General features: G+C 40.4%; 2 protein-coding genes across 12 annotated transcripts in view; both read right to left on the reverse strand.

Annotated features, from left to right (window-relative positions):
• Positions 1-59,468: 59,468 nt before the first annotated feature.
• Positions 59,469-111,553, reverse strand: AKAP11 (A-kinase anchoring protein 11). Of its 4 annotated transcripts, XM_040448534.1 has the most exons (13): positions 110,855-110,954; positions 109,512-109,624; positions 97,302-97,411; positions 91,272-91,388; positions 88,423-88,470; positions 85,888-86,022; positions 84,256-84,520; positions 79,157-83,669; positions 74,856-75,011; positions 69,764-69,847; positions 68,933-68,979; positions 65,849-66,009; positions 59,469-63,445 (listed from the first exon to the last, which is right to left on the reverse strand). In XM_040448534.1, exons 3-13 carry the CDS (start codon positions 97,359-97,361, stop codon positions 63,305-63,307), a joined length of 5,727 nt encoding a protein of 1,908 aa, XP_040304468.1. In that variant the 5' UTR covers positions 97,362-97,411; positions 109,512-109,624; positions 110,855-110,954; the 3' UTR covers positions 59,469-63,304. The 4 variants fall into 4 exon arrangements, with proteins under 4 accessions (XP_040304468.1, XP_040304470.1, XP_040304469.1 ...); XM_040448536.1 differs by lacking the exons at positions 109,512-109,624; positions 110,855-110,954 and adding an exon at positions 111,448-111,553; XM_040448535.1 differs by lacking the exon at positions 109,512-109,624 and having other exon boundaries at positions 110,855-110,960.
• Positions 111,554-140,491: 28,938 nt separating this feature from the next.
• Positions 140,492-144,179, reverse strand: part of DGKH (diacylglycerol kinase eta) — a 179,468-nt gene continuing 175,780 nt past the window's right edge. For all 8 annotated transcript variants that reach the window (XM_040448539.1, XM_040448537.1, XM_040448538.1 and 5 more), the window contains one exon: positions 140,492-144,179. This exon is cut by the window's right edge and continues 2,391 nt beyond it. The gene's annotated coding sequence lies outside the window, so the exon portion shown is untranslated.

The raw sequence follows: 144,179 nt of genomic DNA on the forward strand, positions 1-144,179 counted from the left end.
TTATTTTAGTTAGCATTTAAATATATATCGCTTTTTAGTCTAACAGCCCTTATATATTCCCTTGGAATGCATTTCTATGCTTCTTATATTTCTACCTCCGTTTATCAAGTTATAATAAGAGGGTACTGTAAGGAGCTGAATTATGTCCCCTCCCAAATTCATATGTTGAAGTACATCAGAATGTGACTACATGGGCAGACAGGATCTTTAAAGAGGTATTAATTACATTAAAATGAGATCATTAGGGTGGGCCCTAATCCAATCTGACTTGTGCCCTTATACAAAGAGGAGATTTGGACAAAGAGACAGAGGGAAGGTCTTTGAAAACACAGGGGAGAGACATCTGTAAGCCAAAGAGAGTGACCTCAAAAGAAATCAACTCTACTGACAACTTGACCCTGAATTTCTAGCCTCCAGAACTATAAGAATATAAATTCTTGTTGTTTATGCCATCCAGTCTTCGGCATTTTGTTACAGCAGCCCTAGAAAACTAATGTAAGTATGCTCTCCCTTGCAAATGAACTATTACTATAATAAATAACACAACTTTTCATTGTATATGTACTATTTCCAAGTAAATTGGAAACTTGATGTCAGTGAATATGACTTTCATTCTTAGAATCTTGTATAAAACATAACACCATTTATATACATAATAGATGCTCAGCAAAATATTAGGAGCCATTTCCTACACCACAGAATATATGAAAATATTTCTTTGTCTTCATCTATTCCAGGTCTTTTCAAACTCAGCCTTAGTGACATCTGGGACTAGATAATTCTTAGCTGTGGAGGGCTGTCCTGTGCACTGTGGACCTTTAGTAGCATCCCTGGTCTGTACCCACTAGATCCCAGTAGCATGTTGTGACAACCAAAAATGTCTCCACACACTGTCAAATGTCCACTAGGATTCAAGACACTCCTGGTGGAGAACTACTGATATGTTATGAAACTATCTTTCTCTTCGTCTTGGGTATTTTGTTCAAGTACTATACACATCTGGGAATTCCCTAGAGAAATGTGCTATGAATCCCAAGCATCAGAAGGATAACAAGAAATGGGGCCAAGTTTATTGGTGGGGGGCAGCTGGCGCACCTCAGAATATGAGCTGGTAGAGATAGTTTATCAAATTCGGCCTGGAGGAATAAGAGCCTCTGCAGTAGGACAGGACCAAAGAAGAGGCTAAAAATGTCCGACGGTGGTTTCTGCTGAGTCAGAAGCCCAGCCCTCCATTCCCAAGATTTCACCTCCTGGTCACTGGTCACTCGCTAGGATCAACATAGACAGGGAGTTATTTCTATCTGCAGTAGGATCGACTATTTTAAATGAATTTGCGGTTCCAGGCCATTTCTTAGTGGACAAATCCCCACATCACAAAAACCACCAGAGAAATTGCCACTAATCAGCATGCTTGTTAACGAGCTTAGGAAAGAAGGCAGTGGCTGAGAGGGCTGGGGCCCCAGAACTGTGGTCTCCCCTCTGAGGCTGGCCTGGCACGCTGGGGCTGCAGCTGGAACTGAGCAGACAGCACAGTCTCTTCCTTCCTAAACAACCTCTTTCTTGGAGAACCAACTCAGGGTCTCAGAATTGTCCTCCGGACCCCATCAGAGACTCTCATGGGCATAGGAACAAAATGATGGTGGGGAAGCTCATGGGGCCAGTCTTATTTACTAAGAATCTGAAGGAATTGATGGGTCATGCTCTGTGGCCAAAAATCTAGTCTGATGGCTCCAATGCCTTTACCATCTGAGATGGCGGCAGAAGGCAGAGACTGGAAATAAGGCAGCCTGGAGACTATGAAGGGCCTCTTGTGCCAAAACCAAGGAATCTAAATTATTTCCAGAATTATCATCATTTTGTCTGATATTGCTAGGTGAACCATGGACAGTATTTAAGACGCAATGTCCCTGCAGTCCCTCTGCTGCTAGAATTCTCAGCAACACACGTATCTAAATATAACATAAGACAATAAAAAGCTACCTGGAGAAGAGAAGGATCCAGGCTGGATACTCTCTCTAGAAGCACTTTTTGATGCAAATCCTAACAGCAGACACAGCAACACTTTCCATTTCTGCTTTCTGAATGACTCACGGAGCTATTTACCATCCCAGATGTACCAAGGGTATCGGTGAAACAAAAATGAACCTGCAGTTGACTTCAAAGGAAGTCTGTGTTGTATTCTTACTGTGGCCTATCACACCTGCTGCCTTTTGCTGGGCTCAACCCTGAGTGACAGATGCAAATCTCCTTCCGATTTGAATAAAGGGCACCCATACATCTGGAGTTTGAGTGAATAGCCACAGGCCACAGACTGTGTTGGGGGGACTTTCACGGGGGTCCCACGGCTTCTCTATTCCCCTTCAGGAGGAGCAGGATGCACAGGGTTCCGTCTGTGGGATGCAGTTTGGGGGTTTGATAAATGCAAGAGAGTGCGTCTCTTTAGAAAAGGGTAAGGCTGGCTGCCGTCAACCATATGGTCAGTACAAACCACCCTTTATTTACAGTTTGCATTGTCCCCTATGCCATTTTCCATGGCACATTGAATTCCCAATGCAAAAGTCATTCTTCCCATGGAGTTATTTCCCTGTTGTCCAACTTCACTAGAGAAAGAAGTCAAGAAGGGCCATTTTACTTAGTGCTTACCGTAGCTTTACTATTTTTGTACCAGGTTATAAAAGCCATAGCACAGCCATTTTAATTGTATTTCACAAACAACACGGAAAAAAATGAAAAGAAACAAAGACTGTTGTTGTAAATGCTGAGGACACAAGATATGCTACAAGGACCCGTGACAGGAAGCGGAGGTTTGCCCACCACGTTGGAAAAGAGCGCTAGAGAAGTTATTTATTTATTTATCTTTTCATTTTAGAGAGAGCAGGAGAGAGTGCACACGATCAGGGCAAAGGGGCAGATGGAGAGAGAGAGAGAGAATCCCAAGCAGGCTCCATACTCAGCGCAGAGTCTGACGCAGGGCTCGATCTGATGACCATGGGATCATAACATGAGCTGAAATCAAGAATTCCACGCTCCCCCGAATGAGTCACCTGCTCCATGGACTGAGTCACCCAGGCACTCCAAGAAGTCATCTTTCTTTCTTTCTTTTTAATTAAAAAAAATTTTTTTTTAATGTTTATTTATTTTTGAGAGAGAGGGGAGGAGCTGGGGAGGGGCAGAGAGAGAAGGAGACACAGAATCTGAAACAGGCTCCAGGCTCTAAGCTGTCAGCACAGAGCCCCAGGCGGGGCTCGAACTCATGAACTGCGAGATCATGACCAGAATTTTAAGTCTGAAGCTTAACTGCCTGAGCTACTCAGGCACCCCTTAATTCACTTTTTAAGTGTACCCTCCTACCTTTGGCTCCACCGTTCCCCAAGATGTTGCTCTCATCTGCAGCACCTCTTCTCCAGCTCACCCTGCAGGAAGGGTAAAAGAGAGCACAGGCCACGGCTGCTTTCCAAAGAACATCCCATTGACTAGAATGTAATCACGTAACTAGCTTCAGTGGAGCCTAGGCAAAGGGGTCTGTGTGTCCAGTGGGAACTTGGGAGAATCTATTACTGACAGGATGGGGGGAAATAGATATAATTAGGGGACTGTGCCTTGGCATCAAATCTTAATGAAATTTAAGGATTGGGTTATTTTCCAATATCTTTTAACAAATAAGAGTGTAGTAGTGAAACACAATTTGCAGATCATCAACAGAGCAAAGAGGTGGTGCAGCAATATCCACCTCTGGCCTCCTTGCTTGTTGCTATTTCTTTGCCTATCACTTACTTCCATTTTTTCCAAAGATCTGAATCCATCAAAAGCATGACGTTTTCTGTCAAACACGAGAGACTGTTACCACACGGTGTCTTTGTTATCTTCCATTAGCACAATCTGAAATTCACTTCCAATGACTCTGGCAATCGTAAAATGAAGACATCTGTGTAGCAAGAGACCTTTCAAGTCCAAAGCAGTTCTGTGATACTTGGCAAGTGTCTGTATATAGTTCAGAGTTATCTGGTGACAACACGAGAACTATCCTGTCCTATTTTCTGAATCATAGGTTTCCTATGCTATCGGCTATGACTCTGATCTGATCTTAATTTCCCATGACAATTATACAAATGCAAGAAGGATGAAGTTCTGCAGAATGTCAATATGCCTTTGGGTAGTCGTTTTTGTTGAAAACATGACTAGCTGTTGACGGAGAAAACCTTGAGTAAAGGAAAATAAAAGATGCTATCGGTGTGTTAATGAAGAGATTTTTTTTTTTTTTTTGGTGTGCCTATGGAATAAATATACGATGATGTCAATTCTAAATTATCAAAGCAGTAGTTGATAGCTGATGTTTTATCTGTTCAGAAAATGTCAATGCCTAGGGACGGGAACTGCTCAAGTCCATTGGCATCATGTGCTGTACTGAGTGGATGGCTTACCAGAAGGGGGTTTCCTTTCAGCCTCGAAAGTAGTAAGAACAGAAACAATCACATCAGTAACTATAGTAGCTATAATTTATTTAGTTTTACTATTTGTTGCCACTATGCAATAATATTGCCAGGTAAATATAATGGGCATTATTCTCACTTAGGTCCTCCTGTAGTTGTGATGGTGAAAGTAGTAACTAACATTCCTTGAGTGCGTCTGTGCCAGACCATGTTCTTTTTTTTTTTTTTTTTGTAAGTTTACTTATTTATTTTGAGAAACATAGACAGTGCAAGTGGGGGGGAGCGGAGAGAGAACCCCAAGCAGGCTGCGTGCTGCCAGCGCGGGGCCTGACACGGGGCTCCAACTCTTGAAAGCTCGAGATCGTGACCTGAGGAGAAACCAAGAGTCAAGACGCTTAACCAACTGAGCCACCCAGGCGCCCCCAGGCCATGTTCTAAGCACAGTGAAGCCGAATTCATACCCATGGCATCCTTGCGTGGTCCCTCACAGGGTGAGACCTCTGTGATCAGACAGAAGCCAGACGTGTCACAAACCACAGGCTTCAGCCTGCTGTATGCGGCCACTCAAGTTGCCTCAGAAAGTGTAGGTTCTGAGCATCCTAGTTAGTCTAGCAGTAATGTGGCCTTCGGAAAAGATCTCTTACCCACGGAGCACTTACGTCTGCAATGCGTCGCACGTGGTTGCAGTGGGGGGTGGCCAGCCTATCAGCAGCTGTGCTTTAATTCTCATCCCCCGAATTTGTCTGAAGCAGAGACACATAATTGTCATCAGAATGGTATCCCCTACATCCTCGACTACCTGAAAGCGAAAAAACATTTAAAGGAAGCGGATTCCAGTCAAGCGTTATGAAGAGGGATTCCTGTCATTTTGGAATTCCTTCTGTACACAGCACAGTGCCTCTCCCATCGCTGGCGCTTCGTCATGGTCAGGAAAGAGATGTGATCGGTGCGTGAGGGGAAAACTGCATGGACCAGGCAGCTCCCTCGAGAGTCTCTCTCTGCTGTTTTGGATTTTAAACAATCAGATTTATGACTAGTAAATTTAACACAGAGATTTGGTTGGCTGATTAAAGCACTGAGATGATGGTACCTACAAAAAAAGCGAAATGGCAGGTTTTTCCGTTATGACTGTCTTCCACTAAATAGAAATAAAGTCCTTCTTGCGGACCAATTGTTTTCATTGCAAGAGCCTACATTCAGTCATCCAAAATGTAAGCTTCTGTCTGTAGACCATATTTCATTTTTTATTTATTTTTTGAAAGTTTATTGATGTGTTTTGAGAGAGGGGCAGAAAAAGAGGGAGAGGGAGAATCCCAAACAGGCTGCCGGTGCAGAGCCTGATGCAGGGCTCAAAATCATGAACCAGGAGATCATGACCAGAGCCGAGATCAAGAGTTGGATGCTTAACTGACTGACCACCCAGGTATCCCTGTAAACAATATTTTAATAGTTTTTAGAAAATGATGATACGTGGCTAGTTGAAGACATAAAATAGTCACAAATTACACTTACTGTTAATTATTTTGGATATGACTAAATTTAAAATAAACGTGTCAAGTTTTATTACTTATTATTACTTTTAGCAGTAGTTGTATTTACCTGAATCCTAACACTCTTTGTCTTTATTCTAAAAAAAAAAATTTTTTTTAACCCACAGTTGGTTTTTGTAAATTTTTCTTTTAACATTTATTCTTTCCTGAGAGACAGAGTGTGAGCAGGGGAGGGGCAGAGAGAGAGGGAGACCCAGAATCTGAAGGAGGCTCCAGGCTCTGAGCTGTCAGCACAGAGCCTGATGCAGGCCTCAGACCCATGAACTGTGAGGTCATAACCTGAGCTGAAGTCAGACTCCCAACCGTCGGATCCACCCAGGTGCCCCAACCCACAGAAGTTTTTAATAGTTAAAATGGCTGTTACAATGTCGTCTTTCTCCCACAGAAGGAGATTTTGAAGGGTAGGGTCTCAGTCTTGTAAGAACACACCCTACCCCAGCCCCAGTCAATTCCCACAAGTCTTTCTAAAGACAAATAATCTCCTTAATTTGTCAATTCCTTGAAGGGAAGGATTTTGTAGTTTGTTTTCCAGCAGTGACTACTAAGCTGCTTCTTCAGGTTGAATGTTCGATCACTAACTTTGATAAAAAAGAAACAGAAACCAAAGTGAACATGTTAGTCATCACTGCATTGATACGCAAACCGAAGTGCTAAAATACCAACAAAGGCAAATATTTAGATGTTTTACATTTGCAGTCACTCACAGTTTTTCAAGAATACATCTACTGATACGGTGAGCTGCACCTGGCTTTATCTCCAGGGTCCATTGTTGTCACATAGGCCACAGTCACATAAGTGTGCCTTTGAAGTTGGTGAAGAAGTTCACATTGATTCTGTTCATATTTACTGAGCACCTACTAAGCCTGGCACTACCTTGGGCACTATGAGAAATATAGAAAAACAATACAATTCTATGAAGAAGTTACTAACAATTCAAGGTAATTAACCCCTAAATTAATAGTATACGTGGTCTTGTTTTCTGTGACTTTTTCAAATTTTCATCTCAGGATCCCTTTACACTCTTAAAAATTATTGAAGACCTCAACCAGCTTTATTTAGATGTATCAATAATTACCAAATTAGAATTCAAAAGTAAAAAATATTTAATATGTATTAATTCGTTTAAAAATATTAAAAACAACCGATTGCATATTCATATAAATAATATGGTCTTAAGAAAAATTACTGTATTTTTCAAACAAAGAAAATCAGTGAAAAAGTGACACTGTTTCACGTTTTTGCACACCTCTTTTATGTCTGGCTTCATAGAGGAGAGTTGGATTCTTAAATCCATCTGTGTATCCAATCTGTTTTAATGTGTGCTTTTGATTGAAGTGTGTGAAGAGAATTCTGCCTCGCATAGCTATGTAACTGCAAAACGACTATTTTAATTGCTATTTTAGATCACTGTGGCTATTCTTCGATACTACACCGAACGTTAACAAGCGAGAGTTTCTTAGCTTCAATGTGAAATCTGAAACCAGTATATGAAAATCCATCAATCTTTCTTGCAATTCAAATTTTGTAACACTATGAATTGGCCTTTTGAAAATTATCAGCCGATCTTTGAAATGCTGACAGCGCAATTACACAATATAAAAAAAATCTTAACATTTGTCCGTATCACTACTGATCTCACTGGAAAAGTCTTTAAGTATTTAAATGCTGTTGAAATCATTAACTGTTGAACTGGTTTTCATTTAAAAGCTCAAATTTTTATCATTGACCCTAAGTACTGTCGGCTGTTTCCTTTGAAGAGTGGGGCTCAAGTTCCTCTTTTTTCGAGAAAAATGTTTGCATGTCGGTCATTCTTTCAAATAAATATGGTGTTCCGTGGAAAAAGCAGCTAGTTGCTTGGAACTCAATTGCAAAAGCGCTCAAGCTCTTCAAGAGCCTGCATTTATTCATCTAAAGTGTAAACTTCTGTTTGTAAAATGTGTTTTAATAATGGCAAGCAAGCTGTGACAGGTGGGTCAGGGCAAGCTATGAGGATAATCACTACCTGGGAGGGAAGAATGAGATGACTTTGGTACAGTTTGGTCCCACTGCCTTGACTGGCCCTCAGGTTTGAGCAACTTCATCCGCCACCAATGCAAATATCAACCTAGCGAAATGGGCAAAGTATGTCCTTAAAACATTATGGAAATGGATTTTACCTTGCAGTCCAACTGGAAAGGTATCAGGACCCCACCTTGAAAACCGCTGAGGGAAGCAGAATCTATTAAACCCAACACAGCTGGAGGATTTAGGGTTTTAATGTCCCCTGACTTCATCAGTTGCACCAGTGACTGTTAGCTCAAGTATAGAAAGTGATGTAGTTAGTATCTTCTGATTACAGAGCCGTGCTTCTGTACCATTAAAATCACAGGGGTTTCAGCACCAGATGTTGTATGAAAGGGTTGAATCACTATATGGTACACATGAAACTAATGGAACACTGTATGTTAACTAACTGGAATTAAAGTAAACACTTAACAAATAATCAAAAATCAAATAAAATCACAGAGGTTTCTTTTGCAACTGGCCACAGCAGCTACTGTTAGATGAAAAAAAAAAAAAAAAATCCCATAACCAATTCTCTTTGGTCCTTAAAGGTAAAAGCATTTTCTGACCTTCTTTCTCCAAATTACCTCTGAAGGATAGCTGGCAAGACGAGTTAGGCTGCCTGATTTCAGCAAGCTCTGCAGAAGCAATCAAAAGGGAGGAAGAGGGTTAAATGTCACCAACCCCACTTAATAAGATCAAAAGGTCCAGAGCCCCAGCAATTCAAAACTTCTTTTCAAAACCTTTTATCAAGTATGCCCAGTGTGCTTGCCATAGACTAATTTAAAAGCAGGAGTGTTAGAAAATGGGCCAGAGATTTATAGCAATGCCAGAAAGAGATTCCGACTTGGTTTTTTAGCCCTGTTACTCTTTTCTTTATACTGCAAAATATACCCAATACAAGTATTTGGGGACATTTTATATTAAAGAAGATAATATATTCTATTGACAGATATTTTACTGCATAGGAACAAAAGAGCTTGAGCATTCTAAGAATTTGACAGGAACGACATAGGCTAAGAGACTTATAGGAAAGGTTATGAAAGGGGCTCAGTTCATAACAGGATGAGGGAGTTCAACCTGCCTGCTGCCAGTTCAGCCCCTTCTGTATCTTCCTGCACCTTGTTACATCTCTAGAAAAGCAACATTTGGTCATAAATGAGTGGATCAAATTAATAGACTTTGTATTTTTTAGAACATTTTAGATCCATAGGAAACTTGAGCAGAGAACGTAGAGAATTCTCACATACTGCCTCCCCCCAACACACACACAAGCTTCCCCGATTACAAACCTCTTGTGGTACAATTGTTACAGTTAACAATCCAATATTGATGAACTGTCATAACCTAAAGCTCACAGTTTACATGAATGAAGGTTTTCCCAGATAGTTCTATGGGTTTTGATAGATACATGGTGTCATGTATCCACCACTATAGTATCAGACAGAATAGTTTCACCACCTGAAAATCTCCTCTTCTTCACCTATTCGTCCCACCTTCTTCAACCCCTGACAACATACACCAAAGCCAATAATATACCTTCTTTTCACAGCCCGATGAGACACTTGGTAATTTTCTAACCACAACACAGTGACATAAACTGACAATAAAATAAGGTTTGGAAAATATCTTCTTGAAAATGAAAACTTGATCTATAAATAGCTCTTTGGTCAAAGGGAAACTAAAACTTGAATTACACATTATTTAAGGATTAAGGACCATAAAGAAACAAAACAAACAAGCAAAGGGGAAAAAAAAAAAAGAGAGAAGCAAAACAAGAAACAGATTCAACTGTAGAGAACAAAATGATGGTCACCAGAGGGGAGGTGGGTGGGGGGATGGGTCAAATAGGTACCAGAGGGGAGGTAGGTGGGGCGATGGGTCAAATAGGTGATGGGGACTAAAGAGTACACTTGTGAGGAGCACTGATTAACGTACAAAATTGTTGAATCACTATATTTTGCACCTGAAACTAATATAACACTGTATGTTAACTAACTGGAATTAAAATAAAAACTATAAATTAATGAATGAATTAAATAAAGATGAAGAGATGCCCTTGGATAACTGGCGAAACCTCCAAATATTAATTTTAAAAAGTATTTTTTTGGGGGAAAAAAGGACTTTGATCCTGCTATAAAAGACTGAAATAGTTCTGTTAGAAATTTTTTGTTCTGAAAACTAGCATGGAATTTTCATTATAATCTTAATTGTATTAAATCTAAGATTAATTAACTTACAAAAAAGAATTAACGACAATATAAATACTCCATAGAAAACTCAAAAGATACAGCCAATGTCATTTTCAGTAGACAATCCACAGCCTTAGGCATTATTACTAATACATAAGAAAAATTTCAATTAAATGGATAAAGCATTCAACTTAAGAAGCTTGAAAAAGCATAATAAACCAAAAGTAGTTTTGGTAAAGAATGAGGAAATATTAAATCAGAAGTGAATAATTTAGAAAAAATAAAAGTATTAGAATGAATAAGATTTATCAGTAACAGATGCCAGAAAACTAACCTGTGAAAAAGCACAACTATAGAATACTAGAAAAAAAATGTTAAGAGTTTATAAATCATAGGTATAAATCAAAATTTTTGTAAAGAAACACTGTGTAAAAACTTATAATTGCTATGACTGTTTTCTAGAGAAATTGAAATTAACAGAATTTACCTCCACCAAAAAAAAAAAAAACAACAAAAAACAGTTTTTTAAATTGAAAACACAGTTAAAGATTTATCCCCAGAAAGTAGATAAGACCTGATTAATTTTATAGATAAGTTACAGCGAACCTTCAAGGAATAGATAAGACAATTCCTTTGGTATGTATTCATTTCAAACAAACAAAAAGTCTGGAAGGTTTCCATTTCTCTAGACTTTTTTTTCCCATTTCTCTACACTCTAGATCAGCATGGCCCTGATCCCAAAATCCAACCATGACTATAAACAGAAATAACTGAGGAAACCTATTTACAAAATTGTCTTAGTCCTTTTGGGGTGCTATAACAAAATATCATAGAATGGGTGGTTTATAACCAACAGAAAAATAAGTTCTCACGATCCTGGAGTCTGGGAACTCCAAGATCAGGTACCAGTATTTTCGGTGGTCATGAGGGTCCACTTTCTGGTTTATGGCTTTCTTTCTGCTGTGTCCTCACTTGACAGAAGAGGCAAGGAAGAGGTTAGGTGGGTCTCTCTGGGGTCTCTTTTATAAAGGCACTAATCCCATTTGTGAGGGCTCCCCCTCATGACCTCGACACCTTCGGAAGGCCCCATCTCCAAATACCATCACACTGGGCATTAGGATTTCAACATATGAATTTTGGAGTAACACAAACCTTCTGTCTATACCAAAAAGTTACCATGTAAAGTGGTCATGAGGGAAATATTTATTATATCATCTCTATGGATTCCAAAAAAGACTTTTGATAACTGTTCCTACTGATCAAAATAGTAAAGTAGAAATAGATGGATACTTCCTTGTCATAATGCTTATATTTTTCTCTCCCCACCGTGTGTGTGTGTGTGTGTGTGTGTGTGTGTGTGTGTAATCTAGAGCACAATAAAAGATGTGTTCTAAATTAGGAACTAGAAAGGTGTCTTTGGTCAATATTTATATTTAATATTGAAAAATCCAGTTAATATTTTCTTACACCAGCAAGGCTGTGACTTCACTTGCCCAAAATCAGGTCCTGCTAACTTGACTAAGGATCCTGCCCTTCCCAACTCCTCTACAGACAAGGAAGGCGGTGGAAGATGGGGGTCCCTCTCCTGGTGCTCAAACTCCAGGGCATATCCTGTTCTTACCCGCCCATCTATGGACATCCCACTGGCCCGCATCTGAAGCTTTTCACACAGATTCATGTTAGCCTGTCCCCAAGTCCTTTTCCCAGCCCTTTGTGTACTGGTCAGGGAAGAAGAAGCACTGTGAGTATTAAGAAATAAGGAACTTATTGTTCCAGTTAGACCTTGGAGAGTTGTGAGGTGAGCTAGGAAAGTAAAGTTCCTGAAAGGATTAGAGAAAACTCACTAGCCAGCTCTGCAGTAGGGAACCGAGTCTGGGCTGGCAGGAAGTTAGGCTCATCCAGCAGCTGCATGGCTGAGACTGGTGTATATGTGCATGGAAAATCGATGGCTCCTCATAGCTGCCACCTGTGTGAGCTGCGACGAAGAATCTGGTGGTGCACATGGAGTTACTGTTAGTGGTCAGCAACGAGAGAGGACATGTGGTGTCGAGAGAAGCAAGGACGAAGCGGAACCTGCCAGCACCTCTGCATCAGTCTCTCACACCTCAGACCAATGACCTTCAGAACACAATAGCTGCTGATTCATCTCTGACTCCCAAACCTCATGCAAATTTCTCCTGTGGCCAATCCTAACCTGGGTCAACAGGGGAAAGAATTCTCAGAAACACAGGTCCTAATTAGCTACCATGACAAAGAACAAAACATCAGTTTGCCAAATGGCCAGAAATACACTTCATCAGTGATACATTGAATTTGTATGTGAAAAATTCTGAAATGCAAAACATTACTGAGAGATGTAAAAGAGAAGGTGAATACATAAGAGGTACTAATGGATAAAAAGAATCAATATTATGGAGATATCAGTTCTAAATTAATCTATAAATTTAGTGCAATCCAAATCAAAATTATAGTCCATTAAGAATGCTTCTAAAAGACTGCTGGCAGACAGACATGAGAAAATACCTAATCTGAAAAATAAGAAAAATCGGAGGTGGGATTAATAAATACAGAGTTTGTCCCCACAGATATTTAAAAACACTATGTTAGTAAATTTATGTGAGTCACTAGCCCAGGAAAGGATAAACTGAGAAATAGAATACAAACAATAAACAATCTAATAATAAGTCCAAATATGTGTAGAAAATAAAGATCACTTTTAGAATTAATTGAGAAACATGATCTATTTAAGAAAGATACTGGAGGGGCACCTGGGTTGGTTGGTTAGGCATCCAACTCTTGATTTCAGCTCATGATCTTTTGGTATGTGGGATCTATCTCCAGGTCAGGCTCTGTACTGATAGCATAGAGCCTGCTTGGGATTCTCTCTCTCTCCCTCTTCCTCTGCCCCTCCCCCCACTCACGCTTTCACTCTCTCTCTCTCAAATTAATAAATAAAGATTTTATTTTTTTTTCAACGTTTTTTTTTTTATTTATTTTTGGGACAGAGAGAGACAGAGCATACACGGAAGAGGGGCAGAGAGAGAGGGAGACACAGAATCGGAAACAGGCTCCAGGCTCTGAGCCATCAGCCCAGAGCCCGACGCGGGGCTCGAACTCACGGACCGCGAGATCGTGACCTGGCTGAAGTCGAACGCTTAACTGACTGCGCCACCCAGGCGCCCCAATAAATAAAGATTTTAAAAAGAGAGATATTGGAAAACTAAATCAGTATTCAGAGTGGGAAAAGAAATACAGCAAGCCCCCTGCCTCTTCCTTTATATCGAAAGAGGTTCCAGATGTCTCAAAGACTTAAAGATTTGAAAAATAAAATTATCTAAAGTACCATAAAATTATTTGGTATAATATTTCTATAGAAAAGAAAACATTTTGAGAGAGAGACAGAGAAATAAAAAGCCTGATAAATTTAAATATCTAAAGTTTGAGGCTTCCATTTAGAAAATACACCATGAAAAAGAATTGGAAAGAATTGACCTAGAGAAAAATATTTACATTACATGTGGAAGACAATAAGGAATTTGTATTCCCAGTGAGGATGTGGGGAAAAGGTACTCACGTATCACTGTGGAACTATAAATTCATAAATATGTAGCAAGTATGAATTTAGATAATATTATTTCAAAATGTAAAATGGCCCAATAACCAAACTTCTTAGGAATTTACCTAAAGTAACTATCTCCCAGGTGAATGAGTAGTTACCCAAAGATGTTTGTTACCACATTGCTTATACCACCAATCAAAAGGAAACTCTTTGGGGTGCCTGGCTCGCTCAGTTCAGAAGAGCATGTGACTCTGGATCTTAGGGACATGGGCTCCAGCCCCACCTTGGGTGTAGCGATTACTAAAAAAAATAAACTTTAAAGAAAAAGGAGACTCTCAGGAGTAAATTACTGAATGATGAAATATTATGTACCCATTAATAATAATGATAAAGACTTGATCTTTTGACAATAGAAACCTAAGACATATCATTGAGTAAAAATGCAAATTACACAACCCCATTTATGTGAAGTTATATATGTATACCTAAATTATATAAATGCATAGGAAAGTGCCTAGAAAGATGTTTATCACTTTGTTCAGAGCCGTTATCTCTAAAAATTTGGATATCAGTTTCCTACCCCCTCTTTTTTGATTAATGAAATTTTTACTTAAGCATGCATAATCTAAAATGTAAGATTTTTCCAAACACGGCATTTCTTTCACCTCCAGGATAATCCCTCTCCAAGATGGCTGCCTTCTTAGTCACTTGGAGACTCATACTCAAACTCATTTCCATCTAGAGATACAGTATTTTCCTCCAAGTTCTTCCTCTGATGAGCTCCTTCTTTTTTTTTTTTTTTTTTTTTTTTTCAGAGAGAGAGAGAGAGAGAGAGAGAGAAAGAGAGAGAGAGAATTTTAAGCAGGGCCCACACTCAGCATGGAGCCCAATGCAGGACTCAATCTCAAGACCATGAGATCATGACCTGAGAAGAGTTGGACACTTGACTGACTGAGTCACCCAAGTGCCCTGATGATGAACTCCTTTTAAACATCTGATAATACTCATAACACACGTTGATTGGAAAACATTTTTCAAACACATACTCACCAAATATCGTTAGGGATCACCTCAGTTCAGTGTCTCATTGCAATGTTCCCCTCCCTGTACCCAGACATTTCTTTCCAAATTTCAGATTATGAAATCTGAGAAATGTATCCAGGAAATCATATCATGCAGTTCAGCAGCCCCTTTGTAGAGAGGCCTCGCTGTGGTTTATGCAACAGGGCCTTCCGGACAGCTGCCTTGGGGGACAGTTCTCTGGGTGGAAAATCCTGCAGCAATAAGTTTGTTGATATAGACCCGACTGCCTTTTCTGGAGCTTTGTCCTGGGTCTGGATCCTATATTACTTTAGGAGCTGGTACCTGTAATCACAGTGCTTCACTAATGGGACATTGTTCCACTTGTATAATGGTCGTATCTCATTGGGAATATGGAAGCATCCGTCACTGAGGGTTCTTTTCTGTGTCTGGAAACATTTGCATGAAGAGAGATGAGATTTGACTTGAGGGAGAAGTATTTAACCAGTATCAGCTGCTTCCCTGGAAGTTAGGCCAGAACTTCCTAGACAATCTAAATGTCTGAGGCAAGGATAATTTGCTATTCTTAAAGAGCTGAAAGAAAAGGAACGGGAAAGGTAAAAATGCAGTAGGAACAAAATAATCGGAGTGTTTACCACATGCCAGCTGTTTTACTGGTGTTTTCAGATGGTCAGAGACACATATACAACCTCTTGTGAGATTGATACTGTTATCCTTGTTTTACAGAAGACACATAGGACCAGAGAGGTGAAGAAACATGTCCTGAGGTCACACAATTAGAATTGGGATGGCCTAGAAGTTTTCAAAGACCAGGACAAATCAAAATGTTTGCCCCCCTCTAGTCTAATTATGTAATTTCTTTTGTATGAGTCACCTGATTTGAACAGACGAATCCGGGTGAAAAAGGCATCCAGGGAAAATGATCTAATTCTTTGATTTTTGATAAGGCTGGATTATAACACAGGTGCAGCTGAATTCAGTTCAATATATTATTTATTGCTGGTATCTATACACAGGGCAATGTGCTTTCTAATCTTGAAGAGAATAAAATTGAACACAGTTAATTAAAAAAATTTTTTTTAACTTTATTTTTGAGACAGAGAGAGAGAGAGAGAGAGTGCAAGCAGGGTAGGCACAGAGAGAGAGGAAGACAGAATCTCAAGCAGGCTCCAGGCTCATAACCCAACACGGGGCCTAAACTCACAAACTGCGAGATCATGATCTGAGCTTAACTGACTGAGCCACCCAGGTGCCCCTGAACACAGTTAATTAAGATACATATCAGAATATTATGGGGGACCTAAATTACCACAATGGAAGGCACCTGGAAATAGCATTTTTTATGTCCAATTTTTTCAAAATATAATTCATTGTCAAGTTTTCTAACATACAGTGTATACTATGTGCTCTTGGCTTTGGGAGTAGATTCCCATGATTCATCACTTACATACAACACCCAGTGCTCATCCCAACAAGGGCCCTCCTCAATGCCCACCATCCATTTTCCCTTCTCCCCCCCCCCCCCCATCAACCCTTAGATTGTTCTCTGTATTTAAGAGTCTCTTATGGTTTGCCTCCCTCCCTGGAACTATTTCTTCCCCTTCCCTTTTCCATGGTCTTCTGTTAAGTTTCTCAAGTTCTACACGTGAGTGAAAACATACGATATCTGTCTTTCTCTGACTGACTTATTTCTCTTAGCATAATACCCTCTAGTTCCATCCACTTTGTTGCAAATGGCAGGATTTTATTCTTTCTCATCGCCAAGTAGTATTCCATTGTATATATGAAGCACATCTTCTTTATCCATTCATCAGTTGATGGAAATTGGGCTCTTTCCATAATTTGGCTATTGTTGAAAGCCCTGCTGTAAACATTGGGGTACATGTGCCCCTATGAATCAGCACTTCCATATTCTTTGGATAAATTCCTAGTGGTGCTATTGCTGGGTCATAGGGTAGTTCTATTTTTAATTTTTTGAGGAACCTCCACACTGTTTTCCAGAGCAGCTGCACCAGTTTGCATTCCCACCAACAGTGCAAGAGGGTTCCCGTTTCTCCACATCCTCGCCAGCATCTGTTGTTTCCTGAGTTATTAATTTTAGCCACTGTGACTGGGGTGAGGTAGTATCTCAGTGTGGTTTTGATTTGTATTTCCCTAATGATGAGTAATGTTGAACATCTTTTCGTGTGTCTGTTGGCCATCTGGGTGTCATCTTTGGAAAATTTTCAATTTTTATCAAGACTTCCAGCCTACTTATCAAGCTTTAAAAAGATGAAGAAGAAGAAGATGTTTACTTGGCTTTTCTCCTTCTTATGATTAAAAGAATATCAACCTTCAATGGTCTTATATTTGCTATCTCATCTGCTTTTGTAGACTCATGTCTAGACATGTCTTTCTAAACCATTGACTTAACACATTCAACTAACATGCCACCTTCTAATACAATAGATTTTCATTCTGATCAATACTAACCAATCTGAGGTAGCTGGGAGGGGAAGATTGCCATCCATTATAACAACAGGAAGGGCAATATTGACAGAAATGAGAAGCTAATGTATTTCATTTTATAATTATCACTATTAATGACAATGACAATGACCCAGCACGGACATGGGGCCCTGATTTTGGCACAAGTGGTCACTTGGGTTTACAGAAGCCACTGCAATATTGCTTCATTTATAGATAAAGAAACAGTGATCTGAAGAGTTAAGATGTCTAATACCCTTTCCAGCTCTAAGGCGCCAAGATGGTAAATTCCTGTAATTGTTTGGAGCCAGCACTCGACATGGTTATGCATTATATTTATTCAGTGTTTAATTTATCAGCCAAAATACTCGGGGAAAGAAAAAAACTTTTCCAAAACTCTTCTAGGGGCTGCCTGCCTTTCCTCCATGTTTCTGCATTTTCAGTAACCTGAGCTGTCCTCACTTCATGCTCATCTGCTGGGGCTCATCTTCGGACAGTAGCTGGGTGGGCTACTGATTTGTTACTCCAACTATTTGTTACTTGTCTTTCTGATAAAGCAGGAAGTTAGGTTTCTAAAATTACTCCCATCCTGTCTTCCAATTTTGCTCCCACGTAGACTTTAATTTTCAGTTCAATTTCTCAAACATCTAGTAAATGCCAACCCACAAGGCAGGCAAAGGCACAATGCCTTGGAATTCGAAGAATAAACAACTCAGTCCCTATTCTGGACACTGTTGTTACCAGCAAATAATTGGTCACACGTATTGAGTACTTACCGGGCATCATTCTAAGGACTTTATATGTATTACTTCTTTAATCACCACAACTTGTCAACTAAGTGTTATTACTATCCCTGTTTCACAGATAAGGTGAAGAAAATTACTTAAGATGACTCAGCCACCAGGTGGCAGAGCCAGAATTCAGATGTAGGAAACCCCTGACACCACCTGTGGGGAGAAACCAACAGGGAAGCAAATAAATTCCACATCCGTAGGCTTCTTGTCCATGCCTGTGGGATTTGTAAAATTCCACCCCAACCTCTGAATCAAAATCTTTAGCCATTGGCCCAGGCATCATTCTATGTTAGAAGTTGCACAGGTGACTTTGAAGCAGGGGTCCAATTGAAAAGCAGCATCACACAGAGAATCCAGTAGACATAGAATTGGAAGCATGGTCGGGGGCACCAGAGTGGTTCACTAAGGAGTTCAGGGAAGAGGGTCCAGGGGAATGACTCATGAGCTGAATCCTTGAGTGAGGAGGAATTTGCCCAGAGGACAAGGAGAGGAGGAGCAAGAGGGTTGTGTGTGCAAAGGCACAGAGGCGCGCATGTGAGGACACTCTGGTCTGGCTGAATGTGATGCCGGGGGCCAGCAGAGAGCTAAATCGGAGGCAGGTCACAGCAGGCTTGGGGCACCATGGCAAGAGCTTGACTTTAGCCCGTGGACTAAGGATCTCTTAAGCAAGAAAAGATTGGGATCAGATTTGCAGCTTAGAAAAAATGTCTTTGACCTCTGCATGGGAGGAAGGTTGGAGGTGGACAATCGAAGTCCATCAGAAGCCAGAGAGAAAGGTGATGCGGGCTGACCTGAGGCAGCGGTACCGGGGAGGGGAAGGGAAGGGCAGTTCCAGAGTCAAGTTGGAATCAATGTGACTTAGTGACGGGCTGGAGGTGAGGGGGAAGGAATGAGTCTAAGAGGACTCTGCAGCCTCTGGCTGTGGTGAGTGGATGGCTGGAGGTGCTGTTAACCGGAAGGGGGATGGGGAGGGGGAGGGGGAGTGGGAGGGGGAGGAGGAGGAGGAGGAGGAGGAGGAGGAGAAGGAGAAGAAGAAAGGAAATGCCCAGCACCTGGGGGAGCCCCTGGAGAGCTCAGTGTCGTGCATGCTGACTGGCGAGTGCCCAGGCGGGACTGTGCAGCAGGCAGCCAGCACAGAAGTCTGACTCACGGGAGAGTACAGGGCAACAAGTTTTTAGTACACATTATCTGACATGATGGGGTGTGGGTGACCCTTCCAGCAGACACAGAGATACCTGAGGAACCTGGGGTCTACTCTCAGCAAACCTCACTATCCACCCATCTGTTAGAGAGGATCTGGACACGTCTCCTCCATGTATAGAGGCATCAGGGCTAACAACAACCCTTAGCTCAAAACGAAAAGCCTAATGCTCAATGACCACCCGTGGATTATAGAATCAAGTTCATAACCATTAATCTAGCAGGTCCAACCTCATTTCCCAGTCTCAACTTCTTCTACTCCCCTTAGAGAACCTGTTCGTTTCTCCTTCCTGCAAACCAACCCTACTCTTTCATGCTTCTCTATCTTTGAACTGATTCCCCAACACCTAATACCGTCACAAAGCGGGAGCCCCAAAAGTGTGTGAAGAATAAATGGTGAGTGAATGAATGAATGAATGAATGGAAATCCTCCCCCTCAAGGGCCTCATTTTGCCTTCTACAAGTGGTAGAGTCCTCAAAGTCCTGAAAGAAGTGAGCAGCAGCTTTTTACCTGGAGAAGCACAGAGAGGGAAGCCGCCTCTGGGAAAAACAAAAGGGAAAGGCTTGGGCAGAGTGATAAAAGCCCATGGCACTGGGATCAAAGATGATCTGACAAATTACTGCCTGAAACGTTCAGGGTAAAGCAGGTAGAAATGTTTGCCCCCCTGTCGTCTATTCTCAACCTAACAGCCAGAGTGATCCTGTTAGAACACAAGCCAGATCCCCGCACACCTCTGCTAAAACCCTCCATTGGCCCATCTCTTGCTCAGAGAAGCCAAGTCCTTATGATGACACTTCAGGCCCTCCAGGATAGGGTTCCCTATCCCCATCTGACTTCATCTCCCCCTCTTGTCCTCCTCTTATTACTCCCCCCTCCACTATCATTACTATTCACCACTCCAGCCACCCTGGTGGTCTCCTTGCTGTTCATTCGAGTTCATCACACATGCTCCTACCCCAGGGCCTTTGTACTGGCTGTTCCTTCTGCCTGCATGGAACACTCTTCCTCTTAACAGCCCCCCAAACCACTCTTCTGCCCCCAAACTCAACTATTCCAGGAAAATGTGGCGAGGGAGGTTTGAGGGGCCTCCTTCTTCCTGAGACATGGTAGCTTCGTTTGTTATATTTAATTTTTGATTTGGGAACAACAGGCCCATAAGGCTGACTGCTGTGGATGGCAGATGATGCATTTTAGGTTCTCTCTCTTTCCTAAAACACTCGACATTGTAAAATAATCTCAATCCATTAGAAGGCGGAGCATCTTTGGCCAGCTACACGGTGGCTTCTGTCTTAACTCCGGACTCTTTCACCGGGGCCTACCTTGGCCTTATCTGAAGACACACTGGACCGACTTGTTCGTGGTAGCGGGACCGCGGGCTCTGCTTCTCAAATCCTCCATTTGCTTATGTTCGTTGAGCAACTAGGATATAGCCCCACACCTGGCACACTTAGCACAGTATCTTCAGGAACACCTGACACCTCGCTCCTCACTAGAGCGCAGGTGCAGGTGTATGAGGAAGCACGGGCTGCAGTGTGGGGGCACACGGACCTCGCGCCGCCCCCCTCACTTCTCCATCCCTCTGCTCCCATCATGATCATCTCCTTGGTAGTCCCAGACCGCGCCGGCCCCACTCCTGCCTGGGGTCTTTGTACTTACTGCTCCCTCTGTCCGGAACCCTCCTCCCGGCGTATGAACATAGCCAACTTCTTTCCTTCTGCCAGTCTTGGCGTTTGAAAAGTCTTCTCATCAAAATAACGCGTGCATACACACACGATCTCCTTCCATTGCTCCCTACCCCCTTATCTTGGTTTATTTTCTTCCCAGAACTTAGCAGCATTAGATATATTATATAGAGATATAGATATAGATGATATAGATATAGATATAGATATAGATATATCATTAATTTTTAAATTTCTGTCTTCCTTTCCCCTATTTCATAATGAAAATTCCATGAAAGCAGGGACTATTTTGGTCGTAACTATTAGGAGGTGCTTCATAAATACTTGTTGAATAAATGAACAACAAATTAATACATCCCTGCAGCAGCTTTAGGCACCACGTCCATATTCAAAGCAGAAAGAAGGGGAAAGAATTGTTCTAGCAATCGCTACAGGAAATTCTCAACTTTTAATGTTTGTGGGCCCTGCTCCTGGGCTCCCAGGGAAGCTCTACTTTTTACCGAGGTCAGAATGAGTCAGCAAAACCTCAAAGCATGGGCTCTATTTCTGCCCCAAGCACTGGACATTGTATTTCTGCTTCGTTAAAAAATAAAATAACCAAAAAAAAAAAAAAAAAAAAGAACATTCCAAACAAAAAGATAAGAAAAACAAGAAAACCTCCCTGGTTCCCATAAGAAAAAAGTCATACAGCCTTGCACATACTAAAACCATAAGATAAAGTCTGTAACTTTCTGGAATGTCCTTCCTCATGATGATTTGTAACTCTTTATGCAAAAAGCATGTATAACCCTGCATCAAATGTTCCTTTCCCAGAGCGCTCCCTTCTTTGTGAAGAGTGGGTATCCTGGACTGTTGTCCTAACTCGGACTCGAATCAAACTCTTTCCCTTTCCCTTTAATTTTTTAGAAACGGGTTGCTCAGCTCGCATCAGCACAATGTTTGTACTTGTGTCAGGAAAGCAAAATTTTGCCAGGCCCCTGACTTCCATTTACGTCCCTTTGGCCAGAATGCGAGTACACTGCCCACCCTCCCCCCCCAACCCCAGCAAGGACAGCAAACAAGGGAGGGGTGGTGAGGAAAGCAAATATTTAGCTTTTACCACCTGCTAATGGAGGCACCCAAGGGAGAAGGGTTAGGAATGGTGCTGGATTAGCCAAAACAGTGTGGCCACAAGAGATGACACTAATAGCAACAAACACAGAAGGATCACTACATATTCAAAAGAGATCAATTCCATAAAACACCTAAAATGTCTATAGCGTTTTTTTGGTTTGTTTTTAATTTTTTTTTTCAACGTTTATTTATTTTTGGGACAGAGAGAGACAGAGCATGAACGGGGGAGGAGCAGAGAGAGAGGGAGACACAGAATCGGAAACAGGCTCCAGGCTCCAAGCCATCAGCCCAGAGCCCGACGCGGGGCTCAAACTCACGGACCGCGAGATCGTGACCTGTCTGGAGTCGGACGCTTAACCGACTGCGCCACCCAGGCGCCCCAAATGTCTATAGGGTTTAAATTACATATGTACCTATTTTTTCCCACCACTGTCCAGGACTGGTATACTGGTCGTAAAATAAGCCAATGGGCCAAATAATCCAAACTGTTTTTCTACTGCTATGAGGATATATATTTGCCAATTAAGAAAGAGATCAAAAAGTGGGCTGGAGACATAGATTTGGGGGAACTTAGGGAGCACGTGGCCAAACACTCTCATTTTTTCGCTGAGGAAACAGGAGCCAAATGGTTATGCAACTGACTCAAAGCCACCCAACTAAATTGGCTGTATATAAACAATGAAAAAGTTTAAATCTTACTCCAAGGGCGCGAGTGAGTGTATTGGTTTCCTATCACCACCGTAACGAATGACCAGAGACTGGGGAGCTTTGGACAAATTTACGGTCTCACGCTTCAGGAAGCCAGAAGTCCAAAATCAGCTTCACTGGGCCAAAATCAAGGTATCAGAGCGGTGCTCCCTCCAGAGGCAGGAGTATCTCTTCTGCCTTCTGGTGGCCTCCAGCATTCCTTGGCTTGTGGCCCCACTGCTCTGATCTCTGCCCTTAAGGTCACACTGCCTCTTCCTCTTCTGTGTGAAATCTCCTTCTGACTTCCTTTCATAATATCACATGTGATTGTATTCAGGGCCCATTTGGATAATCCAGGATAATTTCTTCATCTCAAAATCTTTAATTAGTCACTTGCAATCATCATTGTTTTGCTGTATAAGGTAGCATTCACAGATTCCAGGGATTAGGATGTGCATGTTTTTGTGGGACCATTTTTCAGCCTGACACAGAGTGAGTGGAGAGAATAACCGAGTGTTACAAATTCGTTAGTAGAGTGGCAGAACTGGGATTAGAGTGTTTGGCTTCAGACCCCCATGGGGTTCACTGGCCCTTGCAGCCTCTCACAAAGGCTTATCTAACGGATTAAGAAGGGACACACATTTGAAATGTTTACAATAATTATACGGAAATATACCTTCATGGATTCACAGTTTAGCAATCTTCAAGTCTATGCTAGCAATTTATGTATGTTGCTTAATTTAACAACTGTTCTCAAGGTTATACTAAGATGACCAAGGCTGTAGCTTCTATGAATTTAGATGTGTGCAGCCCCATCTGACAATTGGTGGGGCAGGACCCAAATGGGTTCATTTGCATGAGGGTCAATGAACCTCTTGGGAATGACAACAAGGAGACCTGGTGGGGATGATTTGGGGCCCCTGAAGGTCACTATTGACATTTTCCATTTCCTCCTTAACTACTTGCAGTTCCTCACCAAACCACACCACTGCATTTCCTTTAGACACACATATATCACTTTTTACCATGGCTAACTCCCACTCTTACTTCAAAATTTGGCTAAGGTATTGCTTTTGTCTGGATTGTTTGCCTGCCAGGTGCCCTGTTACTGTATTATAATTTCTCTGTCACCTTATCTAATTCCTTTGGGGTGGGGGAGCGCCTGGGTGGCTCAGTCGGTTAAGCGGTTAAGTGTCCCACTCTTGGTTTCGGCTCAGGTCATGATCTCGCAGTTCATGAGTTCAAGCCCCTCATAGGGTTCTATGATGGTAGCGCGGAGTCTAATTAGGATTCTCTCTCTCTCTCTCTCTCTCTGCTCCTCCCCCACTCATATTGTATCTGTCTCTCTCAAATAAATAAATAAACTTAAAAAAAAAAATAAATCCTTTGGGGGCTGGGACCTTATTTTTTCTGTCAGTATCTCCAGCTTCTATTGCATTGAACGAGCATCCAGTAAATGACAAATGGTATGGATAGATGGATCTAGAGAAAGTGAGAAGTTATAACTCTTACACCAGAGATAACAGCTAAGAATAGGAAGTTAGTGGGATGCCTAGGTGGCTCAGTCAGTTAAGTATCCGACTCTCGGTTTTAGCTTAGGTCATGATCTTGCGGCTTTGTGGGTTTGAGCCCCACACAGGGCTCTCTGCTGACAGAGTGAGCCTACCTGGGATTGTCTCTCTCTTCCCCTCCCCGACTTGCACTGTCTCTGTCTCTCTCAAAATGAATAAATAAACTTAAAAAAAGAATAGAAAGTTAGCATTTGTTGCATAACAAACAGCTCCAAAACTTAATGACTTAAACCATTTTATTTATTGTTTGCTTGTTTTTAAGATAATTTTTAAATGTTTATTTATTTATTTTGAGAGAGAGCGCCAGTGGGGGAAAGGCAGAGAGGCAATCTCAAGGAGGCTCCACACTGTCAGTACAGAGCCGGACTCAGGGCTCGATCCGACGAACCATGAGATCATGACCTGAGCTGAAATCAGGAGTCAGACGCTTAACCGACTGAGCCACCCAGGCGCCCCCAAACCAATCATGTATTTAGTTTGTGGTTCTTCAGGTCACAATTAGGGCTGGACTGAGCTGCATCATTTTTCTGATCTGATATAGGATCAGATGATCTTGACTGCGTTTGTTTCTGCTTCTACTGACAGCTGGTGAGTTGACTGAGGCTGGCTAGCTTATGATAGCCTTGCTAGGCTAGTTGGGACAACTGGGCCATCTCTCCATATGGCTGTTATCCTCCAACAGCCTGCCCAGGCATGCTTACTCAGTAGATTCAGAGTTCCCAGCAGTAACAGCAGAAGCTACATGATTTCTTGAGACCTAGGGTCAGAACTTCCCCAAAGAAACTTGATCCAAGAAAGTCACAAAATGAAATACAAAGGATGGGAAAATAGACTTCAACTCTTACTAAAAAGAGTTGCGGAATACTGTGGCCATTTTGGAAATTGACCTTAGAAGAGGATGAAGGGAATAACTGAGTTCTACTTTTCCACCTGCGCTCAGACTGTTCCTTTAATTTTTAGGTATCTCTTTATCTCCAATCTCCACTCTCATTCCTTTCCCCTGGCCAAACTACCCTGATTTGTGCATCTTTTTGTTTGTATCCCTTCCTACAAAATGTATACGGGTATTTGTGTGTATGTTTCTATTTTATGTAAAATTTCATTTGTGTATATCTCTCTATTGTTTTACTCAGCATTATGATGACTTTAAGATCAATCTGTGATACTATGATCCATCTAATGCCATTCTCGTGTTTATGGATCTACCCCATTCAATCATAATGTGTTTATAAAGCGATTGTCAGATTCAGTTAGCTAACATTTTAGCTAAGGATTGTGCATTTATTACATTCAACAGTGAAATGGGCCCATGATGAGCACTGGGTGTTGTATGTAAGTGATGAATCACTAAATTCTACTCCTGAAACCAATATTCCATTATATGTTAACTAACTGGAATTTAAATAAAAACTTGAAATAATATAAATAAATAAATAAATAAATACAAAAATAAGTGAAATATGACGATTGCTTTAATATGAAAAAATAAAAAGAAATGAGCTGATATTGTTTCATAACTGTAGAACATGTTATGCTACATGCTACGCATTCTTTGGTATTTCTAGAGGCTTTCTTTGTGGCTTAATAAATGGTCTGTTTTCTTTGTGGAACTTCTCCTGTGTCCCTCTTACAAAAAGTCTATGTATGGAGCTTTCTATGTTTTGATATGGGTTGTCTAACCTATTCTTCCACCTGTAATTCTAGGAAATTGAATGCTGGTTCCTTGGTTTCTCCAAACATTTCTTCTTCTTCTTCTTCTTCTTCTTCTTCTTCTTCTTCTTCTCCTTTTTAATATTTTTCTCTTTCTGGGATTCCTACCAGATGAATAATGGCACTTATTCTCATATCTTCTGGGTCCTTGGCTTTTATTGTAATGTTCTATCTCTTGACCCTTTCCTTCTAGGAGAGTTCCTCATCTGATATTCTAACTCACAAGCTTAGTCTCAGCCAGATTCTTCCAAGTATTCACCCCTTCACCATGTTACTGAGCTCAACTACTAAATTTTTCACACCTGCTTCCATTTTGTTCTTTTTTACTTCTTGGCCTTTCTTTGCAACACTTGTTTCGTAGCGTCCCTTATCTCTCTAGGTGTATGTAATCATGTGCCAGTGCCAACTTCACGCTGTCCGACTTGTTGTCTTGAAGGCAGTTACGGGGGCTCAGAGCTCATTTCCCCTGGGGGCACGAGGTCCTTTGTCAGGGCATGTGTTTTGGGGAAGAGCCAGGAGCTGTAGTGTATGTCACTGTGGATGAGGGGAAGGGGGATGTGGCCCTACTGGGGAGCCCCAGACCCCATAGAAGCTTTGTTGGTTGCTCCCATTTGGTGCTTCTTCACCAAGTCCCTACTCCAGCCAGAGCTATACACTTAAATGCTTAGGGATGCACCAAGCAGAAAAGACACAGTCTTCTCACTTCACAACCTAGAAGGAGAGAGGAGGCTGCAAGTCAGCAAGTCGTCTGCACCTGTTTCCTGACTCCTGAGTCCAGCAGGGCTCTTGCGTTGCCCTGAGGTCACACGGGGGGCAAGGCACGCCACTGTATAGTCTCCTACTGCTGCTGTAACAAATTACCACAAACTTCATGGCTTACAAGCACAGAAATTCATTCTCTTATAGTTCTGGAGGTCAGAAATCCTCAATCGGTTTCACTAGGCTAACGTGTCAAGGTGTCAGGAGGACTGGTTCCTTCTGGGGACTCCGGGGCAGAATCCATTTCCTTGACTTTTTCAGCTTCTAATGGCCCCTTCTACCTTCAAATTTTTTTTTTTCTTTTAATGTTTGTTTTTGAGAGAGACAGAGTGTGATCAGGGGAGGGGCAGAGGGAGAGGGAGACACAGAATCCGAAGCAGGCTCCAGGCTGTCAGCCCAGAGCCCGATGCGGGGCTCGAACCCACAAACAGTGAGATCATGACCTGAGCCAAAGTTGGACGCTTAACTAACTGAGCCACACAGGCGCCCCAACCCCTTCTATCTTCAAAGTACATCCTACCTCTGCTTCTGGGGCTCATCACCTTCTCTTGACTGACTCCTCCTGTGTCCCTCTTAAAGGGAGGGTTGTGATTCCATCAGGCCCCCCAGATAATCCGGGATGATCTCCTCACCTCAAGATTCTTTTTTTTTTTTTTTAATTTTTTTTTCAACGTTTATTTAGTTTTGGGACAGAGAGAGACAGAGCATGAACGTGGGAGGGGCAGAGAGAAAGGGAGACACAGAATCCGAAACAGGCTCCAGGCTCTGAGCCATCAGCCCAGAGCCCGACGCGGGGCTCGAACTCACTGACCGGGAGATCGTGACCTGGCTGAAGTCGGACGCTTAACCGACTGCGCCACCCAGGCGCCCCACCTCAAGATTCTTAACTCCATCACATCTGCAAAGTCCTCTAGCTATATAAAGGTCATATTTACAAGGTCCAGGGATTAGGATATGGACATACTGGGGAGCCTTTCATCCGCCTACCACAACCACTCAGGCTCATTCAAGCTGAGGAAACCTAGATCACACAAACATTCTTAAAACACCTACTAAGTACAGAGTGTTACGCTAAGTGGGGGAGGGGTGTTGGGAAGCACGGAATTTACACATGTAAATGAGGCTGCATGTCTCCCTAGGAAGTCACAGTACAGACGTAGTAGGGAAGACAGATATGTCGAAAAATAGGATGTGGGCTGCCTGTGAAATGAAGCTGCTTCAAGCTTCCAGAGTATCATATTGCAACGTGCTTGGTGGGGTGGCCAGGCTAGAAGGACCTTCAGATTCTCGAGTATCGGTGCTCCCCTGGAGGTGACGTGAGGCAGGGGGCACTCTTCTTGAGTCGTCAGTCTCCCTGACTGGGCAGGTTGTGTGCACCTGGCTGTCAGAAGTGGGGAGGTGGGGTAAAAATGGATATGCAGCTCAGCTCGTGTCCTCGTGGGAGTTCAGGCCGGCGAGAGAGACAGCCGCACAACAAATGGCGGAGAGTAACACGGTGTGCTGGGACACAGCTGCCGCCAGGGTCAGGGAGGTCTGGCTAACCACCAGGCGCCCAGTACCAGCGAAAGCTCCAGTGGTTCCTGGATGAGAAAGGAGATAAGGGCGGCCCGGGTGGGAGAACCGCAACCGCACGGAGGTCTGAAGGGGCAGATGCATCCTGCAAACGGTGAGCAGGCAGGTGCTCTGGGCCCTTTTAGAGCCTCTCTCTCTGCCTTCTGAGCTCTGAAGAAGAGATCAGCATCAAAGCCCTCCTTGGCCACCCCCTCTGACCTTCCCTCTCTCTCTCTCCCTTCTTCTCTCCCAGAGACGTTACAGGTGATCACAGTACCTTTCCACACCACCCCGGGAACCCAAGCCCTTGCATTACAACAAACCGAATGCCCAAGGGCTTGGCAAGGCACATAGGAAAATCAGTTGTACTGATGCTGTCAGCCCTCAAAAGGCCTCCTGACCATCATTCATCTCCAGAAACTTTTATCTCATGTTCTTACAGCACCTGCCTTCAAAGGCCTGAGCGCCTCCCAGATGCCTTATGGCACCTGAACGTAGGCGGGGTTCAGCCCCCTGATCTTCCCTCACTGATGAGAAAGGGGGCCAGCAGGACACCAGACCTCCTATGCAGGCCCTTCCTGGAGCTGCCCAGTGCTCAGACCCAGAAACCCACTGCTTCTGGACTCGGTGTAGCCAGATCACAGAGGACGCCTAGGCTACAGCTTTGTTGTTACAAGACAGAATCAGAAGTTAATAAAGATTCTCCAAGCTGACTTTGGCTGGGGCCTTGATTTTGCCCCCCACCCGATCTTGCCGCTCCAACGGAAAGAAAGACTGAAAAAGCACCACCTCTCTCCATCTTCCTGCATGGTATTATTTCCACAGCGTCACAGAGGAAAACACATAAAAATTGCCCAAGCATGGGAAAATAGAAAATGACTATTGTATGATAGAAATTGGACCAGATACCTCACTAGATATCTGAGACCATGAAGAGTGTGTCTCCTTCATAAACACTGAATCAGGAAATCCACAAAGACCAAACTGACGTCATAGTTCCCTTCTGGCTAATAATCATTCCTTAACTTGACAGAAATAAACAGCACCCAACGCCTGATGCCGAGGGAGTGTGCAACCCCCTCACTGGGAGGGCCCTGGGAGACTATGTGGGCGGCTCTATGGACCGCTTACTTAGTGCACTGATCGAGGGTGAGCAAGCATCTGCCCAGATATATGGGCGGTATTCGCAAGGCTACCCTTGCTCTGTAGGGGGGCTGGGGGCCAGGGCCCGGGGGCCACGTGGATTACCCTAAACAACGCTGGCACTCGGGTCAGGGAATGACAACACGTTGGCTGTGATTCAAGCCCAGTTCGGAAACACAGCTACGGAGAAGGGGACTCTGGCAGATCTCCCATTGTGGACTGACTGGTGGCATTCAGAAAACCACCATCACGGAGTCGTTATGGTCGTTTATTCATAATTTCCGTGGCTTGCTTGAATGGGTTATATTTGCTCCATGAGTAACACAGAAGGCACTGCCATGTTTTTACCCCAGATGTGGAATTAAATCATCCTACTCTTTCAATTATCTATTTCCTAAGTTTGAAAACAAAAAGTGGGTTGTATCTCATCGGATAATCCTGCAGCTTCTAAGGAGTCTGTAATTCTTCAGCATTTGATCTGGACACATTTGTAGCATCTAAGGAAATACCCAGACCAGATAATATGAGAATCTCTAAGGACATTGATGTTTTTGTAGAGCACATTTTGCAAATCGTAAGAAAGCAAATTCAATGATTTTTTGGCCATCGTCTTACAGTAAATTAGGAAAAAAAGAATTCAAATAAAAACTAATTTGTACCCTCTGTGAGGACAAAAACCACTCCAAACTTCAATTCCCTTGCATCTCTTAATGTACTTAACATAAAGGATTATGGACTCTCTGACTTCTTTGGTATCAACTTTTCCTACTAAATGGTTGAGGGCTGGGGCTGGGGCCTGAGGCTGGGGCTGAGGCTAGGGACAAGGGACCGGGGTTGGGGACTGGGGCTGGGGGCCGGGGGCCGGGGGTAGAGCTGGGGGCTGGGAGCCTGGGGTAGGGCTGGGGGCTGAGGCGGCTGGGGTAGGGCTGGGGCCAGGGGTAGGGCATGGATTGGAACTTAGCAGGGAGGCAGTCGGTTTCCTACAGCCCTTTACAAATCTGTTGAAAAATAGGCTATTGCTTCTATTGCCAAATCTTCTTTCAAGAACCTCTGAATAATTTCTTTTTCTCCATAGTGAGCAAATATATTTTTAAAATCTGCATTTCCAATAATGCACGGTAGTTCTGTTAGTTGTATGAATCTGTTAGTTGTATGTATTTCATTCAAGTGAAATAACCCTAACTCAAAGTCTTTAGGGAGAAAAGGGGAACTTACTTGCTCCCATGATTGGGACATCTAGGAGGTCATGCTAGCATCAGGCACACTGGATCCCTGAAGTTCACAAGCTGCCTTCAGGATGCCAGCCCTTTTTCCCAAACTTTCAGCTCTGCCTTCCTCCCTCCCGGCTTCATTCTTGGCAAGCTCATTCCACATGGTGGCAAAGATAGACTCCTACAGCCCCAGGTCTTTATGATTTTTTAGCCCTCCGATCTCAGGAATAAAACTGGCCTGAGAGACACAGTGGGGACTCCAGAAATGTGATGAGGTCATTCTCTCTCTGTACCCACCCCCAGTAATCTCAGCTCTGCAGGTCTCTGTATGTCAGCCTCACTCTCCTGCTGTCAGTTGCACTTCCCCCCAGGCGCAGAGAGAAGGGGCACGCGGGGTCATAGATAGCTTCAATCTTGCATCATCCCCGCTCAGCAACTCTGGGGAAAAGACAGAGATTATCATTTCCATGTTCATATAAAATCCCCGGAGAGGTCCCTGATTGCTTTGACTCAAGTACTACACCAACAGCCCATTACCTTGGCCTGGGGGTAGAATACCATGATTGCCAGACCTGAGTCCTGTACCCACGACTGTAGTTGGGCGAGGGATAGTTAACTGCAGTTAGCAACCCCATCAAATTCGAATGCATCCCCCTCCCCACCCCCAAAGGATTTGCACTGCTCTTTGGGAAGTGACCCAAACTTTTCACAGTCCCACCTCAGTTACCCACACCCAAGTGCAACCTTCAAGTGCTGGCAGCCTCCTGCAGCTCTGGCTGCCATGGGCGATGCAGCTGTAAACCTGTGGCCTGGCCTCTCTTTTACAACGAGGAGTGCAAAACATTTGCTTAAATAAGCAAGTAGGGTATTAGCTTACTATTGCTGCTCTGCAAATTACTGTAAACTTAGTGACTGAAAATAATAGAATCTTCTTATCTTCGAGTTCTGGAAGCCAGAAGTCCAAAATGGGCTCCACTGGGCAGAAACAAAGATCCGGTCAGGGCCACACTCCCTCCAGAGGCTCTAGAAGAGAGTGTGTTCCTTTGTCTTTCCCAGCTTCTAGTGTTGCAGTCCTTGCCCACGGCACCTTCCTCCACCTTCAAAGCCAGATCATAGCATGTTCAAACCTGTCTCTGCTGCCATCATCACATTGCCTTCTGCTTTTTGTGTCAAATCCCTCTCTGCCTCCCTCTACTGATTACAGTTAGGGCTCATCCAGATAATCAGGGATAATCTCCCCATTTCAAGATCTTTAACCTTATCAGCAAAATCCCTCGTACCATATAAGGTAACAATCACAGGTTTGAGGGATTCGGACCTGGATATCTTTGGGACCGTTATTCAGTTTACCACCAAGGTGTTAGAGGTAGAATAAGCATTTTGAAGAAGAAGGCAGGTCCTTACGGCTGCAAGGCCAGTGAGATGGAAGGGTAGAGAGAGGGGAAGGGTGCCTGAGGTGAGGCCAGAAGAGCAAGCAAGAAACCGACCTTCCAGAGCCTGTGCCCTGAGGAAGATTTGGGTCTTTTTCCTAGTGCATTGTAAACCCATTTTGGGTGGGAAAGAGGAATGCATTTCCATTTTTTTAAATATTTATTAATTTTTGAGGGAGAAAGAGAGGTTGAGCAGGGGAGGGGCTGAGAGAGAGGGAGACAGAGAATCCAAAGCACACTCTACCCTGTTGGCGCAGAGCCCGAGGAACCCATGAACTGTGAGATCATGACCTGAGCTGAAGTTGGTGTCTCTACTGACTGAGCCACCCAGGAGGCCCTATGTTTGCATTTCATAAGAGATCACTCCTTCAGTAGTGTGGAAGGAGCCTGGAGGAGGAGGGCCAGGGAAGACGGAGGAAGACCAAGTTAGGAAGCCAACGCGGCAGTCTCAGTGAGAGGTGGTGACGGCTTGCATGGCGACAGGGCAGTAGGAATGGAAAGAGGGAGACAGGAGAACAAATTAGTGAGAATGCTGGTAAGACTTGGTAATGAATCTAGAGGAAGAGTGCCAGAGAGGGCAGTATAAAAGATAATGCCTGGGCTTCTGGCTTACATAAATAATGGGCATTCAGGACAACTAGAAGAAAACCAGGAGGGGATATTGGGAGAAGAGTGGTCAGCATGTGCTTAGCTTGGAACCTAAATTCGTGGTGCCCTGGGGAGCTGAAGAACTGAATTTAGAACTCATCAGCATAGAAGTAGCCACTGACGCCCTTGTCTTAGAAGTGATGCACTGGAAGGAAGAAGGAATGAAAAGAGAGGGGGTGGAGGATCTAGCCTGAAGAAATGCCAACACTTAATGGCTGGATACAAAGGGGAAATTTTTCAAAAGAGGCTGAAAAGGAGTAGCCACAAAGAGAGGGTCGCCTTACAAAAGCCTGGGAAGAGTGTTTCAAGAAGGAAGTGCTCAGCAGGGTCAAATGGTGGGGAGCAATTCAATAGGATAAGGACCAAAAGCCACCCATAGGATGTAAATGCAGCATCTAAGTACAGTACATTTACAACCTCCTCATCACCACCAATCTCTCACACACACACACACACACACACACACACACACACCACAGCAACTTGCACGTAGCATGTATTCACTAAATATTGATACATCCATCACCTTAATAATCTGCACTGCATCATAAGAGGTGTAGGGGAAAGAGCGTGACTTTAAATCCCAGACCATCCACTTGCCAACCGTAGTGTTTGGAACAAGTCCTCTCTGAGTCGTAATCTCCTCACCAGTAAAATGCATCTGGTAATGATGAGTTTAGCAGGGACCCAAGAAACGATGACTGTACATAGTACTTTATTCCTCAAGGTGTTCTCTTGTGAATGATATCGTTTGATCCCAAGCACAACCCAATGATTTTGGCAAATAATAGGCTAGCAAGGTATCCAAGGATCCAGCTCTGGCCAGTTGCCAAACCAAATGCCAGTCTAGTGCTCTTGGAAGGAAAATGCTCTCAGGATCTCAGAGTTGTTGCTGTTTACCCTTATAGATGGATGGGTCAACAGTCATTCCTGGGCACCTGACATGACAGATTCTGAGTGTGGGGCTAGAGATATAAAGATGAGGGAGATATAGTTCCTGCCCTCTAGGGAGTCACGGTCCCAGGAAGGAGACAGGTACTATAAATAGATAACTATAGGGGCGCCTGGGTGGCGCAGTCGGTTAAGCGTCCGACTTCAGCCAGGTCACGATCTCGCGGTCCGGGAGTTCGAGCCCCGCGTCGGGCTCTGGGCTGATGGCTCAGAGCCTGGAGCCTGTTTCGGATTCTGTGTCTCCCTCTCTCTCTGCCCCTCCCCGTTCATGCTCTGTCTCTCTCTGTCCCAAAAATAAATAAAACGTTGAAAAAAATTTTTTTTAAAAATAAAAAAAAAATAGATAACTATAATATCACATGACAAACTCTCCAATGGGGAGCCTTAAGGACCAAGCACTGTGGGAACACAGTGTAAGGAAAAGTGAACTCTGGAACATGGGGGAAGGAAAAGAGAAACCTGAAAAGCCTTGGTAAGTAAGAAAAAGGCTTTAAAAATATCCCGACTTAAGCTATGATTTTCTTTTCCTTTCATTAGAATCATAGAATTTCAGAGCCAGAACAGACCTTTTAAATTATCACCTTCTTACACCAAAGATGGCAAATTTGAAGACCAGAGAGGTGAGGTAACATCCCAAGGACAAGAGTGGGAAAAATATCCAGGAGTCCCAATGTCCAGCCCAAAGTTCTTCAAGCACGGCTGAAAGTCAGGAATGGAGTCAGCTAGCACAAAGCGCTCTCCTGAGCACTCAGATGGGCTGACCAGGGGGTTCGGGCAGGAATGGACTGCCGTAATCTGAAAGAGACCCTCAAATCATGAAGACCAGACCCTGGAGGCATTGTTGGGCATTCACTGGAAGGTAGTTAAGAGACAAACAGTGGTTTCTCCCTTCCAGTAGGTTATATAGCTGGCATTAGAAAAGATGGAAAAAACAGCAGAACAGAGAGTCTTCATAGAACCCTCAGTAACACTGGGACAAGGGCATGCTGGGAATAGGGAGAAAATGGCTACTTACTCTGTATAGATTGGAGGAGGAACTATTGCAAAGTTTCCACATTAAAAAAACAAGACTGAAGCCCCATAATTTCTAGCATATTTGATACAGTAAATTCAGACAATGAAGTACTAAAATATTAACCTCAATAATCCAGACCCATTTAAGGAATGACAGAAAATTAGAAAATCGGACGTGGAAAAACAAAATAAAATCAATCATTTCAAGTAGACGAACAGATTGTTGTCAAGTAAAGCCTTTGGAAGTTAAATAAAAAGAGTAGATAGATCAGTAATGTCAGATACCACACACTGTTTGTTTGTGAACAGACACCTGTACCAAAACTTGATGATACTTTAGAAGTTTGTTTCCTGAAAATTTAACCGAAGTCTTTCACTTTGTAAACCCTGTCTTTATAGATGGTAAAAAACATAAGCTTCTCTCAGCCCCTTTTGGAACTGCGAATTCCATGTGGAGCTCAAATAAATTAATTTGGAAAGTCCCTTGAATTCTTTGGAAAGGAATCAGACCTGTGGGTCGTTTTTCTGAGTCTCGCTATGGCCACTGTCAGTATTTTATAGTGATGCTTTCTTAAACAACTTGAACAAGGAGGGAACAGTCTAATCCAAGATAGTTAATGTAGTGATAAGCAAACAGAACTGTCTGAAGACAGCATTTTTTAAAGTAAGGGTATATGGTTAAGAAGACTAAATACAGTAAGGTTTCATTTATCCAGCATTGCTAAGTGATGAGTTTGACTGTATACGTGCCTTTTCCAAATAACAGCTGATTTCCCCTTGATGAAGATTATTTTAATATGTGCTAAACACTTCCCCACTAGATGACATGAGCCAGTCTATTATGTCTTTCCTAAGCCCTTGTGTTAACATTTGCACTAGTAAAATGCATTCACAGGGTTGTGGAGTCCCTAGGGTTTCCACTGTGGACCCAACTGGGACACTTTCTTAATTCTTATGTGGCCCTCTTCACTGCTTGGCCCCTCTTCTCACAATCGTTGGTATGCCTTCCTCCCGCGGTCTTTTCCCCCTTTAAATTTGATACATCTAACAGTATGTCCTATTATTTCCCGTTTTCAATTATGAAAATAACACAGGCTTAGTCCATAAAACTTAAAAAGCCATGAACATAATTTCAAGTTAATGGAAAATTTTAAAATATTCACCTGCTCATACACAGATGTTCCTTTCTTGTCTTCTTTTTTAAAACTCATGGATCTGTTTTAAAGTATATTCAGAAAGCACCAGATGCCATAATGACTGATAAAAGGTGTAATCTGTTTTTTTGCGCTTAATGTAACAAAATTTTTGTTATATATATATATTTAAAAATGTTTCAAAAGAGAGAGTTTTTACACTATCAACAATTCTCCTTGTACCTCACACATGGGCAATCTCTGGTTTTTCTATACCACCTTGAGGATGGATGCAATACTTCATATCACATCCCCAAAGTAAATCCACGTCACAAAGCACGAGTGGCAAATATAGATTGCACTGAAGAGTTTATGGAAAGAAGGGAAGAATTTACTTCCAAAATTAGAATTTGATACTATCCACCAAGATGAAATGTATTACAATAATCATGGGTACATTGTTTGTAACGCGAAGGAGATCTAATATTCCACTTACAAGGGGCTGGATTTATATATAAAAGACGAAATACTATGTTGTCATTTAAAATAGTCATATAGTCCATGTTGCAGATATGAAATGATTGCTAAGATATGTTATAAAGTAGAACTGTAAGGTGCAAAATGATTCATAGAGTACATATGTATAAGGACATATGCACATATACATATTTCAGATTCAGAGGAAAGAAGGCACATTTATTTAGATTTATATATAAATATATACATATATATTTATATATATACTTTATATATTATATATTTTTTATTTTATTTTACTTATTATATGTTATAATGCTTTATTATTATATATTATATACTTTATATATCATATATTTTTTATTTTATATATAATATATAATATATAAATTTATATTTTATAATATATAATATATAACATATAATATACAAATCTAGAAACTCCACCTGATTCTGGAAGGACACACAAGAAATGTCACAGTGAAGGCGTCAGGCTGGGGAGGCACTGGATGACTGGGGATGGGAGAGTTTCAATTACTGTTCGCTGTCTATTTGTTGCTTTGCTGTGTGTATGTATTGTTCTTTTCAGTTCTTTCAACACCAATGTGAATAATTCATTTAGTTTTTAAAACACAATAACAATAGCAAAAACTTATTATGTACTCTGTGCCAGGCAATAAAGGCTTTTACATGTATAATTTCATTTATTCCTCGCGATAACCCTGAAAAATACCTACTATTATTATCTCCATTCTACAGAAAAAGAAACTAAGCAGCAGGAGAGTCAAGTACTTTGCCCATCGTCCAATGTCTGGGAGGCAGCAGAGCTTGGTTCAAACCCAGGCAGGGTAGCCCACAGGGCTGCATTTTTTTTTTTTTCAACGTTTTTTATTTTATTTTTGGGACAGAGAGAGACAGAGCATGAACGGGGGAGGGGCAGAGACAGAGGGAGACACAGAATCGGAAGCAGGCTCCAGGCTCCGAGCCATCAGCCCAGAGCCTGACGGGGGGCTCGAACTCACGGACCGCGAGATCGTGACCTGGCTGAAGTCGGACGCTTAACCGACTGCGCCACCCAGGCGCCCCAGGGCTGCATTCTTAAGCCCCTAAACATACAGGCTATGAGCACAAGACAAAAATAAAAGGCATAAAGTCATTTACAAAGTCAAAACAGATTTACACAAATAAATTATTCATTTTCGGGGAAAAAAAAATCCACACAGGTTTAAGGATACCTGTGCATATTGTTTCCTACATCTTCTAAAAAGCTCAGAACTGGAAGTGACAGAGCACTGGTGAGAATAGCTGCCTTCCCCCTGCAGAGAATTATGCCCAATATCTTTAATGTACGTATAAAGTGCATTTTATGCCGTTACCACAGAATAATAGAAAACACTCTTCTAACGTGGAAGCCCTAGTGTCACTCCTACGTCCCCTCTCTTTCCTCTTCCCACATTTAGCTCCAAGTGCTGCCTGGTCATCTGAGGGACCCTGAGGATATGCCCTACTCCTGTGCTCTGCCGTCCCCGAGCCATTCTTACAACTGTATATTCCTGCCAGCCACAGGCCTACCTATTTTCAAGGTCACAATCAAATCCACCTGCCGTAAGACTCTCCTGATCATCACCTTGAAAGCCCACCTCTCCTTCCTTTGGAGCTTTCCTAACACTCCACTCAATAGAAATACAAGCAGACATAAATAATGCAAAAGAAATGTAAATTATGAAAAAAATGTATCCACCTGCCCCTTGCAGCATGGGTCTCTGGAGAGCAAGAACTAAATCTTTCCATTATTTACACTGCCACCCTCACACTGTCTGGCACAATATTTGACTAATTATTCAGTGAAGGTTTGCAAGAAATGGAACACGGGGAATGGCATGAGTCATCAAGAAAAACCAGGCAGATGGAAACACCGGGTGTATGCTGGGTCACCACTGGGCTCTGGGATGTTCGTTATCCTTGCTCTCTCCAAGGAGATGAAGGTGCCCTTCTCATGAGAAGCATGCACTTCCTGCCAAAGGAAGTGCATGCTTTGAAAGAAACAGGGCACATGCATCCTGCTTTAGGGATGCCTGTGTCATGCTGGTCCCCAAACTACATACAGCTGGGAATCCTCAAGACTACTGAAGAATTGCTAATGGAGTCAGAGGAGCCTCCATTCACACTCACTCTCCCAACCTCACTCCCCGTTTGTGTGTGGTGTGCATTAGGCTGCAAAGGTAGTAGCAGCATACACATCAACTTCCAAATCACCAAGAGGGCTTATTGCTGTTTGGGAGAGAGTGGGGGGGGGGGGGGCCCCCGGGGGGGTGGGGGTGTGTGTGTGTGTGTGTGTGTGTGTGTAAGCCAGGGGGAGGGGCTGGGGAAGGGCAGAGGGAGAGAGAGAGAGAATCCCAAGCAGGCTCCCTGCTCAGCATGGAGCCAACACAAAGCTCGATCCCACGACCCCGGGATCATGACCTGAGCCAAAATCAAAAGTTGGACGCTTAACCGACTGAGCCACCCAGGCGCCAGTTTTTGTTATTTTAAATCTTGTGCGAACTTGGCTTGGGAGAAGGTTAAGGCTCTAGAGTCAATGGAGGCTATCCACACCCAAACAAGAAGAGAGACTGCCCTCTTTGCAGGAGGAGGCAGAATGCTGAGGTGAGAGGTAGAAGGGGATAATGGACAAAGGGCCAAGAGGAAAGGGAATTTCTGAGAGCCCGTGCAAGGTCGGCTTCCCTTGTCCAAAGGAAACCCAAGAGGAGCCCCAGAGACATGCGTGCACCACCCTCTGCCTGTGGGTGTGCTCCCATTTGGCCGTGAGGGAGAAGGGCCCCCCTTTTGATGAGGAACCAAGCCAACCCGTGAGTTGTGGCAATCATTGCAGGTTGGGACCCAGTAGCCAGGTCTCAGCATTTCAAGGTTTAAAACGCCAGGCTTCACTGAAGACTAGAAACTGCTTTCATGTTTGGTAGCGTTCTAGACGCTAACAATTTAGGAGGAAGAAATGGATGAGGGGGTAGTGTGGAATCGCACTGTGACCTCCCAGAGGAAGGGAATGAAGGAGGTGACCGCAAGGTCAGCGCTGGGTGGCCGGAAGCCCAGCTGAGCATCCACAGGGAACACACAGGAAAGTACCTTCTCAGTGGGGGACAGGCCTGGAGAGGAACTGGCCGGAGGGAAGGGAGGGCAGCACAGTGCAGCCTGGGGCCAGAAGAGAGGGCCCAGGAAAGAGGTGGGGAGGCAGCTCCAGGGCAGAAACCCTGGGTCGCCATCCTAAAGACAAGACCCGTAGCTCCACCTAGCGCTTTGCAAATCCACAAAGACGCACAAAGATCTTTTTTTTTTTTTTATCTTTATTTGTGTTTGCGCCCCTGTGAGAGTCGCATTCCGGTCGTAATGCGATTGTTGGTTTATTTGCGTGGATTCTGCTGTCTATCAATGTGCAATCATCGTTGCACACCTTTAGGAGTTTTATGAGTTTGAAGGAGAAAAACAAGGAAACCCTTATCAGCAGTTTCCTCAGCTGCACAACGAGGCGGTGCGTCTACCTCAGAATGTCATTATGAAAATGTCATTGAGTTGAGTGGGAGGATTTTTCTCAACTAGACACCATTCAACAGATGTAAGTCGCCTTACTGCCGTGGTCCACGTCACCTTTATCATCGGGATTCCACACCTGGAGTGGAAGCTCAAAGGATAGCTACCCACCCACCCATCCCAAGACACAGATAGTTACACAGATTGTCGGAGTTGCTGGAGTTAGAGGTTGTTGGAGTCGTCGAAGTGTGTTGGCACACCCTCGCATTCGATTATTTCAGATGCAGTTCTTTTTTCCTCTTGACTTCAGGAGCGAAATTACAAATTCCTCCCAGGTGGCAGCAAGAGAATTAAAAGTAGAGCCCATCTGCACTCTTGCCTCAAATGGAAAAAAAACAAACAAAAAAAAACAGACAGCAATCCCATTTCAAATGAATCTCCGCCATAAACTCAAGCCCAGCAACAGATGGGGAAAAGCCCTGAGAGACGATATACAACATCCCCGATCCCCAATAAAGATAATCAATAGTGGCTTAAGCGCTAAAAACCACAAGTGCTTCCAGAATGGCGTTGAGCGTGCCAAGAATGGTACCTGGAGGACAGCTCCTGCTGACAGGGTAGCCTGCCAGAGGGAGATTACCTGGAGGCAGTCCTTACAAGTCCTCAGCAGAACTGAGGGAGGACGTGTACTGGGGGGGGGGGGGGGGGACATTTGGGTAAAGAGGAGGAAGAATAATCCAAATGGATAATATGGGGGGTGTACATAATAATAAGCAAGCGATTCCTGACATCAGACACTCAGCAGTTTAAAAATGCCATAATGTCAAGGAAGACATGCAATTTGTTGTTACCACGGATTAGAAACACTACTAGAAGCATTTTGCAAAGGTGAACAGATGTTCAGCCACAGCAGAGGAGCCAAGGCAAATCTAGAAACCAAGGAAGAGCCAAGAAAAGCAGGAGCCAGTTACCTTCATGGCAGGATGGTTCTGTGTGCTGTTGTGTTTTGTCTTCACTGTAGAATGTTAAGAATTTGATGTGTCTATACAGCATGCCCTTCCCACAGTGACAGGCTTTTAATCTAATCCAGTTATAAAGGGTGGATGGCAGTGACCAAGGTAGTTGGAAGAAATGTTTCCCCATGTGTGTGCAAGTCTTCATGGAGACACACACACACCACACCTGCATACACACAGACACGCACTCAATACCCTATGCGAACACAAAGTCAATTCTTTCTCATTTCCATAGCACGGGCTTACCCACAGCCCAGTTTTTCCCTCACACAACCCCTCTCTGAAGAACACCTCTACCCTACTCCACAGCCAGCCCCCTGTGTTTGTTGTCCAAGGTCTTTTCTGACCATCTCTCTCATGGAAGTCACCAGAAAGTCCCAGCAAGCAGCTGAGACGGCTCCAGATCCTCTGACAGGGACGGGACGAGCTCAGGGCACCCAGCATCATACCTGTGGCCCAGGAGCCCTGCAGCTCCCAGGAAAATGCTTCATTGATGACTCTCCTCAGATGAGTCCTGGTCTCTTGACTGGGTTTGAATAACTGCCTTTTTGTGCATGCCCTGGCTATAGATGTTACAGAATAAACTGAAGAGACTTTGAAGACACAAGTTATTCTATGAGGTGTTTTCTTTTTAACGGCTTTGTCCCCTATCCGCCAATAAGCAGGCCAGTTGGAAATTTCTGGTTTTGATGGATGAGAACAGTAAATATTGAATTTTAGCATGTGTTGGAGCCTGTTGAAAATGTGGATTCTTGGAGCATCTTTCAGTGGAAGAAGGCCCCAGAGTGCTGAAAGAACCCCGCAACAATGGGGATATATCAAAGGGATATGGGAGTCGACTGAAAGAACTCCCCGTGGACAAAGCTGGAGTGATTTGATTAAAAGCAGTATTAGCTTACAACCCAAAATCTGAGTTCATACTGATATACACAAATGATTGAATAGATAAATAAATGGAAAGAGTAGACAAATTTCCCATGCAGAAGAATTCCAAATTGTTTTACAGCTACTCTCCCCCTCAAGGTGGACAATACCTCCCCACTCCTTTTGTGTGGACTGCCCACAATGATATGCTTGCAAAGAGTACAGTGTGCAAAGGTGGGAAAAAAAGAGTAAATTTACAGTGGAGAAACCTGTCAAAACCACCTCAGACAGGGAATCAAGGTTACCATCAACAATGAGTCATGGTGATAGTACATCCCCCTGATGTGATGTGACAAGAAGGGCACTTTACCTCTGTGGTCTTCCTTCCAGAAAGCCATAACCCCAGTCTGACCATGAGAAAAACGTCAAACAAATCCTAATTGAGAAACATTCTAAAAAAAACCCTCTCCCGGACTCCTCAAACCTCCTAAAGGTCATCAAAAACAAGGATCCTCTGAGAAACTACCACAGTAAAGAGAAGTCTAAGGAGATATTTACATGACAATTAAATGAAAGGTGGTATCCTGGATAGGACCCTGTGATAGAAAAAGGGCATGATGTGAATAATGTGTGGACTTTCGTTAATAATGTGTCAGTATTGGTTCATTAACTGTAACAAATGTACCATACTCATTTAAGATATTAATCAAGAAAATTGGGTGTGGTGGGGACGGGACCTCTCTGTACTGTCTTTGCAACTTTTCTGTAAATCTAAAACTACTCTCAAATTAAAAGTTTATGTGAAGCAATTGGGATTCCTGCCTACCCCATCCCCAGAGGTTGTGACTCAGCAGGTCCGGTGGGAGACTCACTAACCTGCTAGAGCGAGCTAAGCAGGTGACATCATTGCAGGTGCCCGCGTAGTCTGTTAAAAGGCTACAATCCAGGCACATCTGTTTAAGCAGAAAGACAAACGGCTCCTGAAATGTCTACCCCCTCTATACTGGAGTGCCACTGGCTTCCAGGACAAAATTAACTGCTTCGCATCTGCCTGGCATGGGTAGCATCGCCTGTACTAGGCCACTCTGAAAATGCTGTCATATTTTTCCGTGGCCCTTCACCAAAGGCCACGTTTCCTCGGGTTTTGACAACCCTCCGTACAATCACCTCCACGAAGATAAGCTTTAAATGGTGATGATGATAACAGACCGTGCCATGGCCTCTGCGAGCTAGCAAAATAAAGGAAATAAAAGGGGGAATAAACGGCATTGCTTCCAGCAGCTCTCAAACTGAACATAGTGTTACATGGACAAAAGCTATGCATTCAGCAGGAGGGGAGCAGGGGAGGGGATTCAACATGTGCATCTTCAAAGCTAGAGCCAACTGTGCTCAGTCGTTCATGAGCTACTGCTATTTTCCAAAACTCTAAGATATTTTGTCTATGTTTAGTCAACTAAAAGAAACATAATTTTAATGAATGAGTGGTCTCCAGTTTTAAACAAGAGGCTTGGGGCTATTAAAATGGTTTATTTGAAGAGGATAAACATAGATGGCTTAAGGTTGTTATAGGTTATTATGAAATAGTTGGATTGTGTCTCTATCATTTTCTCCGTGGGTAGTTAATGCCTTGATCTCTTCATTACTGTAGGCTTTTTGGCGGCCATGTTATTCATGTCCTGTGACTATGCATTTTCATAGTGAGAGGACGGTCGGTTGCTCCCAGGCGATATCGTTTGTCTTCACTCACAGACTTTCTTGAAGCATCAGGAAAAACTTAACTTTGCATGCATGTGCGTGTGCATGTGCTCTGTGTGTGTGTGTGTGTGTGTGTGTGTGTGTGTGTTTAACCAACCAGCCATGCTGTCTGCCGAAGACAGCTCTGTGAGCGGGGCTATGGATATGAACACACGCTGTCTTCAATTACCAGACCATCAGCACTTTCTCACTGGTCACACACACCATGCCCCAGCATGGGGGTCAGACTAACGAGCTCGGCCTATGTACCAGGCAACAGTCTCCACTGACAACAACACTGTCATGACTAATTCACTTTCTGGCTCCTGGGAATAAACGGTGACACTCTGTTTTTGACTAAAATATAATGCGTTCTGAGCCTTGCCAACCTCAGAGAAGGGCTGACTGTGGTATCCGATAGGCTAGCAGTCTTTAGGAGGGCCTGTGTGTAGATTTGCCTTTGGAAAACAGCCTAGGATTGGAGATTTTTGGTCTGAAGTAGAGAGCCATGGAAAAAAAATTCATTGAAGAAATTTAGCCCAAATCCACGTTGCCAACCCCAAATTATTAGTTTCCATATAGAAAACAAAAATAAAGACAAGGACAAGGTAAAGTTTATTCCCCGGGCTGCTCTGCTACATGAATCATCCCAACCAAGTAACCAGGATATTTCCGTCCACAATACCTCAAAACAGACTCAAATGGCATTGCAATCAATTGTATTTCCCCATTTCTAATGGCACAAAGTTCATTTCAGTTAAGCAAATGACATCATACCGGGAAAAATAACCGGCAACATTTAGCTACATATAACCATGGTGGACAACTACAGTATGTTGGACCTATAATAACCATTGAACCACAACAGATCCCACAAATGTCAAAGCCATTGCTGCAGCAAAGCAACTGATCAGGATCCCAAATCCTGTGCCAGGGTAATTTGTTTCAGAGGCAAATTATTTCTGATATTTTAAAAAGTACTTCTAATCAGAGCCACTAACTCATCCTCACAGTGCCCTGTAGTGATAGATATAAACATGTACCTCCTTTCACAAGCATGGTGAAAGAAACTAGAGGGAAGCTAAGTCAATCATGCAGCAAATCAGAGGAGAACCACAAGTTCAGATGAAGAATTTGTCTCCCGATTCTAAGCTCAACCCATGTACCCTCTGCATTACTGAGAAATCGCCACCGAGATAAGAAATAGGCCAGACAGAAATGCTGGAATTCTTCTTGGTATTTGGGTTTGACTCTGAGGCTGCCTTTTGGTTTCTAAACCTTTTTGATGTCTTTTCTGATCTGGAAATGCTAACTGGCCCTGTGCCAGAGAGGTAAGGTAGGGCAACAGATACTGGTCAAAAGGGAAAAGGCCAGTCGTTGCATCTTGTTACCTTTTCGACCACGGTTTCTAGTTCCTGCAGGACAATTGTTCGAGACAAATTTGCCATCTTGTTGTACCTTGTCAAAGCACCCTCTAGGGTCAGGAACATCAAATGCATGCTCTACAAACACATACTGAGCATGTGCCAGTCTCTCTGCTGGGTGCTGAGGATATAAAGACCTTTAGGACACCTTCTCTTTCAGTCCGGTATAGGAAGACACGAGAAAACCTGGCCTTTCCTCCTGGAAGCCTCTTTCTAATTATTCTCATCACAGCTTGCCACTTGGTTGGAGAACTTTACATCACTGAAGTGACCGCTTTCTATCCTTCAGTGATGTTCCATAGTAATGCTGACCAATAGAGGTATAGTGTGGGCCACAAATACATGCAGGGTAATTTAAATTTTCGAACAGTAACATTTTTTTAAAAGTTAAAAAAAGAACAGGTGAAAACATTTTAATTATATATTTCATTTAAATCAATGTATCCAAAATAGTACCATTTCGACATGTAATCGAATGAATAAGTTATTAATGAGATTTTTGTTCATACCACATCATCGAAATCTGTGTGCACTCTATACTTAGAGCACATCTCAACTTGAACTGGTCACATTTCAAGTGCTCGGTGGCCACATGTGGCTGGTGGCTCAGCTCTAGACTCCTGGCCTGGCGTCTCTTTTACTCTGGGGAACTCAAAAGTTTTCATTCAAACAAGAAAGTAATGTATCAGTTTCCTATTGTTGCTGTAATAAATTACTACACATTTAGTGGCATAACACAATACAAATTTTATCATCTTACAGTTCTGTAGATCGGAAGTCTGACGTTGGTCTCTCGAGGCTAAAATCAGTGTCCTCAGGACCACATACATCCCTTTTGAAGACCCCAAGGGAGAATCCATTTCCTTGCCTTTTCCAGCTGCTACAGGCTTCCTGCTTTCATGGGCTCTTGGCCCCTTCCTCCACCTTCAAAGCCAGCTACGTGGCCTCTCTTTGACTCTCTCTGATCATGTCTTCCTCTGACTACAGCTGTGAAACATTCTCCCACTTAAAGAAGATTAGATTGGGCCCACCTGGATAATCCAAAGTAATCTCCCCATCTCAAGGTCCTTAACTTTATCATGTCTACAAAGTCCCTTTTGCCATGTAAGGGAAAACATTCACAGGGTCTAAGGATAGGGACTTGGAAATATTTGAAGGGTCATTATTCTGCCTACCACAGGCATCACGTTTTCTTGTTTGCTTTTTATTATAAAGAGACAAGAATAGACATTTAAAGTTGGGGGACTTGAAAAGCAATGCCTTTCGCCCTCAAGCTCATTTGGATTACCTCTCTTGGATAAGAGAGGGCCACTTTCATGAATTTCTACCTATGTCTCAGGACATGAGTTTTTTTCTCTCACATGCCATTGACCACTCATTCAAAAAAATATTTTAAGGTTTTATAGATACCAGACATGTACCAATCCCACAAAACAATGACAACCAAGTACCAAGAAGAAAATTATGGCATAACATGATAGTTCTTTTTAAAAAATAAGGGGTTTTATTGTTATTATTATTATTATTTTGAAACCTACTTACCGCGTTTGAAGCACACTAAGAGTGTGGCATTGTTCCCAAAATAAAGTTACTGATTTTCCAAAATTGGGAACCTGAAGCTGTGTCTGATATAGAATATTCTCAACTCTAGACAACTGGAAATTACTAATGGGAAGAAATAACAGGAAGATCCCAAAAGAAGAACAATATTTTAAGAAAACAAAAATTTGTCAAAAAAATTCAGAATCATCAATAATACATAGAGCCAGAGACCAAAATGGGAATATAAGCAAAGACCAATACATACAAGATTTTCTTAGGAAAATGATCTTTTAAAGACTTTATGATGCAATTATGTGTTTATTCGCATGTAATAAATGCATCCTTTGAAGCTAGGTTAATATTTGCAACAGTTTCCTGCTACAAATGCATGTTGTTTATCACCTGGTTTATGGTGTTGGCCCTTTTATAAGCTTAATCATGAAACCAAAACTGTCAGGGCAGGAAAGAACTTCAGATCATTAAGTCCAGCCCACTCATTTTCAGATTAGGAAACAGGCCACACACTGGGAGATCAAGTAGCTTGCTCAAAGTCCTATAAGTGACTAGTGGGTCAACTCTAGACTGCAAACTCTCAGTTCACTGCTTCAAACCCTGGCCTGCTGGGGAGGGGTAAATCCTTATCACGTCCATCCACCCATCCATCCATTCATTCAACAAACACTTGCCGCGTGTCCACTATATGCCAGATCCCGTGTTCTAGGGCTGAGGACACAATACAGGACAAAACTGGCAAAGTCCCAGCTCTAAGGAAGCTTACATTCTAGGGGGTAAAGAGGTAATAAATACATGCTTATCTCAGATGGGAAAGGGGCTAAGAAGGAAAATAAAGCAATGATGCTATAATATAATGTAAGAGGATAATAAGTGATGGAAGGTAGTTGCTATTTCCGGGAAGATTGTATTCATAGGGGGACATTTTGAACAGCGACTGAATTCCGAGTAAAATTTAGAGGACACTTAGGATAAAAGCTAATTATGAGTGGTGAGGACAGGATGAAATGCTAATAGAAAAATCCAAAAACCCTACTGAGGAGTGACGGAGACGGGTGGGAATGGGTCAGTTTTATTTTACCCGTTTCCCTCCCAAGGAAAGGGGAGGCTTGAACACAGGAAGAATGCAGGTGGTGGCCATCTGCACGTGCTCACCTGAGCACCTGAGCAGGCTGTGACCCGAGGTTCCCCATGGCCGTACCTCTCCTGTGTGCCTGGCACTGTCTCGGTGGTGCCTGCGAAGACAGGTCCCATGACCACAGGGCAGCAGTTCTGACCTGAAACTGAGGGGTGAATCTGAGCAGAAGTGACCAAAGCATTGAGAAAATGGTCCAGGTTCTGGCTGGGGATGGAAGTGGATGGACCAGTAAGGAGAGACCTTGCAAGTCAGACTAGATATTAGGAGCCAGCCTAGCTGAAACAGGGCATGCCCGCCAGAGACTGAGAAATTGTTCAAGCAGTCAGGCTAATCGTGCCTAAGAAAGCTTTTTGCAAAGTTTACTTGGGTTTTTTCCGCAAGCCGTAGACTGTGCTGCTGTACCACCTTGAGGCTCAAAGTAACACTGCAGCTTTAAGAGAGCAGAGTGGATCCTCCGTGTACCTGGAGCAGGAGTCTGGGCTTCTGGTCCCTTCCCAGACTCCCTCATTGTAATAAAATGCTATATGCCCCTGGGTTGTCTTGAGCACTGCTCTGTTGTGAACCCCGTGGGAAAGGCTGTAGTAGCATCTGCGGAAGGGCAGTGCGTCTGGCCCTGCAGCTCTATGGCCAGGCCAGCTGGCTTTGGGGGTGCAGGGGTACCCGCCTTAGCCCACACGGGGCTCAAGCATCTCAATTCCTATTTCTTCAGCCTGAATCACAGGGCAGCGTCCCGGGAAGCCAGCATTTCCCCACTCTTGGCTGAGGACCACACTGGCTGTGCTACAGCTTTGCCCTTTTCAACATCCCCTGGCTAAATGGAGTCCTGGAGGCTCTGGTGTGAAGTGTCCTCCTCTATCTCCTTCCCTCCTCTGCCCACCTGCCTCCAGCATGTTCTTCTGACCCAGTCCCTTTGTAGGGCGACAGACACTCCTTATTGCAACATCCCCTATAAGGGTAAATAATGAAGCTTCATTATCAGGAGGTAGGGAGGGAATCCACATGTAGGAATACAGACTGGGAGATTCAAGAAAGACATAGAGATAAGACAGGCGATGGTAATAGCTTCCCTTTGATTACCTCCAAGGACAGCAGTCTCCTCCCTCACCCCCACCCACCCCAACTTTAAGAGGTTGACAAACAGAAAACCCAGGTAATGTTTACCTTTTCCAGGGGGAAATTCAGGAAACAAAAAAGTGTTCGGACTGGTTTTTTCCTTAATTTTCTGTTGTGCTCGAACATTTTTCTTCAAAGTTTTTTTTTTTTTTTTTTGCAAAATTCTTAGAAACCACCTAGTTAATGCATTCTGCAGCCTTCTTTGAATAAATTTTATTGAGTATTTTATTTTAAATGTTTATTTTGAGAGAGAGAGAGAGAGAGAGAGAGAGAGCAGGGGAGGAGCAGAGAGAGAGGGAGAGAATCTCAAGCGGGGTCTGTACTTTCAGCACAGAGCCCAAAGCGGGGCTTGATTTCATAAACCATGAATACAGGACCTGAGCTGAAATCAAGAGTCTGATGCTTAACCAACTGAGTTACCCAGGCACCCCAAGTAATTTATTTTAAATGCATATTTCCATTGTGAAGTATACTTCACATTAAAAATATTATATAAGGGGAGCGCCTGGGTGGCTCAGTCGGGTGACTGTCCAACTTCGGCTCAGGTCATGATCTCACAGTTCGTGAGTTCGAGCCCTGCATCGGGCTCTGTGCTGACAGCTCAGGGCCTGGACCCTGCTTCAGATTCTGTGTCTCCCTCTCTCTCTGCCCCTTCCCCACTCATACTCTATCTCTCTCTGTCTCCCAAAAATGAATAAACGTTAAAAACATTTTTTTTAATATTATATAATGGATGTGTCTAATTTGAAGAAAATGAGTTGAACATCCAGGGACTCACCATTCATAAGTAGAATATTACTGGTACTTCGGAAGTCTCTCCTGTGTCCTCTTCCTTTCTCTCCTCTCCACAAGCAATTCCTTGTCTTGAATTTTGTATTACTTATTCCTTATATTTTTATAATTATGTATATGTATATATATGTGTGTGTATATATATACATATATATATATACATATGTATGACTATGAAGGGATATGTATATATATACATATATGCATTTGTGTATATATAATAACACGGCAAATTATTTTGCCTATTTTTGAACTTTAGCTAAATAGACTCTTCCTTGTATTCTTCTGTGACTTGCTCCTTTTGCTATTATGTTTTTGCAATGCATCCATGTTGATGCATGTGGCTATGGCCCTTTTCTGCTGTTGTATAAAATTCCATTGGTTGCATATAACATGATTTATTCATCCAGTCTACTATTGATGAGCATTGTACATACCTCCTGGTGTATATATGGCAGATTATGTCTAGAGTTTATTTCTAACAGTAAAATTGTTGTGACATATGACACACAGAAGTCCAATTTAAGTAGGTACTACTCAATCCTTTCCCAGAGCAGTTGTACCAATTTCACAGATCAGGTTGCCCTGGAAACAGATTCAAATATTCCTATATAGGAAATTTATTGGGGGATGCTCTTGGGAACACCCATAAGGGATGAGGGAAGCAGGATTTAGATCTCCCGTCTTATTTGGTGCTTCCTAGTTTTTGGTCCAGTTGTGTTTCTTTTTCTATTTTTTTTTTTTTTCTTTTTGAGAGAGAGAGAGAGCACATGCGAGCAGAGGGAGAGCAAATCTTTTTTCAAAACAATGTTTATTTTTGAGAGAGCAAGTGTGCATGAGAGCTGAGGGGCAGAGAGAGAGGTGGACAGCTGATCCAAAGCGAGCTCTGCACTAACAGCAGAGAGCCCGATGAGGGGCTCGAACTCTCAAACCGTGAGATCATGACCTGAGACAAAGTCAGATGCGTAACTAAATCTTAAGCAGGCTCTCTGCCCGGCATAGAGCCCAACACGGGGCTCCATCTCACCAACCAAGAGATCATGACTAGAGCTGCAATCAAGTTGGACGCTTAACCGACTGAGCGAGCCACCCAGGCTACCTTTTTTTAACTTCTATTTTTTTCTCTACTAGTTTGAATATATGCAATTTATTTATATTCTCTTACTGATTGCACTGGAAATTTTAGCTTGCTTATTCAATAATCTAGAAAAGTAGATAAATATGTGTACAACTTTTCCTAGAAAATTTAATGTGTATTTTTTTTGCTTGAGGGTTGTTGGGTTTCTTGAAAACTGTGGATGGTTCTTCTATCATTTCTGGAAAATTTCCAGCGACTTTCTTTTCAAATACTAATTCTACACTGTCTTCTCCCTCTTCTCCTTCTGTAACTATTGGACATGTGTCAGCTCTCCCTTCCCTCAATGTCACTTAACCTCTCTCTCATACGTCCCATCTTTGTTTTTCTACACTGTATTCTAGAGAATTTTTTCCGAGTCACTAATTCTCTCTCAGGTATGTCTAATCTGCTGTTAAACTTACCCACTGAGTGTTCTCATTTCAATTATTTTAGTTTTCCTTTTTAGAAGTTTGTTTTTAAAGCGTATTTTCATTCTCTGTTGATATTTTTATGAGTTACTGAAGTATAATTTCCATAGCCCCAAATTCATCCTTTTTAAATGTGCAATTCAATGGACTTTAGTATCTTCAGAGACTTGTACAATCATTAGCACGTTTATCACCCGAAAGGAAACTCATACACATAAAGCAGTCACTTTCCTTTTTCTTCAGTCTCCAGTCTACTAATCTACTTTCTGTCACTATGGATCTACTTATTCTGGGTATTATGTATAAATGGAATCATATAATACGTGGCCTCTAGTGTCTGCTGTCTTACACAGCACAGCTTTTAAGGTTCATCTGTGTTGTAGCTTATGTCCCTACTTTATTCCTTTTAATGGCTAAACAATCTTCTATTATATGGATAAACCACATCTTGTATATCTATCAGTTGATATTGGGGTCATTTCCACTTTGGGGTTATTATGAGTAATGCCACGAATATTCATGCGTAAATTTTTGTGCAGATATGTTTTCATTTCTCTTGGGTATATATATCCTTAGAAGTGGAATTGTTGGATCACATGGTAACTCTGTCTCAGTTTTTTGAGGAACTGTCAAACTGTTTTAAAAATGGCTGCAGGGGCGCCTGGGTGGCGCGGTCGGTTAAGCGTCCGACTTCAGCCAGGTCACGATCTCGCGGTCCGCGAGTTCGAGCCCCGCGTCAGGCTCTGGGCTGATGGCTCGGAGCCTGGAGCCTGTTTCCGATTCTGTGTCTCCCTCTCTCTCTGCCCCTCCCCCGTTCATGCTCTGTCTCTCTCTGTCCCAAAAATAAATAAAAACGTTGAAAAAAAAATTTAAAAAAAATGGCTGCATTTTTAATTCCCACCAATAGAGTATGAGGGTCCCAATTTCTTCACATCCTTGTTATTGTCCATCTTTTTTTTTTTGTTTGTTTGTTATACTATCCTAGTGGATGTGGACAGGTCCCCTATTCATATTTAAGCTTCCATTTATGTCTTAAAAATATCAAACACAACTACTTTTTTTTAAACTTTTTTCAACACTTATTTATTTTTGAGAGAGAAAAACCGAGCATGAGCAGGGGAGGGGCAGAGAGAGAGGGAGACAGAATCTGAAGCGGGCTCCAGGCTCTGAGCTGAGCTGTCAGCACAGAGCCTGACCTGGGGCTCAAACTCACGAAGCATGAGGTCATGAACTGAGCCGAAGTCAGACACTTAACCAACTGAGCCATCCAGGCGCCCTCTAACACAACTACTTTTTATTCTGTTTGATAACACTAACATAGAGCATCTTTGAACTGATTTCCACTCTGTCATTTCTGCTGCTTCCTGCTCATGGTCTTGTAATTTGTTTCTTTTATCTAAGCTTCTTATTGTTTGGGGGAATTTAAATTGGAAATAATTGAAACCTAGGATGGAGGGGGACTTTCAAGAGGATTCCTGTTTGCCTCTGATAAGTGCATAGAAGCATTAACAGAAAAATGTTAAACTACATTCTCAGCTTGGGGTTTTGAGACCACCCAGGCAGGATGAATTTAGACTACAAAAACTCACATGAAAATCAGTTTATCAAGTCTCAGAAAAAATTTTTTCCCCTTGATTCACTGCCAAAGGTTTGAACAGAGAAGTCTTCTTCCAATCCGCAGGGTGGGAGAGTCATGGGTTTTTCCCCCCTCCCAACTTCACTTTCATACTGTGGGAATGGTCCTTTGGGGTCTTCACTTTGGCCAGGCCCAAAAGCTCGGTGTGATGGTTAAATTTCTGTGCCAACTTTGCTAGGCCACAGCATCAGACACTTTTAACATTTCACTTTCTTTCCCCAATCCCCCAGGAGAGGACTATTTTTTCCCCTAACACCTGCCATCTCTTCTTCCTGTCCAGTATCACGCTCTCCTACTTCTGTTGGAGACAGGCATCAGAGCAGAGAGGGAAAGGTCAAAGATAACGGGCTTCTCAAAGGTGTTCAACCCGAATGACTAGAACAACGTATGGGAGAGTGTACCCAGGAGGAGATGCCTGCCTGCTGGGGCAAGACGAACTCAACTTGAAATGCTCACCTTGTAAAGACGGTCAACTTTGTAACTAAGGCTCAAAGCGGCACCCCATAACAGGAATGCAAAGAAAATACAACATTATACACATCAGTCAAACCGAAGAGTTCGGGTCAAGGTGTCTCCAGCCAAGAGTGGCAAGATTCATCAACCACCGAACTTGAAAAGCCCAAAGGTGAATGTGGAGATTTTGAAAAGACGTTTGGGCAAACCGTCAGGAAATAAATGAAATCCCAGTTGTATAACATAAACGTGTGGGAGAAAAACGTGCCAGTGTAAAGAGCTGTTGTCTCTATGTATTGTGACAGGTGATTCTGTCACCTTTTGGCTTTTGGTTTTTCAATATGGTGACACAGTGTAATGTAATGAGAACAGGAGCCTGGCAGACCCGGGCATTACCTCTATGCCCACTGGGTAAGACACTTCACTTCTTTCAACCCAAGTTTTCTCACGTGAAAAACAGGAACAATAATGACAAGGTTGGTATCTGAATTCAATAACCCAAAGGGCCTGCCATAGACAGTAAGTAGAAATTGTAAGAACAGTATTGCATTGGGGTGGTTGCTCCTTCTCGCTTTCATTCTCTGTGTTAATTGTTATTTGAAACACTGCTTCTCCACTGTTTCCATAGCATTCAATACTCTTATGAAAGTAGTATATTCATGGGGCACCCAGGTGGCTCAGTCAGTAAAGCGTCAGCTCAGGTCACAGATCTCACGGTCTGTGGGTTCAAGCCCCGCGTCAGGCTCTATCCTGACAGCTCAGAGCCTAGAGCCTGCTTCGGATTCTGTGTCTCCCTCTGCCCCTCCCCCACTCACACTCTGTCCCTCTCTCTCTCTCTCTCTCTCTGTCTCTCTCAAAAATAAATAAATAAATAAACATTAAAAAGATTTTTAAAAAAGAAAGCTAAGCAGTTTTTCTCAGCACAGGTAAGTAAACTGTAAATTCTTTTGGTCTATTAGAAATTACCTTGATTTTATGTTCACTCCTGAGGAATAGTTTATAAGCACATGCCATTCTAGATCTGACTTTAACCAGCACTGGAAGATATCATTCTTTTATCTCTGGACTTCTGTCACAACAGCGAACCGCTGTGAGTCAAACTGCCACTTTACAGGTAATCCACCTGTTCTCTCTGGTTGTTTTTGAGATGATCGCTTTGCAGTTGTTTCTATAAACGGCGTGGTGCGTGTGTGCACACACATACGCATTGAATGCAACGTATACACAGAATTGCATAGATCTATACCAACAATTTAACCACCATTCAAGGCAAGAAACAGAGGATTATTGACACCACATTAGCCTCCTGTATATCATACGTCTGTCTGCCCCAGGAGTAATCACTAACCCGACTTTTATGGTAACCGTTTCCTGGCTTTTGACCCTTTCAGACCGACGTCTAACAGTAACTTACAACAGCTAATCCAAGCTTGGAAACATCTTATTTTCGCACAATTGCTGTATATAGCAGAAACTGGTAATGTGGCGGTCTCTAGGAGGGCTGCTTGGTGGCCAGAGAGCAGTAAGGACTTGGTACCATATGTCCTTATGCCTTTTAGAATTGCATCATCATTTGCACGTATGGCCCTTTGAAAAAAGATAAATAACAATACAGAAATAAAAGGGGTGTCAAGGATACAGCACATGGAGGACAGCAAGACAAAAAAAAATTTTTTTTAAGTATTACGTGTAAATTATTATGAGTAGTTGCCTGGGAGGAGAAATTGGATGGAATATCAAAACATCCTCTTGAACGCATCGAACAGCTTATATATAGATTATCGAGGAATCAATGGATCAAAATCTAACAAAAGTGAAGAACCCCAGCAGGTAAACTCAGCACTTAATACCACCTTTTTGTCGTAGGAATGTTTGCCAAACCTGAAGAAAAAACCGTGATACAGACTAGTGTTTTGGCCGCCTCATCAGCGTTAGAAAGGCAAAAGTCATTTCTCTCCACCCGTTCTAACAAAGGGATTCTCAAAAACCACCCCCTTTTAGCTGGAACCCTGAGGGGCTGCACCCTTCATACGTGGGCCCCACCCCAACGTGCAGCACAATTTCCAGCCACCTGACTTATTCAGAAAACTTTGAGGCTTGAATTTAAATTAAGGAGCTCCAAAACTAATTGTGTGCCCAGGCACCTGGCAGACGCAGAGGAAAGTCCCCCCCCCCCCGAGGAAAATACCACCATCCCAGGCCTTCCCTCTCTAGACAATACAGATAGGTTAAAAGTGGCAGAGTTGTGATTTTAAATCAAGCTCTTTTGACCCTAAAGCCTACATTCTTCAACTTTACTAAACTGCCATGGGAGAAATTAGGTATATATGGGAAAGCAGGTCGCCTAATCCAAAGTTAGGAGGTGTTGAGATTTCTTACAAAACTTGCAGAAGTGATCAGCCAGCACGACAGATGTGTCCAAGGACAAGCACATTCTTGTTCGTGGAAAGGGTCTAGTCCCTTTTTATACACGTTCAACGTTTTATACACGTTGGGGAGAGCAAGCTGAAATCTGCTGCTAATTTCTACCTCACTGATCCTTACCTGGTCCTCTAGGGCCACAAGTTGCCCATCTGTCTCCACTGACAGACCTTTGTATGTTTAAGGATGGTTTTGAGGTCATCCCTCCCTCCCCTGCCTCACCTTCTCCAGGCCAAGTGGCCTTTTGTCTTTCGGTGAAAACTCAATTAAATTGTTTTTATTTTTAGCTCCTTCAGCATTAGACAGTCACGAATGTGGATGGTTCAGTTTATCTATGTCCTTCGTAAAATGGTATCTGGGATTAAACCTAAAACTCTAGGCATGGTCTATAAAGCACAGGGTCAAGTAAGACTATCACTCACCATGCCACAAGTTTAAAACCAACTGCTACAGTAGAAAAAACCCGCATTACTGCAGTACAGACTATAAACACTTTCTTTAAGCATCTGAGTGAGAGCTATCTAAGATGCCTACATATTTTTCAAGATGTGTCACCACTCCTCAGGTTCTAGCCAAACTGGTCTTTGGTTCTTCAAATAAGCCACGAGCTTATTTGATAGAGAGGAAGCCTTCTCAAGGCGTGTTTGCTCTACTGAAAAGGCTCTCTACCTCCCTGAACCACCCTGACTCCCTTTGCCTGGTTGGTTCCCACTGGGCTCAACCCTAGCTTATGCCTCAGCATCACATTTTTAGGGAAGCCCAATTAGGCTCCTCTGTTTTAGGTTCCCATCACCCTTGCAACAGTAAATATTTTTATAATTACTCATTTAATGACTCTTCTTCACTAAACAATAAACTTCATAGAGGCAGGGACTAATATTAGAGCATTTTTCCCCTGCAAACATATTCCACTCCCAAAAGGGCACTGGCAATGGCATACTTTCTCTCCCTGCAGCCTTTTAGGACTCTGATATAAGCCTTAAAGTTCTCTCACCTCCCACTACCCTGTACTTACTTACACAGAACTAATTGGGGAGCCTGGGTGGCTCAGTCGGTTAAGCGTCCAACTTCAGCTCAGGTCACGATCTCACGGTTTTTGAGTTCGAGTCCCGCATCGGGATCTGTGCTGACAGCTCAGAGCCTGAAGCCTGCCTCGGATTCTGTGTCTCCCTCTCTCTGTTCCTCCCCCACTCGTACTCTGTCTCTCTTTCTCTCAAAAATAAACCAAGGTTTAAAAACTTTAAAAACTAATATTCACCTCCTGCCTTACTAGAGCACTTAGCCATTTGGGTCTAATGGGGCATTACTGGATCAGACTCATTCAACATACTGACTCTATCTCCCCAGCTCTGTATCCATTGCAGACTCTGCCATTTAGCCCGGGAACACTTCTGGAAGCCACAGCTTCTTAGGGTTCAAGGCAGTGAAGAGGTCAGCTGGCTTGCCCAAACTTAGGCAACTTAAGTTTGCCCAACAGTCGCCACAATGCTTCTGAGGTGATTCGAAGACATATAGGTTGGAAAAGCTATTGTAACATTTTAGTCTCCCCAGAATCCACATGCCCCACAACTACCCATATTGTTATAAACAGAAAAAGAGAGGAGGTTGATTTCAGACCTAAGGAATTCTGGCAGCTTCTTCCTTTTTTTTTTTTTTTTTTTTAAAGCCTTGCTCTGACTCTTCAGAAGTCTACATCACGGTCAGCCCTTATGGGATCTCTAAGCACCCATTCCTGTGTTCATAGGATTTATGTAGCAGGGAGAAAACTAAGTTAATATCAAGAAAGTCATAAAAAAATTATTTGGAGGAAACCATTTGAGCCCAAAATATTCAATGTGTACAAGTATGAAAACAGAACCTCCCCACATTTAGAGGAAAATGTCAAGTCATGGTTCAGTCACAAGGACGACCAAGGGGGGAAAAAACAGGTTCAGAAGGTCCTTGTCCTAGCTTATTGCAATTGTTTGAATACCATCCTTGGAAATGGAATGGTTACTGTGTAATGTTTCACAATGCTCTTAGACACCCCTGGTTTGTACATTCCAACACAATCTTCACCCAAGGCGGTATAAAACAGCTCTATATCCAATGGCCTGTGGTACATCATGTGCTGACCCTCTAGACAAACACTGACCTACCTATTTAACAAGTCTTTGGCAACACATTCGCAAAATGTCAAGAAGCCACAATTGTTCATTCCTTTGTCCATATAAAATGCCTTGTTAAAATACAGATACTAGGTTTCTGGTATTCTAATAGCCAGTTGCATAATTCTATTGAAAAAAAGAAATGGACATCTGATACAATCTGCTTTCGGAAAACCTGTGATCTCTCCCCTTCTTTCTTGTCTACATAAAAAAACAAAGCAAAACTGTGCTTTTAAACAACTAGGATTTGTCTTTTTCTCAGGAGCAATAAACTCAAGTTTATAATTTCTAGAACCTTTCTCTCCTCTTTGAGCAATCCTGGAGAATGGAAGAGTTGCTAGAGTATTGTCCAGTGTTGCTAAGCATGTTATCTCCCCTGCTTTAAGTCAGAGGTTGCATCACAAACACTGATAGGGTCCCAATGGGCAACAGAAACGCGCCCAGAGCAGCAGGTCATGCTGGAGGCAAAAAACCCTGCTAAGCCCAGACTAAAGTGGCCATCATTCGGCTCCTGACAAACTGTCACCACAAAGTCCAATGGGTGTTTCCAGAGCTTCAGAGCTTTCCAGAGCTAAATTTCAAGAGAAGCTGAAATACAAAACATATCCAAATGTGACATCTCCTTATTTTTAAGTGTTAATAATTAGCTCTCACATTGGGCCAAACCATTTCAATGGGCAGATATCGTACACAGGATCGTTTAAACCCTCACTCTAAGCTAACAAGTCTATTTAGGTGTCTGTTTAAAGTGGGGGGGGGGGCGCCCACCAAAAAGTCAAATTTGGAGCTCTGATTCTCTCTTGAAAAAACGTTTATTTTTATCTCTTTCCAATCTAAAATATTACCCTCCTTGCCCTAGAGCACAAAAGTAAAAGGAGGTGATTACAAGCCTACCAAGGAAGGAAAAAAGAATGTAACCACCACTCCCAAGGAGTAAGCTTCACACATTCTTTGCTCCTGCTGTAAACACAATGCTGCGAAAAGCTCTTAGATTTTCACTCTTACCCTTTTTGCACAATAGCATTCCTCCTTGGATATGTGACCTCTTTCCACCTTTCACAATTTGAAAAATCTGCACTCACTCTTCAGGTCCCATCCCTCACCCTCCTCCCTGTCCCAGCCAAGACAGACTGCAAATGAGCCCAATGTGCAAAACTGAGCCCTTTCTCCTTTTTGGAATCACAGGCTAAGGAATCTTGCTTACTTTTTCTCAGCATTTTCTGAATTGTTTTTTTGGTGACCGGGATCCACTCATGCCCAAGTCATTATCTGCTATCGTCACCTCCTAGCATTTTGCAACATTCATACAAAGCTAGAAAATCACTCCCTAATTTCTGGTCTTTACATACCTAAGTCAAATTCCATTAGCAACAAACAGTTAGCATCTAACTTTTAAGCGCCTGATGCTACATGGCATGACAAATATGCTCTCTATATCCTACAGAAGGAGTGCTGGATCCAGGTCAGAAGAATTCCCTACCACGCAAGCATAATACTCTACGGGGCACTCAAATACAGAACAGACTGGGCCAACAGCCTTTGAAGTCACTTATGTCAGCATCAGAGGCACCTGAATACGTAGCTAGAATCTAGTGTCCGACTAAAAATACCTAGCCTCTCTCGTTCTTGGAAACCATGTTAGAAGCATAAGGATCGTGCAATGAGTCTTCTATCGTGGAAGTTCCACTTGTATGCCTTTGTTTAGTTCAGAACAGAGAAGTTAACAAGATATTACAGAATGGAAACGAAGGCCAGGCATCTCTTAAGTTTATTGGAGAATTCTTAGTTGGGAGAGGAAAGATCACGGACAAATAATTCATAAAAGATAAAAAGAACAATTAACTGCAAATTATTACAAAAGTAATTTCTGAAATGTTTATTTTGAGCCACTGCAAAAACAAAATTATAGTGCATCCTGAAGTTCATATTTTGATAAATGAACATATTAAATGACTGAAAAGCCAAAAAAAGTCACCGTTATACAAGATCTTAATGTAGTAATTCTGCACAAATAAACAGCTACGATTACTCAAAGCTGCTTTTACTATATATATATTAAACAAGAATGTGAATTACTTCAAACACTGCACAAGTAACCAAAGTTAGCAAATCCAGCAATATATCAAAACCTGATATTAAATAGTATTCAAACATTACAGCAAAAACAAAACAATGAACTTCCAGAACTACAATCCTACCCATGTGAAAGGAATGTACAGGGATGGAAAAAACAATAATAAATAAATAAAGTGACAAGAGTGACCAACACTGCGTCTGCGTCTTCAGAGCAGGAATCCAGTAAGTCAGTAAATGTGTGCAGGGTCTTTTGCTAATAATGGAAACAAAAATGCATTTCACTTTTCGCTTTAGTATAATCACGTAATTCCCACTGATGCTCTAACTGTCTTGTGCTGGTGACAGGTGGGCAGGGTTTTCAGTGGAAAGCATTTTCCCTACACCCTGAGTGTGGATGCATTAATATATTTTTTTAAAACTGTGGAAAGTTTCTTTTGAGAAATATAAAATTTAAAGCAACATACTGATGGGAAAGTGATAGTTATTTGTGAAAGAATACTACTAGCTAAATAATTAACCAAGAAGACATCTGACTCTGGACTCTGATGATGAGTCAGGGTTAAGGTCTGCGACTGGGAAATGTGCACTGATGTCAAAGCCATGTGAGTAAATGATCTTTCACTTTATACGTGGTACATTTAATAAGTAATTAAATTCTCCTGCCAGCAACATAAAACCCTTATTTAAGCAAAATGGAAGTATTATGAATTGAATTAATTCACGTCAAATATCTGAAAGGGTAAGTGGAACATTTTTCAAAGTATAAAGATGTTATCACGTATATTCACCGAGTGAATACTCTCAGAGGTTTTATTACTTCATTAAATTCTATCAACCATCCCAATAGATATTTTAATTTTCTTCTGTGATTTACAAATGAATCATTCATTTTGTATAAATCAGGAAGTATTTTCAAAATCAACATTAATAACATCCAAAATATAAATGTAGTTTAAACGTGGCTTGGGAAAAGACTATCAAAGAATTGCTACATTTCGGTCTAAAATAATGTTCTAAAAAAAAAAAAAAAAAACCTATCAGAAGGCCTCGTCCACTTTCTTCCCACAGATCCTTCAAGGGTTCTAAAATTGATAAACAGAATTCAACTCAACACACATCACAACTTAACAGTTCTGAATAAGACATGGTAATTTCATAAGAGCCAAAATGCACAGAATGGCAAGATCACAATGTTATATAATACAAATAGGTCAAGGAAATCTGTAATAAAATAAGACGGGTAGTCCTCAACAAACAGAGCTGTTCTGAAGACTGGGCAACCAAACAGACGGAACATGTCTTTGGAATAATCACAAAGTGCCTTTAAAGAATGTGAGTTTAGACTGCACTTGATTAAAAGATACTTCTCTCCCTACAAGGAGCTTTAACTCACGCTTCTTTTCACATCTGCCAATACTTAATATTTTTCTCTATGCCCCTGCGTGAAACTGATACAGGGGTAGAGTTCCACTAGGATTCTTACCACGCATGCTAACTAACACCTAAAGACTGGTCTGTCCTTACGTCGTGGCTAAATCAGGGAACTCTGAATCCAGCAAAGCTCCAGGTAAATGCAGAGAAAACAGAGACAGGAGGAAAATCTTCAAAATGATTTCTACCGTAATAGAAATAAACATAACCACTTTCAAGCACAGAAAGTTTTAACGAAACTAATATATTTTCACTTTAGCTGAAAAGAAAGTCAGAACACAATTTGGCTGTTAATCACACCCATACATATATCCAAGTTACTAAACACAACTTGATAGTTATATACTTGTAAAAATTCAATCCAAGCTTAGTAAGTAGTAAATCCGTGTTATCATCAACAACCCAGGTGCCAGCATGTATAAACCCAGTCCAGTGCTGCTAAATCTCAAGTTCTGAGAAGCAAAAGACAGAAACAATTCTGGTTATATACATTTCCTGCATTTCTCCACCTTAAAAAATACTTGAAGAAACTTTAGGCAAATTTATTTTTAAGGCTCACTCCATTTCTGTATCTTAAGTTGAGAAAAACCAAAGCTTACAATGTAATCTCAAAATATTTAAGTGGCTTTTGGTATTTTTCTTAAAAAGCAAATTTTACTCTCTCATTACAAAATACATTTCTCTACCATAATTATTAATTCAAATTAATGTAAGTGCCCTTATTCCTTGCCCCTTGGTGGGTGCTATGTCTTCTACACTTTGTGCAGCTTCCAGAACAGTCAGTGCTCAGGGAAAAAGAAAATGCAATGGCAGGAAAAAAGAAAATGTAATGGAGTAAAACCAAAGCCCCCAACAAAAGGTGATTTACTCTAGATTATAAAATCCACTAATGGAAGAACCAAAAACTCACACGCGCATACTCTCACGTACAATACCAAGACACAAGCGCTATTCAAGTCAACTTGCAGTTTCTAAAGACAAGGAAGTAAAAAAACACAGAGCCCAGAAAAATCATGTCAGTCAACTTTACAAAACAGTGCAGATACTATTTTATCGGGGAGAGGGAGCCTGGGCATCCCTTCTTTTTCTAGAAAAAGCTCATCCTTGCTAAGAAGAGAGTTGTTTGTTTTTCAAAAATCCAACAATGAAAATCATTATTGGGCTTCTCTAAATGCATTTCCATATTAACATTAATTTTTAAAATTTTAACATGTTTTGCACCTTTATTTTCATTTATAGGATAAATTAGGGACGCAAAATAGTTAAAAAAAAAACCAAGAAATAAAAATTCTTACTGCACAATCTTTATAGACATTTTATTTTAAAGCACCTTTTAAATGTCAACAGTGGGTTTCTAACCAAGAAAACAGTAAAATAAAAAAAGGGCACAAACCCACTAGGCAAGTCAAAAGTATTCCTCTACACACACACACACACACACACACACACACACACACTTTCATGCCAGATGGATTGGCAACATTAGCAAATAATGTCATTTAATGAAAGGCTGGGGAAACTATCATTTACGGTATTTAGAGAAACCTAAAATACTAACGTTTCTAAGAAATTAAATAGTTTGGGGGGATTCAAAAAGCTACCAATAGCTGAGCTATGAAAATAAAAATGACTTTTAAAAATAAGAAAAAAATTCTATTGGGGGAAGAAAAACCATTAGCCTCAAAGCTATTTTGTCAGATTAGTTCTTAACAGGATAGCATTTGTCTGCAACGTCCTTGGCCGCCTGGGTGCGGTTCATAGCAGCACTAACTTGGATGCAAAAAGAATGCTGTCAGTCAGTGTCCCTGAAAACGTCATGGTCAGACCTTCCGTCAAATCAGTGTTCTTAGGATCTTAACACACTATGCACGGGTCTAGAAGAATAAATGAAGATCATATTTGACAGAGATTACAAAAGTATGAACTATATATATACAACGTGGGATGACGGAATGCGCTTTTAAAAAGCTCTATCTACTTCCCTCCCAGTTCACGGTAAGTGTTAACAGTTTACCCTATGCATCCTTATCTGTTACTTCCTCTCCCCAAACAATAAAATGGACCGGCTGCAAGTTTGTTCTATGCGTTTTCCAAGAGCCAGTCAAACAGTGACTTGCACCTCTCCTCCCCAGGCGTCTTCTCCCGCATGTCATAGTACCGCAGCACAGCCTGCAGGAGGTCCCCCACCTTCCATCCCTTTCCTTGTAGTCGTTTTGAAAGCTAGGAAGAAAGAAAAGCATGTCCAACATTAACCAAAGACAATTTTCTAACAATCAAGTTTTCATTTTTATTTTTAATATCAGATAACTGTAAGAATCCTGCTGCCTGTGGTTAAAATATTATTCCCCAGTTTTATAATGAAGTCTCTTCTCCACTAAATCACCACCCCTCTTGCTTCTTGCCTTTGACAAACACATCTCCTTCACAGAATGACACTTTGGGATTGTTGGGAGACAGAACTCCACAAACCTCACCCACCAGATAGTCTGTGTGGGAGTCTAGTCTCCATTTCTACACCAAATTCTTGACCTAACTAAATACATCTGCCACACCCTCAATCAGGAACATAAAATAATAAAGATAATGTCAATCTTAATAGAAGGATGTGGATTTTTCCTTTCACAACATGCAGTGTGGCTTTTTTCTGGAATACACACTCTGGCCTCAATGGAAACATGGCTTTCTAAGTTAAGAAATGTTAGTGTTTCGACAAAAACCAACCAAAGTAAATAAATATTGTGGTGATCATTTCACAATATATACAAATATCAAATCATTATGGTGTATACCTGAAACTAATATAATGTTATATTTCAATTACACCTCAATTTTTTTAAAAAGTAAATACAGGTTTAAATAAACTCTATTGTCACCAGAATCAGAACACGTCTTCACTCATTTTTTTTTTCTCTTTAGTCCTGTAAAAACTAATTTTGTAATATAAATATGCTTAACCTTTTTAAAAAGTATCCTTTCAGAGATATAATTCACAGAGCATACACTTCATCCACTTAAAGTTTACTAGTCAATGGTTTTTAGTATACTCCCCCCGTTGAATGCAACTCTTACCACAATCGATGTTAAAACATGTTTCATTCACTACACCAAAAGGAAAGCTCTACTTATTAGTAAACACGCCCCATTTGTCACAAACCACTCAACTCTAGGCAATCACTAATCTACTCCAGTCTCTATAGATTTGCCCATTTTGGCCATTTCATGTAAACATAACCATAAAACATATGCTCTCCGGCGACCAGTTTCTTTCACTTAACATGACTTCAAGGTCCCTCCATGGTGCAGCATACATGTACTTCCTTCCTCTTTACCGACAGATAATATTCCACTGCATATATTACCACATTTTATTTATCCATTCCAGGATGTTTCCACTTTGGGCCTATTATGAATAATGTTGCCGTGGACATGTGTTTTCACTCCCCTTGGGTATATACCTAGGAGTGGAATTGCTGGGTTATAGGATAATGCTAGGTTTAACTTTTTGAGGAACTTCCAGAAAGTTTTCCTAGGTTACTTGGGGAAGAGGTCCCTTGCCCCAAGCACTAACATGCTCACGCTCAGTTCTACTGAAGGCCTTCCTTAGCTCTCAGTTTATCCATGACTAAATGACTTGAAAATGTTTGCCTCTCTACAGTCAGTTCTAACACTTTTCCTACCCATTCCTTCTCCCTGACAATTCATTCCTTGAGCATCTCTTTCTGTCTTATTTTCTCCTTCTGCTCACAAACAGAAACCTAAACTAGAAAACTCCAAAAAGTCCAAGTAAAAACAAATTACAAAATGCCCCAAAAAATTATTTTTACCAAATGCCTTTTTCACATACTTCTTTCAACAATATCTTTGTAAATCCTAAACCAGGAATCAAGAGTAACTGGATTGTTCCTTTTTTGTTATTACAGATCAATATATACTGGTTACTCATTTGACTATTCTATACCTATAAGAAGATTAAACTAAAATTCTGGTAAGGAAAATTCTGGGCCAAAAACCTTAACACTATAAACCAAAACTCTTGACTAACAAGGTGCCTGGCAAACAGTTAAGTAAGTTCTCAATAAAGACATCCTATTAATGCATCGAATCTGACTGTTCTATTATTAGAGCCCTATTAAGTCCTCAAAGTGGTTCATGATCCCTTATGAGATGTTTAAACCTTTACTGGCTTTTGAGTATGCTAGTGTCTCCCACTAGAGAGGCTAGATTAACAGAGTAGGAGACATACTAATTACAAGGCACAATTATGAATCAATTTAAAACAAAGAATAACTCAGTTTTTGCATATGAACACGTTTATTAACGGCACCTAACTTGGAGTACTTAGGATGTGCCAGACACTAGATTAAGCATCTTTTTACATCCTCACAAAAGCTCTGTGAGGTAAACTCCATAGTCATTTTCACAGAGCAGTTAAGGACACGGAGACTGGGGAGCCTGCCTGTGGTTATGGCACAGCGGACATCTGGACCCAACTATGAGACTCTACCACCTAAATGTTTACGCCCTCTGCTATCAAGGGGCATCTTACTAGACCAACCACGTGACACAGAGCAGCATGTACAGCGAAACGTATCCTCACAAACACTCTGTATGGCAGGTCCTTACTTGTATAAACTCCTTCTTCGCAGAGTCATGAAGACAAAGTTCTGCCACTTCAGCCTCCGAAGCGACGAGCCACTGAAGGATAATCCTTAGCTGGGGGTCTACTGTGCACGGCTCCATGTCGATATTTGTAATGAGCAGAATCTTTCGGTCTTGCTCCAAACCTAACATTGACATTTAAGCAACATAAAGTAAAACTCATCAATTCGATTCTCAACACCTCTGGTTTCCCGGGACAGGTACTTTCCATTTCTTAAGATTCCAGCCAATGCTGGAAAAAAATCCGTCCTTTCTCACTCCTATGTTGACATCAACTAAAACATTTATTTGAAAGGGTAAAACAATTCTACAACAAAGGAGTAACACTGATCGTCTACTGAGAGCACAGATGTAAAACTCTACTTTGAGGCACTGAATTCAGATCCTTTATAAATGCCATAATTTGTGTCAAAATACAATACACAGGTAAAAAAAGAGAAACCAAACTATAAAGCCATAATAACCACCAAAATAGAAGTGAAACACAAAAATACAATCTCAAATAAATAAACCTATGAAATGGACTTTAAGAAAGCTGCTTGAACTAAGAGAAGGAAGCAGCAAGCCCTTGTATCACACGTATTACATCATAAGTAACGTTCTAAGCTCTTCTGCTATACAAACTCCTGGAATCCTCACACCCACCCTATGAGGTGGGAACTACGTGAGAGATGTGAGGCGAAGAGAGATCCAGAGTATGGCAGTGGGGAGGTGGCTGAACCAGGATGTGAACACAGGAAGTCTGGCTCCATGCTCTGTGTAATCACTTCATTCTTTAGGCAGAATGGGGGAAAAAATGTCATATGCAGCCACTTAATATCCCAAGCGCCAGACTGGGGGATTTTCTGGCACACTCCTTGATAAATAAAATACTGCTCTCAAGTTTCTTTTAATGAAAAGTACGTTTTGAACATAAGGAAGGATGAATCGCTGTTGATGATAAAACTAATGACCTGTGGACCCATACCAAGTGTTTACCCACTCCTGCTTAACGATGGCTGAGCAAAAAGCCGAGCTGAGACAAGGGCCCTCCCACACAAGAGATGGGCACGGTGGGCACGCTGGAAGACATCACGCCAGTTTGTACCAGCAATGGAAATTTGGTGGTGGATGGCCCTGATTCTTCTTGAGAGCACTGGAGGGCATTCTAGACTACCACTGATCATTTTTAGGATGTGCTGGTTCCTAATTTTTTCATTTAAAAAAACGGATCCGTGTCACACTGTAAGATAAACGTACTGCCTTTTTCCTCCTCTCGCCCCACTGACTCTCAATCAAAAACGGGTCTAGTGCACTATGATACCAGGCGTGGCCTCAGGGCCATTCAGTGAATCCTGCAGAGGTCATGGGGTCGGAAGCTAAGTCACCTCAAGACTTCTCTGTATTACTGGCTTTCTCAGCTCAGAGCTCCTGGCTCTTTGGAGAGGTTACTAAACTCCAGCGAAAAGGGAAGGAGCTGACCTACTGCAACTATAAACAACAATGAAAAGTAGGATTTCCATAATTTTGAATCTTTCTATAAATTCGTTTCAATCCATCTCCTAATTTACCAATTCCTAATTTAACAAAATTGAAAGTTGGCCACAATTTTCTACCTGATGAGAAGACTGGGATCTCAAAGGTGAGTGATGGCATGGCATATATCCACATGTAATTCTTCTGATTTCTATCTACTCACAAAAGAAACCCTAAAGAGCTTGCTAGTGCCAAAAGTAAACTTTGAAAATGAATTTCATTATTTATATTCACCTGTATCTTCTTTTCTCTTATTCATTCCTCAGTAAAGTCAGTTAAGTAATGACTAGTTCATTAGAGAAAATACTCACCATACGCATTTACACCATGTACTGCCTTTGGAATAACTTTGTTTACAGGCATGACTTGGGAAAAAGGATACAATTTTTCTAGACAAAGTCAACACTCTTTAAGTCAACAAAAATAAAGCAAATTATTACCCAGCCTATCTGTGACTCTAAAAGTATTGTCCTACTCCTACTTCATATCTGATGACAAAAACTTACTTCTAGAAGCCCGATATGAAGAATGTCTATTTAGCAGAAGCATTGGCACTAAAAAATAATCACCTCAGTTTGGAGGATTTTATCTCAAAAACCAGTACATGACCTCCCTAAATAAGGAAGGCATAATTGGTGACAAAACTGATTGGAAACTCAGGTGTTATGAAAGTACATTTCAAGAAATTCATTTGGGAAATTTTCTCAGTTTGTCTACTTGCAAAGAAAGGATGAAAAAAATCACTAGTTCAAAAAGAGTGTCTCAAACAGTATGAATATTTTTAGGTGTCACTAGAGATTGTTGGTATTTTCATAATTAAAAAAAATAAAGATTTTTGGAAAATAAATCAATAGCCATCTAATCACAATGCAAATTCAGCTTTGGCACGGAAAGTTTCTATGTTCGCTCAGATATTCTAATATATTTGAATTAAGCATTATAAATGATGGTCCAGAACTCTGTGACCAATGGTGTCCAGTATTTACATATTTAGAACTATATTCATCAAAGAAAGAATTGAGTATTTTCTTCAAATATGTATATGTGTGAGTTGAGGAATAGAATTGAGAGAGGGAAGAATTTATTTTAAAATATCTTTTAATTTTTATTTATTGATTTATGAAAGATCAACATTAAAACACTAATTCTAGAAGCTACTAGTTTGGGAGGAAAGAACTAGGGCATATGCCATAATTATAATAAATTATATCTTATAATGTAAGGGTTTTGTGTTTTTAAAAAGATAATTATACAGAGAGATTATCATAAATTTCCCTCTCCAATAATTAAATAATTCTTTTAAAGCATGTCAGCCTTTACACCAATGGGCAGGCACTTCATTAGTTTAGCAATCAAATAGTACAAATTGTTTAACAAAGGACCTGACATTAGTACAAGAATATCCTGATTGGTAATGTAAATACCCCGATTTATAATAAAACTGGAGACTGACAAAAATGGACAGGTTAAAGACTCTTCTAGAACCTTTTACAAAAAACACGCAAACACTTTGAAAAACAAATTGTCAATTACCTTTTACATCATCCTCATGATCTTCATCTTTATCATCTGGCCCATCACTTTTCAAATAAAAAGAGCAGAAGCAGTTAAAAAAAATGGCTTTAGTTAATAATAGTATTAAAACTAATTCTTAAAACGTGGTAAAGAATGAATGTTACGATGATATGTGACACTTAAAAAGGGAAGAAATGCCAATAAAAAAGGAAGCTTTGCTTCTCACACCATTTCATGTTAAAATCTGAATTGTAAATGATGCCTAGATAGGTCATCGATAACTAAGAGGTTTTACCTTACCGTGATACAGAACACCAAGTAATTTCATGATAAAACTTATTTTAAAATAACTTAAAGCTGAAATATTCTACTAATTTGGTTTTAGATAACACAGCATTTGAATTATCACAGAATGCCATGAATAATTATTAATGCTTCTGCTGATCCCATGTACATATTTTTAACAGGGTAAAAAACACCTTTTTCCTACACTTTTCTTATATATGAAATAAAATTACATACAAAAACAAAATAAAATAATAAACCCAAACCCCAGAAATCCTGTAGGAAGCAAGCTCTTTTTAATGAAATAATAATTGGTAGAATGAAAAAGAACAAGCAGAGCAACACATGCATAGACATAACACATTTTGCAATTAGATGTCAGTCATGTCTTAGCATAATTGAATTTTTTCATTAGATGTAAATTATCAAGCAGAATCACGTCCAAATATAGGAGAAAAGCAGATTGAAACATAGTGGCACTGTAACCCACATTCTTTTAAGAATATGACATCATGCATTAGTGTGAAAGACTCATCAGTTTTTAAGTTTCTGGACTGGACCAACCTGTCTGTTGTTGGAAAGGATAAATTGTCCTCATACAAATCTCCTTCTAAACCAAGACTGCTCCAGCTACTGCTGTTACCATTACTGCCAGAAGAAGAAAAGAACAGAGCTGAACCAGAAAATGAATAGTAAAGAAGACCTTGGCTTTCCTTGGAACAGCTTCTGTCAGTGGTAACTGGGAGGTTCGGAAGCTGCCCCGGCGGAGTGGGGCATCCTTGGAGGGAGAGACCATCACTGCTACCGGAAAAGGTACTGGACAGCTTCGGACATTGAAAGTTTTCTTACCTGCCCTCAACAGATCAGGAAAATTATTCTAAACCTGTATTTATTTTACACGTGAACATAACAGAAAGACTTTTAGGACAGCAAATGGATGCACAAAGTAAGAAGCTTCATGATTTAATTAACGTCTATGACAAATCTTGGGATATAATCTGTAAAAAGCCAATACCCTTCAGTTTGGGTAAAATTTTAAAAAGACCGTAGGTTAACATCCTCCCAGCTCTTTAGACAGCGCAAACACTGATGGGCTGGGGAGGTGGGGATGAAATGACAGGCACAAAAACACAGCCCCGAACAGACCGTTTGTACCTACTTGGAGAAAAGATGTTTTCGGATTTTAAAATACTCTTATTATGTCAATGACCTTCATTTCATACACTGTGTATAATTCGGTAGGTGGCAAATAGTATACACCTTCTTCAGAATACTGAATAACCAAGGCTCAATTAAGCAATGCACCTGTCTGGTGGGCCAGTCACCAGTGCCACACAGAGAACCTCTTGAACTACCTAACTAGAAGAAGAAAGCAACTAGATTCTCAAACTGCGGCAAAGCAATAAAACACAAAAAGCAACTGTGTTCAGAAACAAAATTAAATTAAAAATTTCAGATTAAAACCTAAACATGCAATTTAAAATTCTAAATCATTAAAATAATTAGTAAGCACATTAGTTCGCAGTGATAAGCAGCTTATATTTCCCCACATTATGCTAGGCAAGTATAAAAATTAATATTTATACAAACCAAAAAATTTTGGTTCTAAAAAGTGAATTAACACAAAATCATCCTCTGTGCATCAGTAGATGTTGACAAGGTTACCAACAAAGGGACAATTATTTAAATGTTATAAAGAGTTTCCAAGCAATTTCAACAATTTGCATATCCATCTTTACTCTGGCACTATCACACTGTCACACACTATAATGTCTTCGAAAATAAAAGCTAAAACTGGGGCGCCTGGGTGGCGCAGTCGGTTAAGCGTCCGACTTCAGCCAGGTCACGATCTCGCGGTCCGTGAGTTCGAGCCCCGCGTCGGGCTCTGGGCTGATGGCTCAGAGCCTGGAGCCTGTTTCCGATTCTGTGTCTCCCTCTCTCTCTGCCCCTCCCCCGTTCATGCTCTGTCTCTGTCTGTCCCATAAATAAAAAAAAAAAAAAAAAAAAGTGGAAAAAGCTAAAACTGAGCAGTGCCTTTTCAACCTACGTTCAAAAAAGTATAGCTCTATCACAAAACCATTAAAACAACCAGAGTTATGCCTATGTAGCCTGCTGTCAAACAAATCGAGAATGGAAAAACATGGAGATACCGAAGGGACAGACGGCTGTGGGCCAAAGAGAAAGAAAAAATTGATATCTCAAACACTGCATTTACATCTACCAATAGAACGATTTTTCTAAACAAAGAAAAATACTACAAAATTAAAATTCTTCCTCATTCCCTGACAACAATGACCCCTCCTTTTAATTAATAATAAAAACCCATCACCTAGATTTTAAGTGAACATGAAAAGAAATAACAGCTGAAGAATGTAAAGACCAAAAATTCAAACTCCCTCTATTTAACCTCATTCCCTCACCTCTGCTGCCCCTCAAAATGGATCAGATTTAAAGTTAGTTATTTATAAAATGCCATTTCTAAATAGGGTGACCATAGAATTTTTCATCTAACCAGGACACTTTTGGAAATGAAAGAAGTCACCATTAATAACTATACCAGAACAGCAGGAGCAAACCAGGACTGTCCTGAGCAATGATCATCTGACATTAATCCAACACAAAACAACTTAATTTCTTCACTTAACAGTCTTCATATTTCATTCTCGAGCACTGTCCTGTTTCCATCATTTTCTTTTATATCTTTTCCTATTTCCTATCTATTCCTATTTGTGTATTTTCCTTTTACATCTTTTCATATTTCCAATGTCTAGAACAGGCATACCTGCAACCAGTGGGAGTCGAGGGCTAAAATTCTTTATTGTGGTTTTCAGCCATATGAAGATGACTATCGACTTTGACATATCTCATAAAGATTATCTCAAAACTTCTGCAAGCCCGGCCCCACCTCTTACCTAACCCACTATATAACTACTAAGATTCACAGACTGCTTGAAGTACTTGAAGAGATGCATGTACCAGGTCTCTTCCTGATCAAATAACTATACATTCCTCATAAACACTTGTGTACTTTGAAATTATTGGGTTTTTTTTAACTGTTGCTCTCTACTAAACTTCCTATTAAGAGTGAAAGCACGTAGAGCGTCCAAACTGGAGTCTTTTGTCTCCTATCTGATCTCTGTACCAGAAAACAGCACATGTCATCAAAGACAAAACATGTGAAGTCATGTATTTTAAGCGTGGTCTCTGAAGCACCTGCATTAAAATCATCTGAGGCGCTTACCAAGCATGCAGATTCTCGGGACCTCCAATGACCTAATGAATCTTAATCTCTGGGAGGTGAGGCCCTGGAACCTGTATATTCAACATGCACTCTACCAACCCTGGACAGGCCCTAGTTTTTCTTTGTGCTTGAACCTTAATAACCACACAGAATAAGAGTTCTTATTAAAACTGTGCTCAGGGGCACCTGGGTGGCTCAGTCGGTTGGGCGGCCGACTTCGGCTCAGGTCATGATCTCGCGGTCCCTGAGTTCGAGCCCCGCGTCGGGCTCTGTGCTGACAGCTCAGAGCCTGGAGCCTGTTTCGGATTTTGTATCTCCCTCTCTCTGACCCTTCCCCGTTCATGCTCTGTCTCTCTCTGTCTCAAAAATAAATAAACGTTAAAAAAAAAAAACAAACAAACTGTGCTCAATTAAAACTACAGGTGACAAAATGCTATCAAGCCAAGTTTTTCCCATCCCAAATTCAAACAGTTAATTTTCTGAGCCAAATGTATTTACCCATGTTAAACATAATCATTTTAGTCTCAGCCTGATTTGGTCTTTTTGAAACTTGGTTCTGTTAAAGAGATTTTTTTTTAATTTTCGTTTTAAGTCATTCACACATAATGAGCACAGCAGTCCCTTCTTATCTGTGGAGGGACTGCATTCCAAGACCCCCAGTGGGTGCCTGAAACCACAGATAGTACTGCACCCCATATATACTATGGTTTTTTTCTTTACATATATACCTACGATGAAGCTTAATTTATAAATTAGGCACAGTAAGAGACTGACAACAAAATCTAACAATAAACTAGAATAATTATAACAATAGATGGTAATAAAAGTTATGTGAATGTGGTGCCTGTCTCTCAAGACATCTTATTGTATGTACTCACTATTCTTGTGATGAGGTGAAAAGATAAATTGCCTACGTGTTGAGATGAAGTGTAGCCAGTGATGCAGGCACAGCAACATAGTAACATAATGTTAGGCTACAATGACCTTCTGACAACATGTCAGAAGGAGGGCCATCTTCTTCTGGACCTTGACTGACTGCGAGTAACTGAAACCACGGAAAAGAAAAACCACAGATAAGGAAGTGGGGAAGGACTCCTTACTCTCCAGCACTAATAAAATGCAAAAGAGGACAGAGCCATCAAATCGGACAATATCCTGCAGGGTTCTTCTACTGGCGACAGACCCCTTAATGCCACGGGCCACTAACCCTGGTTCTCTCATTTTAACCCCAGGATTTCCAAAGCAACAACATCAACCTTCACGGAAATTCTAGAAACCCGTATTTCTCCAAGATGAGAGAAGAATTTTAGTGTTAACTTCCTATACCAGGTTAGAGTCATGGAAAAGGCCACATGATGTTTGTGATATTACCCCTACATCCCACTACCACTTTTAAAGACTGCCTTTTGGGAACTCGATTTTAAGATATATTGGTGGTTTACACAGCATTTTAAGAAACTATGACAGAACAGATGTTCTATAAAAATATTAACACTGGTTAATCCAAGCATCAAACAAAATGCTCTGAGATGATGTGTTCTAACAGGTGAAAAGCCATTTCTTTTCCTTCCTCCCCTCCTTCCATGGTCTTCTCGCCTCCCCCTCCTGCTCAGTCACTTCCAAGGGTTCTGTTCAACTGAAGCCTCACAGGGTCCCTTCCACAGCCTGAAACTAAGAACCCTTTCCTCTCCCTACACTCCGCTGTGGAGGGCATTTATTATTTCCAATTATCAATTAATGTGGGTCAGAATTTATGGCATTTTATAGTTTAGTCAGGAGTACCTTTATAGAGTTAAGAATATAAGAAAAAAATGTACTGCAATTAATAAAATATTCAAAGGACTGTTGTTATGAACAAAATTAACTAAGAAAAGTTATATATGAGGTTAAGTGCCTTCTGCTGTACAAAACCATATTTTTATGATGAGTTTATGTATTATTTCCAGTCAGTCACATATAAATGCTCTAGGTCATTTTGTTCCTCAATAGAGGCTAAGTGAGAACTCCTTCTCCAGGAAGATATTACTTTAACTAATAACAAGAAAATTACAGGGCCATTTTGATACCTTTTACAGATAACTGTCCTTTACCCCAGACTAGAAAGAAAAAGAAAAGTACCCTTTTTAAAGTAAGAAATACATTTTTTCCATCAAAAGTTCACAAAAGTCTGGGAAAATCCTCAGGGTATAAATCCAAATGTATGCAGTATTGTTCATATCAACTACTGGCACACCCAAAGAAAATTAGCTTGGCTTGTAACTGTATCTAATAAATGTGCAAAACCATTAGAACCGTACTACGGATAATAAAATACGTTTTGAAAACAATGGCAGAATTTTCAAATTCATAATTCTCAAACCCCCCGGTGTAAAGCTACTTCTGAGGTCTGAGGATCACACATACAACTTCAGTTACCTTTCACTTAGGTGATGAAAACTGCTGCTCTCATCCTGGTGTTCATCTTCAAAACTTAAATTGGACCAGCTGCCAGTGCTGTCATCACCAATACTGAGGTTCAGCTGCTGGCTGCCCAGAGACTCAGTTGACTGAAAGTCTTCTATTTCTTTTGGACTAGAAGGAAGGAAGGGAGAGAGGGAGGGGAAAAAGAAAACCAATCCGAAAGCATCAGATTCTGAATTCTAAGGCTATCAATTTGACGATAAAGAGGACAAAAACAAGACACAATATTCAGAGCCACACCAGTGGCCCATCCAACACTTTGTGTCTGCTAATGAAGAGACTTTGAAGGAGAGCATACTAATTTCAAAGTGAACTGAGCTCTATCTGTTATGGATCCACCCCAAGTGCTACATTTATCTAAATTGTCTTTAAAGCAGTTCATATTTTAACTGGGACCTCTATAGAGGAGCACAAGTTCCTAAGTTTACCACCTACTTTTAAGGCTGTACTTTTATTTGTTTTTTTTGTTTTTTTTGTTTTTAATTTTTTTTTTCAACGTTTATTTATTTTTGGGACAGAGACAGAGCATGAATGGGGGAGGGGCAGAGAGAGAGAGAGAGACACAGAATCGGAAACAGGCTCCAGGCTCTGAGCCATCAGCCCAGAGCCCGACGCGGGGCTCGAACTCACGGACCGCGAGATCGTGACCTGGCTGAAGTCGGACGCTTAACCGACTGCACCACCCAGGCGCCCCTCCTTATGCAAAGGTTTTTTTTGTTTTTTTTTTTTTATTTTTTTTTTCAATGTTTATTTATTTTTGGGACAGAGAGAGACAGAGCATGAACGGGGGAGGGGCAGAGAGAGAGGGAGACACAGAACCGGAAACAGGCTCCAGGCTCTGAGCCATCAGCCCAGAGCCCGACGCGGGGCTCGAACTCGCGGACCGCGAGATCGTGACCTGGCTGAAGTCGGACGCTTAACCGACTGCGCCACCCAGGCGCCCCTGTACTTTTATTTGTACTGACAGGAAGCTCTTTCTGGCTTTAAGAACAAAAAAGCAGTTTGAGGAATTCAACTACTGTCAATCAAGCCTACAGTCAAACCAGCCAGATCTCTTTAAAATTTTGAGCACGGATCATAACCCTTCTCATTATTTTTTTCAATGAAGAAGAGACATTTACATTTTTATTCCATCTTCACAAGAAAGGCCATTCACTATTCAATTACTCTAACTGCCCACTCTATATTTTGTTCTCAACGGTTTAAAAATTCTATTTTTAAAGATGATGAGGAAAAATGTTAGTCTTTTGATCAAAACCTTCTGGCAGCCTCTCACCGATCAGAGTCCAGATCCTTATACTTGCTGGTATGATTCCCTCTCATCATTCCCTCCATCTTGTTTCACCTCTTACTCTCCCCAGCTCACCAACGTCAGCCATGCAGCCTCTGTGCTATTTCCCCAACATGCACAATCCTACCCCTTTGTCTGGTACCCTCTGGTACCAATTCCCACATGACTTCTTCTCTCTTCACCCTGGGCTCTTTGCTCAAATGTTACTCAGTGTTGCTTCCCTAGCTACTGCCCACCATCCCCACCTGCTGCCACTGACCACCACCATCCATCGTCACCCCACCCCACCCCACCTCTACCCACCTCTCTTCTTTTAGTTTTCCTCCAAAGCCCTTATCACTCTGTGACAAATTTCGTATTTTACTTCGTCTTATTCCATTGGAACATAAGCTCCAGAGAACACGTATCTTTGACCGTCTTACTTATTTCTGTATTCCCAGTGCCTGGGATAGATCCTGAACTGCCCACCCCCTTGGGGGCTATCCTCATTTTATATTTAAGATACAGCAACCAGAATTATAGTGGACAGGCACATTACAGTTTTGAGCCATAATGGAGCACTCCTTTGTTCTTTTTTTTTAACACTTCTCTGGAATGTGCCACAATCTAATGGTTTTTTGGCTGAAATGACCCACTAGATGAGGTCCAGAGAAGAGTTTTAATGACTGCTGAGTTATTCTGGCTCATAAATAACAGCTCAGAATACAGTTTAGATGTTTGCTCTTCTAAAAATGCACTACCATATAATTCCCCATTTAATACTCACATACCACCCTTCTGTACATTATAGCTCTGTGAAATATTTATGGTGATTTTCATGAATCAAACATTTGCAAGAAAGGGGACACTAGTGAAAGAATCCAAACGATACCTTTAAAAATAATCCATCTGAATGAATCCCCCTTAAAGCTTCAAAGGCAAACCATTTTAACATCAGAAACAGAAACTGGGAAACAGCACACTATACACACTAGAGTCAACTTTTAACGATCAGCACTTACAGAACCCTAGCCCAGTTATTAAGAAAAGAAGAGAAAAGGGAAAAGAAATACAAAGCAATATCCCACTGGCCTTGACAAAACGTTGGAATAGACAGCACCAGCTTATATGAACAAGTCCAAGAGCTGACTTACTCACCCAAGGGAGTAGGAAGGGAAAGTGAAAATACTGAGCTGTCAATAGCATTTGCCAGGCCCTCGAGGGATGTCTTAGAGACTCCAATCTAGAGGTGATTGGATCCAATCTAGAGGTGATCCCACAGGCCTGGGGAGGGGCACAGGGAGACACACTTAAAATAGTCTGAGGCTAATTTTATTTGAGGAAGGTTGCTACAGGGGTAGAAAAGCCTAGTTTACTACAACTTATTTATCCATATATTTATTAACCACTTCTTATATGTCTAGCATCATATTAAGAACTGATAGGTAATCACGAACAAAGAAAAGTGCAGGGCTAGGACAAAAGTTTTTTGTCGGCAAATTTTTACCGTAAAGGGCCAAAGAGCAAACACTTAGGCACTGTTGGCCACAGATCTCTATTCCAACTACTCAATTCTGCAACTAAAGCATAGAATCAACCACAGACAATACATAAATGAATGAGCACAGCTGTGTCCCAGCATAACTTTATTGGGAAACATAAAATTTGAATTTCATATAATTTTCACGTCACAAAATAGTATTCTTTTGATTTATCAACCACCGAGGAAATGTAAACACCAGTCTTAGCTCACAGATGATTACAAATAAAACAAAAAGCAGTGGCCAGATCTGGCCCGTGGGTTACAGTGTGCCAACTCCTGCTCTAGGAGAAAGGAGGCTGCCTGGGAGGGACCGCCCAGAAACAGCTCAAGAGGACGCTATGGAACAACTGCAGTCCAAGGTCCTCACCAAACCATCTCCCTATTTTAAGATGGCTAAGAAGAGAGACAGACATTGCCACGGCTTTGACAAAAGCCACTAAAAAATCTGAGAAAATCCTGTGACTCCATTAAATCCCACCCCGACTCTAGGAACTTTCTCTTTTCAGTGGGACTAACAAAATCCTACCAACTAATAACAGCGATGATCCTGATGCTTCCCAGGGAGGCAAAAAAGGTTAAAAGTGCAAATCTGAACTCAGGTGTCAGAGTCTCTGAGCACAAGACACAGCACAAGACCCTGTGAGGCTCTTAGAAATGTCCCCTTAGATAGGGGCCTATCAAGAGAAGGGAGGGGCGCCTGGGTGGCTCAGTGGGTTAAGCGTCGACTTCAGCTCAGGTCATGATCTCGCGGTTTGTGAGTTGGAGACCCGTGTTGGGCTCTGTGCTGACAGCTCGGAGCCTGGAGCCTGCTTCAGATACCGTCTCTGTCTGTCTGTCTGTCTCTCTCTCCCCTCCCCTGCTCACTCTCTGTTCTGTCTCCCCCCAACAAAAGTAAATACAATAAACATTAAAAAAAGAATCTTAAAAAAAAAAAAAAGAAGTGATAGCAGCAGTGAAAATCTTTGGAGAGTTTTTAAAGCTTTCTTCCTCACAGCAATTGGTTAAATTATGTTCTTTATAAGACAACTTACCTTTGTGAAGAGAAAAAAATAAAACACTATAAAAAAATTTAATCTCAGAGTAGTTGGTTATCATTTGCTTTATACATTTGCTGTATAAAACCCTCCAGCTGTTCCTTCAATCCAGCTTTACCTACTTCGTAGCTCTGTGAACAAGGCAAGGTGACCATCCTCCCTAAGCTTCTTTTTCCAGCTTGGGAGATGGTTAACACCTCCCCTCAGAGGGCTGCTGGGGAAAAAATGAGACAACACAGACGAGGAGTAACGTACAGGATATGAAACAACACACAAATGTAGTATGGAAAATTTTTTGTTAACTTAGGGGTTAAAAATAATTGTACCTTTTGGAACAGGACCTAAGACCCATATGACCAAGTTTAACGTTTCATTTTATCCTAAGACCCAAAAGAAATCTGAGACTCACCTGCTAACAGCACGTCCAACATTGGTCATCGCCGACGTCATTATTTCTGTGGTAAGGCTTTCAGCAAAGCTAACGCCATCCTGTCCAATCCCGCTATCAGCCACCAGACTGGTATTGCTCAGTTCCCTCTCTGCTTTTTCAATAGCTTCAGCAACTATCTTCTCAGCAAGCACTGTCTTCTTATCAAGACCAACATGAATTTGTGGGACATCAAGATGAAAAATTCTAGATTCCTGATAGATGTTGCTAAGTTTTGATTTAGAAGCTGGCTGACTAGTAGCAAGTGAATCCTGCCTGGAAACATGTTGAGATGAATTTCCAGTGCAGTCATGCAGTTCTTTACGGTCACAATATCTGCAGGGTTGACTTATAAGAGGTGACAACTTTTCTGCATAAGTGACCCTATCAGCTGCTTTTGTGGACTCAGACGTATGGAAAACTGCAGATCCTAAACTGAGCTCTAAGGTATCATCCACTACTTTTTTCGCATACTGTTCTATAGCTTGAACCACACTCTCTCCATAACCAAACCCATTTAAGCTGCCTGTACTGTGGTAAAATCTGTGATTTTGCGGGGAAGGCTGAAGAGCCTGAGGAAATTCTGGCTCGGCGGGCGATCTGGTTTCTTCATCACGTCCAGACTTTTCATAAAGGCAAGAATCTGTTAAGGATTTTGGCAAGCCAACTGTAGACACTGTCAGCTCTTTTTTAACATCTCTTGTTATGCTGTGAGCAAGAGAGGCTGAAAAACTATACAGTTCAGAGCAGTCATTTTTGTATGTATCCAGCGTCCATTCACAAGTTTTATTTTTGCAAAGGTAAACTCCACTTCTTTTACTTTGTCGTTCGTGATCCACTTCTTGGTGGTGTTCTTTATTTAAGAATATTAAGAGGTCGTTCTTGGTTGTCACCTGTGAGCTCTGCACGGAGAACATTTTTGAGCTGCACTTCATTTGGGCTGCCTTCGCTGCTTCTCGTAATCCCGACTTAACAGATCGATAGGCAAGTCTATTGGCATACTGATCCATTATTAACTCACTATTACCACCTTCCTGTTTGAGCACTTGGATAATGTGACCTGCATATTCGTCTGTCACGCTTTCACAGCTGGGATACTTGTACGTCAGACCAGACACGCAAGAACTTGGTGGTAATGAAAGACTGGACGGATCTACTTCTTTGGGGTCTGCCAGAGCCTCCATCTCCAACTTCTCTTCTGATCTATCGTCTCGGCCACCGTCCACGTAACAACTATTCCTCCTTTGCCTGAAAAGCACACAGCTTCTAACTTTTGCTATTTTCTCAGCCTCCGTAATGACTTCTGCTGCCAGGTCACCTGCAAAATTGCATAATATTTGTAAGTTTTCCTCTGAGTGACTTAAAGCAGTAGGTGACACACTTCTTTGACTCTTCACAGTTAAGCAAGGGCTTTTAACCTTGGGTTCCTGAGTTACTTTATTATCTAAATGGGAAGCTGCCATTTCTGTGGCCAGAGAAATGATGTGCGTAGCTAACGATTCCGCAAACTGAACTTTCTTCCCTGAGTGCTCTGACTTCATATCCACTTCCGGATGCTCTTCGTCTTCACTGCTTTCCACTTCTTCTGAAAGAGATCGCATGAGTTTCAACATGAACTCTTCTTTTTCTATAGTATTTTGTTCACTTTCAGACAAACTGCCAACAGATGAGTTGTGAGGTGTAGAGGGTGGTGTAGCAGGTGCGAATTCTTTTGCCAATTCCCCCTTGAGCTTTTTGGTTAACTTCTTGATATCCCATTCAGAACTAGCCTGGGATGGTACTAGAGGAGTGGATGGAGGAGTATCGGGTATCACATTGCCGTCTCTAATCTTCTGTTTATCTTCCACGTGCAAACCATCTACACACGTAAGCACTGTAGAGGAGAAAGTATGTGAATGAGGACAAGGGTGGTCTTGACCAAAACACAAGGGCTCAAGTGCTGCATTATTCAAATTATCCTTTTTCATGGATTTGTCTTTAGCAACTTCCTTCAAATCAGGTTTCTGACCCACAATTGTCGGACAAGGCTGCGGTGTCTCTAAAGAAAATCCATGAGCTATAGAACCTTTACATTCTGGAACACAGTCCTTTCCTACTGAAAGTGAACAGGGGGTTAAGTGATCTTGAGCATCGAGAAATTTGGGGAACTTTTCCAAGGTCAACTGTGACTCTTCTCCAGCAACAAGCAAGTCTTCCTTGCGTTCAGCATTTTTATCTACATTTGAGATCGCTGATTTGCTTTTATCGATGGAATGTTTAATAATAGATTTAGATAATCGATCAGCAAACATATCCTTATTGCTAACTTCTCTCTGTTGCACTGTTGCTTGATCAGAACAGAAAGGAAGGGTTTCTCCCTTTACTGTTTTAGTTACACCATCTGTTTGTTCATCAACTGTTTTTGTACATTTGAATGATGTCATTGACTCTAAAGTTTCATTTACAATCGTATGCACCATTGCTGCAGAAAAGTTGTTAATAATCACAGGATCACTTGTTAATTTTGAAGAGCTCTGCACTTCAGCAGCATCATTAGTTGGTTTAAAATCATTCTGGTTACCTGGATTGTGGTCTGAGGGTAAACAAATATTTCTGAGACACGCTACTTCCTCGTCTTTGTTTTTTGTGGTAACACATGTCTGGATAGAATTGCCATTCAAATTACTATCATCCGATGACCGACGAGATTTTGACTGATATATATTAGATGAGATATGATATGGGAGAAGGGCACTTCCTGCCAAGGGTACTGGTATCGAAGTAACAATTCCAGAAGTACAAAACAAGGCCTGCTGTACTGTGTATTCCTTTTTATGTTCCTGCATGGGTTTTGTCTCCATAAGGGTCTGGTTGTTAAAAGCAGGGGAAAATGTCGAGGTCTGTGTCGGTGGCGCTAAATTTCCTGCACTGGCATCCTTTATGGTATCTGTGGAAACACTAACTGCTGCCTTGGTTGAGAAGGTCACGCCGGCTTGTGAAAGCTCGATGAACGCTTCCTGTAATACAGACTCAGACAGGTCTTTAGCGTAGGACTTCACTGCTTTGTCTTCATAGTCAAACGGCCAACACTGTGGAGATGCGGGTGTTGGGGGACAGGAAAACTGACACACCTCCATGATGCCTTCAAAAACAAGCTCTTCAGCAAGATCCGCAGCAAACCGAGCGACTGTGTTTGTGAATATCTGCTTTTTTACATACTGTAAATCCCTGAAAGCATTTGATAAAGCTTCACTCACCAAAAAATTAGCCAGACCACTAACAGCACGTTCTCTCAGTGAAAACGCACACTGCCTTCTCAGTTCGTTAAATGCCATCTGAAAAACAGAGGATGTCAATTTGATAGCCAGGTGACACAACGCATTGGTACACGAAGAGACTCCTTTCTGTAAGTCTTTAAATGCACTGCCAAAACTTTTTTCCACAAGGTCCGAGGCAAATTTCTGAATAGTATCTTTAATCATCAAGGATTTATTTTTAGATTTACTTTTTTGATCAAGGCTTCCACTGTGAAGAGCTATGGTTTTATTTTCTCCCTTCTTAATGCTATTAATGTTTGATGTGGCATTAGTATGTTGGGTATGAAGAACAGAGCCCAGAACCTTACATGAGATGCTATTTGCATAATCCTCATAGGTGTAATAAACAGAATCATGATCTTCATGAATCCTATCTCCACCAATATCTGTTTGGCAAAAACATTCAGCAGGAGTACAACCTCCAAGAGGGCTAAAGGCAGAGGATCGAATAGGGCTAAACAAACCACTGTCCTCCCCTGACGCCTTCACTGGGCGAGGTGAATCCGGGGCATCACACAGATTACTGTAAGGGGATTCTGGTTTACGAGGAGTTGGCTTTCTAACGTTAGCTGGGAGAGCTGGACGCTCAAACTTGAATTTTTGAGGATTCATAGTAGTAGTTACAGAACAAGATTTTTCATGTTTGTGTCCTTTCTTTTGCGACGGCTTCCCTACAACAGGATCTTTTAGAAATGGACAAGAAGTCTCTAAAGTTTGTTCTAACTCATCAAACTGATCAAAACTATCAAAAAATTCACTTACTTCTGAATCTGAATCCTCTATATCATCTTTCATCACGGGAATTTTAGGTAACTCAAGTTTTGCTTTTAAACTTTTTTGATATCCTTCTTCATCCAAGAAAATAACAGGACTTGGACTTGAGCATTCAGATTCAGAGGAATAGGCAGGAGAAGAAGAAAAAAACATTTTCTGTATATCACTAACTTTATCTGAAGCATTAGATGATCTATAGAAACTCTTTTGGATCCAAGGCTCAGAAATTAGTGTTGTGACTGAAGTTTTCACAGAAGGTAGTTCTTTATGTCCCAGCATATTTATTAAGGAAGTTGAAGGTTTAGCCAATGACTTCTGCCTCCCAGAGCTAACCAGAATTCTTAAATCATGGGTTTCTAGATGGTGACCAGAAGAAGTCTGTGAAGCAGCATCACACTGGCTCTTTAGTGCAGCAATGTTTATTCCTATAGGAAAAGAATAAAGTGATCAAATTATTCTTGAACAGAATCTTTTAAAAATTAATTCACATCAATGGGAATAAGTAGACTTTAAGCATGAAATATTTATTTGTAACATAAATGACTTCTACACTCTGTGGTTTACCAGATTCCTCCCAAATGAATTTGAGAGCAAATACACCTTTCACTAACATAATTTCATTTTACCTCACACATGGGACTATCTGGGTCTACAAAATGCTTAGTTTCTTGTCGCTGTGTGTTAGAAACACTAATATCGTCCCTCTGCCAGCTAACCCTTCTCAAATTTGAACCCAGACATGGTCCAAACACTTAATGTAATGAAGCAAACACTGCTTGAACAGTACTACCAAAGTAAGAACAGAAATAGCAAAACTAAAAACCAGGTAACAATGAACTTAAAAATTGTAAGAAAAATTCCTTGCTCAATCAAAAAAACAAACAGGTAAAATGCTTAAACGGTATCAAATTTCAAAATAAATTTCAATGGAACAGGCAGCCTTAAAACTTTTAAAACCGAACATCAGACTTTAATTTCCTATTTCAAGAGAAAGTCTAATAAAGAACAAACCATCAGTAAATGGCTTTAAAGGCTCTTCTTCCTCTAAGTGCTCAAAAGCAGTGACAAAGTCATCCTCTATGGAAGACACGGACTGGTTGGTGTCGTCATCATCTTCCTGAGCAGTCTCAAGTTGGCGTTTCTGATGCAAGTATGTGTCCAGGGTATATCTTATACCAGTAGCGTATTTACTTAGCAGGCTAAAGATAAAATCAATTCTGAGCCTTGGTAATGTAGGTGACACTCTCATGACACAGAGCATTCCAGAATGGTGACTCTTGGGGAAGATGAAAGATGATAAAAAATAATTTTAATTTCAACATGTATTATACAAACAAAGCACAGTATCTGGAAAGTGAAGTCTAGAAATAACACAATCTCAGGAAAAAAAGAAATGCATGGATCCTGGAAGGCTCCCTGATTTTGTACTGTTTAATTCTTTTCTTCATTCTTTCTCTACATTTCTCACTTCCCAATCTCTTTTCCTCCCAATCTTTCTCCCATCCGGCATTCAAATTCTACCTCCTCTAGCTCCTTAAATGTTACAGAACTTACCACCCATACCCTTGGCAATTATGCTTTCCTATATTACTATAAGCCCTAGGAGTTCCCTTGCTCATTAACCTAGCTCACCAACTACACTGTAAACGGCATGAGGGCAAGAACCAGGTTCTGTTCTATTTTTGTATCCCATTTTACAGTGGCTTCCAGCATGATACCACCTTCTCTCCTATTATAAAAGAATCTTCCCCTACTTTGACCTAAATTCCCCTTGTTTTACAATTTACCATGATGTTTACAGCTCTGATTAGGAATCTAAGTCATCAGATTTTTTCCATATATATTACCTTAAAAAACGCAAATATTGACAAATGACTTATTGGAAAAGGTGGAAACTAAATAGCTAATCACCTCTTGTAATCCTAGCAAATAAAACAAAGTAAATATAAATGAAGAATATAATTAAGGAAATGAGGCAAGCAGTTCTATTGTTATCTGTAGACCTCCATATGAACACTGTAGTTTTTTAATACTTGGAATAATAAGTAACTCAAATTTTAAACCCACTAACTCAATTTTTAGGAGATAAAAAATGCAAAGCATTTATCTTTGATGTATTATTAACAAAATAATACTTAGTAAAGAACTAAAAGCTGAAGGTTATAAAACTACCTACCTGTCTGAAATGGTGACATTTTTATTTACAAATAAACATGTCTTCCAATGTCCACTTTACACTGAATTTTTTTAGCCAGAAAACAAGTTAAAGTATGTTCTCTAAAACACAATATTTATATAAATTTGGAAATGGTCATAAAAGGGGAAATTGCCTATAGTTTATACAAAGGTAGAAGAAATTCAAGAAACCCAGAAATGTATTTTCTAAAACAAATTAATATGTACTGGGCATTATCATTTAGGGAACTTCACACATGAAAAATCTAATTGAAAGCTATTGCCAAAGTTATTCAATCCTTCAGTAATTTCAAAGCTTCATGAGTTATGTTTCTTATAAATAGTATTTCCTTGAGACAGCATTTAAAAAAAAAGAAACTTGAAGCATTTAAAAGTTTAATACTGTCCATCAAGTGTCATTGTAAAATTTGCCCGAAAAACTCATTAGAAATTATATATAAAAGTTACCTGACTTGGAGAACCATTGTTTCCATCTGATGATTTATTTATATCCTTCATACAAATAATTTCATTTTCATTTAGACTGCAGAAGTGCAGTGAATTCAGAAGATCTGGAAGTTCCAAAGAAACTGCAGCTAAATCCTAATTTAAAACGATACAATAAATAACACTTTAAGAAAAAATTTTTTTAAAGTTTATTTGAGAGAGAGAGAGAGCACGCATGCAGAAGGGGCAGAGAGAGGGGGAGAGAGAGAGAATCCCAAGCAAGCTTTGTACTGTCAGTGCAAAGCCTGACTCAGGTCTCAAACTCATGAACCGTGAGATCATGACCAGAGCCAAAGTCAGACGCTTAACTGACTGAACCACCCAGCTGCCCCATAACACTTTTGTTAAGACTCCTATAATGTGGGCTTTGTCTGAAAATCATAAGGTCCACTGGTTAATATAATTTCCAGTTCAAAATAGTTAATATAGTTTATCATACACAATCAATTTAACTTAAAAATAAAATGTACTAAAATATTGTAATACCTGCTGTTTCTGCAGCCTTTTCAAGTACTGATATCATGCTACAAAGCATTTTTACATGGTACCTCCTGAATCCATGACAATTAGGCTTTTAAGAGTTTTTAGCTGCAAATATCAACCTGCAATCTTCAGGTTAACCATGGAATTTTCATACATATAGAGATTCTTCCCAATAGAATGTACTTCTTGGAGCTTAAGTTTTACATTTGCAAAATACAAATCTATTTTTCGGCCTTTCCTCTCCAACATATTGTATTAGATTTTAACTGAAAAATTTATGAAGATATAAAGAAAATAGATTTTATTATTTTACTTATTTGTCCTTTTTATGTAAATATTTAACCCACTGAAAGAATTATTAATGTCTTTGACCTCTCAAAGAGTACTTTCCTTTATAAACATGGCTTTATCAGTAACTCTTAAAGAGGAACTAGAGTATGAGACAAATACTTTAGGGGGCGCCTGGGTGGCTCAGTCGGTTAAGCATCTGACTTCAGCTCAGGTCATGATCTCACAGTTCGTGAGTTCGAGCCCCAAGTGTGTCTCTGTGCTGACACCTCAGATCCTGAAGCCTGCTTCGGATTCTGTGTCTCCCTCTCTCTCTCTACCCCTCCCCTGCCCTGCTCATGTTCTGTCTCTCTCTGTCTCAAAAATAAATAAACATTAAAAAAAAAAAATACTTCAGAACACTTCTCTTTTCAGTCTTATGTTCTCAGGAATATGTTTTCTCTTGCGCCTTCTGTCTAAGCTATTTCCTTCAGGGGCGCCTGGGTGGCTCAGTCAGTTAAGCGTCTGACTCTTGGTCTCAGCCTAGGTCATGATCTCACAGTTCGTGAGTTCAAGCCCCAAGTGTGTCTCTGTGCTGACACCTCAGATCCTGAAGCCTGCTTCGGATTCTGTGTCTCCCTCTCTCTCTCTCTACCCCTCCCCTGCTCATGTTCTGTCTCTCTCTGTCTCAAAAATAAATAAACATTAAAAAATAAATACTTCAGAACACTTCTCTTTTCAGCCTTATGTTCTCAGGAATATGTCTTCTCTTGTGCCTTCTATCTAAGCTATTTCCTTCAGGGGTGCCTGGGTGGCTCAGTCAGTTAAGCATCTGACTCTTGGTCTCAGCTCAGGTCATGATCTCACAGTTGGTGTGTTCAAGCCCTTCATCAGGGCTGACAGTGTGAAGCCTGTTAGGGATTCTCTCTCTGCCCCTCCCCCACACGTGTGCACACATATACACACACTCTCAAAACAAATACACTTTCAACAATTAAATAAAAATAAACTATTTCCTTCAGGCAAGGGCACAATCAAAACACACGGCAGAATTTTCATTATCGCCTGATATGCATTATTCATAAAGAAGTGAACGGTTATTACCCCTTCTATTAGGAGACACTTTACTACCACAAAAGGAAACACGTGGCAACCACAAATATTAAGAAGCAGCATAAGGTATAAAAAAAAAGTATGCCTACCACATCTGCAAGAGCTTCAACCCTCTTTATGTAACTGTGAAACTTTCCTTTGCTGATCATAATCTCAACTACCAGTCTCTCTAAATACCTGCCAAAATCAGGCTAAAATTTTTGCATTAGCTAATCATTAGTTTTTACAAATTTCACCTTCTAAATTTAACACTATCTCAATTAAAAATATAATAATCTGAGGAAGTCAGATTTTAAGGCCATCCAAAATAAAAAAGAAGTCTTACTTTCTACGTTATGCACAGAATGGAAGGAAAGTTAGCCTGTGGCTTGCAGCCTTCTCAGATATATCACACTTGTGGTCTCCTAACCTAAAACTGCTCTCTGTAACAAGAATACTCTGAAAATGCTAGAAGTGAAAATGCCCAAAGCACACTCAAAAGCAGATCTCAAAATGTCATCTTTTAGCTTCAAATAGGAATGATAACAGAAGAGTTGAATGTACATTTTAGGCAAATAAGGCAAATTTCATGGTCTCAAAATTTGTTCCAAATAATCTCTCATGGTCTTTTCCAGTTCAATAAATCAACCATACCTGTATGTGAGCAGCATCTGTTTCTTCATTAAAACCTAGAAATGTGACCTGAATAAAAAAGGAATAAATCTCCACTGAGTTTTTAAGTCTTATCTCAATTATTGACAGAGCTGAGAAATAGAAAAAAGCACATAAAATGTTAAAATGCTGACTGCTCTATACAAATGTTGAATCATTCTGTAATATACCTGAAGCTGATTATGCTACTCAATTAAAAACATTTTTTAAATGATGTCATGGACAAAATGATTCAAATTTTCAAAGATCACCACAAAGGATTTTTACCAAAGATGTGGCTCCGTAATGCAGCTCTTCAACCTTCCCCACGTCCACTCCATTCGCAAATTCAATCAGTTCTACTCCACACACCCATCTCCTATACGTCCACTTCTCTCCATGCCCCTGCCACCACTTCCCTGCATGACTACAGTCCTGTCCCACCCGGTCTCAGGAATGATGTCACCTCCTTGTCAAAACCCTTCCACACCTCCCACTGCAAAGTCCTAACTGAGGCTCCAAGGTTCTGGGTTAGCTGGTGCTTTCAACCTTTCCTTGCTTACAGTCATACACATGGGTCCCCTTTCTGGGTCTAGAACATGCCTAAGGGCTTTGCAGTAATGCCCCCTCAACCTGGATCACTGCTCCTCGGATGTTTACATGCCTCGCTCCTCCTCATTCTTCAAGAGCCAACTTAAATGTCACCCCCTCAGAGAGGCCTTCCCTGGGTAGGCCCCAAGACTCCTTACTGACTCCCTGTGATATTATCACTTGTTTCCTTCAACACCCATATGATAGAGATTTCTCTGCAAAAGTTTATATAAATTGAATTCCTAAAGAATATCTAATGGCATGAGAAAATGTCACATTACGTAAAAAGGACAAGTTACAGAAAAGATGACACAGGTATATACACAATTTCAACCTCATTTTTAAAAACATACACATGAAAAACAATACTGGAAGGCGACACACCAAGTAAGCAGTGATTAACTCTAGATGGTAGAATTATATAAGTGTTCTTTTTTTTGCTACTTTTTTTCACCATGTTTTTCTTTTCCCTGAATTCGTAAGATTAATTACAGGCATTCTTTTTCATGATTTCAGTATTTCTTAATTTTCTATAAGCATTACATACTACTTTTGTAACCCCAAAAAAGTATTATTTTTAAAATTTATATTATCTTTAGGTCTGCCACATCATAGGAAGGAAAATTTTCCATGTGAAGACAAAAATCTACTAAACAAGTACTATGACTAAAAATATGAAATACTTAAATGACAGCAACATGGATAATCAATTCTCAAGAATTACGGGAAAGCAGCATAGTTAAAACAGAAAGGAACACTCAATGTACTTTTGATCCCTTTCTGATGAGTTACAACCAAGTCACAATATTCTATTACCCCGGGATCCTTATTCTGATATGGTTATTACTTCCCAAAAGTGTTCAGTTAATTCCAGGTTTCTAGGTACACTGTTTGGCTCCAAGAGCCAGTCTCCTCATCTATAAAACTTAAAGCAATACAACTCCTCTTCCACGGTTGGGAGGGTTAACAAGACAATGTGGAGGAAAGTGCCTGGCACAGCACAGGCACTCAGTAACAAAGAGACACTTAAAAACAAACTTCCTTTCTTCGAAAAAATACTTTGAGCTACGCACACCCTCAAGTGAGACAGAAATTCCTGCTATTCTTTCAAGTTTCCTTTTACTGTATACAAAAAAAGAAAATAAGTTGACATGGGGTTTTGAAGATGCCAGTAGTTTTATATTTCCCATTGACCAAGGAAGGCCTTGCCAAGGAATGTGGGCTCGGAAAGGCACTACGTCAGCAGCTAGAGAAAACAGGCTGGAAAACTGAGGGCAGAAGGACACAGGAGACCTGTCACACTTGGCAACAACTGAAGAGATTAAGGGTGGCTGGGCTTTACTAAAGTAAAGCAGGAGGGATAACAAAGAAGATAACAGGCAAGAGCCACAGAAATTAGCAGACACAAATAGAAAAGGCTTGGGTCAGAGAACACTAGGCCTAAAAGGTATGCTCATCAGCCTGTGGAACTATCTCAAGTATAGTTTCTCAAGGAGTATATACACACATACATATACACACACACACACACACATATATATATATATGTATATATAAGAAAATCCCTATTTTTTATTAGATCCTTGGTTTCAAAAAAATTTTTAACTAACATACTTATCATCTTTGAGCTTGAATAACCTAATATCTTACTTCTCTCATTTGGTAACATTGGTAACATGAATGTGTTGATTAACTACAGCTGTAATGCAAGAAAAAAATTACTTCTTTTCACAGTAATAAATCCAAACAAAGACTGGAAACACTGATGTAGCACAGAAATAGGTGAGCAAGTAGTTAGTATATCTTTAGTATATATATTAATTTCAAAATAAATTTATCACTACTTTTTCATTTTGTATCAAAGTGCTGAATTTAAATAACCAAGAAAACTAACAATAGCCAAAAAAATGAATATACGAAAATAGTATATATTTCATGTTTCAGAGTACAGCAGGAATCATCTAACATAGTGCTGTATGTCCAATCAGTGATCAACAATGTCTATGCACTGAATTAAATGTGCTCGTTATAATACACTAAGACAATTATGTTGGTGGATATTTAAAACAGGTACTTCTCATACTGAATTAATATAGAGAGATTTTAAACAATTTAAAAATAGACGATGCAGCTTTACAAAGGATGAAAATACACAAAAGTACCATGTGTTTTATTATGAAAAGATACAGAAAGTATTACAAAATAGCATGAAGATACACTGTGTTTTATTAGGAAAAGATATAGAAAGTATTATGTCAAACCTCAGTCAAATTGGCATGTTCCTCCTGCTTTAAACAGTCCTCCGCTGATACACTGCATAGTTCCTTCTCACTCTGTAATAAAGACTTGACCGACTGGAACACATCTTCACTGAAACTCTGAAAATAAAAGATACTCTTAATTTAGTTAATTCTAAGACAAGGTAAAAGATCCTGGAGATATTCTACTTTTAAGTGTACAGTCACTAACTCTCCTATTAATATGCATTTGATAGCTACAGAATATCTACAGAATTCAACAGAGCTGAGAGGAAGAAAGAACAAAAGGCTTATTTAAGTAGAGTTCCAAGTGATCAAAACACACACACACCATAGCCCAGGCATTTGACCTATTAGAAGCTCATGAGGCCCTCACAATGGGTACACTTACTCTTACCCGACACTAAAACCCAACAGACTACATGCCTGATTTCCTAGTCATTGGCAGAACAGAAGCAACAATTTATATAAGGAGTGAGATGATGTGGAAACTGTAATAAGGCATGCTAACAAAAGTGATTATTCTCATAACAAAGTTGGAGATGGAAAAGAAAGAGAGTAACCTGAACTAAGGCTTTTCAGGGTCTTAACACAACTAGATGATAAGGCTTTCCAGATCTGGTAGAAGAAAGGTCACAAGTGCAAAGGAACAGATGGAAGAAAAATTTATATAAAGAAAATAATGAGTACGATAGTCAGACATAAAGAGAACGTTAATTTCCTTCTACCATATTCTCCTTCCACTGATTTGTTGATCTGCTCTTCTATCAGAAATGCCCTTACTCTCTAATCTTCCCCTGTAGAAATCCTACCCAGTCCAAGACCTATAAAGATTTTCTCACCCCTTAGTCATTATCAAAGTTTCTATTGTATTGTCTGCACACTGAGATCATGAAGTCCATATCATAACACATCACCATTACTGTCTCTACATGTACTTGTCTTTCCTACCATTAAACTAAATTATTAAGGTCAGAGACTACATTTTATTCAATGTTTCCTCAGATTTCAGTACCTCACATACTATATGAACTCAATAAGTGTTTGCTAATTTTAATAAATTAGAAATTAGTGGAAATCTTTGGTTTAAGAGATACACGTAATATGAAACCAAAGCAGTCAAGAAAATAACGTAATGTTAAATTTGAATACGAATTATCAATATGAACTCATGATTCTTTAAACACATGTACTACATTTTTCCATTAAAAGATCACAGAAGCAGGGTGCCTGGGTGGCTCAGTTGTTTAAGGGTCTGGTTCTTGGTTTCGGCTCAGGTCATGGTCTTGCAGATTCGTGGGTTCCAGCCCCACACTGGGCTCTAAGCTGGCAGTGAGGAGCCTGCTTGGGATTCTCTCTTTCCTCTCTCACTGCCCCTCCCAGACTCGTGCCGTCCCTCTCTCTAAATAAATAAATTCATTAAAAAAGAAAAAAAGATCACAGAAGCAATGACCCTCAGTAGTAATGAGCATACCCAGCACCCAGATTTTGGTTTCTAAATACCATTTGCTAATAAAAGAACTAGAGCTCCTTAGGAAAATGGCTGGTTCCAAGCTGGAGGCAGAGAAAACATGATGTGTGGATGGAACATTTTAATTGTGACAGAAAGCAATGAAAACCTCAGGGACTAAATGGGTCATTTGAAAAGAACACAGAAGCAATAGGTGAAGGGGATTAAGAGCACACTTGTTGTGAGAAGCACTGAGTGATGCAAAGAATTGTTGAATCACTATATTGTGTACCCAAAACTAATATAACACTGTATGTTACTTTTTAATTCCAGTGTATGTACATACATACATACACTGGAATTAAAAAAAGAAAACAGAAGCCAACTTGAAGGAATTCCTACTGGCCAAACTTGGGCATCTAAAGAATAAAAATAGTTAATGGATCATAATAACTGGATTAAAAAAAAAATCTATGAATCCATTAAAAGAGACAGATAAAAGGATGGGGGTTGGGGGAAAATATGTGTATATATAAGAAGGCTGAATGACAAATATGGAAAGAATAACAAAATTTAAAAATGCCATTTGTAACTCCCAAAGTAATTAGTGATTTAGGGAAAAACTATCAATGTATCTTAATCACTGGGTTAAAAGCTACTGGAGGAGAACAGGATACTGTCTCTCAGCATCATCCTACAGATTACTTAACTGTACTAATTACAAAGGATACATGTCTTTATATTAGTGATATCTGGTGATATTGGGGGAAGACCAAAGAGACACAATACCCAAATAAGTGTGAATCTTTACTGGATCCTACCTAGATGAAGAACAAAGTAAAAATATCAAGGATATCTGAGACAATTAGGGAAATTTGTATATGAACTGCATGTTAGATGATGCTACTGAATTAATAATTTTCTGAGGGGCTCTCATGATGCTGATGTTCCTAAGAGATGCCTGCAGCATACTCTCACATGGTTTCAAAAGGGAAGTACGGGGGTGCCTGGGTGGCGCAGTCGGTTAAGCGTCCGACTTCAGCCAGGTCACGATCTCGCGGTCCGTGAGTTCGAGCCCCGCATCAGGCTCTGGGCTGATGGCTCAGAGCCTGGAGCCTGTTTCCGATTCTGTGTCTCCCTCTCTCTCTGACCCTCCCCCGTTCATGCTCTGTCTCTCTCTGTCCCAAAAATAAATAAACGTTGAAAAAAAAAAATTTTTTTCAAAAGGGAAGTACGTTTGTGTGTGCACGTGTTATTTATATACACACACAAACAGAATGGGTTGGCAAAATGTTAACAGAAGGTGAACCTAAGTGAAGAGTATGTATAGTGTTCATTGTACTGAGTTTTTTTTTCCTCAGCTTTTCTATGAGCTTAAAAATATTCTATGTGGCGCCCGGGTGGCTCAGTCGGTTAAGCATCCAACTCTTGATTTTGGCTCAGTTCATGATCTTGTGCTTTGTGAGATCGAGGCCCACATCAGGCTCTACACTGGCAGTGTAGATTCTCTCTCTCTCGCTCTATCTGCCTCTCTCCTGCTCTCTCTTTCTCTCTTTCAAAATAAGTAAAAATAAACTTTAAAAAATATTCTAAGTTTTAAATGATTCTGTTTTCATTAATGAGTGGAGGTTTTCAGGATAATGTACAAACAACTCAAAAAAAGGAAAAAATCTGAAATCTGAACCTGAACTATTGATATAAATTCATGACACTGAAAGGACAATGAGTACTCCTAGTACCCAGGGTACTTGGTTCCTAAATACTATTCAGGGTTTTTTGGGAAAATAGCCAATTTCAGGTCTGAGGAAGGGTAAGTAGATGGTGAAACTGGGTCAATCTGTTATACTAGAAAGTAGGGAAGCAATCAAAGAATAAGAGCCTGAGACAAAATGACATAGGCACCAGCTTAGAGGGACTCCCAGGGACCAAGTTAGAGACCCTCTGAGCAACTTAAATTAATAAGTAAATGAATAAATGACTATAAATAAAAGATTGGAAAATAGAGAATTTTTAAATCCATGCGTCGAGCAATACAAATGAATGAATGAAGGAATGAGAATAAACTCACTTGCATATTACACCAAATCACTAATCTGAAAATTGGTAATTCAAGGGCATTTACCATGTCTTTTTAGGTGATACTGTAGTTCATTTAACCTTAATGAGAGAAAGTTTTTCTTTAAGAATTCTCGCTAACTGGGGAGCCTGGATGGCACAGTGAGTTAAGCATCTGACTTGCTCAGATCATGATCTCACAGTTTGTGAGTTGGAGCCCCGCATCGGCTTCTGTGCTGACAGCTGAGCCTGGAGCCTGCTTCGGATTCTGTGTCTCTCTCTCTCTCTGCCCCTCCCCGCCTCATGCTCTGTCTCTCTCTCTCTCTCTCAAAAATAAATAATAAACATTTCAAAAAGCTAAAAAAAAAATAAAAGAATTCTAGCTAATAAATGTAAAAGGAATGATAACATTTGGAAAATCATCATTTTGCAGCTTCCAGGAAATAAGATTCTGGAAAGGGTCATCAAGGATGCCAAATATATTAGACAAAAGGTTGCTGGAAAAAACAAGATACTTGCACAGAGCCAAGTATCACCCTCACAGATTATGTGATAACTAGAAAATATAAAATATACTTTTAAAATGGACAGTTCTTGAGGTGCCTGGGTGGCCAGTCGGTTAAACGTCCGACTTCAGCCAGGTCACGATCTCGAGGTCCGTGAGTTCGAGCCCTGCGTCAGGCTCTGGGCTGATGGCTCAGAGCCTGGAGCCTGTTTCCGATTCTGTGTCTCTCTCTCTCTCTGCCCCTCCCCCGTTCATGCTCTGTCTCTCTCTGCCCCAAAAATAAAATTAAAAAAACCTTGAAAAAAATAATAATAATAAAAATAAAATAAAATGGACAGATCTGGCAGAGTGATTACCTTCATCAACTGATCAATTTTTGTATCACTGATCACAGGAAAACCTGAAATTCTGTCTTCACATCATTCTACAAATTATTCTTGCCAAAAATGTTTAACCTGAATCTAATCAAGCATTTACACCTAACTTCTAGAATCTATGAAATGGAGAAGAAAGAGGAATAAGTTAAATACCACTGTGAGAAAACAACCAGACAGATCCAAAATGTGGGACATTGTATAAGAAACTGGTCCAGCCTATTCAAGAAGTCAGTCTTGAATTTTAATAAATAAAAAAAATAAAAAAAAAAAAGAGGGGAAACTCTCAGACCAAAAGTAATATAAATAAGTCATAATTATCGAGTGCAACTTAAGGCCTAAAAGCCTAGACTGAATCCAAACTGGGGGTGAGGAGGACTGCAAAAGAGATTTCAAGGATAATAAAGGAAATCTGAGTACATCTGGGTATTGGATAGTAGGGAATTATACTGAATTTTCTTGAATGTGATCCTCGCACTACTTTTATACAATAACTGTATTATTGTTATGTGGGAGGATACTGTGATCCCTGGGAGAAGCACACTCAAGTATTCAGGAGTGAAGAGACATTAAGACCATAACTTTCAAGTTGGTTCTGCCACAAGGTAGACACGTGCGTGTACACACACACACACACACACACACACACACACACACACACACAGAGTAAATAAAACAAAATACAACTGACCCTTGAACAACATGGTTTGAATTGCATGGGTACACTTACATGTGGATTTTTTTCAATGAACATGGTACGATACCGTATATGTATTTTCTCCTCCTTATGATTTTCTTAATATTTCCTTTTCTCTAGAATTTACTTTAAGAACACAGAATATAATACATATACAAAATATGGGTCAATCAACTGTTTAAGTTATTGTTAAGGCTTCACATCAAGAGTAGGCTGTTAGTGGTTAAGTTTCTGGGGAACCAAAATTTGTACATGATTTCTGACTGCACAGGGGTTGATGCTCCTAACTCTGACATTGTTCAATGTTTACTTTATTAACAACTGTTGAATATGGTTGATTCGTATGAAAGTTTATGTGTAGGTGTGCTATGAATTTAACTCTTCTTTATGCTTGAAATTTTTCATAATAAAATGTTAGGGGAAAAAAAGGTCAAGAAATGGAAGAGTAACCAAACTGTCTTAAGAGGAAAAAGGAAGGTTCTTCCACCAACTACAAACAAAAGATCAGGAATCATACTTATTTTGCTCACTACTGATTATCCAATACCTAGCACAGCGCCTGGAATATAATAAACACTCAAATTTACATTTGCTGAATGAATGAGTAAATGGTAATATTTTGGGGCAAAGGTAAAGGTACGTAAGAAAACTTATAGCTGATGTTTACATTGCTAAAAGATGGAAGATCTTGAGAAAATAAAAAACAGAAAACTATCTGTTGAGAAGAAATGGGGAGGCATTGCAATCTCTGGGAAATAAAGTTGACTGTCTCCATTACCTCATAACACTATTTTCATATATGCCAATTCTGCAAGATTTTAATATTGCTAATTACAATATTGAGATTCGTTTAAAAATAAGAATATCATACAGCTGCTTAACGAGATTTTAAAAAATGATCAACATTTTTATTAAAACTATCACTAAAAGAAATCTAACACAGTGAACTTACTTTTCTGACAGATGCTCTAGTCTTCACGTGACTGTTTCTTGAAGTCTGGATGGCTGCCATAACTATATTGCTTTTCTGTGTAATCAATGAAGAATTAGTCCATAAAACACCTAAAGAAAACACATTAAAAGAAAACTACTGATTTCAGTGATTCAGGCAAGTATTTTGTCCTAAAATAAGGTCTTTAAATTCAGTCATTTAAAAAAATTAAAACATAAAACAAAAATTCTGAGACATAAACAATTATTATAAAGTAGTTTACCCTTATTTATTCAATCTCACTGCCTTTGTGAGTTTTTTTTTGTTTTTTTATTTTTGTGTTTTTGCAAATAATACTTGAAAGTCTTAATAAGAAGTGTTTAGAAAACCTTTTAAAATCTAAAATAGTGAAGATTACAAAAAAATCCGAGCCTTCTTGTCTCCCAAAAGTCACTCTAACCCTACAGCAACCGTGAATGTGTGAATGTTTTTTACACCTTCTTATTTCTTGGGTAGAAATATTTGATAATATACAAATGAGAATACGAAATCTGTGTAGATAAAATAAAATCACATAAACAATAACAAATTCCTTATTTAGCCATCTTAACAGCATACCAATGACTAGAGTTAAAAAAAAATCCAAGTTAAATGATTAAGAGTACTTACAACACATGTACACGTGTATACACATACACACACATACGCACACACACACACCCCTCTTGGAAGAAACTCTGAAACTAAAGGACTTAAACTTTTTATCAATGTTTTAAGGCAGTACCTCTGAGAGTTTAAATCAACTTGGGCATTAACCATTCAAAATTCACATCTGACCACAGTACCTTGTTCATTTAAAATCTACTTGGACTCGATGCTATGGATACAGGGGAGAATAAAGCAATATGGCCCTTGGGTTCAGAGCGTTGGAAGAAAAACATTTTATTATAGTAAAGAATGAGAATAGGAAGTGAATTCTAAATCATTAACTAAAAAATTTGAATCAATAAAGATTTAAGAAATGGTTAGTTTCAACCAAACTGGCCTTACCAAGAATTAACCTAGTTGAGGTTTTCAAGGCATCCGATTAATGTAAGTTTACACTATGAAAAGATTTATACGCAAAATCAAACATCAACTAGTTTCCATCAGAACTGCAAAAAAAAACCCCTAAATTTCAGTGGAGTTCTAATTTTATACTCTTTCACCGTAGAGATAAAACCAAAGTCTGTATGCATGCGCATAGATTCTAATTTTTTTTTTTAAGTGTATTTATTTAGAGAGAGAGGGTGCGCAAGTGGGGGAGGGGTAGAGAGAGAGGGAGAAAGAGAATCTCCCAATCCGGGACTCGAACCCACAAACCATGAGATCATGATCTGAGCCAAAATCCCACGCTTAACCAACTTAGCCACCCAGGTGCTTCTGGGTTCTAATTTCTAATAAAGAATTATGATGCTACAGGGGCGCCTGGGTGGCGCAGTCGGTTAAGCGTCCGACTTCAGCCAGGTCACGATCTTGCGGTCCGTGAGTTCGAGCCCCGCGTCAGGCTCTGGGCTGATGGCTCAGAGCCTGGAGCCTGTTTCCGATTCTATGTCTTCCTCTCTCTCTGCCCCTCCCCCGTTCATGCTCTATCTCTCTCTGTCCCAAAAATAAATAAACGTTGAAAAAAAAAATTAAAAAAAAAAAAAAAAGAATTATGATGCTATTCTATTCTGAACTAGGATAAATCCTAGTGGTCTCTTTAATAATAAAATGTGATTAATGACTAGAATTGAAGTAGGACTGTGAGAAAGGCAAGGGAGGTCTCAACAGTACAAGATAAAGAGCAACATACCAGGACTCAGAAGAGTACCATTTGTGTCCTTGTTCTTCCTCTCATTAGCTTTGTTTCCTCCAGGTAAATTGAAGTATCTTTGGATCTGTTTCCTCAATGTACATATCAACTTACTTACTGGAGAAGTTTATTGTAAGAATGAAATGGAAAATAATTTATAGGAGGCATTTTGGAAACTATAAATAATAGCTAAAAGAAAAATTAAAATATTTACTTACAGGCCAAAATGATCAAGGGGGTCAAATTCTCAAAACGAGGTATAAACATAAAAGTTTATGTGGCAAGGCAAGACAATAATCCTTTTTACTCCTCTTTACCCACAGAGTTCTCTTCAACTGCCAGAAACCCTCAGAGGCAAAGGGACTTGCCTTAAGTACCATATAAAATACAAAGGCCAACACAAGGTTTCCAGAAAAGGAAAATTCTCAAACACAGCGCCTGAGTCAACTAGCATCTTTCTGGTGGGCAAAAGTGTAATGCAAATCTAAACTCTGAAAATATTCCTGTGCTATGATACAACAATTCTACTTTTGGGAACTCATCAAAGAAAACAATGATCCTAGAGCATCTAGGGTCCTAGCGAGAGCTTCTAAGGCTCCAAGTGCTTTACTAAGAGATTTACATGAAGATCTCATTTAATCCTTAGGACTGGTACAGTAGTACTACTCCAGTTTTACAATGAGAAAAACTGAGGCAAGGATGAGTTAAGCAACTCGTGCAGGCCCACACAGTAAGCAGGAAAGCTGAGATTCACATCCAAACCTTCCAACTCTAGCACCCCAGGTCTTAACCAGTATAAATGTTTGAAAAGGTGTTCAAACACCAGTATTAAGGTCTGAAAAGGTATTCAAACACACTTTATACTGGAGAGAAATAAGCAGCACTCTAGATGCCAGACAGGAGAGTGACTGAGTAACTGAGATGCATTCCCTGTTGATGCAATCATGTTAAAAATAACACCGAAGGGGGTGCCTGGATGGCTCAGTTGGTTAAGCGTCTGACTTCGGCTCAGGTCATGATCCCCCAGTTCACGGGTTCAAGCCCCACGTCAGACTCTGCTGACAGCTCAGAGCCTGCTCTGGATTTTCTGTCTCCCACTCTGCCGCTCTCTCTCTCAAAAATAAACATTAAAAACAAAAGTGTAAAAAGAACACATCTCTTCCTAAATAACTACAACACTGAAAGACAGAGGAACAGCGCACAAGGCATGTTCCCCTTCTCTGACTCCTGAAAGGGCGGAGTTGGGGAAAGAGATGGGAAAAAGCAATCACCTTTGCAGCTGCTAACCAAAGTCAATAATGAGCAAAGATTACACACTCAGGAAAGAGGGTGACTGGTTGTCTAGATGAGCCGCTTACCGGAAGGTGCTGTGACATGCCAGGCCCCTGACAAGGAGGTTGGGGGAGGCCAGGGTGCTCTGAGACAACATCCCGGATTTGACACCTCTAATTACCCCAGTGCTCTACCTACAATACTCCTGAATAGCAGACTGGGGCAGAACACTCTTCACAGTGCAGTACTAAAGCAAATAGAATCCAGTATTTAACAGACCTATGAAGGAACATTAAAAACATAAAATAAAAAAGTAAAAATACACTAAAGACAAAAAAAAAACACAAAAAAACCCAGACAAATATAATCATGTCACCCAAAACCCATATAATCTATTTTCAGACCACTACCTCAGAATTTATATTAATAAAAAAGAAACCATATTTAGTTCTGTATCTTCACTCATTTTCTTTCTTTTTTTTTTTTTAAATGTTTATTTATTTTTGGGACACAGAGAGACAGAGCATGAACGGGGGAGGGGCAGAGAGAGAGGGAGACACAGAATCGGAAACAGGCTCCAGGCTCTGAGCCATCAGCCCAGAGCCTGACGCGGGGCTCGAACTCACGGACCGCGAGATCGTGACCTGGCTGAAGTCGGACGCTTAACCAACTGCGCCACCCAGGCGCCCCATCTTCATTCATTTTCTGAACCCTACTCCATCTCTTTGTGTTTAACGTAACACATGAGTAAAATATTATCTCACTAAGGGAAAAACCTATCAGAGAATAATCTTTGCAACAGCCTATCCAAGTGAATCCAACGTGAGACAGTGTGACTCATACCTCTGGTAAAGCAAAGAAAAAAAAATGTATCTTTGGAAATGATGTGAAGACAGATGGGGGGAAAAAGCAACAGAGCACGGTTTCTTCACCACCTTATATAATTCGAGGGAATGCAGTTTTAGCCAGATTTCACAAGAGGAGCAAAACTACAATGTTTTCCCCTAAACACCTTTGTGTTATGATGATAAACTTTTCACTGAATGCTTTTTTGATTAGTGCCCTATCACAGGTAAATAAACAAGAGTCCTAAGCAGGGAATAACTAAGTGTGTTTCTCTACAAAGAAATTAGAGTGATCCAGATCATTTTTTGAAAGCAGATCAGAGAGAAGAAAAGTACAGACAGACAGGGCAGACAACTGAAAAGTAAGCTGCTACAGCTCACTGAGGACACAGGATATAAAGACAATATCATGAAATAATCAAAATCCCCTCAGAAGCAACCAAAAGGCAGAATGGATATTGCTAAAGACATCGGAACACCGAGGGAATCTTAAGAAATATCACAGAATACAAACAGATGAAAGCATTGGAAAACAATTATGAAGAGTACAGAAAACACACATATGGGGCACTTTGAATAAATTACACTTATCTTAGGATCCTGTGATTCCCCTTCTTAAAATTTATCCTACATATACACTTGCACAAAATTCATAAATATATATGTGAAAGAATAGTCACTAAAACAAAAAAAAAAAACTAAAAATAATCTAGAAGCCCATCAATTCAAATAAATTATACTGCATTCATCTGACTGATTTTTACCAGCTGTTGGAATTAGATGAATACACACTGATGTGACAGCATTACCACAAAATATTAAGGGGAAAAGCAAATTGCAGAACAGTGTAAACAGTACACTCTTTACTTGTCATTAAAAAAAAAAATTACATGTGCCAACTCTGTGTGTATATTTGTACAGGCCTCGGAAATACCATAATGGATATAGACTAAACTCTTGATAGTGGTCATTCATGACAACTGGGACTTTTTTTTAATGTTATGAAATGTCACATACCTATAATATGGGAAGATGATACACTATTAAGTAAAATAAGTTTCCACATGTTCACGGTATCCCATTTTTGGGTAAAATCTGTATAACTGCACGTGTGTTATTTGTATATGTGACATAAAAGAGAACATGTGCTAGATGGGTACAAACATTGTTTTTTTACCTAAGTAGATGCAATTATGCCGGTTTTATTCTTCTGGATGTACAGAAGCTCTTTTATAATCAGAAAATAAGTACTTCCCACGTCTTTTCTCCTCTCCTCTGGCCTAAGAAATTTTCAAGTTGGCATCATCTATTTCCTGACCTTTTTATAGCATGAGTTAACCAAGCCAAGGAGACTCTGAAACCCCTTCCTTGTCTTCTATCAACACTCTCATCCCATTTTGACTCTCTTCCTATGGCACTGGTTCTCAAACTTCAGTACAGGTGTGGATCAGCTTATTTCTAACCCGTTCCACCCCGGGAGATCCAGATTCAGGAGGTCTACATGGAATCCTGAAATCTATACCTTTAACAAGTACCCTCTGTGATTTCTGAATGAGAACACTTCTCTCTCTCTAGGTACTACATTAGTCTCCTTCTCTAAATTTTTTCACAACTTGTTACTCAAACACTAATATTTCTAACCTTCATCCTTGTCCTTTGTGGTATTCAGTCTACCTAGTTTTCCAAGGATATTCAATCTCTACCTCTGATTTTAACTGTGCAAATAAGTCCCTAATGTCTATCTCCAGTTCAACTCCTGTACCTGTGTTTCAGTTCCTTGGGTCCAATTTTCTATTCTAACTAAATATCCCAGTTACTCCAAAATTGGTACGTCCAAAAACTGAATAAAACTTTCTCTCTAAACAATTTCTCTCCATAGAGCCAGTAAACCAACTGAGCCAGCAGGCTAAGCTGGAAACTGGCTTTTCCCTCAATCCCTATAGACTACCACATCTAGTCAGTCACCAAATCCTGACCTGTCACCCTCCTAAGCTTCCCTCAAACCTACCCTCTCTTCCATCGGCTAAACTGCCATTTACTCTTCATGCATCAGTTGAAGGACCTCCCTCCTTGAGGAAGACTTGGCTCATCTTACCAATCCCTCCTTGCCCAAACAGTAGCCACCACCTCTGTGCTCTCCCAAGGTGGGTTGTCCCAGTCCATTTTTTTCCTGCTTCCTTCCTTTTGTGAATTTCTGGAGGACAAAAATGTTTTATTGTATTTATATTCTAACACAGAAGGCAAATCAAACATCTGCTGAATAAATAAAAAGTCTTTGAAGAGGCAAGTATACCTTCAAATGTTTCAATGGGTACTTCTACATTTAATGAATCATTATCAGCTTCCAATAATTTCTAATTTTACAATATTTGATAACACAGTAAATGCTCCAAAAACACGTGCTGGCCAAATTCCAAATGGCCAAGTGTTAAAATTAATATTCTGTTAAATATAAATACAACAAAGCGGGGCAAAATACGTGAAACATTAGTTTTCAAACATTAGGCAACAGGTAACCCAAGCCTATGACTGCCGAAAGAAGGGAAACACTGGCCGCTGGCTACTTTCAGGTCACAGCACAGACAGGAGAAAGCCAAGTGTTCCGATGGTCTCAGCAAGCTGCAGAGGCAGAGATGAGAGTCTGGGAAGGCCAAGGTGGCTAGAACGCTCAGGGTACAGCACTGGAGAGAGAGCTCACAAAGACTGAGAGCATCAGAGAGTTGCAGATGGGTTCTTCTAGGGACCTTGGTCAAATACTGATCTATGCCAAGTGTCAGAAGTTGGGGAAATAACCACCAAAGAGCAGCAGGCCAAACAATACCTGGAGCCAGACAGGGCTTGGAATAATCTGCACCCCCACCAACCGGAGTGGAAAAAAAGCTGTGTAATATATCAGGCAATGGATGGGCTCCTCAGACGGAATTTACCTTAGCTGGGGGACTAAGGGAGCACTACAGTGAGGCTTTTCTGCAGGCGCACTAACAAAGCTCAAAAGCACGCCTCAAAACAATCCGACAGATTCCAAACAACCTAACCATGAACCCCAACTAAACCCAACACTTAAAAAATACAACAAAACTGAAAAAAAAACCACACACACACACAACAAAATCGAGCAAGCAATAGCATAAACCTGAACGGCCAGCACACAGTCAAAAATTACCCGTGGAGGAGAAAAATATGACCCCTAAGCAGGAGGAAACTAGGCAAGTAGTGCAGACCCAGAAATGACAAATGGAATGAACAGAAAAGATGTCAAAATTATACTACGAGCATGTTCCATATACTCAAAAGGGAAGAGGAAAACATGATCGTAAGGAGAGAACAGAAAATATAAGAGACCCAAACCAAACCTCTAGAGTTAAAAATAAATCTAAAATAAAACCATACTGGGTGCAATCAACAGCAGATTAAACACTGCAACAGAAAGTGAACTTCAAGACATAGCAAAAGAAGCAATCAAAACTGAAGCACAGAGAGAAGCCTAAAAACAAACAAGGCAGCATCAGTGACTCACTGTGAAAGGTGAGTAACTGGAATCCCCAAAAAGGTGGGGGACAGGAGTAATCTATGAAGATAAAATGGCTCAGAATTTCCAAAAGTTGATGAAAACCATAAACTGACAGATACAAGAGAGATCGACGAATCCTAAGAAAAATGAACATAAAGCAAACCACACCAAGGTACATCATAACCCAGTTTCTGAAAACTAGGGATAGAGAATTCTTAAAAGCAGAGAGAAAAGTATATATTACATAAAGAGGACCAAAGAAAGATAGCAGACTTCTTGTCAGAAACTATGCGGAGCCATAAATAAAACCCAAGCAACATCTAAAAAAATGTGTCAACTGAGATATCTATACCCACAGAAAGTATCTTTTAAAAATTAAGGCTGGGGCGCCTGGGTGGCGCAGTCGGTTAAGCGTCCGACTTCAGCCAGGTCACGATCTCGCGGTCCGTGGGTTCGAGCCCCGCATCAGGCTCTGGGCTGATGGCTCAGAGCCTGGAGCCTGTTTCCGATTCTGTGTCTCCCTCTCTCTCTGCCCCTCCCCCGTTCATGCTCTGTCTCTCTCTGTCCCAAAAATAAATAAACGTTGAAAAAAAAATTAAAAAAAAAAAAATAATTAAGGCAAAATAATTTTTTTTTTTCTAAAAAAAAAAAAAAAAAAAAAAAAGCTGTGAGAACTCACCACCCGCCAACCATCAGTAGAATAAAGGTTAAAAGAAATTCTATGGGCAAAAAACAAAAAACAATACCAGATATTAGTCTTAATCTAAACAACAAGTTTAGAATGCCTGAAAGGGTAAATATGAGGGTAATATAAAAGCTTTTTCAGAGCTATTTTCTTTTTGTTTAATCCCTTAAAAAAAAACTATTTAAACTAAAAGTGATAACAATGTATGAATGGGGTTTACAACACACACAAGTAAAATGCATTACAAAATAAAACAGAGTGTGGCAGGCTGGAGTTAGAAAAATGCTGTTCCTTCAGTATACAAAAAGTGATACTGATAAGTTAAAGTTATCTTGTAAACCCCAGAGCAACCATTAAAAACAAAACAATAACACCTGACAGGCCAACAGTGGCATTAGGGTGAAGTATCTTTCCTTTCTGCAAAAATCAGGAAGCTAAGGCTAATCTTCACAAGATTCTCTAAGAGTGCAATTACATAATATATGTAAAAACAGTACCTGATATAGCAGGAATTGATATAGTGGGAATTCAAACGTTTGCTTCTTTCTTAGGAACAGACTTGCTGTTTAGCTTATAATATCTAAAAATACCACGGCTATCAGTTACTATTTTGTTTTTCCTTTCAAAACAATAATCAATCATACGAAAAGACCTAATTTGTGTTTGACCTAAATGATTATCTATTAAGATATTTGCTTCTCTAATTTCCTGCACACCAACAATAAATACAGCTAAAAAAAAAAAACTAAAATCTTCAGGCTGTGCTTTCAGTGTGAATACACAGCTTAGAAGTTGAAGCAATATTCTTAATCTTGTACATAACCCCCATCTACAAGATTACTTTAACAAAAAATATGTTCAGAATTTTAACCTAGGAAAACACTTCTCTTTATCAGTGACATCTATTCTGCCATGACTCAAAGAGTTGTACTGCTGAAAAGACATTTATGTAGCTCTTGCAAATAGTGATAAAGCTCCACCCTAACCCACCAGTAGCAGAAATGAGTGAATGGATCTGCTTTGCAAATGGCCCAGTGCTTGGCACGTAACGAGGCATTCTAAAAGTCTGTGCAGAACCTATTAATCGACAGGATATATAAGGCATTACAAAAAAAAGAACGTGAAAGATAATTTTAAGGTTTCAAGCTTGGGGATGTGGAAGAAAAGTGGAGCCTTTGCCAATTACAGGGTAACCGGAAGACAGTGTTTATGTCAACGTAATATCCAAAGTCACCTAAAATATATACATTTAGTTGGGGAGGTCAGAACTAGTGATGTTACTCCAGGAGTCATCTATATATACAGAGCTTGAAAGCTGATCCTAGAGACTGGGAAAGCACAGAGATCAAGAAAGAATCTTAGGGGGCAACCATGATAAAAGGTTGCCGGGCAGGTAAACAAAGAACCACAAACAAGTGGCAGTTTGAAAAGGAGGCAAGGTAGAGATTTAGAAAAATTTAGTGTCACTGGAGTCAAGAGACAGTTTTATGTCTAGAGTGGTCAGCATTAAGCTTATACTAAACTCCTGAGGGTAGAAATGACACTCCTTTCATCTCTGAATGCTGCAGGAGTCCATATCGTGGCACCTGCCACACAGAATGCACTTAGTAGTAATCATACTACATCCTTACACTGTGCCCGTGAGGTACTGCTTAATTGCTGTTGAACAGAACTCACATTTCTCACAACAGAAGTTGCTGTTAATATACCCATCTTACATATAGAGAGACTGAGGCACGAAGCATTTACATAATTTGCCTTCATTCAGAAACCTAGAAGAATCCATCCTGAAAGAGACCGTTACTGGGAGCGAGTTCAATGAAGTACTAGAGGGGAAAATGCCAACTGCAGGATGTTAATGGACACCAGAGGTTCCTGTCATTCCTCCCTGTCCATCCCCTCTTTATTCGAGAACTTGCGGTACTCAGTCTAAGAAAGTACAAACTGTGAGACGCACCTAAGTCTCCTCCTCATCCATTTACCCATTCTCCTCTTCGCCGGTCCTCAGCCAACTGGACTACGAGTGCATACTCGACCCACAGGATTATCCTTCTAGAAATTCAGAATTAAGAGATGCAGATACTCGTTGAGACTCATGCTACAAAAGCAAAGTGAGTCTGGTGTTGGCACCACAGCAAACCAAAGTTTCATGCAAGCCAAAGTCAGGGGGAAGCAGACACCAAGAGCCTTAAAGAGAGCCAATCGAAAAGGAACTGCTTCAAAAGACATAATAGCGTCCAGAGTGCCAAAGAACAGAGGGGCAGACACAGAAGACCATGTGTTCCCAGAGAAAAATTGGAAGAGTAACTGTCTGAAGATTTTCTAGTTCCCAGGACCCTAAGTTGGACTTCATGCAATGGGCTTCAGAAGCAACCCACCAAATGTGTTGACCAATACTTTTTTGTTTATTTATTTATTTTGAGAGAGACAGTGCCAGTAGGGGAGGAGCAGAGAGAGAGGGAGAGAGAGAATCCCAAGCAGGATCCGCACTGCCAGAGCACAGCCCCACACAGGGCTGGAACTCAGGAACCAGGAGATTGGGACCTGAGGCAAAAGGAAGAGTTGGAAGCTTAACCAACTGAGTCGCCCAGGCGCCCCTGACAAACACCTTTTTTAACTAAGTTCATTCAAATGGGTTTGTGACCCTTGCAGCCAAATAACCCTCAAGCCATTAAAAAGGTCAAAGGAAAAACATTGACTAAGCAGCGACTATAAGCTTCAAAATAACCTTGAGGTATTTTGACTCTCACCATCAGGGATGAGGAAATAGAGACTCAGCTATATTAAGTAACAGATTTGCCTGACACCAAAACCCAAACTCTTTCTATTTTGCCTCACTTTCATTCTAGTTCCATCCAATCTGTTCCAGACCACCACACCATTTATTTACCTTACTTTTTCCCATGAAACATCCTCAGATTAAGCCAAAAATGTTAAGCTTTCTCCTTTTAACCTGTTCAGTTTCTAATCTATTCATTTCAAACATCTTTACTTTAGTAAGTATTTAACAATAAAATGAACTTTCATATGCAAAGATGAGTGGCAGCATGAAGGCATTTGAATCTGTTTGGTCTGCTTCTGAACTGATACAGTATTTTTTTCCTTTCCCAAATTTACCAGTTGGTACAGCCTTAAGTCAAGCCCCAGCTAAGTGTAGATCTCTTCCTGGACTCGTTCCACTTTCATTCCCTCCAAATGACTGACTCTATTAGTAAAATGCAGGCCACTTGACAGAAAAAGGACAAATTTGGCTTGCCTAAATAATTACCCTACCCAAAACTACTTCAATTATTTTTCAAAGGCAAGACAAAACAAATATCTACATCCTAAAAGCTTGAAACCCTTACCAAAAGGTTATAAAGACTAGGAAAAAAAATTTATTTTTCTGTCCTTGAAAACCAGTTTGCCAAGAGGAATGGGAGGTCTTTTAAAATCTAGACCAGTCTCGGGGCGCCTGGGTGGCTCCATCGGTTAAACGTCCGACTTTGGCTCAGGTCATGATCTCTCAGTTTGTGAGTTCGAGCCCGGCGACTGGCTCTGTGCTGACAGCTCAGAGCCTGGAGCCTGCTTCCGATCCTGTGTCTCTCCCCCCCCCCCCATCTCTCCGCCCCTCCCTTGCTCATGCTCTGTCTCTCTCTGTCTCTCAATAATAAATAAATGTTTTTAAAAAATGAAACAATAAAATAAAATCTAGACCAGTCTCTTTTGCCCATTAAGTTTTTCACATTTTCTCCAAGCATGGAACAGAACTCCACTGCCGATTTACAAGTGGAAATTTCCCTAAAAATGACCAAAATGTATCATCTGATTTGATCTGATTTCTTTTTCCAGACAGTATGTTCCTGGAATTAAAAAAAATAAATAAGTGTACTATCCTTCTTCCAATCTCTAAAGGTAAAGGAGATTCTTCAGATTCTAGATTTATCCCAGGAATTTAGAAGCTAAAGAAGCTCTCACTGTGGTTCAGGGTCTTCAGGAGGTCCCCTATCCTCAACAACCGAGAAATATCACTAGCCCAGGAGTATACCTGTAGGCCCTCAGCAATAGTGCAGTTACTTAGGTATATACACTAATCACTAGTTACCAGTTCAGCCTGGGAATCCGTTTTTCTGACTGCCTTACATTCTTTGATCTCTCATAAACCGAGCTGTTACAGCCACAACCAACAGTGAAATTCCCGGTCAACCCTGGGTGGTTCTGCCAAAAAGAACATAAGAAAGTAAGAAAAACCATGTTATACTTGAAAAGGGGACTAGGTGTTTAAAAAGATGCGTTAAATTGCACTATTTTAACTGACACTAATCGTGCTGGGAACTGTGCTGTCATTTACTCTAAAATCATAAACAAGACATTAAAATCACTTCTGCATTACTGAGTGCCTTATATTTTGAATACTCTGTATTTTCTATACATTTCCCTGACATTTAAAAATCACTATGAATCAATGGAACATCCCTAACAAGGTGGAAAGAAGCTAAGAAAAGCTTGTATGTTTTGCAAGGGACTGAATAATTATGATGCTGAAAAGAGAACCAAAATTTTTAACTCTGGTTTGCACTAATACCATCAGGTATGTGTCAGCTGTATTTCTCATCCTGAACATCTTAAGCCTAAACCACTTCCAGTTTAATAAGGTTTTAGAGGAGAGGGAAAGCAGAACTGTTACCAAGCTATACCACGGTAGTGGTTTAGATTCTACTGCCACTGCCATTTTACCAACGTTTTTTAATACTTCGGTCACATCTACCTATTTTTGTGTAAAGCGAGGTAGGTGCCTGGAATTATAAAAGTACACCAAATCCATTCGCAATATGGATGGCCAGCATTTAAACCATCAGCAAACAGCCTCGGAGAAATTTTGACAGCAAATCCAAACATCAACACTCCGAGGAGCTGCTTGACGCCTTCCGTTTCTGTCACAAGACTTGGGTTGCGGCTGGTTCCAACGCTCGGAGGTTCTAACAGTGAAGGATGCTGCTCGGGGACAAAGTGCAACGTCCTCCTCCTCCGGTATACGCTCCTGTGCGCGCACTACGAACACAAACTAAGCACACGCACCGCTACGCACCGAAAAGACCCGGCTTGGAAGACCATTCTGGGGATGGAAACTGAGCTTGTCATTCAAAGGGGCTGCATGCAACTCGGCCCCCACGCTCCGGATCCACAAGACCCGTCTCGAGCCCGAGGATGCCCCCTCCCCCCGAGGCCCGGTGCCATGGGATTCCTCCCTCCGCCCCAGTCCTCCCGCTCTCCTCCCACCGCCGAGCGAAGGCGCAGCTCTGGGCAGCCCCGCAATCAGAGCAGGGACTGCAGACAGAGAGACTGGGGCGCCCGAGCCGGGCCGCCCCATCCACCGCGGCCCCGCACCACGCCGCCACCCCGGCCAACGCGCGGCTTTTGCTGCGGGCGGATCCGCACCCGCCTCACCTGGGGGCCGCAGCCTCCGCAGCTCACAGGCATTTCACCGGCCCGCAACGACAGGTCGCGCGAGCCGCCGAGCAGGCGGGCGCCCCCTCCCGCACCAGCCCCCGGCCCTCCCCCCTCCCCGCCTCCCCGCCCCGCGGGCCCGCCCCCGCCCTGCCCACCCCCGGCTTCCGCCGCCGCAGTTCCAGTCCGCAACACCACCTAATCCCCACACCTCCCACTCACTCTCGCGAGAGGGTGCGGCGCCTCTCGCGAGAAGAACTCTGTGACCAAGCCCGCGCAAAAGTGGGTGGGCTTTTAAAAAAATGAAAGAACGAACAGGAAAAACCTTCCCACGTGCTCTGGGGCGGCTAGCGGATCGGCCCCGCGCGTCTCGTGACGTCCAAGCGGCCGCTCTATTGGCCAGGATCCGCTCAGCCGTGGGAGCTTTAAACTCCAGGCTGACCTACGAACCTGCGGCGAACGTCTTGCGCGCTTCCTGACCCGTTACCATGGAAACGGTTTAACCCTTTCCTCTGGCAAAATACCCAAGCTGTGGGTGGCTCTGCAGGTTTGGTTTCAGCCCTTACTCCTCTCTTTCAAACCCTTGGTCTTACCCCTGGGGTCAGCTGGGCTGCTTCTTCGCCACAGGCTAGCCTCGCTTTGTTCTGATTGCCGTGGTTCTTCCCAAAGCGGCAGCCCCACCAGATCTGACGGCCCAAGTAAGGCTCATCCTTTGGGGGTGGCTCCGCCCCTTCTCTCCAGCATCTCTAGGGAGGACCACTCACAGCGCTTCAGGCCCACGGCCCTATCCGAACCTCAACAATTGACATCAAGGGATCTCCGGGCCCTAGTGCTCACCCTTACCAATTTACGCGGCATCGGAATCAGGAAGTAAAGCATTGGTCACGGAGAAACCAAGCTCTAGATGAAAATCTAATGTGTGATTATTTACATTTGCAATCGGAAGGGCTGGTCCAGTCAAGTTGCAGTCTCCTCATGGACATCTATTAAAAGGTGGAAATACCTGATAGATGAGAAAGGCATTTTGAAGTATATCCTCATTATGAGTTTTGGACTGTTTGGGAGAGAGGGACAGGGAACAAAGGGTGCATACATACTTTATTTCTTCCTTGAATAAGTTTTTGTTGAGCTAGTACAAATGTTAGACACTACTCCATCTGTCTTCTGAGCAGTGATGAAGACAAATGAGTCTAGGTTCTAGGGAGCTTATGGGGGGAGGCAGAAAGAAAAACTATTTGTTTGCCTTACGCTCAATGCAAAGAAAATACAGTAAATGATGTGACGGTGATTGTGATTGGGTGGCTGCTTGAGGGGCCGACCTTTGGAGGAGATGGTAAGCAGTGATTTGCCTAAGAGGCAGGCAAACCTCAGAGGGAAGAGCCTTCTAGGCAAAGGAAACAGCTAATTCAAAGGCCTTAAATTGGATTTGAGGGGAAAAGATGAGAAAGTAAAAAGAAATAAGGTCGGAGAAGTAAATAAATATGTGCCAGATCCTGTAAGATTTTGTAAGCTAGGAAAGTAATTGTTGGGAATTTAAATGCAATGGAAAGCGGTGGAGAATTCTAAAGAGGGAAGAGATACCTATGCTGTACTTTTGTCTTTAAAGCTCTTCCCTGCAGAGAACTGATTTTAGGTTCTGAACCTTTTCAGAATTAGGTTCTGAACTGATTTCAGAACCTTTTAGGTTTCAGAGGAAGCAAGGAGATTGAGACTTGTAGTCCAAGACAGACGCAATCCTGAAAGACTTCGTTCCCAATGACCTTGACATTATCCATTTGGTCAGAGCATTGGTGCCATTTAATGCCTTCTGTTAAAAACATCTGGCTACATCTTCATTTACTGCTATTTAATGACAGTAAAAGAAATAAATGGAAATTTTTTGTTACTTGGGCACATGAATGTCCTGAAAAGAAAGTCACATTTGATTTTTTTTCTCATCCATTTATACCACACAGATAACCACCCCTTCTGTCTATTCCTAAAGCCAGATCTAAGAAAAACAAACATAAAGTGATGTTCAATGTAGATATTTATTCCTGGGTATCAGATTTAAACAGATAGAAGTTGAAGGCTAGAAAATGAAGGTATTTCACTAAAAAAACAGAAATCAGGAACAAGTTTGAACTGGAAGACCTCTCATTAACTGCTAAAGCAACCAAATCAAGGTTCCTTATCATTCTTGAGTCTCAACTTCCTCATACATAAAACAAGGCAATTTAACTAGCCTGCACACAAAGTGGTTAAGCCTGAATTACACTTTGGCATGCACGCACCAGTAACACGGAAGCTGGAAAGGGAAATGTGATAAATTTGTATAAAATCTAAGAGGGTCCGTAGCACAAGACAAATGAAATTGGATTTGTGTGCACATACACCACACACACACACACACACACACACACACACACACACACACACACACCAGCTGAGGAGCTATGAAACTGATTAATACAGATACCAGGAATGCTTCCCTAAGAAATCTTGGCCTTCTCAGAGTGTGAAAACGGAAGCATTGCCACCTGCTCAACCTCATATTCCCTGTAGCTATTTTGAACCTATGTACTATTTAATAAATAATGGTTCACATGTACCTAATCAAGACTGAAGGAATGGAAAATATTTAAGAGATCTGAGGCAACATTTTAAAGTTAGGCTAACACTTTAATTTTAATGAAAATAAGATTTCAAGGAACATTACAGGGTTCTTTTTTAAAAGGAAAAATGCTAAAAAGAGAAAAGTTCTTATTTTAACAAATTAAGACCATTCTTTGAAAATGTTGAAAAAATGGAGCACTCTTGAGTGCTGTTTGCAGTCATGATGATTAACCGAACCAGCTGTGTGGTACTGCTAATTTAGATGAACAACGGGCTCAACTCTGTCATTCTAACATGTATTAATAGAGCCATAAATCCTCCCAACTCACCCTTAGCAAGACAGTCTTTGTGGTATCTTTTGCTAGCTACAATTAGTCAGAGGACAACGAACATGAAGGGAGAAGAAATTTAGGATTGAGATCCATTTCTACAGATGTCCCTAGTTCCTGGATTCTTTTTAAAATTATTTTGCTTTAGCAGCTTTATTGAGATATAATCCACATGCCATACAATTCATCCGCTTGACGAGTACAATTCAATATATTTCGGTATATTCCCAGAGCTGTGCAGTCATCACCAAAATCTAATTTTAGAACGATTTTGTCCCCACTAAAAGAAACTCCACAGTCATTAGCAGTCGATCCCCACCTCCTCCCCAGCCCGAAGCAACCACTGATCTCCTTTATGTCCCTACCTTTGCCTGTGCTGGACACTTTGTATAAATGGAATTGTACAATATGTGGTCATTGGTGTCAGCTTCATTCACTTAGCTAAATGTTTTCAAGGGTCATCCATGCTGTAGCCTGTATAAGTACTTCATTTCTTTTTGTTGCCAAATGATGATTCCATTGTATTCCGTTTATCAGTTAATAGACATGTGGGTTGTGTCCACTTTGGGACTCTTGGGAATAGTGCTGCTTTGAGCATTTGTGTCTAAGTTTTGTGTGGACGTTCGTTATTCTTTCTTAATACTTTAAAAGATAAAACGTACCCAGTTTACAAAGTCTATATTTCTTTTCCTAGCACGGTTACTTCGCTCCTGGCTTTGTGTTTCTTGCCTGCTGTTTGAACTGTGTGCTCTCTTGCCCCACAGGGCTGGCATTTCTACTCTGGCAGCTCAGATCTGACGGTGTCATCCCCCTGCTTAAAAGGCTTCAGTGGCTTCTTATGGTTCCACCAATGATCTTTCTTACTCTCTTCTGTTGTTCTCTCTCTCTCAGAAAGTCTTTTTTTTTTTTTCCACTTCCTCAAAATAGGGCCAGATCCTCTCTGCTTTGGAGCCTTCCCACGAGATCTTCCTTCAGCACTGAGTGTTCTCTGTCCACCCCTTAGCCTCTGCATGCCTAAGAATCCCTCAGCATTCAGCTGTACTCTCAAGAACTCAAGAACTCTTTTACTAATTCCCCAGACTAGGTAAGCTCCTCCCCATCTGGACTCTACTTTTTCTCCAGTGCATTTAGCAACTTAGAATGATTTTGATTTGAGTGATTATTTGGTCTTTCTCCTCTGCTAGACCGTAGAATCCATGAGCAGGAACCACATCTATTTTTACTTACACATGCCTGGCACATAGTAAGTGTTATTCATTACTCATTATCTATTCATTGAAAGGATGGAAGGAAGGAAGGAAGGAAGGAAGGAAGGAAAAAGAAGGGGAGGGGGGAAGGGAGGTATCATCACAGCTTATTCTGTGTTCTATTTTTCCTTCCCTTGCTAGTGTTGAAATAAATTTCTAGGCCCAAGATGGAGCTGCTCCCGCCCAGGATGCCACCTCAGCAAACCAAAGCTTAAATAACTTTTGTGTCTGTGTAAATGCTCCACTAGACCAAAAACACAGTATATCCAGTCAGCCAGTCCCCCCAAACCAAGCCAACTCTAGGCTCTATGCTTATTTGTTTCTTCTCACTCCAAACAAAGCTGGGGTGCCTAGGTGGCTCAGTCGGTTGAGCATGCGACTTCGGCTCAGGTCATGATCTCGTGGTTTTGTGAATTCAAGCCCCACATCAGGCTCTGTGCTGACAGCTCAGAGCCTGGAGTCTGCTTTGGATTCTATGTCTCCCTCTCTCTCTCTCTGCCCCTCCCCCACTCATGCTCTGTCTCTCTGCCTTGGAAATAAATAAACATTAAAAAATTAAAAACAAGTGGGGCGCCTGGGTGGCGCAGTCGGTTAAGCGTCCGACTTCAGCCAGGTCACTATCTCACGGTCCGTGAGTTCGAGCCCCGCATCGGGCTCTGGGCTGATGGCTCAGAGCCTGGAGCCTGTTTCCGATTCTGTGTCTCCCTCTCTCTCTGCCCCTCCCCCGTTCATGCTCTGTCTCTCTCTGTCCCCAAAATAAATAAACGTTGAAAAAAAAAATTAAAAAAAAAAAATTAAAAACAAGCAAACAAAGTTGACAATGTGGCCCCAACCAATCAGATATTTCCCACTTTTCCTTTTCCCTGTTCTTTTAGTCTACAAAAGCTTCCCGACTTCTGCCCCATTTTGCAGTTCTCCAAAGGAAACTGTCCACTTAAGGAAGTGTGAAATAAAGTTTATTTGTATCACCTAAGTTGTTTCCTTTAATCATTTTTTAATACTAGGAATCTTCAGTAAAGTCTTGATAAATGGTATAAACCAAATCTGTCCTGTTATAAGAGGAATTAATGGAAAGCTTGTTCTATGCCTGGGATGGTGTAGGAGGGGCCACAAGTGTCCCCTTCCCATGCTCCCTATACAAGGTGATGTGGAGAGGGGAAGACCAGTACTAAGGAGCCAAGGCAGTGTGTGACCAGAGAACACAGGCTTTGTCTAAGTGCACCTAAGATTGTACCAAGGAGCAAGAAACGTCTCACGTGTCCCCAGGGGACATTTTAGTGGGCTAATTTCTAGTAATCAAGTTGGCAGTGTCTCCTCCAATGTAATTTTGCTATTTAACGGAAATGTTACTTTCATCTGTTTGCATAGTCTAACGGAGTCAAGACATTTGGATTATATGCACAGGAAAGAAATTTGGCCCAGCAAGTTCCAATGAATTGTTCTAGATCACATAGGGGCACTAAATGCCACCATTTAGACTAAAATTAGCTGGTTTAGTCTGGTTCCACCTGTACAAAACTAGCCTCTCAGCTTAATGCCCCTAATGACCTTTAGACTACAAAGGCAGGCATCGGCTTTCCCCCGGAGCTTTACACTAGCAATCTCTGACAGCCAGAAGCAGATTCCATGTCGCTTCCTGTTTGAAAGCTTAGGTCTCCCTTTGGCCCACTTGCCGAATTCCTGTTTCCTGCCTGAGTGATGGCCCCAGCTGGCAGTTCTTGTAAGAGAGAGAAGTCAAGTCCTTTTTTTTTCACATTGCTCAGTTTTTGGATTTTGTTTTTTTGTGGTAATAAATTAATATACACTCATTATGTAGAACACTGGAAAATACAGGAAAAGATAATGGAGCAGACCACCTCTTTTGGTGGGTGATTTACATACATTATTTAATAGTAGTTAATAAACCAATGTAAAACATACTGGAAGTGGAAAACTCTGGACATTACAATTTCATCAGCCATTTAAACATATAAAAATGCTTTTCAAATTTGAAAGATAAAGTACCTTGGGGTGCCTGGCTGGCTCAGTTGGTTAAGCCTCCAATTCTTGATTTTGGCTCAGGTCATGGTCTCAGGGTTTGTGAGATCAAGCCCTGGGGTGGGTTGGGCTCTGCACTGACAGCAGAGATCCTGCTTGGGATTCTCTCTCCCTCTCTCTCTTCCCCTCCCCCCTCCCCTTCCCACCCACCCCTCCGACCCATCCCTGTGCACACATGTTCTCTCTCTCTCAAATAAGCTTTAAAAAAAAAAAAGCTAAAGTATCTCATCAAGCCTTTGTTTTAAAAGTATGTATATTATACCACCATCTGATATGCCTTTTAACTTACATACTTACCTAATTCTTTTGTAGTGAATCTCTTGAAGAACAGAAACACATCTGAACCATTATAACATAATACCTAGTAATGGCTTCATATGTTGTAGGTCTTCATTAAATGCCCAATGACTTCTAAAATCATGACTATAATTATTAGCAAATAGTACAGATGATAATTTAGAAGTGCCACTCCAAATTGGACTTCTGAATGAGCAAAATAAAGTTGACTGCTATTATATATTGTACTAGAGTAAAATGAGTCTTCCTTTCTTTTTTAAGATTATTTATTTATTTTTGGAGAGAGAGAGAGAGAGAGAGAGAGAGAGCAAGCACATGAGTGAAGGAGAGGCAGAGAATCCTCAGCAGGATCCACACTGTCAGTACAGAGCCCAGCACCAGGTTGGAACTCAAGAACCATGAGATCATGACCTGTGCTGAAACCAAGAGTCAGACGCTTAGCCAGCTGAGCCACCCAGGCGCCCTTGAGTCTTCTGATTTAAGTCATCATTGTCATAACTAAATTACTGACTCAACTTCCAATAAATAAAATACTACTTCTGTACTATCTTTTAGGAAAATGTAATACGTTCTTGTCTGAAATTCAAAAACAAATAATCATTCATAAATGTAATTACTTCATAAGAAAGTCTTAAAGATACCATTGCCCGACTGATTTTAAATGGTTGATACAGAGTTAATTATAAAATAGAAGCACAAAGTTTTATAAAAAGCTTTCATTATAGGGGTGCCTGGCTGGTTCAGTCGGAGGAGTATGTGACTTGATCTTGGGGTCATGAGTTTGAGCCCCACATTGGGTGTAAAGATTACTTAAATAAATAACTTTTTTAAAAAGCTTATGTTTGATGTTTCTAATTCAAAGAAGCACAAATGTAATCAAACATTTCAAATGCACTTAGTATAAGTAAATGGAAAAATGCTTTAATTTGCAAAAAAAATTATACATAACTTTTCAGAAATGTCTTTTGCAAAGATGAAATACACTTCCTCTTCATGTGAGCCAACAGTGTACATGCTTACTACTTAAGATATTTGATAACTTCTCCTGGATTAGGTATCTAAAGGGCCAGGAAAGTCCTTTGAATAGTGTCATAAACTTATGACAAGATAAAGCAGATCCTAGAACAAGTTGTTCCTGGGTCTATCATTCCTTGTTGCTTGGCTGCTTTGCTTTTCAAAGGAAATATTAACATGCAGATAAGAACATCCTTATTTATTAGTTAACTCACACGAAATTCAGCCGAAATGTCCTTATGTGATTAGATCTTTAAAAGTAGGTAATACTCATGCATGCAAAGCATGAATATTGATTACATGCCTATTTATGGTCCAGGAAGCATTAAACTTTGTGATAAAAATCTAGGCCCTAAAGTAGCAGGACTTTTAAGACACCTTAAATTCTTCCTAGGCTTTATTCTACTTGGGGTTTTAAGTCATTGAACCATGCTAGAGATGTCTAGTCTATCCCCATACTAATGTTGATTCCTATTTGTTTTGGGTTTCCTGGGATCAACCTTGAACAAATTGGCTCCCCTTCCCCACAATGGAACTTGTGACCTCAGCCTTCTGCAGGACAGAGTGGGATTCCTCAGAGCCAATCCTCAAGAACTCCAAAGTAGCCCACTATCTCTGGTTTGGGCTAGACAAACCACTAAGACAAAAATGTCTTAGACTTTGGTTCTTCCAGAGGGAAGGGTGTGGATTTGGGTTCAAGTATAAAGGGGAAAATAATCAGTACTGCATTAGAACGGAAAGTGTTATCTTTATAAACAGTGGGTATCAAATTTCTTAGCATCTATGCAATTTATTTTTAACATACCCTTTTTAGCGCCCAAATTTATAAAGTCCCAATCTCTTTCTTTTTCGTATTCTGCTCTTATCTCTCAATTGATTTTAAAATTCTTCCTTTTGAAGATGTGTCCTGATCTCACATTTGATTATACAGGTTGCCATCCTTATCAGTTGCTGTAATAAGATTCTTACCAAGATCTTGTTATCTTGAAACATCATGCCTATAGGCAGGGTATAATGGGCGTAACAAGATTCCTGCAGAGCTCCAATTTAACAGTTTAATGGCCTATAATTTTCTCTCTCTCTTTCAGCTGTCCAGTAGCTATTTTGAAATTGCCGAATAAACTCCTGATGAAAATAGGTGTGCAATAAAATGAAGTCTGATAAATTTTGTGGATGGCTTGAGGAAATGCCATTATTACTATTTTTTTAAACGTTTTTTCATATTTGAGAGACAGGGAGAGACAGAGTGTGCATGGGTGGGGAGGGCAGAGGGGCAGAGAGAGAGAGGGAGACACAGACAGAATCCGAAGGAGGCTCCAGGCTCCGAGCTATCAGCACAAAGCTGGACGCGGGGCTCAAACTCACAAAACGAGAGATCATGACCTGAGCTGAAGTGAGACGCTCAACCACTCAACCGACTGAGCCACCCAGGCGCTCAGGAAATGCCATTGTTTTATGGGAAACAGAAGTCAGCACTTTACATGGTGCTGATTGGATTTTGGTTTCAAACCCTGTGCCATTCAAACTTTAATATTTGCCTGCATTTTCAAAATAACTTTTAAAATTATCAGGAGCATTTCTTGTTCACTGAACTCTTTATGCAATTCTAAGAATTCTCAACAAGGTTCCAGGAGGAATTAAAGTGCTATAATTGAAAGCTGCTGAAATGTACATTACCCTATCCAAGTTTTATTTATTGACTTATTGATTGATTGATTTTACTTTTTAGTAATCTCTACACCCAATGTCAGGCCCAAACTTGTGACCTTGACATCAAGAGTCTCACGCTCTTCCAACTGAGCCGGACAGGCACCCATATCCTATCTGATTCTTAATCATTATTACCTCTCCACACCAGCATCCACTGAAGTGCTTGCATTTTTAGCTCTATTCACTTATAAGGTCAATGCTGTTTTCTGCTATAGCAACCCCACATTAAAATATGACCAGACAATGCCATTTTGCAAATAGCTCTTTCTGCAGAAATAACACTTGCTTCTTAGATACTGTACAGAATCCATATACCAGTCCCTTCTGCCAGTACCTGGCAAATGCTTCCCCTCCTTGTTTTCAACAATCTGATTCACCACCTCCATTGGGCACAGGGTTCTGTGACACCACAATGTTTCATCTTCTGTTCTAGCTTGTATTGGACCTCTTGTCTCTCATCCTGAAATGTCAAATAATATGTGAAGAGGCCAAGTAAATCCTCTATTTGGCCTCAGAAAGAAGTCTCTCTCCAATCACGTGCATGTCATAGAAAATTAACTTGAATTCTGCCCTCTGCTCGTTTGTTCGCTTCAGCCAACTTAAGGTTCTATTTACCTTAACTCATGACTTTTGATAACTGCGGGTCAAACAGTGAAAGTAATGGAATGCAACGATATACAACACATATGCAAGAACAAACACCTGCTGGGAGAGGCAAGCCAAAGACTTTTTGTGCCCACTGCCAAGCATTCAGTTTCCCTGGGCCACCTTCATAATGGATTTCCTCACTAAGCTCCCTGCCTTTCAGTAATATAAAACCAACTCCATGGCTGTTCCAATAACAAGTGGCTGGCTCCCTTCCACCCATGCCAGGAGCCACTGGGATATATTCATGTTGGTCATCTTTTACCTCCACAAAGCATCAACAACATTGCTCTGGTCTGGGGATCCCCCTGCTTTTATATTCAGGGTGACTTTATACCCTGTTTTTACCCCGTGCGATCACACACAATCCTGGCACACTCTAAGTTTTTGCCTATTGTTAGCGCCTCTTTTCTTTCTCAAAAATATCTCAGCGTAGAAAATAAATTATTAGGACATCTTATTTATATCCTGCCTTACACAGAATCTCTTCTTTACCTCCCGGGTCTAAAGGACCTGGCCCAAGATACCCAGACCGCTAGCCGGGCAGAAATAACCAGCCAAACCTAAAGCTGTCTCTTCAGCTCCACTCTTCTTCCCACTACCAAGCTAACCAACTGATTGTTTCTCCTTCCCACCATCTAACTTGTTTCTTTAAATGTCATCTGCCCTTATCTCAGAACACCAAATGTACATGAGCTACATTTTCTAACTAAGGAACTTCCTGGGCTTTATTCTCTTTGTCAGTGTTTGTGGTCATAGAATAGGTTGAGGAATTCTAAGCCACAAAAGATCATTCTTGACAGGATCTCTCGAGGAAGCCCAAATGACCTTGAAACCATATGTCAGCAGGGGACCCCAGGACACCCCTAGCGGGATGTTACTAGTCTCCATAACATCTTCATAACTTCTCTTCCTACAAACTTTCAGCCAGCAGCATGGCACCCTTATCATCTTCTCAGCACTATAGCTGTCGTGTGGGTGACCTATAACTACAGCCCCTAAATGCTCTCAGAATCTACAGCTCTCAAAAGCATCAGGCTCTCCTGTGTTTTGCCAAATTCAACTCCTACCCTTCGTGTTAACAAAGGCTATTCAGGAATACGCAGTTCATGGCATACTAAATTCATGGATGCACTGGAAACAACAGCAACAACAACAACACTCCAAAAAATGTAATGCAAGCAGAAGGGGACTGCCACCTCATCTCTGCTTGCCATTTGGAGACCATGGCTACTACCCTGCAGAGATGATGCAGAGGTCCATAATGCTGGGATTGCTATTGCCATCTGGTCCCTAGAAAACTTCAGTCCATTTAAAGGATGTGGCATCACCTCGTATCCCTAAGGATCTGACCCCCCCCCTGAGAATTCTTGAAAAAATATTTGGCAGGAAGCCTTCATAAGATAAATCTCTCTAGACTCTGACTCTGCCCGGCTCCTGTTTCACCTATCATTTTTTGCTTCTTTACGACCAGTTTGACAGCTATGCCACTTGAAGGTAGGCAGGGACGATGTCTTGTTTATTGCTGTCACAGAAAAAGAGTAGGTCTCAGATTTTGGCAATAGCATCAGTTACACAACAAACACGTTTCTGCTGCTCTGCTACATCTTTTCACTCTCTCTTTTCATATGTTTGCCTGAAGAATGGGCACAAAATAGCAGCGGAGGTCTGGAATCGGGGTCCATAGATCTGAAGACAATGGGGCTTCAGGTTGGGTGCGGCTCAGTTGCTAAAGAAGCTAAATCAGACATGAGCCATAATAGTCTCTAAGAGGACAATAAACAGAGGGATCTTGGGGAGAAGCTCTCCTAGGTAGAGCCAGAAAGAAATCTTCACAGAGCAGAAGGGCCAACCCATTCAAAGGCAGAGCTATTCAGGAGACCCAAAGGCATTGCTTACAGATGTTGTATTTCACAAGGCAGGTAGCTTGGGAGCATGCCTTCCTGGGCACACACTTAAAAAAACTCACAATGCCCCAGTCATCTCTAAGACAAATGGTTATATTCCAAGAAGTACTTTATCTCTAGGCTGAGGAGTGAGTGAAAGAGAGACAGCTGTGTTCTAATAAGTGGATTTCTATTTTGAGGGTCTGGATCTCAAGAGTCTTTAATTTGATCAGTCTGACACAGGTTAGGAAGGAAGTCCGAAAGCTTAGCAAGTGCTGAGAGCTGTAAATTTTCATCACTCTTGGCTGGGCTATCTATTACCCTCCTCCACTAGATTGGGACAGGTTTTAGGCAATGGAGCTGAGTGGAAATCCAGTGGGAGCTCTGAGCGTCACATCCAAAGAATAGTTCATGAATGCAACAGGTGTCAAAAGATCCAATACCAGGTATAAGAGGAGATCCAAAAAGCTGATAAGATAAGACATCAAGGAATCTAGGCTCAACAGATACTCAACAACCCAGGCTGACATCTGGCAAGCACTAAGAAAGGGTATCAACAGATAAAATGGCCTCTATCCATATGGGTGCAGGAGTAGGACATCAGCTGGCAAAGAAAAATGGCCCAAACAAGGGAAGCCTCCAATCCCCAGTCGACACCATAGTTACCGAGAAACAAGGTTCAATGAAGAACTACATTATATGAATAAGTAAACAAAGTTATTAGATTTGGGGCATAAGATCAGAATCAACACTAGGATATTTTGTGCATCCTAAAGCAATTTTGAAGTAAGGATAAATCCTAGAGCTGGGTTCCGGGTTGTTCTGCAGAGAGAAGATGGAGGCATAGGTGGGAGTTGGTGGAATAGAGTTTTAAATTATGAAACACTTAAAACAAACTGAAAATAACATACCATAGTTTTGAAGAAGCAAAATGTTCCAGGTACAGATAAAGCTTTATTCTCACTATCTTTTCTGTTTCCTTTCTCTCCATAGGAAACCACCATCCTGAAACTGATGCATATCATAACCATTCACGTCTTTATACTTTTACTACATAGGTATGAACCTGTAAATAATATATACTATTTGAGTGTATAAATTTTTACATAAATGTTATGTGGTGTATATATTTAGCAACTTGCCTATTCTTAATGTTTGTTTGTTTATTTATTTGTTGAGAGACACAGTATCAGTGGGGGAGGGCCAGAGAGAGAGGGAGACACAGAATCCGAAACAGGCTCCAGGCTCTGATCTGTCAGCACAGAGCCCAACATGGGGCTTGAACTGTGGAACGGTGAGGCCATGACGTGAGCCAAAGTTGGCCATTCAACCAACTGAGCCACCCAGGTACCCCATCAGTTGTCTATTCTTTTATTCAGCATTAAGAAATCCAACATACTGATCAATGCATTCATTTCATTCAATTGTATTAATAAATGACTTTATTTATCCACTCTACTACTATTAAATGTCTCTATTTTATTTACTACAATCTTGCAGTAAACATCCTTATACATATTTCTTTGGGCCCATATGTATATATGAGTGGAACTGTTGGATCATAGAACAGACACGTCTTCAACTTACTAGGTATTACCAAATAGGTCTCCAAGAGGTTATACTGATTTATATTCCCACCTGCAGTGTGCACAAATTCCCATTTCTTTTAATCCTTATTAAAAACAGTTTTGCCAATCTGAGGGACCTAAAATAATATTTTATTTCCCTGCATTTCTCTGGCTACGGTACCATTGAACATATTTTTAGATATTTATTAACATTGATTATTCTGAATTCCTTTGATGGAAATAGCCTGTTAATATAATTTGCCCATTTTTCTAGTGGATTGTTTGGTTTTCAAAAATTGATTTGTATGAATTTATACAGATGGCCAAGAAGCACATGAAAAGATGCTGATAATGACTAATATCATTAGTCATTAAAGAAATGTAAAGTAAAACCACAGTGAGATAACCTGACCTACTAGAACTTACCTCTTAGAATTGCCTTAAAAACTGATAATAACAAGTATGGCAAGGATGGGAGCAACAGGAACAAATACTCATACATCAATGATGGTAAAAAAATGCCACAGAACTTTGAAAAGTATTTGGCAGTTTCTTATAAATACATAAGTACATATCTTCCATATGACCCAGAAATCCTATGTTGTTTAACTGAAAGAAAAATACATGTTCATATAAACACCTGTATGCAACTTTTTATAAAGGTTGCATTCATAATCACTCCCAACTGAAAACACCACAATGTCTTTGATTGGCAAGAGGACAAATAAACCGGAATATCCATATAATGAAATCCTTCTCAGCAACCAAAAGGAAAAGCTACTGTTATAAACAATGAGATGGATAATTTCAAACTTTTTAAAGCTACATTAATTATATGAGACCTTAACTGCAGTGCTGATTACACAGCTCTGTGCAGTTGTCAAAATGTATTGAACTGTACTAAAAGGGATGAATTTCCCTGCTGACGAATTGTAGTTCAATAAACCTGACTTTAAAAAATAAGTGATTTGTACAAGATATGTATATATATTACATATACATGTGTATGTATCATGTATACTAATCCATGGTGGTTTATTATTTTTTAAATTTTTTAAATTAGTTTTCTTTATTTTTGAGAGGCAAAGAGAAACAGAGCACGTGTAGAGGAGGGGCAGAGAGAGAGGGAGACACAGGATCCGAAGCAGGCTCCAGGCTCCGCGCTGTCAGCACAGAGCCCGATTCTGGGCCCGAACTCACGAACCGTGAGATCATGACCTGAGCCGAAGTCGGACACTCAACGACTGAGCCACCAGGCGCCCTCTAATCCGTGGTGGTTTATATGCTTAAAAACATTTTTTTCAGTCTGTGGTCTGTCTTTTGACTTTTATATGTTATTTATTACTTAACAGAACACTTACATTTTTATTTAGTCAAATTTATGAATCTTTTTTTTTTAAATGGGCTATGCTTTTAGTGCCTCACATAAAATAACTCTTCCTTATCCCCCTGACATAAAAATATTGTCTTATGTTTTCATTTTGACATTTGAAGTTTTGCTTTTCATATTTATGTCTTTTATTTATTAGAATTAATTTTGACTATGGGGTGAGGAAGGGATTTAATTTTTTCTTTTCTTTATGAACATCTAATTATTCCAGCACCACTTACTGGACAGTTTTTTTCCCCCCTTAACTATTAAGCATTAACCTTTTTTTTTTTTTTTTAAGATTTAATTTTTTTTTTAATTTTTTTTTCCAACATTTATTTATTTTTTGGGACAGAGAGAGACAGAGCATGAACGGGGGAGGGGCAGAGAGAGAGGGAGACACAGAATCAGAAACAGGCTCCAGGCTCTGAGCCATCAGCCCAGAGCCCGACGCGGGGCTCGAACTCACTGACCGCGAGATCGTGACCTGACTGAAGTCGGACGCTTAACCGACTGCGCCACCCAGGCGCCCCAAGATTTTATTTTTAAGTAATCTCTACCCCAACATGGAAGTCAAACTCACAACCCTGAAATCAAGAGTTACAGGTTCTACTGACTAAGCCAGCCACGTGCCCCTAAGCATCAGTTTTCTTTCTTAATGTCTAGGGAACATGACTGACACCACCCAGATTTTTCTACATACATTTTTCATCGTCTAAAATAACATAACATTTGGAGTATCTGGCTGGCTGAGTAAGTAAAGCGTGTTCCTCTTGATTTCAGGATTGTGAGTTTGAGCCCCAAGTTGGGTATACAGATTACTTACATAAAACCTTAAATAAACAAACAATCAAACAAACAAGCAAATAAAATAACATGACATTCTACAAGCCAAAAACGTTGTCACTTCTGAGAGATGACATTGATAACAAATCAAGTGTTTATTATATGCTCTTTTTTAGAATAAAAATTCTAAAGAAAAAAAAAATAGAAATCAAAGTCTTCCCCAAAGTTAGTTTTTAACAATTATTATCCATTTAAAAAAAAGGAAAATCTGCATTCATGCTCGTAATATATAAACAAACTAAGAAGTATTCTAACTATATATTAAAAATTCAATATACAAAAGATGAATCTAATGCTGTGGTTAAAAATTAATACATTTCCTCAATAATATTACAGACCAGATTATTAAAATGAGGACAGTCTAAAATAAATCTAATGTGAGCCATGTACATAATTTAAAATTTTGTAGTAACAATATAAAGAGTTAGGAGGAACATGCAAAATTAATTCCATAATATATTTTCTTTAACACGATATATCCACAATGTTATCATTTCAACACTTAACCAATGTAAGAATTATTATTGAGACATTTTACATTCTTTTTTCATATCAGGTTGCAAAATCTGATGTGTATATCTAAATTCAGACTAGCCCCATTTCAAGTGTTCAATAGCCACACATAACTAGTGACTACCATATCGGGTAGTGAGATTTGGTCTTTCCTTCACAAATGACTAAAAGTGCTGGATAAAATCTAAATGAAGACAAGAGCCTAGAACGTTAAGCTTATCACTGAAACAGATTTTATTTGAGGGCATTTGCTAAAAGGGCTAAATTGAGCTCACAGGATCTCAGGAGGGAGATAGTCAAACTAGAACCCACCCTAGGTGGGGAATCTAACAGGAAAACCTCCTTCCTCCATTCAGCTAAAATACCAAAAGGTATTTTGACTTAGTGGGGGAGAGTGTGAGGGTGAATCAAGGTAAGGGTGAATCAGAAATTAACCTGTCCCATGGGCCAGGACTAGACCATCTCCAGGGTGGAAAGCTACCTTTAAAACATTATTGATTCTTGTGAATAAAGTAAAAAAAAAAAATCATAAAGCAAATAACTAAATGCTTGAAATTGGATAATAATGAAACAACATGTTAAAAGTTGGGGGTTGAATGAGACCTTGCCCAGGTCTTGCAAGGGCCCAGTCTTTCCCATTCAGTCCTGAGCAGTGCATGGGCCTCTGCCCATTGGAGGGCTTATCATGTGGAATTAGTCTGGTGTCTGGGGGATTTGCTCTCCGGTCTGAACACCCATAGGATTTTTCCACTGAACTCCATCTCTCTGATTTAGAGACCTGTCCTGGGTTTCAGTCCACTGACTTCCCTTATGTGATTGAGCTTGTCCCTTGGATTTCTAGACAAACAGATGACCATCTTGCACCCATGAAAAGTGCCTAAAAAAAAAAAAAAAAAAGAAAAGAAAAGAAAAGAAGAAAAAGAAAAGAAAAATTCTTTGTGGGAATGTACCTAAAGTAGTACTTAGAGGAAAACTGATAATTTTACATGCTTTTATTAAAAATAAAGATGATATACTAATCATCCAACCAAAGAAGTTAGAAAACTAAAACAGAACAACCCCCCCCCCCAAGGAGGAGGAAGTAATAAAGTTATGAGGAGACAGCTTTATAGATAATTCCTTCATACATTCAAAGAACAGCTCTATTCTTACACAAGTTCTTTTACAGAATAAGAAAGAAGAAATACTCCCTCAACTCATTTGAGTTACTGTAAACTTGAATCCCAAACTGGACAAGGACAGTGAAATATCACTTAAGAACATAGAGGTAAGAGTTCTAAACAAAATATTGGGTGTCTGGGTGGCTCAGTTGGTTAAGCATCCAACTCTTGATTTCTGCTTAGGTCATGATCTCAGGGTTTTCCTGAGCCCTCCATCAAGCCCCACGTTTGGGGGTGCTTCACGCTGACAGAGGGGAGCCTCTTTAGGATTTTCTCCCTCTCCCTCTGTCTGCCCCTCCCCTGCTTGGGTGCACACAGACTCTCTCTCTCTCTCCTTCTCTCTCAATCAGTCAATAAATAAACTTTAAAAAAGAGTTCTAAACAAAATATTACAAGTAAGATATTCTCTTTATTCATTCAACAGACATGTTTTGAAGACCAGCCAGAAGCCAAGCTTTGTGTAATGCAATGGGAACGTGATGAATAATATATATTCTCTTGTTATTAAGAGAAAGCGAATTTGGTGGGAACAGAGCTGCATTAATAATTATGATGCAATATAATCGCTCTAGTCAAGATATGCAATGGGAACACAGGGTAATAAGAACAGAGACTAGAATGTCTAAGTTTGCCTTGGCAAATTTTAGAAGGTTCCACTGGGAGATTCCTTGAGCTGAGAATTGATGGATAAGCAGGAGTTTGACAGGTAGAGAAGAAGTGGTGTTGGTAGTAGAGATAGAGAGGAGAGTAGGGATATATTTTAGGGTAGTTGTGTGTGTGTGTGTGTGTGTGTGTGTGTGCATGCGTGCGTGCATGTGTGTGTATGTGGAGGCAGGGAAGAATGGAACAGATGAGGACAAAAAAACCCTAGCAATTCAGAGGAGGGCTTGGAAGTTTTCCTTTAATTTATACACAATACACAGGGGAAAAAAATGACTTTCGTTAGTATCTAAAATACTCTGTAAAGTTAACAGAGACTATAGAACAAATATGAGTAGATATAAAAATGAATATAGGTTAGGGGCGCCTGGGTGGCTCAGTTGGTTGAGCATCCGACTTTGGCTCAGGTCATGATATCATGGTCCGTGAGTTCAAGCCCTGTGTCAGGCTCTGTGCTGACAGTTCAGACCTCGGAGCCTGGAGCCTGCTTTGGATTCTGTGTCTCCCTCTCTCTCTGCCCCTCCCCTGCTCATGTCTCATGTCAAAAATAAATAAAAACATTTTTTAAAAATTTTAAGATGAATATAGGTTAATATTTAAGTTTACAGAATTTACAATGAATTAATCCACTAATCTTAGTGTTTAACTTTACATTTTTGCTTAGGCTTGTTTTTGCTATTGTTTTTACTTCTATTATTTCAATATATTGAGGTCCATAGAGAAAGTCTATGTCAAGATAACTTATTTTCTTGATGAAAATAGAAACTGATTTTTACTTTTAAATTTAAAAATTACTTCAGGCCAAAAAAACTAAAAAAACATATTGCCAGCATGCTATAATCACTTTCAAATCAACTGATGTGCTTTAATAATTTGATTTCCAGTTGAAATGGCATAGTTCATCAAATTATAATTAGTCTAATTGCAGTGTTCCATATTAGTGTTTCTTGTTGGTTGAAAAATTGTCATCATGTAATAATGAGCTTTTAGCCATTTATGCCTTTGGGCTGAATGAACTTTTATAGTAGTCTTAAGATATTTAATATTCTTATTATCAGTTTAATGGCCATTGGCTTCTGTCCCTTAATTAGTTATCAGTGTTGCTGAATTTCTGCAGGGATATATATTGAACAAATTATAAGAGATACATTTTATATCCTGTTTCAGATTTATTAATTTCCAACTCAACTGCACTTGGTGAGTTCCCAGTTTGTATGACTTGGGTTTTTGAAATTCATGGACAACTGCTTGGAGCCTAGATCTTAGCCTTCAAGCTTAACTTTATTTTTGTTAGATGGTGTCTGTGGGTGAACGGAGAGGTTGGATCAGATCAGTGGTTCCTAAACTGGCTGCAGATAAGAATCCCCCAGGGAGGGTGATTAGAGGGTGCTCTGACCCCTCACCCAGAGATTGCAGTTCTATAGGGCTGGAGTAGGTCCTGGACACTTTTACACATGCTTTCTGGATGATTCTCAAGCAGTCAACTGAGCACTGGAAATTGATGAACTAGTGTTGCATTTGAAAACTTGGGACCTGTGGGCGCTGACCTGTCAGTACAGGGGTTGGGATGCGGTCTGTCTCTGTAAAGAACTTTATTGGAATATAGTCGTGCTCATCATTTATATATCATCTATGGCTGCTTTCCTGCTACAGTGGCAGAGTTGAGTGGACCTGCCAGGGACTGCATGGCTCACAAAACCAAAAATATTTACAGGCTGACCCTTTACAGAGAAAGTTTGCTTACCCTTTCACTACTGGGTTACAAAATCACTTCGATAGGTGGCAATCAGTATTAAAAAAAAAATAAAACAGAAAATACCAATACTATTTAATGCACGTAAATACATGCTATGTTGTTAAATTTGCTATTATATACATACATGTTTGTAAATGTGTATATGTATGTGTGTGTGTATATATATATATATATACACAGATATCTGTATATACACATACATTTATGCATAATGGGGAATATGTATTTCTAATTGTGGGTAGCCGCCAAAAAATTTTGAAAAAATCATACTATAATCTGAGGTAGCTTTCATCTGTGGACTTTGAGCTGCCAGTGTGCTTTGGCAACATGGATGTGGGCGGGAGGGAGGAGGGAGTGGGACAGGAGATACGCAGACAATATGCTTTACCTGACTCACTATGCTTCTTGGGGGCTGCTTCCTACTTGGTAAGGCAGTGTCACTCCTTTAAGGAATGGTAGTGCTCAATGTCCGTGTTTGTTCAAAATGTCATTGCTAGAAATAGAACCAACTAAAGTTGTGTGCAGGGTGTGAGGGTGCTCTAATGGGGCAAATACTAAATTTACAGGGTTGTCATAAGGATTAAATGTACATATAGTGCTTCAAACTGAGAGGTGCTATATGGTGCTGGGATGCTACTAGCTTTTATCTGCAGCCTCTCATTCTTACAATTGTACCCACATCCCAGTCATAAGACTAGCTCCCGAATGTTACCAACCATAGCACTGATTGTCACGTTTTGTGAATGCACTAGTGGCGGTACAGGGACTAAGGGAGACAAACATTGGGGCCAGAGCTAGGGAAGGAAAGATGGGGTTCAAATTCTTGGACTGCTGGGACAATTCTTATTTCTAAAAATAATAATAATACAGAAAAACCTGTATTTAGACTTCCCGGTGAAAATTCTAATTTGCTAGCACTATGCTATGGTCTGCATATTTGTTGGAATCCTAACCCCCAATGCTATTAGGAGGTGGGGACTTTTGGAGGTGATGAGGTCACGAGAGCACATCCCTCATTAATGGAATTAGTACTCTTACAAATGAGACGCCAGAGAGCTCTCTGGACCTTTCTGCCCCCTGAGGACACAGAGAGAAGATGGTCTTCTGTGGCCAGAAAGTGGGCTTTCGCCAGACACTGAACTTCCTCGCGCCTCGATCTTGGGATTTCCTGGCCTCCAGAACAGTAAGAAATAAATTTCTGTTGTTTAAAATCCACTCAGTCTATAGCATTTCGTTAGAGCAACCCAAAAGGACAAAGACAGACTATAAACTGTTGGCTGCCAAGATTAGGAAATGGGCTTTCTGATTAATCAAGAATCGTAATTATGTAAACACACTGCTTGTTAAGAAAAGCAGAAAGAATTCGTATATAATAAAAGATAATTTGCAATGTAAAGTGTAAGTAATTTAATATGATTCAGAAAGCCCTTTGGAATCAAGCTGTGCCTCAGGGTCGCCATGGAGATGCATAAAAGTTTCGGTTGCTTTTAAGGGGATGCTGAATGACAAGCTTTTTCAGAGTTTAAACTCAGGTTCCTTTGTTTCCTAATTTGGTTAGGGCCCTGGATATTTTTCATTTCTGTATAATCAATTGCAGGGTTGATAAAGAGACCCCAAGGTGTTCTGGTCTTCTGATCCGATGCTTGAATCACTTCTGACTTAGTCAACAAATAGATATTGTGCATGACCATGTGCCAAGTACTTTTCCATACACTGGGTCATACTAGTGAAAACATTTTCTTCTCACGAGGAGTTCACATTCTTGCAGCCTGTGTTTGAACACTTTTCTCAAAAGGGAACACATTCTGTGACACAGCCCAGTGCATCTTTAGACATTGCAGTTTTTCTTGCCAATTTCACTTGCTTCTCACATTTAGAACGAATGCAAAACCAATCCTCTTTGATAGTCCTTCAAAGATTTGAAGACAATTCTTACATCCAACCTCATATCCTCTTGTATCTACCCCCAATCTCCAACCTTGAAACACCCTCTATGCATTCTCTTCCTCTGTGCTCCCCACATATGTGGTGGTGTATTTTTTTCATCGCATGCCACTCTGTTACAATAAACTGTCTTGTCACTTGACGGTGATCTCAAAGCATTACTCACAGCTCATTACCACTGGGGACAACACCTGCCATGCATTAGGTAACAAGTGCTTGTTGGTGAACTTCAAGACTCATTGCTATAAGGATAAACTAAACTGTATTTCACCATTAAGAATTCCCCCTCCTGGGGCATGTGGGTGGCTCAGCTGGTTAAGTGTCCAACTTTAGCCCAGGTCGTGATCTCATGATTCGTGGGTTCAAGCCCCACGTTGGGCTCTGTGCTGACAGCTCAGAGCCTGGAGCCTGCTTCGGATTCTGGGTCTGCCTCTCTCCCTCTCTCTCTCTCTGCCCTTCCCCTGCTCGTGCTCTTCCTCTGTCTCAAAAATAAGTAATGTTAGGGGCGCCTGGGTGGCGCAGTCGGTTAAGCGTCCGACTTCAGCCAGGTCACGATCTCGCGGTCCGTGAGTTCGAGCCCCGTGTTGGGCTCTGGGCTGATGGCTTGGAGCCTGGAGCCTGTTTCCGATTCTGTGTCTCCCTCTCTCTCTGCCCCTCCCCCGTTCATGCTCTGTCTCTCTCTGTCCCAAAAATAAATAAACGTTGAAAAAAAAAATAAGTAATGTTAAAAAAACAAAAAAAAAGAATTCCCCCACCAGATGGATCTTACTAAAAAATAAAAGAACTGAACTATTGTTACATGCAACGGTTTGGATGAAATCTCCACGGAATTGGGCTGGGGGGTGGGGGTGGGTGGGAATAAGTTGTATACTGTATGATTCCATTAATATAAAATGAAATGGCAAAATTATAGAAGTGGAGATAGAGAGGATGGAGGCAGGAGGGAAGTAGGTGTGGCTATAAAGGGCAGCTTAGGGGATCCTTGTATGGCCTTGGGGTGAAAGAACTGTCCAGCATCTGGACTCTGTCAGTGTCAACAGCCTGGTTGTAATATTGTACTATAGTTGTGCCAGATGTTATCATAGGGGGGAAATGGGTGAAAGGTACACATGATCTCTCTCTGTACTATTTTGTACAACTGTATGTGAATCTACAATGATCTCACAATAAAAAGTTTAATTAAAAAAATAAGACTTTCTCCCAGAAAGAAAGTAGGCTTCACACATTCTCCAAATGCATTCTTTTTATTTTGAGAAGGACGATCTCAAGGCAGTGCCCTTTGGGAAAGGCATCTCTCATCATCATGTACATCGAGATCAACCATTACTCCCAGCAAAGTACAAAAATACACACATCAGTGACTTCCGTACAATAAATACATAATCATGCATCCCACAATAAAAGGCACGGAAAACTGGTCACTTAGTAGTCATAAAAATTACTAGCTACATTAACAAAGCCACCCAAATTATCTGTATAAGTAACTGTAACAATATATTCCAAAGGTGAAAACACATAAAACATCTTTAAAATAGTATGCAATAAATATCTCAATTGTATATATTTAAAAAATTATGCCATTGTAAACAGCATGTAAACAAACAAAACACATTTCCTTACCATTATTAAAAGTAATTAGAGCCAAAGTTATAACCTCTGCTCTGTCAGGTATATTTCACTGGCAAATGTGCTAAGCAGTTAAAAGTTTCACTCTTTTCTGCAGCAAACAGAGCCCGTTGTGTAATAATAAATAGACATGATCTGCATCTTTCAGATACAAGTAAAAGTTTCAAAACAGACTACCAAAATGTAGTAAATTCTTAACTATAAATAATATGGCAAAGGCTAGAGTAAAACTATCTTTTGCAATGTGAGGGACAAAAGGAGCTACACTGTCAGGTTTTCAACATGATAATAAACAGGAGGCAAATAATTATGATTATCTTTATGGGAAGGTAAGTTAAGTGTCCAGCCAAGTCTCCTCCTTTTGTGGACCTTTTACAGTATCGAACAAAGAATAAAATTGTATCAAACTAAAAATTTCTTTTCCTAGAGAACGAAGAAATGGTTGATACTTTATTTATATTGATGGGAAAGAATGACTTCAAAATATAACTATCAAAAGGTAAAAATACACACACTTAAGGTTTTTTCCATACTTACTGACAATATTTTTTTTCCTTCTCATAAAGGAACCCTATTGCCTAACCATCAATAAATATGCAGAGAAGTTAATTTTTTATAAGTCAAATATTTTTGCTTTCTTTCATCAATATCAGTGCATTGTGGCATACAAATACTTGTAGTATATTTACTATATGCTCAGATAAGTATGCTACCTGTTAAATATTATTACTCTCTACTCCCCATTAAAAATTAAAAATAATTGAGGTGGAAATATCAACCCATTAACTTCAAACGGAGTCTTTGAACTATACTAGAAAGCATTACTTTATAATTTTTTTTCCTTCTGCTGTGGGTTTACAGCCATACCTCATATATTTTGGTGTATGGCATTAATAGGGATATATGCCTTTCTAAAATGGACTTGAAATTGAATTCATGTTCTGGAAATCTATTAGCCACTTGGACCACACATAGCACCTACAGAGAGGGGGTTCTACAGGATTGATGAAACATATACTTGACGAGTGATGGTGAAAAATTATTTATGGCTGACCTGAAAGTGCAAAAACTGGACATAAAAATGGGATTAATTCTTCATGACACAAAGTTTGTTTTTTGGGGTGGAATGAGATTATTCTAAAATAACCTGAGGAACATTTGGTTTAAACAGTCTCCCCCCAATTTCTCAGACCATAGAAAATAATTCTGAAGACAGACTATTTTATTGTATAACCAGCATCTAATCAAGTGCCCCGTACAGAGCAGGTGGAAAAATGTCTCTTACATGAGCAAAGGAAGAGGGCATTTAATTTAATTACATGCATTTTTGATTACTATTTAACTTTAGGAATTATTAACTGTAAAGAATTTTTGTGTTGACCTCTATCACGATTTGGGGACGTGGCTGAAGTGTTTTATAGAATCAGAAAAGAACAAAACAAACACTTAGGTAATAGATTTTAGTCTTTATGTTCTAGAAGGGGGGACAACAGGCACAAACAAGCCATCTTACATTTGCATCATAAAAAATGAAATAATCCTTAGCTATAAGTGACCTGAAATCACACCAATTCAGCCTAGATCTCTGGTTGGCTATTACTTTTGAGAAACTTTCACCTTCATTATTAGTTCTGATTCTTTCCCAAATATCCTTCCTTATTTTGTCTAGGTGATCAATGCATGTGTTTATATAGACTGTAGACACTAAATGTGTCTGCGAAACAGCAAGGCGGTCTTTAGGGCATATGCATGAATTACAAACAAGAATTTGACAGCGATTTGAAAATTTTGTAAGCCTCGGTTTTAGAAACAAGAATTCAGGTTTGGTCAGATTTGGTAAACACTTCTGACGAAAAACTAACAAATGATTATCCTTTTCAAAACAATCTCTCTTCCTTGATGTTTATCTCCTGTTGGCACGTGTGCCCAGAGTGCACACATGCTCACCTGCTCATGAATACACACATCCCTCATGTGGCTCAGGGAAGTCTAAGCTTGCATTTGTGAAAGTATAAAATTATGGAGACGTTTGGGTTCCATAGGACCTGCATTCTTTCAAAAACATTTATTGAAGTCTTATTATATGGTAGTTTCACAATGAGACTACAAAGGTGGAGAAATTTGGTAGGGGGAGGAAAGGCAGGCACACACACACACACACACACACACACACACACACACACATGAAAATACTGAAATGTGATGTTATTTTAACAGAGAAAGTTTCAAGATGCTATGCAACATGAATGAAATACTTAACTTTGGGAAGTCAGGTAGAGCTCCACGGAAAGTTAAATCTGAACCGAGTTTTGAATGAGTTATCTATAGCAAGTGATTATGCTAAGGCAATGAATTACAAAAGGCCTCTAAAGGAAATGGTGGCTGAGGATGGGAAGAGGCAAAGCCATAGAGACCCTTACCTATCACAGTAAGGGGTTAGGTTGCTATGCTCCAAAAAAAAAAAAAAAAAAAAAAAAAGAACCTACCTAAGAAATTGTAGCAAAGGAATGACAAAGAAAATGCATTTCAGAAAGACCACTCCCACTCCGTTCAACCATGTGGAAGATGAACTAGAGGTAGGAAACAATGTATGTAGGAAAACCGGTTGCTGAAAAACTACAGCAAAAGCACAGGAGAGAAAAATCACGAAGGTCTGTATTGGCAGAGCGCTGAACTACGGCAATGGAATTATCACTTTACTGCATATAATTAGAAATGGAACATAAAATGCCAATGCAACTTTTGAGATGGACAAAAAATGAAATATGCAACTGCATAAATACTGAGAAAACTTTGATATATGAAATGCTTTTGCAAACACAATCCAAAAACAAGATTGGGGTTAAGCACTTGTTTTGTTCCATATTTGGTTTTGTTCCATATTTTAGTTCAGGAGTTTCTTGGCAGAAGCAGGCAGTCACATCATGTTGCTGTGAAAATTATGTCATCTCAAAAGCTTTTTGAAAGCTTTTCAAGTCAAAGAAGGAGAGGAAACAAAAGAACTGTCCAAGTTCGCAATTCATTCATCATTATGTATATTAAAAAATCGCTGCCCAACAGATTTGTAAACAGGGTAGGTTCTAACAGAAGTTATAATTAATGTTAATTATACTAGGGCCGTCTGTATATCAGGTTATTGTGAGACACAAATACCCAGAAAAATAATTTCTTCCCGTCACTCTACCAAATCATTCTGGAATTGTTTAGAGACCCGTCTTCATGAAAACTAGGCTGTGTCATTAAGACAGATCCAAATCCCATGCAAACGAGTTCTGCTTTGGTCTTTTCTCTATATCATCCAGTTTACAGCCTCTTATAATTTCAACATTTTTAGGGGAAGGGGATGTAACAGGACTTTCAAGTTATCATATTATGCTATATTCAGGACAAAATTTTTAAGTTATCAGTTAGTGACTGAATTCAAATGTTAGGTAAAAATAGAAGGCAATATTCACTTACCTTCATCGATATTTAATGATTTTAACATGGTTATTCGATTTTTCCCCCTAAATTACACTCAGATTTCCATTATGGCAATAATTAAAATAATCTCCAGTTTAGTTTCTTTACAGGAAGTTTTGCAGGTACTTTTCATGAGAGAGTACCATTCCACAGCCAGGAAATGTAGCTAACGATCCATGCTTCAGATCAAACAGCAAGAAAACCATTCAGAATTCATTTAGTACAGAGAGCAAGCGATGTCACAGCATGAAACAAGTAAGTCCCGTATTTCATTTTTGTAAACACTGATTTAAAGTGACATTTTTCTCTTTTGGGTGTTAATCTAAGAAAAGACATGAAGGTCTTAATTAAAAAAAAAAAAATCAACCAATCTGCTACTATACAATGGTTGTTTGCGGTGAGTGTAGAAAAAACAAAATGAATCTGAATTTCTGAAGATTTTAGAAATGAGAGTTTAGCCTGCCTTTAAATGAATAATATGAACCTGTAGTAAACAGGTGAAAATACCCATCCCCTACTCTGCTACAGAGAGGATTAATGTAACTTCACTTTCATTTCAAACGCAACATCAGGGATATTAATCTGGACTTGTAATCTTCATGCTATAGTTTTGGAAGTCTTTCTTTGTATATCAAATGACAGTGGGAAAGAACTGGTAAATTTAAGGGGCGCCTGAAGGGCTCAGTCGGTTGAGCGTCTGACCGGCTCGGGTCCTGATCTCGCAGCTTGGGAGCTGAAGCCCCTCATCAGGCTCTCTGCTGTCAGAGTGGAGCCTGTGTCAGATGTCTGCCCCTCTCCCACTCACTGTCTCTGTGCTCTCAAAACAAATACACTTAAAGAAAAAACAATTGGTAAATTTAAGTATGATTCACACTTACATAATTTCTTCGGTAAAAGAAGAATTACCAAGTACTTATAATTGATCATTTTGAGTGCTATATCTCATTGGGAAAACTGCAACACCTAACATACATAGTTTGTAGAAAAGGCATAGCAAGCCAGTGCCAGAGTCAGTTACAGAACCACCTAAATCTAAACCATATACCCATCTGCAGAATCATATAATTCAGCTATTTATAATATTGTAAATTCTAATAATTTTTTGTTGTTTCAAGTAAAAGGAAAATCTATCACTGCTAACAAATCTCAAGGCTAGCAAGTTCATGAAAATCTCTTCAACTTGTGTGGTATGGTCTGATCCACATTTACAAATATTCTATAGGAACTAGCTAAGTCCTTCTGACTCATTCTCCTTCTGTCAATCACAAAGTTGACAAAGCACAGACATTCGCTTTGTAATAAACACAAATGATGAGGTCATCCAAACTACCTGCCTAAATGACTTCTAAATTGCAACAGTGGGATGAGCTCCCTGAATTCATTGGCTATTTTGGTAACATACAGATACAGTCTCAGACATCATCGGTGTAACTATTTTGGGTTTTGTGGTATTGTGCCTACTAGACATGGAACACATGTTCTGTGTTTCTACCATACAAGGTGAAAGATATCTATGTTCAAACTATTCATTTCCAAATCTTTGGCAAATATCCAGCTCAAGCTCCATTTTCTTTATAATGTTTCCATATTTCCATATAATGTTTCTCATATGTTTTTTTCTGCCTTTAATCATTGCTTATACAACAGTAAAATTAATATAAAACTCCGTATCTTTAAAATTATAGTAAATTCTTAATCTCCTACTATTGTTCTTAAATGGTTCACAATTCACCTATTGCTCACACTGTAAAACAATAAAATGGTTGAATTTAGGGCTAGTTAAATTGTTTTCTTTGGTATGCAACATTGCCTCACCTTAAGTCAGAACATGTTTTTATTCTGGTTGGTAGGTTATGCCCTTATGTTTTCAATTTCTAGCTTTTTAAAGAGTTGAACAGAGAATACTTTTTTAAAGCAAAAATAACTCCAAACTCAATTCAAGCCTCACTGACTTAATTGACAGAAACAAATAAAGCATTAACCATCATGGTTACTATTTGTAAAGTAGACAAGAGTCAAATGCAAACACGTGTTGAAAAATATTCACCCTGGAATCTAAAGCTGGCCCCTTGAAGTACGCGGTATTTTTGGGGTTTGAGAATTTCAATGTTCAGTTTAGTGTTATATTGGCATACAATCACAGAGCTCTCTCTCTTTTAAAAGAAAAATGGAAAGTTTATCACAGAAGTTCTGACTTGAAGATAAAATATATATTGGCAAAATATAGCACAGTGAATCCCTTGGTTACATTAAATTCTTAATATTGGTGATTTTATTTTGGCTTTATGCCTTTTTTCTATATGTATTTTAAATATGCAAATTATTTTTTAACAAAGTCCCTATTACTATTCAGTTACCTACGATGGTAAAAACAGAAAAATACCATTTTTTTTTAAGAAGGAAAAAAAACTGGGCATCTGTTTGACAGAAATGAGTACTTCAAGTACGTAAGTAAATCGTTAACAGAGCTATTATACCCTAAGCCACAGCAGTAACAAAGAAAAGAGCTAGAATATGCATTTTGTATAAAGATTAAATTTCACAACATAATAAATAAATGCACTGATTTATACAACTTGAGAAAACCTTCTACTGATGATCACAAGTAATACTGTCTTATTATTCAGTTTGTTGATATGAGCACTGCCTCACACAGAGATTCAAAGGTAGAATTCTCACCTCCAAAGCCACAAAATATACAAAGCTGGTTTGTTATTAAATATTTTGTCTGCCAAAATTCCTGCAAACTAAAATACATCTTGGCAGTTTGAATAACCAGCAGGATAATTATTTTGGTATCAAAAGATAAGAAAAATTTTAATATGAAAATTAATAAAACCAGTAAAAGGAGAAACCTGTTGTATAAATAGACATTTTAACACAAAGGTGAGACTTTTATCTCACTTAAGAGGAAGAAATAAATTTGATACAACTTACGTGAAGATTTGAAAATAATTATCATATCTTCCCAGCTCTAGATAAATATATTACTCCAATTTATTAATCATCTTCAATATACAATATATAACTCACAAAACTGGGAATGTTACAATACCAAAACCTTTCACAGCACTAGTTACCAGTTACCAGAACTGTAAGAAATCTTTAGCTACATATCAGCTTAATACTTAGAATATACAAATAGATATGGCTAACCTGTGGTAAACAATAGTGCAAACAGTAAGGACCACAAAATATATTTTTTCTTTTTAGCTTGTTTATCTAACTGCATTATCCTACTTCAATAGCATCATCAATGGAATATGAAACTTATCTTAATGCATTTTAAAAGTATCCCTATGTTCTTTTAGGTACGGTTAATTTACCCTTGAAATGCAGTTCCTATGAAACACCCAGGCTATTTATAAATTCCTATACAATGAATAACTTGTAGCTAAAATGAAATATTTTAGGTGGAGTTTTTATAGCTTTTAAGTAGTGGCTTGGTTTCTATTTTTCCAACTTAAACTTGGATATGCATAAGAAATTAAGAGAGAAGATATAAATATATGTAAATAGAATATCTTAGTTACATAAGGGGAATCAATCTGTCCATCTACAGTAGTAATATGGGTCTTTATCTTAAACATTGTTACTGAGTTTAACGAAGTCTCAGTTACTGTTAAAGTTATTTTCCCGAAAATAACAGAAAGAAGTATAGAAATAGGTACAGTCCAGCTGTCTTTTATCTCTCTGTTCTCTGTAATGATAAACATTTACAGTTTTTTCTTCTAACAGAAATATCTGAAAACAAAATCTGAAGACAATAACAAAGAGGAACAATAACAAAGGTAAAGAATCCTTTGGGTATTATAAAAACCAATAATCTTTGCCTTTTTAAAGTTTTGCATATTTCTTTAAGAAGGCATCCGATTGCAAAGGCATTGTGTTACCCATCTGACACGGAGATTGCTACACAAAAGTCACCTGGGAGATGCCATAGCAGAGACGGGTCCCAGGCCCCATGGCCCTCGGCAAGGGGAAGCCAGAGGGGGAGAGGTGAGGCTACCGAGTGCTGTGGGAACTGCCCAGAGAGGTTATTCCATTGACCAATAGTTAGTATTTGAGGAATCTTCACTTTTCACTCTTTCCAACTGACTTTAAAAGCTTGGTGTTTTAAAACTGCCACTTGTATTATTATCAAACTCTGAACCCATGGTTTTACCCAACTTGCATCTGAAAAATGCAGGATGAGTTCGTTTGGCAGGAAGAGGGCAGGAGAGATCCTAAATGTGAAGGTTGAGAGATGTAACATTTAAGGAACTTTAGTGAAAAACTATATCCTTGTAGGATACACATGTGTAGAACATGAGAGTCCACTGTGTTGTCAGTTCAGTCAGAAATAACAGATAATGTACTTTAGAAATGATGTATATATAAGTTTCCACTGTAATTTTCTAAGTCATAGCTTTGCATGAATATTTTCTTTCTTGATGCCTGTTAAAAATAACTTCTATCAAGACTCAAGTGGTGCCCTCTTTATCCATTAAAATTAGCTAAAGAATCTGTAGCCAGTAATGTTTTGGTAAATGATATCAATATGTAAAAATTATTAAGTGCAGGATTACTGACAATATATCATTGGGAAAGATCTTACTACAGAATAAAATAATTTGTATTTTGAGGATCAAAATATATCTCAGGTACTATTTTAAGGAATTATTAACTGTCTGAAAATCAAGATAAATTAGCATTAAAAAAAAAAAAAAGTCCAGCAAAACACGCCTTCCCGAGAGCTTTAATGACACATTCACTTTACTTGGAATCATTTTGGCTCTTTTTTTTTTTTTTCCATGCTTACTGGCTCATTTAATGTGTGTGTGCTCTTTGTATCCTCAAACATGAACTACGTCAACAGGATAATCTGCTGATAAGAGAAAGTGAAATGTACAAGCTGTAGGAGACTGACCTGGTCTTTACTTATCTCCTTACATATTCTTCTGAAATGTTCCCTGTGACTTAAGTTGTGAACAAATGAGAATGTGACATTAGCAAGAAACTGAGCAAATGTATATTGTTAGTGACTTCAACATGAGGTAGGGAGCTGGAGAGAGGCCAGTTACGCCCGCCAGCCCATGTCCTTTCTATCTTAGCTACCCAAATACAACTCCTGGGTAGGTAGAGTTTATCTAGAACCAGAATTAGGAATAAGCATTCAGAAGAAAACTTAGCAAAGGGGATGAATGAGCTAAAGCTCCTTTCTGGGATTTCTAGGAAGTAGTGGGTTGGGGAGTGAGCTATTCGAGGGCTTTTTGAAGCATTCGGATCCCTAATACCTGGGAGCGATAAAATGTGGCTAGGCCAGTGCTAACCACCACCAAATCTTGTTTACAAAGAAGATTGAAATTCAGTAGGTCTGGGGGGACCTGAAATTCTGCATTTCTATAAGCTCCCAGGTGGCATGGATGCTGCTGGCCCAGGGACCATGTTTGAGTAGCAATGATCTAGACCAGTGTTGGCCAGTACGATTTTTGCAATGATGGAAATGTTTAACACCTGCACTGTCTATTGTAGTTACTGCGCACTTGAAACGTGGCTGGTGCAATGGAGAAATTAACTTTCTAATTAAATTAATGTAAATTTAAACAGCCACATGTGGCTAGTGCCTATAATACTGGACAGCAAGGGTCTCGACATTCACAGGTCATCTCTTCTCAGCCAGAGCAATCTATATCACGGTCCCAAAATCATCTAACCCGTCCGTTCATTTAGATCAGCAAGTTTCCTTTTTTAAACTATGAACTGTAAAATTCGTTTTCTTTAAATTGTTTTCTTCCTAGCACTTTGTTCAGAGGATCCGCAACAGGCACTCAAGCGGGGAGAGGTGAAAGCAGTCATTCTGTAGTATGGAAGTTGATGAAGAAAGGGTACCAAAGAGTAGTGAGCATCTGAGCAACCATCACTGCATTGGGCATGTGGGAAATGGGAGGCCAAAAGCTGGCAAGGAAACTCAGAAAGGGAGGTGGAATAACGCTGAAGGGAAGAATTGAGTCCTTTGAAATTTTACTTAGGCCTGACCCTGTCCCTTCCCTTCTTGAAAAGCAAGTTTTGGAATGCCTGGCTGGCTCAGTCACTGTAGCATGTGACTCGGTCTCGGGGTTGTGAGTCAAGGCCCATGTTGCGTAGGGAGATTACTTAAAAATAAAATCTTGAAAAAAAAAAAAAAAGGCAAGTTCTTCCTCACGGAAATAAGACTTGAAGGAAATGGATGCTGGCTGTGATTCCCCTTCACCTCTCCCAAATTATCCAGGTGTGGGAGAGCATAGCGGGGAGGAACAGTACAGTTACAGCTGACAGTCCAGAGTAGGCTTAAGCTTCTCACCTCAGCTTCTGAATGGATCAGGGTACAGAGGCCACAACTGCACTCCCCTGAGCTGGGATCACCTCCCAGAGAGAAGCTCTTTCTACTTTCTATTTATAGCTCCATCTACTGTAAGAAGCTGGCTCCTCTGTGAGGCTGACAGGGGCCTAAGGAGGCTCTGAGGATACCATCTTGGCAAACAGGTGTGGGCAAAGTCATGTGGGTCCTACACAGCCATGCATAGACAAAGCACACAGGAAAGACTGCTCTAATTTAACGACAAAAAAAAAAAAAAAAAAAAAAAAAGATACTGAAATTGTCATTTTAAAGGATTTTCCTCATCCAAAAGCCATCTGCAGG

Source organism: Herpailurus yagouaroundi, unplaced genomic scaffold (assembly GCF_014898765.1).
Source record: "Herpailurus yagouaroundi ecotype Mexico unplaced genomic scaffold, PumYag 197, whole genome shotgun sequence".
NCBI classification, from domain to species: Eukaryota; Metazoa; Chordata; class Mammalia; order Carnivora; family Felidae; genus Herpailurus; species Herpailurus yagouaroundi.

What these genes read in the sequence shown, in the direction of transcription:
- AKAP11 (XM_040448536.1), bottom strand. Translation starts at nt 97,361, where the DNA reads ATGGCAGCCATCCAGACTTCAAGAAACAGTCACGTGAAGACTAGAGCA. An exon ending in TCCTTTCCAACAACAGACAG is followed by an intron (nt 68,980 to 69,763) that starts GTTGGTCCAGTC and finishes TTATTTGAAAAG; the next exon opens with TGATGGGCCAGATGATAAAG. An exon ending in TCATGAGGATGATGTAAAAG is followed by an intron (nt 66,010 to 68,932) that starts GTAATTGACAAT and finishes TGTCAATGTTAG; the next exon opens with GTTTGGAGCAAGACCGAAAG.